This window comes from Acomys minous, assembly GCF_964271855.1.
Source record: "Acomys minous genome assembly, chromosome: 3".
Taxonomy (NCBI): domain Eukaryota; kingdom Metazoa; phylum Chordata; class Mammalia; order Rodentia; family Muridae; genus Acomys; species Acomys minous.
Window position 1 is genome coordinate 94,236,835 of NC_140485.1, and position 131,430 is coordinate 94,368,264.

Below are 131,430 nucleotides of genomic sequence, written 5' to 3' on the forward strand. Positions count from 1 at the left end.
TGTCAGGGTTTGCCATGCAGGGTTTACAATGTCACTCTAATGAGGAAGCCTGGAAAGAGTGAGTCTTAAAACGTTTTATTCCTTTTGATGCTACTGTAAATGGAATTCTTTTTCTGGATCCCTTCTCAGACTGCTCATTGGTAATGTACAGAAACACAAGTGTTTTATATGTTGATTTTGTGTTCTGCAACTTTGGGAGAATTCATTTATGAGCTCTAGCAAGTTTCTCTGCATACAGAATCATAGCATGTGGGAACAGAAACAATCTCACCTTTGTCTTTCCAACTGTGATGGCTTTTGTTTCTATTTCTTGCCTAATTGCTCAGACTTGAAATGCCAGCTTCAAGTTGAACAGACATGGTGAAAATGGACATCTCTGCCTTGCTCTTAGAAGGAACACGTGTTTTTCCCCATCACACATTGTGTCCATCATGTTATTCCTGTGGCTTTGCTAACTCTTACCCTCCTTTACTCTCCCTTGTGGTTTGCTGGAACTGCTTGTACAAACACCCACACCATCTCCTTGCTGACAGTCCACACAGCATGGCACTACAAAGTCCCCTGCTTCCTCAGTAAGCTTTTCCTATTCAGAAGTGACAATCAAGAAAGCGATTGTGATAAGCTCCCTGCCCAATTCTTCCACAGTGACCGGCCAGGTTAACACACGTAAGAGGCCCGTCTGTGTGAGAAGCCATGTGAGGGGTCTCGGAGTCCCACCCTCTAATATTTAGGGCCAACACTCACATCTCAGTTCACAGCATGCTGTGCAATGAGATAGATGTTATGTTCTGAGTCTCACGCTAGGGAAACAGCACGTGTGTAAGGAACTCACGCAGACTGTGCCCCACATGGAGCAATCTTAAGTGTGCCTTATTTTATTGTGAACATATTGCTGGGTGCCAACAGACAGAACTGATAGGAACTTCTGTGAATTTGAACCTAGTGTTCCTTCCGGAAACAGCCCTCTTCACAGACCCCGCATGCTCGCTCATTTTCACCTTTAGTCTTCTGCCTTCATGTCAACATCAAGAAATTCTTCAAGTCAGGCCTGTAATCCCAGCAGGATCGAAAGTGCAGGGCCAGCTTTAAACAATTTACTTAAAAAGTTGAAGAATAAATTCATAGTTTAAGGTGTGTCAGGGGGAAGTGTACTGGGAATATAGCTCACTGGTAAGAGTGTGTAAAAGTAACTTTTATTTGCCTGACATATTTGTTGTATCAGAGGCTTCTTTCCTCCATCTGCTAATCTTGGTTGGCCTAGTCCCGGAAGCTTTTAGATTTCATACAATCTAATCTAGGCTTCCAAGACTTACTGCTGAGTAAGCTCAGTCTTTCTAGCTCTTTCTGAACTCTGGCTGGCTGGTTCACCTCAGCTGTTCTGGCTCAAACACCTCTCCAACCTGACTGATTCAAACTGGTTTCTCTCAGCTTCTGACTGAATTGTTCTACTTGACCTCAGACTAACTCTCGCAGTATGTTCTAATCCTCTGGCTCCTCATTCTCTGGCTCCTTCACCTGTTTCTAACTTGCTCTCTACAAGCTGTCTTTGTAAAACTGTCCTGGAAAAACTGCCTCCTTTCTGTGCAGCCTGGGAACTCTGAGATAGGGGCTGAGTCATGTGTAACCCTAGGCCCACTGCTGGGAACACACATGGCAGAGACAGGCTAGTGAGGTAGAGTTGGTGATTCCGTCAGCTTCCATTTTCATGCATACGTCGGCAAGTTAGACACTGGGAGTTTGGATGTACACAGGGGCTTACCAGATGGAGCAAATCCCTTCTCCTCTCTGGCTCTTTGTTCTTGCCTTCCTCCTTCACATCATGTCTGATCCTCAGAGGGGCAAGAGAGAAGAGAGAAGCCAGATGGCTCTGGAACAAAGCGGCAGTGATGCTCTTAGCACTTCCACTCACTCCTGCCATGACATCACTACAAGGAGGGGGTGTTGGGCCGAAACCCCGATTGTTTCCTTATTGATTGATGCCTTGCTTTGGAGAGACTTAGGCCAAGTGGCAGCTAAGCACCAAATGCAAAGAAATATTAGAAATCAGGAAGTTAAAAAAAAAAAAAAGGCTTTTTAAAGATTTCATACCCTGAAAAAAAATTGTTCCTTGTAACACACTAAAACACTAAATTCTACTCAAATCTTAGTATTGCCAAACTTAAATTCCACGTGAAACATGCTGCTCCTGAGGTGTCACTCTTGACATTTGGTGAGACACCCTGTCATTAAGTCAGCAGACTTCAAAGACACAGGGGCTGGCCTTGTGCAAAGAAATACTGCAGTAGATCATAACACTACAGTTTCACCCCCACTCTCAGAAGCACTTCAGATAATAATTTTAATCCTTATAATTTCCATCATAATAGACTCAGACTTGTGAGGTGGGGCAGGAGCTCCTAGGGATCGTGGGAAAATGTAACTGCAAATTCTGAAGCCACAGCTCTGAACCAAAGAAGCTGCCTTGCAGTCTGTCACACGGGCATCGCTCCCGCCTCTCCCCTTCTCCTGGCCACTACCTCATGTGTTTAATGTGATGTCAAGAGGAACAGTAAGCTTTTGAAGGGAAGTGACTAGAGTCCCAAGAATGTGGCAGAGAACCAAGAAATTAAGCTGGAGAAACTTTGGGTGTGTTTGTGAAACAGGGACAAGTCAGCAGGGCCGGGATGAAGGGTGGTGGAGCATATCAATGAGCCCTCCTACTAGCTGCCACATTCCCTGAGGAACCCTCCACCCCCTCATGTGTGCTGGGAAAGGCAGTAAACTCTAGTCCTTTACTGAATCTACTATGTGCACTTTTTTCCTAGGTGCATTTAAAAATTAATACTCATCGGCAAATGTGGTCACCCTTTCTACTCTCCAGTATCTCTAAGTGAGATGTCAGAGACAGCTAAAGCAATAAGCAATCTAAGCTGATGCTATTCGGAACAGGGTTTCAGAGGCTCTTTGGTTATTTCAGAGGCCTACAGCAACCTGGCAGGGTTTTATGGTAGGATGCAGATAGCACCCTATATGTCATGGCTTCTATGGCTACAATATACAACAGATATAATGTCCACTTTTCCAGATAGCCCTTCCCATTATAACAGACTGAATTCAATGAAGAAAAGTTCTGGATTAGTAGGTGCATGTAAGTGAACTATCTTCAAGTTGAAACAAAGCTATCCTTGACAGTAAGACAAAACACTTTCAAGAGGCTTAAAAGTACATTAACCTCAATTGAGATGGTCTAATTATTTTTACAAAGAATGTATTCCCCTGAGAGTTAAGTGTCCCACACCTCCTGGTATAATATTTATGTAGACAGAATTCTGTATGCTGGAAGGCCATTGCCCACTTGTACTTTATACTTGAGTGTGCACGAGCACGCATGCGCACGCGCACACGCACACGCACACTTTGGTTACATACTGCCTTCTCATAGATGTGTATCCAAACAGCCACAGTAGACAGGCATCATTTTCCTCATAACAGAGGGCATGTTTGCTGTTACACTGCAGAGGGAACAGGATCAACAGTTTGCCCACATACCTTTTTAAAGGCCAAGGTTCCCATGTTGACATGCATCACCCACGTGGAACTTGGAGGCCAGGAGCAGTTTGGGTGACATAAAACTCATGCTATAGCCGGGCGGTGGTGGCGCACTCAGGAGGCAAAGGCAGGAGGATCACTGTTAGTTCGAGGCCAGCCTGGTGTACAAAGTGAGTCCAGGACAGCCTAGGCTACACAGAGAGACTATGTCTCAGTGAGGGGGAAAAAAAAGAGAAAGAAAAAACCAAAAAACAAAACTCATGCTATGTCTGACCTGGGAATTGGAACTAGCACCCAAACAATGTGGCAGATTAACTTGCACAAAGAGAAAAATGGCAGACCCTTCACAGCTAATACCGTTCAAAAAACTAAATCTTATAAAGCAAAATAACATCACTATCTTACCTGATTGCCACTTCCGTAGCTCTAGTACAGCGGATACCCAGCAGACTATCTCTTGGCATTGGCTACAAATGGGTTTACTGTCCAGCCAGCTGCAGATCTGATGAGTTACATAGGTAAGGAGACAAGGCTTGGTGGGGGAGGGGTAGGTGGGTACAGAAGCTCAACCGGAAAGGAAGATGCAGATAATCCAGAAAACATTTCTTAGCTGGGCACAGTAGTATATGCCTATGTCCAAGAGACTTATGGAGAACTGTGAATCCAGGAATTTGAGGCATGGCTGGGAAACATGCAATAGCCAATCTCAAAAAAATAAAAATAAAAAAATAAAAAATTAGGTTTTGATTTCGACCTACCAGTCTTTAAAGAAAATTAATTATGGCCCTGTCGCCCTCTACTGGAACCAAGCTGGAAAACACAGAGCAACTGTGATGTTAACCACCTGCTTACACCTCAGTAGTGGCTACCGCTACCATTATGCAGGGTTTCAGGCTCCTTTTGTACTGGAAGGATGGTCCTTCCCACACCAGCCTTTAATGTGCAGCTGCCACTGACCAGCCAGCTCCTAACAGCTACAGCTCTGCTCAGAGTCCTCCCTCTCCCATGGTGCCACTGCAAGGGCATCCCCCATCTTTGCTCTTGGGAGCAGCAGTAGATTCAGACATAGCAAGTACAACCTTGCCTCTTGGTATCAGAGTATGTCACTACCATCTCAGACGGTAGAATGCCAGAAGCCCCAACCCTCAGGTTATTGAAATGTCACCCTGTCTATACCACAAAATAGTAGTATCCAAATGTTTTCATCATGCACCCAAATCAGAAAAAAATGTATAATGCACCAGTAAATGTATTATTTATTTATAAATTATAAGTGTACAACTGTACAATATATTATGTACATTATAAAACACACAAAAATAGAAATTTAAAAGGATGAGATTAAATACAAAGAATCGTTATTTTAACATTTTCTCAATGGACTTATTATCTGCATACCCCTGGGATGTACACACCTGCCTGAAACCACAGTTCTAAAGCATGCCCGGATTGCTATTTGGATTTTTAGCTCAGTTACAGGAAAATGTACAAGATGGCGTCTGTTTTGTTTATTAAGATCTATAAAATGGCCCTAGTGTCAAGTTTAAGTGTACGATGATGCTAACTTCTTGGGACACATTTGAACTTATCACTGTACAGCTGGTAAAATGTCATGCTACGGCTCACTGATAGTTGCTTCACTTTAAGGCAGACTAAATAGGGGATTCATAGAGTTGAGAAAATGCTTCAAAAAAGAAGCATTTAAAAACAAAGTATATGTGTTGTTTTACCCAAAGAGGATATGTAGACAGGCAAAGGCCAACTAATTCAAAAGCTCATCCCTAAAAAAATAATTCCTCTGCCTAGTGGCCTAGTGAAAAATAAACAAACCAACACCAACAAGAAAGAAAATAAAGAAAAAAGGAAGGGGAGACATTCTAAACACTGACCACTGTACCAAGGGAAAAAGATTAAAACAAATTCCCACCCATGTGCTGATCAAATCCAAGAAGCTCTGAGCACAGAGCGTCCGTAAAACTGCAGAGCTGATCCAAGGAACCTGGACATGGAAGCCAGTAAGTACATGATAAGCAAGCCCTCAAAACCATGTAGGGTGCAGAAGTGCATCGGGAATACAGATCATTACTGAGCAACACTGCAGTGTGTGGTAGGAGCCAGCTGCAGCAGACACCTGAATAAATGGAGTAAATACTTAACACAAGTGTGGTGGCTCTGGCCTGTGACCCTGTCACTCAGGGGGCTGAGGCTGGAGGGCCACAAGGTCCACATCTTGGGCTACAGTGTGAGTTCAAGGCCAGCCTAGGGTATATAGTGAGACTGACTCAGAAGAGGACATGCTAGGAAAGCCTCCGTGTGCTCCTAGCACACAATCCTCTAGTTCCCCGTGGCATTCCACTCCTTCCTACACCTCCTGTAGCCCGAGCTTCCCGGCAAACAGAAAGGCACCACTCACCTGCCTGCCCTCCACCCTCTCATGTGTGCTGGGAAAGGCAAAACAAAGAACAAGAGACTGATCCATATATAGAATTGCATTCAATGTGCTCGGGTCTTTTCAAATATCACAAAATTTTAGAGAACACCAACATTTAATTTTGAGTCTGAGGCCTCAGTCAGGTCTTACAATGCTAACCTTTGCACCTGCCACACTTTCAACCGTTAGTGAAGTCTCCTTGGGGAAAGCTGTATTTTGAAGGCTCCTCTGCAACTTTGGAGATTAAAATTTTTACACAATGTAAGGTTCTTACTTTCATATATAATCAATTTCACTCTGTTTCATCTATATATTCATTTATACTATTGAAAAAACGCCAGTGTTTTGAATAGGAGTAAAAACAAAACTTCACTCAAAAATTTCCTGTCAACTAAATGCAAACCAGAACAAGGTATTAATCCTATTAAGGAGAAAGAAGGAATGTAGAGTTTGGTGACTGGGTAGAGATGAGAGCCCTACCTGCGGTCTTTCCCCTACGGTACCTGTTAGAGGAAAACTGACTCTTTAGGTTGAGATGCTGATACACATCACAAGATAGGCAAACATAAGCAAACCGTTGGCATTTCCAATCATGGCGGACACGCTGATTTGTAGGCAAGGTGCTGTTATCAGACTGCAAATCCTCACCGAAGAGTCTCAAACCGGAAAAGCCAGTTGTCTGAATGCACTCTGTGCACCCTTTCAGAGGAAAAGAGCCACTAGAAGAGTGTTCTTGAGCCTGCCTACTTTAGCAAAGCTAGGAAATGCAAATACTTGAATTCTGCTTGTTCACTTTCCTCTCATCTGCTTCACCGGACATAAGCTGGCTCGCGCCATCACACTTCCAAGTCTGTCTGGCAGCTACGACCAATGCTAGATCTTCCCAGTAAGACTTGGTTTGAAAGCAAACCCACCCGCTCACACATAAACACACACGAGCCATGTGTTTAGTAGCACAGGTTTCTGCCTGCAAAGGAAGGGACGGTCTCCCTCAACCACTGAAAATCAACTGTTAAGGGGTACATCTTAAATTCAGAACAAAAAAAAAATTCATATTTTTGGTAATTTTAAAATTTTATTTCCAACTACTATAGTAACAAAATACCAGCAATAATTCTGCACGAAGAGTAGCAACCTTTTAAATAAACAAGGTCTTAAGTTAGTATTGCAACAGTACTTTGGCCTATGGAGAGTTTGATAGGATTATTGCAATCAGTCTTATAGTATTGTAGATTTGTGTGTCTTCCGTATCTAGTAATAAAAATATTCCTCTGACCTCAGTGACTCATCACACACACGTTTCTACTCTATGTTGAGCACTGCCCTTTAGGTTGTACTAAAGTGAGAGAAAATAGCTCTTCCTCCTGGGTTTTCCAAGAGTATACAGAGATAGCAGTCACTTCCACAGTGAGGTACAATATTAAATTTTTAGTTGAAAAATAAAAGATTACCATATTTATGCCCTTTCTCTAGGAGTAAAAAGACAAACACAATTACAAACATAAAATGAGTCAAACTTCTATTTTATTAACAGGAGTCCAAAATGAATACAAAATGCCTCCTTGGTATGCTTTATTTACTTTCTTTAAAAGGCTTCTGATAAAGTCAGGTAGAGTAAAAGCTAAGAATATAGTTCAGCTTTTATAGTGAGCCTTTTCAAAAAGGTTGAATGACATAAACCAAGCATCAGAGAACGTGTGGTCCCACAATCACTTTCAGCCCTGAAGCTTATCAGAAGTAGATCCTGCGCTGACACTAACAGAGGCTTTAAAAGGCTGTAGCCATTAAAAGCCACTTTTATAATGTCTGCTATATCTGGGCAATTAAGAACGGAAAATTCCAAAATGTAGCCCTCTGTATTATGTGGAATGTGTGAGAATGCCACACATTATGGCCAAGATAGATGAAAACAAAGGTTTGAACTCACATATGGAACTGTTATAATGTTACCATCTGCAAAATATCGATAAATGAATAATAGTTTATTAACAGATTAAAAACTTGAGCAGATGTTACTTAAAACATATTTGTGATGTTTATATTTTAATGTTTACTAAAACTTAAGCTGAACAGAGAAAAGTTCCTCATTTATCGATTGTTTTTCATGTACCTTGACTTTTACTGAGACCATAAACTGACCAGGTAATGCAGAGCCCACACTTCTGGACAGCTGTAACAACAAAGGATTTATTCCCATTTGCAGATGAGATATACACAACGCCCCATACCTGAAAGGCTTTAAATGACCCTTTTTCAGATGGCACCATGGCACCAACTGCCTATTTTTTGCATCCATTTCTAGTAAAGACATCAACATTTCCCTCCATGTCAGTTCTCCACTGCTTCTGCTTTATTATACTTTACAAAGCAGCAGATGTTTCAACTGTGTGCAAATGCTGTGGTCCACTCATACGCTGCTTAGTCATCACCTTCCTCTTCTTCCTCCTCTTCCTCAAAGCTATCTTCAAATCCCTCACTGTCTTCCTGGTCTTCATCGCCTTCTACTGCTGTATCCCACTGTGGGTGGTTTTCTGGGACAGGCTTGGCTTCATGAACTTCCAACTATAAACAATTAAATGCACACTTCAGAAATTTGGAGAGGAACAATGAAAAAATACCTAGTAAAGGTTTTCTTTGACCATGGCAATCACAAAGAAATGGATTTTGTGGCTCCAACTAAATTCAATGCATTCATTACAGAAGATACTTCATTCTGCAACTGAAAACACTAAATACACTTACACACAAATGTAACTGAATGTCTAAGATAGTTCAGTATTTGGCGCTGCAGAAGTTAAGCCATGTAAGAATGTATTTCTATGGCACAAAGTACTAACAACTATGGTTCTTATGAAATAATACTGAGTGGTATCTTACTAGAAATCTTTGGCTGAAGGAAGAATAATCCAAGTATGCCTTCCAAAGATTAGTTGTGAAGTGAAAGCCTATGGTCAGTACAGGAACACAGAGCTCTCAGGACGCACAGACTCACCTTTACTGGCTCCTTCCCTCTGAAAAGTTTAACAATGATTGACCACAATCTCACCAATGCAATAGAAAAGCTCAAGGGAAATGAACACTGTTCTAAGATGATTAAAAAACAAACAAACAAACAAACCCCTTCGTTTAGAAATCAGTAAGCACTCCAATAGTCTGTGGTAAAAAGCTGAGTCTTGCCCAGATGCACCACATATTGCAGCACATTAAAATGACCACTAAAGCAACTTAAAGTCCAAGTTTAAAGCTCCTTAAGACCTAACTATTACTGAGACGATCTTCTTCCTTCTATTAGTCCACATTTCAAAACTGGAAATGCTTCCCACACCTTCCTTGAGCACTTGCTCAAAGATCACTAGACCCACAGTCTTACCTTCAGTGGTTTAATCTGATCCAAACCCATATAGGAGTCTGATCTCAGAAACACTGTATACTGATAATTTCCAGGCTTGCCTGGTGCAGGAAACTTCAGTTCTACCTAAAAAGGTAAAAATCAACACTTAAAAACCTGGATTACATAAAAGAAACAATGACTGAGCAAAATGCTGACTTTTGACAGTGGACGTTTGGAGCTAGGTTACATTTTGACCTGAGGAACGCGCCTCGGGCAGAGGCAGAGCACAATAGTCCTAACATAAGTGCTAATAGTGCTATATCCAGCTCCAGGCTGCTGTCTCTAAATGCCCATGGCTCCAGGGCAAGAAGTCATTTGGAAAGTTAGCAAACCAAAAAAGAGAGCTTTTTTTGGTGACAACAAAGTTGGATCATCTTAGGGGGCTTTTGTGTCTCAAAGGACACTTTATAGTCAGGAATAGGAGCTAGAGACAGTGGGCACACTTTAGAAACTATGAGCTAATTAAAGTCTTTATTTGAGGCATTTTGTCTTTGGGTGTAATATTCTTGAGATAAGCACATTTAGGCCAATTTCTACACATCTTAGGTGAATGCTTTGTTATCCTGCAAGCTAAACATTATTTCGCAAGTACTTGACTCATACTTTTCAGTTACATAAAAGAAACAACAGAATGCTCTTAAACTTCCTACCTCAGAGTACTGAGATGATTACAAAAACTTTTACAATAACAAACAGCATGTGATCTCTACTTCATCTATTATAAACATTAAACAAAAAGGAAATCAAATTAAGCAGAACTGTTGGAGTTCATCTCTATGTACACAATTCAAGAAAGCATAGTAAAGCAACCAAATTCTATGCTGTCACTTTAAGACTCAGAAGAAATGAAGCAAAGAATAAGTGTTGAATTAACAGACTTGGAAAGATAAAAAATAATTCTTGCTAAATTCTCTAATTTTCAGGATAAATTATCTATGCCTTAAAAATGGCCAAAGAACCCTACAAGGCACAGGAAGAAGAGGCAGAAAGGACATCCGAGCTGAGTGAGGAGATCTGTTGCAGAAAGAACTCTTGAAGACATGGCAGAGCCCCTGCACACTCCGCTCACCACAGTAGTGGTCATCCACACACGGATGGACCTCAACAAGGCCCCACAACTCCCAAGGGACTGTTGTTGGCAGTTAACAGTTGCTGGGGGATAAAAGTGTCAATTTTTCAGTAAAGTTGCCCACTTTCCAATAAATAACTTCCCATTCATGCTCATGCAAGCATCCTAATTAAACCCAGCAGAGAGACAGACACACACACACACACACACACACACACACACACACACACACACACACACACACACACGTTGGCAATAAGGGTTTGAAAGGGCACGAAATCAGAAGGAACAATGGAAAGATTAAACAACTAAAATTCATTATATTCATATATGAAACTCAAAACTGTAAAAACAAAAAAGATTTACATATTTTACTCCATTATATTTCAATAAACAATTTATAGTTTTAAGAATGCCCTTTACCAACTGACATTGATCCACAGCAGAAAAATAAAGTATAGATTACAGAAAACTATATAAACTATGTCCAAAAAGACATTTTATTTTCTATCAAATCATAAACAAATACAAATAGTAACATAGTCTTAGTGATTGCAATTCTATATGAGGATAAGAATACACCTTCATATGATATTTTTATGCTCTAGTAATCTGGTTCCAATCCTCAAATTCCAGATTTTTGCAGCCAATGTTATATGTTAACATAGGCTTTGTGGTGCATATCTGTAAATCCCAGCACCTGGAAAGCTGAGGCATGAAACAAACTAGAGAGAAATATTCATTTCGTTTTTATTTTTGTTTTAAAAGGTTGATTTCTCATAGTAAAAGAAAAAATCCAAAGCAATTTAAAAGATTAAATAAAAATCAACAAGGATATGCCCTGACCACACTAATGGTGTTTAGTTCAACCATTAAACTTTGACTACACTAAACAAAAAGCAGAGTGAAAAGTGACTATACCAAAACCACTTTTGTGTGCTAAACATTTGATTAAAAAAAAAAATCTTTGGACATTGCCAATGTCCTGGAAATAAGAAAACCTTATTGCTACAAATGGGGAGCAAACAGAGTAATGTGTGATACATGAAATATATGAACAAAAAGAAATGTAATGAGTAAGCAACAAGGCAAAGTACACTGATATTCTAATAAAACAGCCTGGCAGAATCTTGGACAAGATGGTATTATGAACAGAAAGAGAGGGGCTGGAACTTATCACTCCAGTGGAGGCCATGCCTGGCTGGCATTTATCTCCAGGAGTACAAAGGATTAAGAGCAAAAACAAGTATAATCTTCCAGTAGATTTTGACCTGAAGATGAAACAAAAATTGTGGTAGACATGAGGGGAAATTAAATATGAACTGTGACACTGCATCAAATCAGTGGTGATTCCTAGCTAACAACTACACTATGCTTGTGGAAGAAAATATATGTTACTTAGGAGATCCATGTCCAAGTTTTATTGTTAGAAGAAAAAGGAAAGGTTGTGAAGCATGGTATCTGCAGACTTGTGCAAAATCTGGGGGAGGGGAATAACCTGTATAATATTATTTACATGTAATACCACAAGGACAATACGTGAAAAATGGGCTGCTGGGCAGTGGTGGTACACACTTTTAATCCCAGCACTCAGGAAGCAGAGGCAGGCAGATCTCGGAATTGGAGGTCAGCCTGGTCCACAAAGCCAGTCCATGACAGCCAGGACTACACAGAATAACCCTGTCTCAGAAAGAACAGCAATGAAGTTGGTAACATGAACGGTCTACAGGCAGAGAAGAAGGCAAGCCGGAGAGCTGCCTGCTAAGGAGAGCTGCAGACTGGATGGGGAAGCAGCCAAAAGCAAGAAGTGTGTTACAGTTAACAAATGGACAAATTTCAAGTTCTGCATCTCCATATCTGATGTCAAAATGTTCCTTAGGTCTCCAGCTCCTTTCAGCTTTGCTGACTGTAACACACTTCTTAGGAGATGTGACCTTGTGTAGGAAGGGGCTGAGCTTTGATATTTCACAAGTCTATGCCAGACCCAGTCCCTTTACTGGCATTAGACCCCACTTTGAGATTGCACATAAACTGAAGACCACCTGAGACACTGTTTGCTAGTAGGCCCAGTCTGTAAGCCACTTCGCCCCCTCACCCCCAAGATACAGTACAGCAGAATACAGCTTCCATGAGGAAACAAAACATAATGAGTAAACAACACCACTATGGACTTCAATCTTGAACTGACTGAACTTAGAAATACCTAGAATGGTCTGGGTATGTCTTAAGCTATGATGGCAACATGAGCTGATGACATTATCAGGTGATGGGCTATAGGAGGTGGACCCTGTCTAGAACAATGTGCCTATGAAGGCACCTCATCAAGCATGGATGAGCCTTCTGAAATTAATCCTCTCTCCCTTAACATTATATACAGAATGTATATAGAGATTAGATGTGTGTGTGTGGGGGGGGGGTTGCACGCATGCGTGTGCACCCACAAACACATAAGTGCAGGTATCTCAAGAGGCCATCTAGTGTTGCAGGGTGGCCCCAATAAAAACAAACAAAATACAATGAACAAAATACAATATACTAAATTATTAAAAATTTAGTGAAGCATCATAAAGGATAAGACATTAAAACAAACATTGTTAGCCAATTACCTCTTCTGTATCCTTCAGTGTACACACATGATATGGCATGGATATTAATGTTTGTTCTTTTCTATCTGCAATATAAAGCCACCACCACTCTTGTTTTTCCTGTAAAGGGGGAAAAAAAAACCAAAAAGAGGATGAGTTATCCAAAAGGACTGAGAAACAGTTTTAATGCGCCTGTTTTACAGAGATGCCACATCGTCAGCACTGACACAGGGCCTAGCTCAACTGAAACACACTGTACACAACCATGCAGGGCACACTCACTAGTGCCCACATAAGTTTATATATAAAGTTTCTGGAGTTCCAGGAACTCCAAAAAGCCTACTAATGGATCTCAATATTAGATATCCCTGATTTACTTTAAAATGACAAAAGACATTCTAAAAAAGGAAAACAACTTAAATTATTAAAACATCATAAGTATGAATGGAAGGGACTTGGGTAGCCCAATAAAAATATCAATGCAAGTTGGGATTAAAAGCATGCACCACTACTGCCTAGCATCATCTTACTATTAAAAGAGAGCACCTCAGATTTGAAGAATTTCATTGCACACTACTACACACTGCAGTTCTGGCTGAACTGCGGAAAGGTCAGAACAACAAAAAGATCATTAGGAAACCGCCACCAGACTGCACAGTGAGAACTGGGACTTAGGATGATAGCACAAGGCCAAGCAGCACACGTCACCAAGCTTCAGTGTGCCCAGTAACCACCACTGCGCTACACTTCCATTAGTGAACTAGTGCTACACATCCACTTAGTCATCTGTTGTAAGGACTGAGTAGGGAAGACACCTTGCCTAAGGAGTTCAAAGGAAATGTTGGGAGCTAAAAATAAACTCCAGGATGTGCTAAATGTACATTAGCCAAAATAGCAGTATTCCAAACTCTTGAATTTTTATTACTTAAAAAAAACTCTATTGATAGGAGCGACAATGTCCTAAGGAGAGGGAGAGGGAGAGGGACAGAGGAGAGGGAGAGCAAGGGAGAATGAGACTATTATTTCTTTGGACAATATTTAAATCCAAATCAATACTTCTCCATTTTGTTTTACTCAGATAGCAGGACTAGCATGAAGTTCCTGCATTTGCTGGTCCATCCCACTGGCCCAGTCTTTTCCATTATTATTTTTGTTTATCTTTATAACACTGCTACTTTAAGCCCAACAAAAAGCTCTTCTGTTGAATGGCATAGGCTACAAAGCACTGAGCATGAGTAAGGCTAGTAAGCAAACCACAAATGTGCGATGATGACAGCAACTCCTAATAAAATTCACTTCTGCTTAACTTGAAGACTGATGCAGCTGCAGGATGATCGCTTGTGTGTGCTTGTTTCATACATACACAGTTTATACAAAACTAACCGTCTCAACATGTTAATGGAGACTTTTACAAGTGTTCAGATCTGCTATTGCAGCATGAAAACAATGAATGAAATTGTACTCAAATCAACTTTGTTTAAAACAAGGAGGCGTGGTGGCACATACTTTTAATCCCAGCAGTAGAGAGGCAGAGACAGACAAACCTCTGTGAGTTCAAGCCAGCTAGGGACCTTTAGGAAATAAGTGGGGAGGCTGGCCTTATGCTCAACCGTTAGACATTGTGAAACAGCATTATCATCTACAAAGCTCACATTACAAATAAATAAATTCAATGAATAAATAAATCACCTAACACCTCAATGTTTAACTTTATGATTTTGTGTTGGGCAACGTTCCTTGTTCTCATAGGTCACATGTGGCACACAGGTCATGAGTTTTCAAATACTGACCACAAGGTACAAACTATACTAGGAAAAAGCATTTCTGAGAATAAAATACTTTGAGGGAGTCCATGCTTTGTTTATTAACTAAGCATGATCTAAAATGATACTGTCAATGACATGGGTACCAAGTATGTGGGATGAGTGCTTACCTTCTCCCACTCTTTAAAGCCAGTCAACGAGCAGAGCTTATTTGCTTGACTTCAGGGTGCCTGGTGTTGACAGGCCATTTCTGCAATGGTGAAACGCCTCTAACAGATGAGCTAAAACCCAAGCCACGCCAGAAGAGCAGCACACACACAGTAAGATGGAACCCTGGGCTGGCTCTTCTCCAAGTCACAACAGGAGTATATGCAAAGCCATTTACTTGCTGCTAGGAAAGTCCAGTCATTTAGGACTTAGAAGCTCCCACAATCTTGGGACTGATATTTGCAAGCCCAACACAAGGAGAGAGCAGAAAGTTCTGCGGCAAGTTGTGAAGCAGTCCATGAACAACAGGACCCAACTCATATTTTTGGTTGTGAGCCTAGGCTTTAATAATGGCCGAGCCATCTCTCCAGCCTGGGAACCAGCTCTTAATCTTAACTCCACAGATACTCACCTTCAAAAGCAAAATGCCAAGGGAAGTTCCCAGTCATTTCCAGACCAACAAGACAGCAAGGATATTAAGAGAGGAGCAGGCATAAAGAAGAAGTAAACAAAGACAGTGGCACAGACAGCACAGCGGTGTTCTTTCCTCAGTTTGAGACTCAGGTATGTTCAGTTCTTGCTGAATTTTGTTCAGAGCCCAAAACACCTAGTCCTGTAGTTACTACCCAAGGGGTCATGTATTCCCACAAACTAGGAAAGGTACTGGTGTCAAAAGGAAGTTGCTGGTACCAAGTGGCTAGGTAAGGAACCCTTCGAGATAACAATCTCTTTCATACTACTTAAAACTCCACGAGGGTCAAAGACTCAAACAACCAAGTAACCAAAGTCAAGATAATGCATTCATCTTATAAGACTTCCTCTCACTACTCAGTGAAACAGCCAACAAGCACAACGCTCAGTAACAGGACCAGACATGACAGAAGCTTAGGAAACCACACAGACTTAAAGTTAATCCCCCTGTAAACAACATAGTCACAGAAAATAATCCATATTATAATATATCCTTTGTTATGAGGGTAACCTATCGAAATAAACCAGTTATTACACCTTGGAGCAATAAACATACTACATAGTAGTACAAATCCCATAAAAAAATATATAAAAAAAAGAAATGGAATCATAGAAACACTAGGCTGAGCACAACTCACCTCTGGAAAGTAAAGACTATACACCGGGTGTGTTATCTTTGACTTGGTTTCTAGAAGAGCTCTCTCTTTTCTCTGTATACTTTGTTGTAACTCTTGCCACTCCTAAGTGAAGAAAGCATTAATACTTGAAATATGTTATCTTCTAGAGACCATATGCATAACATATTAATATTTGTACATACCACGACATTTATTTTAAGTCTACTAGCTCTGGTAGCCAGTAAGTTCAAGGGCAAAAAGTATTTCCTATTTGTCTGAGACTATGGGCTAAATTATGCTTAGAATGAGACCGACTTTGAATCTGTTGGCTAACTGCATCTCTCTGTCTTGTAAAGAAACTCATCCTTAGCTGGGTGCAGTGGTACACACCTTTAGTCCCAGCATGAGGATCACTTTTTCTATCTCAAACCACAGGGATTACTTTTAGATCAAAAGCCCAGTCAGAAGAGTAAGTGAACAGCTGATCAGTTTATACTTCATCTGCAATGAATCTCTAGCACTCTTTTCTGTATTATTCCTGAAAATGAAGTGAAACTTGATGCATATACACTGCATCTCACATCTTAATAAATTCTTAATTATCTATGAAGTGTGAAAAACAAAGTGGCATTCTAAACGCTTTCCCTTTAACTGACTATCAGGAATCCACAGAGCAGCCTTCCAAGGACAGCTCCTGTCTCACAGCTGCCTTCCCTGTTTACTACTTGCAGAGACACCATCCATTATGAAAATCCCTAAAGAGCCCAAACTAACTTCAACAAATTTTTAAAAAACTGGGATTTCCTAGTCTAAAACAATTTTCCTTTAGAATTCCTCAAAACAAATGCAATCTTGAAGTCATAAAACTCTAAAATGGACGAGTTAAGCCAAGCAAACAAATGAACAACCAGCTGCAGTGATACTCAGAAACATGATTCAATGACTGAAACTATCCTGTCTGGAGCTGGGCTCTGTCCTCAGCAAGAGTGGGGTAGGGGGATGGGACGTCAGGGCTTACTGCTTCATCGTCTTTGTTTTGTTTTTCATCTTGCTCTCTATCAGATTCTCTGTCACTACCATCGTCTTTTTCACTCTGCGAATCTCTATTGGTTTCTTCCTCTTCAGAGTCACTGCCTTTGTCAGAAATGTCATCTTCTTCCTCTTTTACTGCAGCTTCCTAAAAGACAAAAGCAAAGACAGAAGTGCTGAATGTCTCAGTCAGTAAATGGCTGAGTCTCTGTCAACATAACAAAACTCAAGATTAGAAAGGCAAAAGGCAGACATGGAGGGCATAAAGCTTAAAAGAGAAACTGTCTTCACTCACGAAGGCCATCACTGCATTTATGGAATATCTTTATTAAAACACTTACAAATGGTTGAAGTCAATGTCAAGTCATTAAGACTTCTTGAAAGAAGGTCAATGTTTTAAGAAATATCTTCCTACAAAGCCCTAACAGCCACTGAAAAGTCATTTAAAGTAACACCAACAAAAATTTTCAAGAACACAGCCATACAAATGTGCCACACCTGTCAGCAGCTCTAAGTTACTCAAGACAGGCAATGAATGTGAGCAAAGACTCAGCAACGGTACCATGCTAATCCCCATCTCAAACCAGAGAGTCAATTGATGTCAATCCAAATTCAGTAATCACTTTTTAGTAAAAATTACTGACTCTAAATGTTTACTTGGATGTAAAATAGTTAAGAAAATAAGTAAAATTACAAGCTAGAGAATTTACATTGTAGTATGTAAAGACTGCAATTAAGCAAGTGTGACACTGGCGCCAGAACAAGCAAAGACAGTGGATCACAGCATCTGGAGTGACACATTACAAGCAATATGGCCACTTGTTCTAAACAAAATGCCACTGCAATCAGTGAGAAAAAATTTGTACTTTCAATAAATACTAGAATAAGTATTCCATAATTTACATTACCTGTGAAAAGTCACACAAGATAGGTCACAGAGCTGACAGTAGTATTAAAATGAATCCTCAGCAGCTGTGGCTGCCTGTGCGAGTTCAGACTAGTGAAGATTCTAGAGTGAAGCCCTTCCACCCTCCAGCAGAGAAGCACTGATGGCTGGTGATGGCCCGTGTAAGGGAAAGTCAGCTAAAGGTACAGCTCCGGGTAGACTGACCACACTCTGTGGATGGTCCCACAGCCGTGAATACACAGGCAGCATAAATGTACTAGTGTCTGGGGGGATTAGGATAATTAGGAAATAATTATCATCAAAATAAATGGTATGTATGTATAAAATGCTCAAAAATAGAAAATATATTTTTTGAGATAAGGTCTGGCTACATAGCCTTGGCTGGCCTAGAACACATTATGTGCCAGGCTGGCTCACAAACTCAGAGATCGGCCCTCCTCTGCCTCCTTTGCTGTGATTAAAGGTGTGCATCAACACACCCAGTTACTTTTTAAAAAAGCATACTGAAATAGATTTTATTAAAATAAGAACCATCAAAAAGCTACCTAGTTCAAGAAGAAACTCATACCCAGAATATCTAAAGAACTTTCATCAAATTCCTAAGACAAACAATCCATGAGAAAGTTAACATAATGGCCAGTAAGTACAGGAAAACCTCAAATCATTAGGTAAATATAAATGAAAGCCACACATAGTACTATCACTATGGATCAACCAAATAGTTAAAGCCAAAGAAGGGAAAATGAGGTTGAAGTGAGGGGCACAGGAACTGGACTCTCATACTCAGCTGGGTAGTTCAAAATGTCAGAATCTGGAAAGCAGGCTCTATTGATGAGTTTAAGCACATCTATCTTAGGATCCAGCCCCACTGCTATGTAGAAAGTGTCCAGAAAAAAATGCACAAAAAGTTTATCACATAAGCACCTTTAGTTATATTAGATTAAGATGGCAAACCAAAACAGAACAGAGAGACTATTTATTTATACAAGAAATAGCACCAAAATATGCACATGCACAACCTCTCTCTATTGCACTCCTCTGGACAATTCTTACAAACAATACAAAATAAGAACCCTGAACGAGGGTCAAGAAGACAGCTCAGTGGCTTTGCAAAGGTGTTTGCCACCAACCTTACGTTCTGAGCTCAATTGCTGAAACCTACATGGTAGAAAGAGCCTACAAGTTGTCCTCTGATCTCCACACATGGCACAAAGATGCACACACAATCAATTAATGATTAAAAAAAAAAAGATTAAGAAATATTGGGAGGCTGGAGAGATGGCTCAGCAGTTAAGAACACCAGCTGTTCTTCCAGAGGATTGAGGTTCAAGTCCCAGCACCTATAGCACCAAAGCCCTCTTCTGGCTCTGCAAGCACCAGGCACATATGCAGTGCAAGCAAAATGCCAATTCATACAATATAAAACTCAGGGCCTAGAAAGATGGTGAGAGTTAAGAGTAAGTACTATCTTCTTGAGGACCTCAGTTCAATTCCACATCAGGAGCTCATGACCACCTGTAACTGAAGCTCCAGGAGATATGGTATCATTTTCTAGCTCCAGGCACTTGTGCGAGCACACACAACACAGCATATAGACACATAAATACAAATAGTTTTTGCTTGTTTTTTGAGAAAGGTTTTCTCCATGTAGTCTTAGCTATCTTAGAACTTGCTCTGCAGACCAGTGAGCACAGCCTCAAGAGATGCCCCTGCTCCTGCCTCCCTAAAGATGTATGTCACCATATCTGGCACTTAAAAAAAAAAGGAACGAAGGAAGGAAGGAAGGGAGGAAGGAAGGAAGGAAGGAAGGAAGGAAGGAAGGAAGGAAGGAAGAAAAAAGAAAAAAATAGTGGGCATTAAGCATACATCTTTAATCCTAGCACCCAGGAGGCAGAGGCAAGTGTATTTCTGCATATTCAAGGCCATCTTGGTCTACATAGTAACATCTTATCTCAAAAAGAGAAAGAAGGAAGCAGGGAGGGACAGGGGAGGGAAAGAGAATGTCAGGACTGGAGAAAAGGCCTAGCAGTTAAGGGCACTGGCTGCTCTTCTACACAACCCAGATCTGACTCCCAGCACCTTGTGGCAGACAACAGCCATCTGTAATTTCAGTTCCAGGGAAGCCAACGCCCTCTTCTAGCTGCATTTATCTATCCAGGACACAGTACACACATGGTACACAGCCATTTATACACACAGATTAAAAAGAATCATACACATAAAATAAAACTAAACCTTAAAGGATGATTTCACTTATCTGAAGTTTATTAATTAACAAAATTATAGTGATTATAGTCACTGTAATGGGATAGACAGATGAAGTACTGAATGGAAGAATCACTGACTACGAAGGGACACACAGGAGCTCTCCTGAATGTAATTAAGGTTCTAAAGCATTTTTAAAATATTTTTCAATTGTGTGTATATGCCTGTATCTATGTGTGGTGTATGCACATGTGAGTGTAGCTGCCTATAAAGACCAGAGATGACAGATCCCCTGGAGATGGGGTGGCAGGGAGATGTGAGCCACCTCACACAGGTGCTACGGATGAAAGTCAGGTCCAATGCAAGAACAGAAGACACTCTTAACTGATGAGCCATCTCTCAAGCCCAGAACTTTTAAGTCTAGATCTAGTTACGGCTCATGGTAGAGCACTACCCTAGGGTACATGAAGCTGTGGGTTCAATTTCCAACACTTGGAAGAGAGAAAGTCAAGAAGGGAGGGCAAATCTTGACTTGGGTTTAATGTACGTATTCACATGTGAACTTTAGGAGCTATATGCGTAATTACCAGTTTAATATATACAGACTACATGTGAGTAGTAACGGTGACTGCAGACTTACACTCCCAACAACTCCATTTGCCTGCTTCTGCTTCTGCTGCTTTGCTTGAGGTAAGGGCACAGCTGTGGGTTTTTTTTTTAAGGGCTTCTTCTTTTTTGACTTGGGCATTTTCTTGGGTCCTTTGCTCTTCTGCTGCCATCCTCCTTTTGCCTTGCTCTTGTTGGCATCACTCTGCTGCAAACCACATGTGACTATTAAGGCTTAGCAGTCGTTTTTTAGAAGAGATTGATGACAATAAGTGTTTTCATAACTGTATGCCACCCCACAGTAACATAAGCCAACTAGAGAAGTAAACAGAACTTGTTTGTTACCCCATCTTCCGCAGGCTGTTCCTCAGCAACACAGATGGATTGCTCCTTTTCAAACACTTCCTAGAGGCAACCAGAACAGTATCTATCAGGCCATGTTTGTCTTTCAGATGAAAAACAAATCCTTCAAAATGTCTATCCATAAAGGTTTATCAGTTGCAATTGGGAGGGTGAGTAGGCTTGGCAGGCATTAAGTCTCTACATATTCAGGTAGCAACCTTCCAAAATACCTCATAGCTTTCGTAAATAGACTTTGAAAAATAGTCTACTTAAGATAACAAATTTGGTGACTTAACATATGTGAATTCATTTTAAAGTCAAAAGTATTTCAATTTAAAAATTCATTTTATTCTAATAGCAATCAAGCAAGACTGTTTTAATGGGAATTTGAATATATAATATTATTCTAATTTTTCACCTTCAAGGGACCACTATTCATTTATTCATTATCATCAGTGGATTACCAAGAAAATCCACATACCCTAAAAACATATCCACTAACCATACAATTTAATTAGAATCAATATGGAAACTATAAAATTTACAATTTAAAGTTCAGTTAGAATCTAGTAAGAATGTATACTGGAAAATGACAAGTGGCAGAGGTTGCACATAATAAATGTCTTAGAATTAGTAAAGCCAACAAGTGAAAACAAACATAATTATTAAACTCTACAAGAAAAAGGCTAGCCTAATTAACAAGTCAGTAAGCTAGCATCACCATTTTGTTTGTTTTCGGGTCACATGTAACCCAGCTGCCCTGAATTCACAATTGCCCCTGCCTCAGCCTCCTGAGCACAAGCTGCTGGGATTATAGGCATGTGCCACCACACTGGCACTATAAGGTTTTGTTTTTTCTGTTTGTCTAAAGTGATGGGGGAAAGAATTTAAGACCTCACATATGCTAGCCAAGTGCTACACCAGCAGCTAAACTACCACCAGCAGCTCTGTGTGTGGGTGCACACATGGGGCCAGAGGCTGGTGTCGCGTGGCTTCCTTCCTTTCACTCACATTCTTTTTTGAGGCAGGTTCTCTCACTGACTTGGCTACACTGGCTGGCCAGCAAGCCCAAGGGATTGTCCTGCCTTCACCTCCTTACTGCTGCTGTTAGGAGCTTGTCCCCATGCCTGGCTTTTGTGTAGATGCTAGTTTCAACCCAGGCACCTTAATGACTGCCATCTCCCCAGTGCTACCACCAGCTTTTAAAAAAAAATACAACATGCTCTTTTGTAAGTTCAGTAACTGGTACAAAAACTGTATGACCTATGAAACCTGAAATATTTACTATCTGAACCTTAACTGAAAAAAACGTTGCTACTCCTTGGTCTAATTTTATCATCATTTCCTCGTCTCTCCATTTGTTAACTGGCTTGACCGCCTGATTACTTTCAGGTACAGTTTGTCTAAGAATGGGAAGAAAATCATTTGGCTCTTTCCTTTAATCCAGGAGTTGATTTTTCTTCTAGGTACTTTCAGAAATATCAACAGTACAAGACTGAGGTTTTGGTCACTTCTTTACCTAGGAACCAGAACATGCAGACAATATGATTTTAGGTTTTAAACCAATTATGGCACTGGCCTAGTTTTTCTTTTCCCAAGAGGCACCTTTTATCATGAGTCAAAAATCACATAAATACTTCCTTACCACTTAATATCATAAAATTAACATATTTTATTTGTATATCCAACTACAAAATAGGGTTTTTCAAATAAATATTTTAGACACAGTATTTAAATGCAGCAGACATTTCCTGCAAATCATCCGAGACTCCACAACAGAATCAATCACTACTTGAGTAAGTTGAAATAGTGGTCTACTAGAAACATGAGTGACAGGAATCACTAGGTAAAGCCCAACACCTTGAGTTCCATCCCCTCAATACAGCAGGAGGACTAACTCAACAAGCTGCTCTCTGACCGCCACACTATGGCAAGATTGTGTACGTGCACGCACGCACGCACACACGCACGCACGCAAACAAGGAAAAAATAGACATTGAGTGGTAACTTTACTAACTGACATGAAGGTTAACATAAATATGTAATAGAAATACAAAAAACAAAGTTAAAAAATGCACAGTTGTACTTTTAAAAAGTAAGGTAAGCACCGCTGTTCGTGGTATGTATATATATATATATGGAAATTCACCTCAGAGATCCAAACTGTCTATAAAGATATAACACAAGCAGGTCATGTGAAGCTGATAAGGGAGATGGACATCAAAGAAGCAGGCTTGATATTAAAATAAAATTAATTGTACAGCACATATCTATTAGGATACTTTTAAGAGATTACAGTGGGATTTCAGAGTGATCATCATTTTTTCCCTGTATTTTTCAATACTGTTTAAGTTTCTTTCCAGACATGATTAATTATTATAACTTACCTTTAGTATAATTTTTAAGTATTGTAAAGAAAGCTAAAACAAACTCTAAGGAATTCACTAAAATGAAGGCAATGAAATTACTAACAATAATTTCTACATAGGCAGCACACTGCAGTATAAAAACTATACTTATAAGCATATCATAGGCAACTAGCAATAAACATATACAGAATTAATCTAACTAGGCTTCTAGTTTCTATCATGAAAATAATATTATAAAACACCTAACAGAACTCGTTAATTTAGATCTTGTTACAAGTTTTTAAAGCATACTTAAACTGAAAAAAGCAAACAAAAATTTAACTCATAAAGCATAAAAATACAATTACAAATAAAATGGGACGTGCATGTCTTCAGGAAACTGAGTCTAAGGAACAGAACAGTGTGGCAAGACCCTGTGTCAAACACAAAACAAAACAAAAACCGAGCTGGGAAGAGGCTCCGTGAGGCGTGGTAGGATCCCTGGCATCCATGTTTTAAAGGCTGGGGCTAGGGGCCTGGAGAGGGACTCAGTTGTTGGAGTACTTGTTGCTCTTTGCAGAGGACTGGGTTCAATCCCAAGAGCCCACATGGTAGCTCACAAGCATCCATAGATATGGTTCCAGGGCATCCATTCTATACCCTCTACTGACCTCTATGGGAACCAGGCTCTCGTGTGGTGAATAGACATACAGACAGGCAAAACATTCATACAAACAAAATGACTAATCTTAAAAAAACAAAACAAAAAAACTAAAGCCAGGCATGATGGGTAGCACATGCTTATAATCCCAGTACTGGGAGGCGGAGCTCTGGAACTAGCCTCACTAAAATGGCAAACAAAGGGGCAGTAAGAGACACAGTCTAAAAAAACAACACTATATGATCAGTTCTTGACTTGCAGCTTACACACACTTACACACACACACACACACACACACACACACACACACACAGGTACCCATGTACAAACACATGTATATGCATACACAAACCTCCAAAATAATAAATATATGAAAATAAATATAAATAAGTAATACAAATAAACTACTTACAGCCATCGTCTGCCTTGTCAGTTTAACCAACACTGTAACTAAGGATCCTACTGTGATGTTGTTGCTGTCTTCATCATCCAATACTGGAAGACAGGAGGAACAGAGCAAAATATAAAAAGCAAGTTCTAAGTCAATGAAAACAGCAACATTTAATTTGCCCAAAACAATTTGGTACTTTAGTATTTTGAACATAATTTACCAATAACTGTAAAACCCCGTAGGTGCTTTCAACAACTGATTCATTTAATCCTTAAGACTATTATTATTATCACTTCTACTTTAAGAAATCAGGGTCACAGCTGCACTGGCACTGCCAAGTTTCAAAACCAACTTTGTAGATACAATATAATTTTACTTCTCTGACCAATGCCTGACTGCAAGAGTAAAATAATAAAATAATAAAAACTTAATTTCAAATGACCTTAAAATTAAAGAAACAATATTTAAAGCAGTAATTTCAACATACTTTCTTTATAGGAAAAAGCTTTTTAAGAGCTAGCTTTGGAAAGACATATTAAAAGGGAAACAAAAAGCACTCAAGAGGCAGAGGCAGATGGATCTCTCTGAGTTTGAGGCCAGTCTGTTCTATAAAGTGAGTCCAGGACAGCCAGTGTTATTACATAGAGAAACTCTGTCTCAAAAATCAAAAACAAAATAACTTGGAAGAACAGACAGGAAGATTAGCATTGCCTGTGTGTGAAGATGTGTATTTGTGTAGACTTCCATATTTTTCTAAAGAGAATACTGTCTAGCAGATATGGTAATTTGAATGAGGTGGCTGCCATAGGCCCATATCAAATCTCAGCATTCAGTCCCCAGTTGGTAAAACTGTTTTTGGGAAGGATTAGGAGGTATGGCCTTGTCAGAGGAGGTATGTTACTTGGGGTGGGCTTTCAAGTTTCAAAATCCACACCAGGCCCAGTCCTGCCTGCTCTCTCTTTGCTTCCAACTCACAGATCAGGATGTAAGCTCTCAACTACTGCTGCAGTGCCATATCTGCCTGCCTAACATCAGGCTCCCCACCCATGATGGTCACGGACCAAACTCTGAAACTGTAAACAAAGCCCCAGTTAAATGCTTTCTTTTGTAAGTTGCCTTGGTCATGGTCTCTCCATAGCAATAGAAAAGTAACTATAAAAGCAGAGAAGATGGCTCAGTAGGTAAAAGTGCTTGCTCTGCAAGCCTTGGGTCCAGAGTGTGAATTGTCAGCACCTACATGAAAAGCAAGGCATGTAATGTATGTGTAATACCAGCACTGGGGGGTGGAGGCTGGTGGAATCTGAGAGCTAGCTGGCTGTCCAGACTGCTAAAAAGGCTACTTCTGCTTCCGTGGGAGACGCTACTTCAATGAAACAAGGAAGAGAGCAATAGGGAAAGCCACCAAACATCTTGCTCTAGCCTCTGCATGCTTGAACATCCATAAGTATACTCACATGCGTGCAACACACCTACACACACAGCCTCCTCTATACCAAGACTGTCTCAATACAATGGACCACACCTAAACCTTTCTTCCCTTAAATTGCTCTTGTAAGGTATCTTGTCAAAGCAATCAGAGAGGTAATTACTATTCATACCTTGTACTCAAATGATACTAATTCATTTTCTATAAGATTTTATCTGTAAGAAATTTCTTCATTGAGAAATTTTCATTTTCACTAAGTTTGTGCCTGACTCACAGATTTTTAGTTCAGTACACTGTTCTGGCCTTTATTACATACCAACATATGGAAAACAGCAGTCTATAACAACGTGTAACTGCTAACCACACTACTGGTTGTGAGGGTGGACGATGTGGCTCAAGAAAAGGTATACTATCCTTTCTTTACCTTACAAGCCTCTGCTATCAGAACTAAAACCTGGGCCACATATCATCTACATTTTTTATTCTGCAGTACCTGTGTCATCTGCTGCATCAATGTGTCCATGAGAGTTGGTGTTTTAAAGCGAAAAAAAAAAAAAAAAAAAAAAAGCCTGCCATGAGCTGCTATGTGGCCTCTCATGATAAAGGGAGAGCAATGATCTCCAGCACCATATTAAGAACTCTCTACTCCACCTTCAAACTATGTGACTCCTATGACATTCAAATAACACAGTAAAATTAACTTCCTTGAAGACAAACTTTTCTAACATTTTTTCCAATCATGTATTTTTCAATAATTTATTATAACAAAGAGTATCTAAATCCCAAACTAGATTTGGTTAAAAAAGTAAACCCTAAATGCAGTTTTAAAAGATTTTGCTATGTACATGTGAGTGTCTACAGGTATGCATGTATGTGTACATGTGTGGCTGATGTTCAAGAAGTTACAGGTGGATGTGAGTCACCAGGTGGAGGAGTTGTAAACTGAACCCGTCCTTTGCAAAAGCGATAGGTGTTTTTGTTTGTTTGTTTGTGTTTTTTTGCATGGGGAGAGGGGGTGTTTAAAGACAGGGTTTCTCAATGTAGCCTGTCCTGAAACTCACTCTGTAGAGTAGGCTGGCTTCAAACTCACAAGTATTCTCCTGCCTCTGCCTCCTGAGTGCTGGGATTAAAGGCATGAGCCACCACCGCCTGGCATAGAAGGTGTACTTAACCTCTGAGGCACCTCTCCAGCCCCTAAAGAGAGTGCTTTTGTTGTTGCAATTTCTTTAGGGTTCCCCCCCATCCACACGTTTTTATTTATTTACTTTTTTTAAAATATGGAACATTTCAAGAATTTTAGTGTGTCATCCTTGTAGAGGGACAATGCTAATTTTCTCTGTATCATTCCAATTTTTAGTATACGTGCTGCTGAAGCAAGCACTAAAGAGAACATTTGTATTAGTGATTTTAAAGTCTAAAAGCTCACCAATGTAAAAGGAAACTCCCAAGTCCCAGAAAAAGTTGTTCAAAGTGTTTACTATATGTATTTGCTATACTTACAAATGTCCTATATTTAATGGAAGTTTTGGTTTCTTTGTAAACCGAGTTGTGCTATGTTAATTATGTTTTTGTTTTATTTAATCTAAGTGTGGAATCTTATTTGGGCTTTAGTTGGTCCATAGCTTCTACCTGTCTCATTTAGGAGCGGTAGGTGGGATAGGAGCATGGTCTTTCCCAGCTGGTGACAGCCTGCTGGAGCAGCATGGGGAGAGGGGTGTGGCCTAGGACCCTGAAGAAGATAAACAGGAGAGCACACAGAGAGAGGTGGGGTGTGGTGGTGGTGTGAGACCAGCAGCAGTCTGCAGAGACCAGAGACTGGTGTGGCAGATGGAGATGGACAGAAACGTTTCAATGCAGCGACTTAGAGGAGACTGCTTGCTGCATTTGCAGTTGACGGAGACTGGTTTTACCCCAAAAGGTGACCCTAAACAGCTGGGAGAAGTAAAGGTCTGTGCACCCCTCTCCCCACTAACGTTCTTTCTCATACTGAGGGTTAAGGGGCTGGTGGAAGGGGGGTAGAGGCACTAAAACTCCAACAAAACAGAGTTTTCAAAACAAGCTATACACTATACAACACTAGGAAACTGAAACCAGATGACAGTGTTTGCTTCCCTGTCCCTAGCATCCCAATTTTAGGAAGTCCTGTACTTCTTACTTAGGTTAGGGTAAATTCAATAAGGCAAAGTGCCTGAAGCATGGCTCTCCAGACGCCAGTAAAAAGCACCCAGTACACAGTATTCTTTACATCAATACAAGGGACAATTAGCTGTCATCAGGTAACAGTAAGTGTCCATTATGGTCTCTGTTTTTAATCCTATAATCAACTAGATGATGAATACCTTAAGGACAGAAACTATTCCTAACATGTTCCTACATCCTTGGTGCCTACAAAAAAAGTTCTCTCATCAGTAAACTGGTGAATATTAAACTCAGAACTATACCACAAAGACAGAATAAAGCAATAATCTGTACTTCTGTGTGCAAAGATATTACTCAGCTATTTAAAATGGTGACAACAATTGTTGGTAGAAAATAAGTGTTTTTACTTAAAAACAGATATAAAAATAGAGATGAAAAAACACATTAAACACAAAGCACAGCAATTTTTAAAGCATACTATATAGATAAATGTGAATTTCAGCACTAAGTAACTATTTCTTTTAATAATATACAGGAAATATCTTCTCCTTTCATCACATTGGACATCTTTTCCATTCTTTGGAGTTAAGCAACTAAAAGAGAATACCAAGACTCCACTGAAAAAGCACTGACGGAGCTGTCAATGGATCCTGATGCAGGATTTCAGCCCCAAAGGCACTTGAGAGGGTAAAACTGGTGGTGTAAGTCCATCAGCTTGAGGAAAGAGCGCACAGCAAAGCCAAGGTTAAGACAGGAATGGAAGCCTCTGACATGACATAAGTAATAAAGAAAAACCACAGGAAAAGGCTATCTAGCTCCATGTGTGAAGAATTCAACTAAGGTTAATTCTTCTGTATCCTCACTCAGAACTGATTTCCAATTATAGGTTATGAATAACCTATATAACAAAGGAAATCCAACATTCAACTATAAAGCACAGTCCTTGTACTTAGGACAACTGTAACAAAAATAGAAGCAGGGTTTTGATGAGAAAACTACTACAGCTCTGCAAAGTCTACTTACAAATTACTTTACTAAAGTGTTTTAAAGAAGGACACAGTGATATATGCCTATAACATCAGCACGTAAAAGGCAAAATGTCTCCTAGTTTTAAGAAGCCTGGCCTACAAAGTAAATACAGGCTAGACAGAACAGTAGAGGGAGACTGAGGGACAAAGGAAAAGAAAGAGTTTGAGTCAAATAAGTGAGACTGACTCTGTTGCAATGTTCAACAGGGAAACTCCCCACTTACCCTGTGATTTTATGTCCATTGTCACATATGGAAAACTCCCAAGAACCGCCATGACCTCTTCATATTTGTCATCTTCAAGGAAGTGCAGCAGACTATGACGATCTGATTCTTTTAAGCTGACCAAATCCTGGATAGTTTTAATTTTGTACTAAATAAAAAAAAAAGAAGAAAATTCTTCATGAAATGAAAACCATTGGCATGCTGACCAAACTAAAATCCAGCACCTTCAAAGAAGATAACATTATGGGCATTTCAAAGCAAGACCATAAAAACTAAGGTTGTTTTGTTATAAATTCATTACCTCTTTTAATCAGAAAAATTAAAAACAGTATAAAAATAAAATGTTCATATAGAACCTTGATTCAAGCAAGAACTATTGTTTTAAGTTTATTTTCAGCTTTAAGAATTAAAAACTTGGGCTGGAGAGATGGCTCAGTGGTTAAGAGCGCCACCTGCTCTTCCAGAGGTCCTGAGTTCAATTCCTAGCAACCACATGGTGGCTCACAACCATCTATAATGTAATCTGATACCCTCTTCTGCAGATAAAGTACTCATATGCAATAAATAAAATAAATAAATCTTTAAAAAAAAAAGAATTAAAAACTTTCCAAGTACAGGTGGCCTCTAGATGTTTTACTATGCACTAAATCAAAGAAATTTAAATTAATTAAAATTTAAGTACTTAATTTTTATTTCCACAAAGATTAAATTGTTGCCTAACATAATGGCAATATAATTAAAGGACAGAACTTGGATACAAATTTCTTATACATCTATTTCCTCTTAATACAACCAAACCCAAAGCCTGTCTTCTGCTCACTTCAACTATACACAAAGTAACTTTTCTTTTCCTTTTGTTTTCTTAAAACTGGCCTCATGCTCTCTCCTTAGCCCAGGCCCCTCCTTAGCACAGCCCAAAGGCAGCATCAGCCTCCCAAAGCTCATGCCGCCATGCCCAAAAGGGATGCTGAGAATCCCCCGCCACAACTACACCTTCACTTTCTCTTATTGCCAAACTTTCTATTTCTACATACTTTTGAGATATTCAAGTCTTTACGGTGTTTTCTAAAAAAGAAATTCTCTTTACGTAATCAATTTATCCTCTATGCCCTGGAACTAGCTGATACTGAACCCAGGGTCCTGTGCATACCAAGCAAGCACTCTTCCACTGAGCTTCATCTCCAGTCCACCAACGTGATTTTTAAGGATGTGTCAATTTTTTTGTTTTTGTTCATATTCAACTATAACAACTACCCAACCTTTAAATTAAAAACAAAATTAAAAGTATATGGCATGTTATTATGATACATATATATGTATATGTATGTGTGTATATATATATATATTTGCAATATAAAAAATATATTCATTACTAAAATTCACTCAACCCAAAAATAAATCTATAGTAGAAAGATACTATAAAACCATCTAATCAAGAAATACTAACAAAAAAGATATTCAAAACCTAAGAAACCTACAAAAGGCTACAAAACTTTATTCTTCACATTACCTTGTGATACAACAGTTGCTACGCTTTCCTAGGAAGCAGTCAACAAACCTTTTTATGGTTAGAAACTCTCCTGAGGTTGTCCTCTTCGATGTGAGGGAGCTGCAGCAGGGGAGACTTAAACTGCTGGAGGCCTTGGACGGCCATCTGGGAGAGCTTCATACAGTTCTCTAAGGATGCCAAAGTTGGAGCACGAAACTCCCTTTCTTAGAAAGAATAGGAAAAAAAGAAACAAAAGGGCTGTACTTTTTACACTTTCATTATAAGGAATAAAAATCACAGTAACTTAAAAGTCAAGAACAGGATATTCACTTTTCCCTTAAAAGCTACTGGAAGAATGTTAAAAACAAATAAAAAAACAAAGAAACACACAAAAATCACATGTAAAATTGGTCTAATGTGTACTACTCATCCATAGCCATTATATTCAATTTAACAAAAATCTATATAGGCTCCAATAATGGTAAAATATCAGGCACTATCAGTAATACTGTGACTCAATTTGGAGAACACCTGTAATCCCAGCACTTATGTGGCAATCCTACCTCTCAGGTAGCTGAGGCAAGGGGACATTGCTTTCAAGAACAGTCTAGATGCTGGGCGGAGTGGTGCACGCCTTTAATCCCAGCACTAGTAAGGCAGAGGCAGACAGAGGCCAGCCTGGTCTACAAAGTGAGTCCAGGACAGTCAGGGCTACACAGAGAAACCTTGTCTGAAAACAAAAGCAAACAAACAAACAAACAAAAAACAACCTAGGTGGTGTAGTAAGACACTGGCACAGACACACAAATCCCCAGAACATCCTAAACTGGGTGTGGTGGAACACAGTGGTAACTTTATTGCCTAAGAAACTGAAGCAGAAAGGCTCTGAGTTCAAAACCAGATATGGCTATACAGCAAGACAATATCTCAAAAATAAAAGAGTAAGTAAAGATTCTGTGTTTTTAAAATGTAGTTTTATGTTTACTTTTTAAGGCATCAAGGTCTCTGTATGTGGCCTAGACTAGCCTCAAACAGGAACTCCCGCCTCTTCCTAACAAGTGCTCAAATTACAGGTGCGAGCCACGTCTTCCTAAAAGCTTTGGTACTAACTCCAACAACAGTAAATAAATAAGTAGATATTACCAATATCCCAAACATACTGTAACAATGCGAAGAACTAAAACACCCAGAACAACAAACTATAGTCTCCATTTTTTAAGCATCTTCTTTTCCATTAGTAGCCAAAAACTCCTTTTCTTTTCATAAAAAAAGACCAAAACAAAACACATTATGCCAATTAAAGAATTATTTCAAACTCACTGTGAAAATACAAAATAACTAAGACCTATTTAGAGGAAAAAAAATTTTAATCACCAAAAATAAAACAGTGAAAAGACTGAGAAAAATTATGAGCCCATCTGAGAAAAGTGATCCACCTGATATAAAGAATTGTAATTAAACACTCATAAATCTAAAGATAAACTATGAAGTATAATAAACAAATGCTTACAGGACAAAGTACAATACAATTACATTCCTTCCTCACCTTCACGGCTCCGGGCCATTATTATTAGCTGGCAGATTACATTAACCATTTCTTGAAGCAGAGCAGGACATTTTTTCAGCATGAATTGTTGATCTGAAAACACAAAACAAAACCAAAAAACTTGAAATAAACTATTCTAACCTTACAGTGAAAATACCTTTCCTATTTGAAGCTCAAGGCTAACACAAAATGTGATGACCCTTACACATTTCACATAGTCCCAGAATCTTAATGTTTCAAAGAAAGTTTCTCCTCAACTGCAGAATAGACAGAAAGCTATCACTAACATAAGATTTAGCAAAGCCAAAATTCTAACATAATGGGTAATATTTATTACAGCCAATCTTTATTCCTTTAAAACAGTTCTAATCATCAATTTTATTCTAATCTCACTATCTTTGATAATGTTTTGCTTGCACTGTTAAGTTCCTATAACTGTGGTCAAATAAAAAGATTATGAGAATAAAATCAACTAAACACTGAAAGAGGAAGTTAATTAAGGGCGTGTCTGTGTGTGACTAAACATGTAAAAGTGTTTGTGGTGCACCAGTTTCCAGAAACAAACATAAACAAAAACAATCGACTGGAAAGATAGCCCAATGGTTAAGGGCATTGGTTGCTCTTCCCCAGGACTAGGTTCAAGTCCTAGCACCAATATGGCAGCTGACAACGGCTGACTATAGTCCCGAGGGAATCTAATACTCTCCTTCTGGCCTCTTCAGGCACTGAACACATGTGACACACAAACACCATTGCAGGTAAAATACCCATACACATTAAAAATGAAAAATTAATTTTAAAAATTCTAACAGCCTGGGAATGGATCTATGTGGTAGAGTACAATTCATAAAACAAATGCTTTTTAAAAAAAGTATCCATTTGAGGGGGCTGGAGAGATGTCTCAGCAGTTAAGAGCACTGGCTCCTCCTCTAGATGACTTGAGTTTAACTTCTAACACCCACACAGTGGCCCACAACCACTTGTAGCTACAGTGCCAAAGGACTCAATGCCCTCTTCAGGCCTCTGTGGTATCAGGGTATACATGCAGACAGAATACCCATACAGATAAAATTAACTTTTAAAATAAAATTCACTAAATTTGGTATTCAACCTAAAAGGTGAGCCCCTATGTGTAAGAAATGACTAGTAAAAATGAAGATGTCAGCCGGGCATGGTAGTGCATGCCTGTAGTCCCAGCACGGGGAGGCAAATACAGGCAGATCTCTGTGAGTTCAAGACCAGCCTGGTCTACAAAGTGAGTCCAGGACAGTCAAAGCTACACAGAGAAACCCTGTCTCAAAAAAATAAAACAAGCAAATAAACAAAGATGCCTACTTATGTAACAAAACTACTAATTTATTTCAAAGTACTCTAATGGCAATGCCTAAAAATGTCCCTTCTTTCCATACTAAAAACTCTTTCTAGCACCAAGCACCAAACTGTTTCATCTTCAGAAGTCCTGGACTGCATCATTAGCTTAACAGTGATGGAGCATAAGATTTCATTCAGAAAGAACATTTGTTTTTTAAGATAGCAAGTTTATAAGTTTTAACTGAAATAATACAGTAAAAAGGAGATGATATTCAATGGTCTCTCTGGAAACCTATGATGGAATCTCCATCTCAACCCAACACCTTCATTTTTAAAGAGTAGTTAGTTCAAACACTCATCAATCTGTAAATAAAGATCACACCTGTAGGCATAAGGTTACCGTGTAATTCAGATGCTGATTTCTGTACCCTCCATATCTGATTGCAATCCTTGCTCTAAGACTCTCCTGTCTGAAAGTTGTGTAAACATTGCTCCCTGGTATGCCAATATAGCAGCTTACAGCCAACTGCTGATCAGGGGAGAGATTAGGGGTGAACTTCCTGTCAGCCAGGGGAGGAGGAAGTAGGGAGATTGAGCCATGGGAGAGGTCCAGGAGACATCAGGAGAGGAGCTGGACCAGGAAAGCAACAAGCACAAGGATCTCTGGGATATACACTGGGAGGAAGCCAAATTAGCTTTGAGGGTTAAAAATAGAGAAATAACTGCTAAGCTATTGTGTTGTGAAGCTTATTATTAAACAAATATAAGAGTCTCAATTATTTGTGTGATAGCTGGGTTAAGAGAGAAACACAGTTTTACAAAAATAACTTTAACACACCTATTTCTCTGTAGCTACTACAGAGGGAATAATGCTGGATTAAGAGGGTCAGATATTTGCTGTAAAATCCACTTTTGTCCCTCAAAAAAGCTTTCAAGTTCTCTTTCAAAAATCACTAGGGACCAGACATGGTGATGCACACCTATATTCTCAATCCATAGGAGGCTGAGGACGAAGGGTCTGAAGTTCAAGTCCAGCGTGAGCAACAGAGCAAGTTCAAGGGCAGCCTGAGAGACACAACTGAGAACCCAGTCTCAAAAAGGAAACTTAGGAAGTCATTTTGCTAACCTGCAATTATTAAACATTTCATACAAAATACTCTCACTTTCAAATAATAAAATTTGATATTTGCCAAAGCATGTGATGTAGACTTTTTAACTATTTGCAAAGTAATTTCATACCACAGTCTGTTTGGTTTGTTTTTAAGAAGTAAACACAACTATTTGAACAAAAAAGAACAGCATCTAAATGCTGACTCATGGACTACTTACATCTGTTGCTCTGGTCCCATTAAAACCCTTAAATATTAAGAGTCACTAGTACCTTCTTCCAGGGTCTCAGGAATTTTCATTCTAGCAAGATGAGACAGTAAAAGAACTCTGGCCTTGAGGCTATATGGACAGGTAAGCGGGGGCTCATTCTTCTTTAAATTTATGCTGCCAATTTCCCTGATTAGCTAAGAAAAATAAAATAATTATTCAGAAACATACCATGAATCATTCACTTTTGTACTTTATTGCTCATCAAAGAATTTGTAAGATCAGCCTAACCTGTGGTATTAAAATATTATCTGTTGGCCTGCTTGTGGCATCTTTATTATATTGAGGATCAAATTCAGAAGCTCCAGCTAAAACCATGATGAGACCTATGGGAACAAACAAGTAGAATGGTAACTAGATTTTGGTTATATATTGATTTCTCTTCCTCAGATTCTTCCTTAATCCTAAAGTAAGACACTTTCCTAACCATGCACAACACTGAAAATCATCCAATCTCCACTACTGACAAGTATATTTCCCACTCAAACAAACAAACAAAAACATTACTTTTAAAAATGCACACAGTTGTTCCAAGTGGTGTAAGTGTTCATCAAACTAAGGACACAAAAGCAACTGGAAAAATTAAGATCACTTAAAATAGCATGTTTCCATACTAAGCATGTGTTCCACAGAAACCTGCTGGAAAGCATTAGTACTTCATGTGATGTTAGAATGTTACATGTAAGTTACATGTTACTTCAGCTAAGTAAGGCTGGAAATCATGAATTACCAGAAGTGAGACTCTCTTTATTCTGTGACTTCTCAAACCCTTGGAGACTTTTGTAGAAGCACACATGATTCCCTGCCACAAGTATTATCCTAAAATAAAAGCTCTCTAAGGGCTGGCACTATGATCATCAATCTCACCTTCACCATGAATCTTACAGAAAACATATCCATGATAACAAACAAAAAGTGGGGCAGCACAGGTGCTGTAGAGTGGCGAGTACAGTTCTGTCAGGTCCTGGCCAAATGACCAGGGCAGCAGTCTTCAGATTTCTCATTGTACTTTAGTTTCTGCAGACGTGCCCAACACACACCATGCACATTAAAGGTGTGAACTATTACTATCAAAAAGAAAAAAAGAAAAAAAAACCCAAAATTTTTTTCTTTGAGATGGTCTCACCATGTAACTTTGGCCTGGAGCTCATATGTACACCAGGCTGGCCTGAAACTCAGAAAGATCTGACGGCCCAGATTTCCAAGTGCTGGGTTTAAAGGGTACACCACCACACTAGGTGCAAATATTTTCATGGGGGTGGGGGTGGGAGCGGGAGGGATGGGGAAGAAAAAGAAAGAAAGAAACCACTGTTCCAAAGACAAATGAAGGCTAGGTTAAGTAAGTGCACCAGCTAAAAGTGCTTTGTGACAGAATTCCACGAGACATCAGTATCCCTTGGCAAAACACATGAAATATTTTTGTAAAAAAGTAAGTTCCTATACTAGTATTTCAATCCAACATAACAGTTAACATGTATGCACAATAGAAAGTAATAGTCATTCTTTTCTATAGGCTACATACAGCAAAAGGTTTCACAGGCATTTTTGTTCGATTATATCATATATTTTTACAATATCGGCCTGTCCCTTTCCAGCTAGTACTCTTCCTTTTCCCAGATAGTCTTGCTTCAACTTTTGTGACATATATGTATCTTTGTACACACACACACACACACACACACACACACACACACACACGCCTATATATAGGCATGTATATGGATATTTATGATTTTATGTGTACACACTTTAAATCTAGGATACACTTGAGAGAAATCGTGTAATATTTGAAAGGCTCTGGCCAGAAGGCAAACACGGCTCTGGCAGGCCTTGCCCTCTCCTCCATTCCGCTGTCTTGCTATATTCCTAGAGCTAGCCACCAAGGTCTAGTCCCTTATTTGGCCACTTCCTTCTCCCGAGGCTGACTACCAAATTCCAGCTAAGTATTAAAGTCAACAATAAAAAGCCCCCTTTGGTTCATCTAATTAACATGCCCAATTAAAATTAAACCCCTCATCTTTATGTGGGGTTTCCCCTTTTACCTTTACAAACCACCACTGCCCATGGGCGCTATCAGTCTCCTCCCAATCCAGGGTCTGTCCCTTCTCATCCTTGTCCTCTATCTCCTCTGTCTCTACTGCCTACCCTCTGTCCCACTAGAGCAAATAAATATTCTTTGTGGTCTTGGGGGTCCTGAACCGATACCAATCTCTTACAATATCTGTTTTGAGTCTCAATTTTTTTCACATAATACAGTTCCTATTTCATCAACTTTCCTGTAACTGTCCTAAGTTCGTTCCTCCTTATGGATAAACTTTTTTTCATTATTATTATATATACTGCATCTACTATATCCATTTATCTGTTGACAGGTGCCTAGGCTTATTCTGTAACTTGGCTATCGTAAGCAATGCCACAGTAAGCATGGATGTGCAGGGATCTGACTTAGATTCCTTTTGGTATATTCTCAGAAGTGGTACAGCTTACCATATGATTATTCTATTTCAAGATTTCTGAGGAATCTCCATGCTAATTACTGTAGTGGCTGGACTAACTTACATTCTTACTAGCAACTGCACCGTGTCAGCTTTTGTTCGTTGTTTTCTTGATAACAGCAATTCTCACTAGAGTAAAATAGAATTCCTCTTGCCTTTGAAACACTGAATTCCTGGCTGGCTTGTAACTCTCTATGTAGACCAGGCTGGCATGAAACTTATGGCACTCCTCCTACCTCTGCCTCTTCAAGTATCGGGGTTACAGGTATCTACAATTACACCAGGATTTTTAATTCCCTGCATGTTCTAATATTCATCCTCTCTCTGTTATACAGCTCCCAAACATGTTCTCCATCTTGGAGGCCACCTTTTTACCATGTAATTGTTGTCTTTGCTATGCAGAAACATGGTAATTTTATACTCTCATTAGTGACACAGACCAGCCATGGGGAGAAGGGAACCTTAGCTGAGGAAACGCCTAGATCAGATTGGCCTGTGGACATCTCTGGGGGGCATTTTCTTGACTGCTGACGGAGCAGGTACCACTCCTGGGCAGGTGGGCATAGGCTGTATAAAAAATGTCACTGAATGTGAGGCTGAGTGGAAGGCAATCAGCAGTGGTCCTCCTGGTTTCTGATTCAATCTGCTGAACTATAAAATGAAATCTACTGCAGAGTTAAGAAATGTATAGCAACATATAAATTACGCAGAAAGCAATTCAACAAACAGCAGTTACTTAACTTTACTTACGTTTCATATCCATATTTCGAGTTTTATAAACAAAGTATGTATAAATTTGTGTTGTACGTATTAGAATCTGGTCTCCACTATATCGTATTGACCGATACCACCAAGAACCCTAAACACAAATAAAATCAAACAAGATATAAAGCATGAAAAGTGATGAATGTTAAGCTTGATGCAGCACAGTGTTTTTGTGTGTGTGAATCTTCCAAACATTTACCAAGACCATGAAGTGTTTGTGAGCTTGTTCCATACTTAAAATAATTTAGTTAATAAGCACTTACATTGTCAGAAACCTAAACACAAGCACAAATCATGATTAAAATACTTTAGATTTTAGGCAGAAATTGTTTAATAGATATCCAGGACTAAATCCAGCCACTGCTATAAACAAATAAAAGTGGTTTCTAACACAATTTTCTAATAAGCATTTGATAAGTACAGAAGCCATTTTATAGCTGACATGGTATTTTCATGCATGTTCTCATGAAATTGGATCTTATACAACAATCCTATGAAGAGGTCAAGACTGACGTATAACAGGACTCGTGGACCCACACAAACTCCAGGATCAAAAAGAACACAAGGCACAAAAGAAATAAAATGAAATCATAAGATTTTTGGTAACTTTGCATTATAGTCCTACAGTTATTCTTTAAAATGAGGCTGCTAAGGACTGGGCATCTGCCTTAGTGATTAGGACCAAGCACTGCTCTTGTAAAGCACTCATGTCTGTTTCCAGCACCCACAGAGATAGTTCACAAGACCCCCAGCTCCAGAGGATCCAAACTCCCTTCTCAACTCCCCGGGACACCTACCCTCATACACATATGCCCTACACACACATACTAAAAAATAAAAATAAGCTGGGCGTGCTGGAGCTTTAATCCCAGCAATCAGGAGGCAGAGGTAGGCAAATCTCTGTGAGTTTGAGGCTAACCTGGACTACCTATCAAGTTTCAGACCAGCCAGAGTTAAGGAGTAAGACCCTGTCTCAAACAACAATAATAGTATCTTTTAAAACATGAGGTTGAACGAATTAAATTCTAATAATCAAAATCTTACAGAGCAACTACCCCTCAAAAAAAATAAAAAGAGGTAGAACTTACTACAACAACAGGAAGGATAACCATAAATGCCAATCCATACACAAGTAAAACCTAGAATTCAAGAGAAAATAGTTATGCCTTGGTGAGGTAAGTGACAATAATGTTCAGACTTACAAGGAGGACCCAGTATTAAAAACACCCTGTTATTTGATCCTATATAATGAAAACGTCTTTTTTTTTTTTTTTAAACTTTGTGGATGGAATAGCAGAAGTACAGATAGATCACATACTCTGTCCTGGGTCATATAGGTAACAGCATTATTATATCCAAACTCTAGAGCTTCCAGTCAAGCATTTTCTATATTCACACCTTAAAAGCAGTGCTGTGAAATAAATTATGAGCCCTTACAAACTAACTCCTGTGCCTAACCATAAACGTGCCATTTCAGTATTTTTATTCAATAGTTATTACTGAATTGTCACCTGAAATTTGTCAGCTATCTTTCTTTTTTTCTATTATTCCCACAGTAACCCTCAGCTGGACAGATGCACTTACAAGCAGCAAGTATAGAGCTCTGAAGATTACCAATTTTAATGTCACAAAATAGCCATTTTCAAAACATATTCAGCTAAACTGTGTATAGTTTGCTTTTAAGGTTTCAAAAATCTCCTCAGAGCAACAAAACTTGATAGGTAAAGGTGCCTACCACCAAGCCTCTCGGGCTGAGTTCTAACCCACCACCCACATGGTAGGAGACAACCAACTTGAGCAAGTCATCCTCTGACCTTCACACCTATGCTGTGGCCTGGGCAGACCCACACACACATACATACACACAGAAAGAGAAAATACATTTTAAAGCAATAAGAAAAAATTCTATTAAAATAAAACAGCTCGAAGTAACTACTTTTGTAAAACCTCAAGTAGTGAGTCATTATGTTTCAGAGTTGCAGGAACTACCATTGATGGAAATCTGCCTAATACCCCACTGCCTCCTAATAGAAATTATTTCATTTGGCATAGTAGCTTAGCTTGAGTAAAGGTGAAAAGAATAAGTTAAAATATGAATTCACCTTACATAAATGTAGCTACCATAAAATCTAGTATTCTCAAACCAAAGTAAGACATTAACCCAAAATACTTTCAAAGTAAATTAGTATATCTTGAAGGTTTCATTTAGAATACATTGTCCTTAAAAAGCAGTTTAATAATGGGACCCAATTCTTTTCTTTTGCTATGTAAAAATTAGCTTTCAAAACAGTAAAAGACTAAATAGCATGCAGATTTTCTTTGTGAGAGCTTTCATTATATTACACCCTATATACAGTATATAACAAAAGTACATCAACCACAGCAGAATAGGACTGATTTAAATGTACTTACCAGAATTGAATTTTTCTGGTCAACTATCCAAGCTGGCAAGGCAATTCCAAAGCTTGTAGCTGAAATAAAATAAAATGAATCATGTTTCAAAAGACTCTTCCAATTTAATTTACCTGTATTTCAAATTTATGTTTCCTCACCATTTCCCCCCAAATCTTTAAGATTAGATTAGATATATTTCCATTATACAAACTTAACAGAATGCATCTAGGCTTGTATAACTTACAAGAGAAGAAGGCATGAGTATCACTGCAAGTTCACGGTCAGCATGGACTACACAGTGAGACCCTGTCTCAAAATAAATAAATGAACATATGATTGTTACAGTGTGTATATGAAACATCATAGTTTTCAATGGTGAAACTTTTCACACTTAGTTTCTTTTTCCTAAAAAACACAAATTCTTTCCTGCCTTGAATTTATATATGCTATGAAAATGCAAGAATTTAATAAAGAAAAAATTTCTTGCATGTCTCTTAGTGTACACGTGCATGCATGTCTATATGTAGAGGAATATATTTTTTTAAATGCAAATGCCATGCATATAGAGATCGAAGGTCAACATCTGATGTCTTCTTCAATGGCAAAGTTCGATTTATTCATCTAATTCATGGCTGTAATTTTCATACCCATAAACTGAGAAAAGTCTCTTATGAAAATAGCTAATACTTTCATAATATACAATACTACCAATATAACCGCACCTTGAGGCCCATCTGGATTTCCAAATTCTTCCCAATTTTTCCGAGACTCTTCATCTGTTAAACTACGACGAAGAAAAAATAAGATATCAAAATTAGAAAGCCATACATCAAAATAAGTACTCAAATGCAACAACTTTATTAACCAATAAATTCCTTTGTTTCTTAGATTTACTTCCGGTGTGTGTGTGTGTGTGTGTGTGTGTGTGTGTGTGTGTGTGTGTGTACACATACACACAAGAGTAAAGTACCCACAAAGACTTTGGAAGTCCCTGACCTGGAGTTACAGGAGGCTGTGAGCTGTGCAACCTGGCTGGAACTGAACTCTTGGGTTCTTTCGAAGAGTGCTAAGGACTCTTTTTGTTTATTTTGTTTTGTTTTGATGCTTTTGTTTTTCAAGACAGGGTTTCTCTGTGTAGCCCTGGCTGTCCTATACTCACTTTGAGGACCAGATTGGCCTCGAACTCAGAGAGATCCGCTTGCCTCTGCCTCCCCAAATGCTAAGATTACAGGTATATGCCACCATGCCCGGCTGTGCAAAGCACTCTTAACTGCTCCAGAGTCCCACACCCTCCCCATCTGCAGCAAGGCTGGGATGTGGCTCACTCTGTAAAGTGCTTACCATGCAAGTATGAAAACTGGAGTTTAGAGTCCTCAGTACCATATAAATCTGACAAAGACACGGTAGCCCACCTATAACCCAGCGCTCAGCTGGCAAAGACACGATCTACCTGGACCAAGCTGGCTAGCTGCTGTCTGGATTTAAATGAAAGGCTTTCTCAATAAGAAGGTGCACAGTGATCTGGGGTAACACCCAACACCAACCTGCCTCTACATGCATGTGCACCCACATGTGTAAACACACACACCACACAGATATATATTTACCCTCTTCAAAAGGGATTAATAACACAATGAATCAAAAGCAATCACTTTGAAATCAAAGAAGGGTGAGAGAGTGCAAGCGAGAGAGAGTGAAAGAGAGAGAGAGAGAGAGAGAGAGAGAGAGAGAGAGAGAGAGAGAACATGAATATGTGTGTGAGTGTAGGAATGTTCTATTATCAGAAAATGCTACTAATTCCTAGATTTTGGTACAAATTCCTGGTTAGCTCAAGCTTAGCCAGTTAAATCAGATGAAATTCAAGGCTACTTTCTACATTTTCTATGATTAAGAAAGATTTTAAGTGGTTTTTATTTATTTCTTTACAGTCTATTTTCTAAATTTTTTCCAATGCACATACTACTAATTTAATAATGTTAAACACTTTCTACAATATAGTACTTCCTTCCAAAACAGTGGCCTTGTACTCTCAAGAGCAAAACATCACCTGTAAAACTTCACTGTGTGGAGAAAGGCTCTTCTGAACCAAGTGCCAGGAGAACTAGGAAAATACCTCCTACACAAGAGTGTCTCAGGTCAGGCAATATAAAAGTGACAGAATAATTTTCAATGCCTAAATAAAATGTAAGTCCAGATCTGACCAATAGCCAGCTCAAAGCACAGAATTAAAATGGCTTTACTTCAGATCCCAGAACAGATCATAAAAAGCACTATATGAAAATCTCAATTTCTTCAAAACCTAACAATGCTTTGGAAACAAAGACTATAATTACTCAAACCAATTCTAGGCAGGAAGAACAGAGCCAGAAGAATCAGATTGCCTAACCTGAAACTCTGCAATTGAGACACAGTAATAAAGACAGCATGGCACTGTTAAAAAACAGACATGCAGATCAACGGAACAAAACAAAAATAGCGAGATAAACCCAGATTTGTGAACACCTAAGTTTTCATAAAGGTGTCAAAACATACACCAGGGGGAAGAAGCCTTTTCAACAAATGGTGCTAGCAAAAGAGGATATACACCTGCAGAACGAAATTAGATCCATATCTCACACTCTATACACACACACACAAAACAAACAAAAACCTAAAAAACAAACAAAACCTGAATCAAAGACCTTATTTGAAATCAGAAATGCTGACTATGCTAAAAGTACAAGAAAAACACTTCCATACAACAGATACAGGCAACCAATTTCTGAATACAACCTCCAGGGCACAGGAAACAGGCCAGAAAACTGACAAATTAGTCTCAAATGGGATCAAATGAAATTAAAAAGAATTCACAGCTAAAGAAACTATTGACAGATGGATAGAGATGCTACAGAACGAGAGAAACTCTTTACCAACTACACTCCAGGCAAGGAGTTAATTTCTAGAATATATAAAGAACACAGGACAAGATATGCCCCTTTGTCCTCCATAACATCCAGTCTTTCGCACTACAATTCTATTAGGTTTGAACAAAGGAAAGAACAGGATAAAAGGTAACTAGGAGGAAGAAAGTAGACTTTCCCACCACTATAGAGAAAGGAGTTATTTTCCACACTCTACCAGCTCTGCACCCTAACTCTAGGGGTTTTTCTTGCTCCTTCCCAACATCACCAGACTAAGAGGAAAGAAAGAAAGAAAGAAAGAAAGGAAGGAAGGAAGGAAGGAAGGAAGGAAGGAAGGAAGGAAGGAAGGGGAGGCGGGGGATACACATAGCCAATAAAGATATATATTGTTTAACATTTCTAAGCAGGCCTGATGGTGTATGCCTTAATCTCAGAGGCAGAGACAGGCAGTTTACAAGTTCCAGGTCCTAGGGCTTCCTAGTAAGACTGTCTCCAAAAATGAATAAAAGAAAACCTTTGCGATTTCATCGTACCCTTGTTAGAAGGTACTATCAGGAAAACAATGACAACAAAGGCTGGTGAAGACATAAGCAGAGAGGAGCCCCTCTCTCCCCACTACTGTTATTAGGGTGTAAACTAATGCAGCCACTATGGAAATCAGGATGGAAGCTTCTCAAAAATTTAAAACTAGAACTGGCCAATGACCCAGTTACAGCACTTCCGGGTACACTCTACATTTTATTACTACATAGATAATGGCATATCCATGTTATCAGTTGTTTTGGTTTTTTTTTCTTCCAATACCAAGGAAATGGAATCAGTTTAGATTGCCATCAAAAGAAGAATGGATAATGGAAATGTGGTACATTATTATTATTAACCTAGATATAATCATAAGAAAGATATATTATTATTGTTTAAGAAACCTTGTGGGCTAAGTGTCTAGTTCAATAGAGTCCTATCAAGTATACACAAAGCCTAAGGTTTGATTTCCTACAACTCAGGGGGTGGGTTGAGCTATATTATTCACATATACATGCACAGACATCTTTGAATTTATAAGCTTTTTCTTTCTCACTATATAGCCCTAGCTGGCCTGGAACTCAATATGTAGATCAGTGTGTCCTCACACTCAAAGATCTTCCTGCCTCTGCCTTCTAAAAGCTGGGATTAACTATGTACACTATCCTGTCTCTAAGCATAGCAGAGTAACTCCTCTGAGAGGCATCACCCAGCAGCTGATGGAAACAGATGCAGAGATCTACAGGCAAACATTAGACACAGCTCAGAAGTCACATGGAGGAGTTGGGGAAGCTAGAGAGGTCAAGGAGTCAGTAAGAAGACCTACAGAGTCAACTAGCCTGGGCCCATGGGGCTCAGAGCCTGAACCACCAACCAAAGAGTATGCCCTCTGGAAGATGTGTAGCTTGGTCTTCATGTACCAAGATTAATGTACCAAGACAGGTTGGTACCCATGGGGGCCTCTCCCATCTCTGAGGAGTAGAAGAGGGGAGAATGAGTGGGTAGGATGAGTGGTGGTGGTGGTGGGGACTGGGAGGAGACAGGGAGAGGCTTTAATTAAGACGTAAAGTGAATATTTTTTTTAAGATGCACACTATCGTGTCTAACTGAGAAGCTTGCTGGGTATTTTTTCAATGGTATTTGTGTCTAAATGTGTGCATATGTGTGCTATATGTGTCCACAGAAACTAGAAAGGATATTAGATCCTCAGAAGCTAGAGTTGGAGTTATAGGCAGTTGTGATCTTCCTTGTGCAAGTGCTGGGAACTGAACTTGAGTCCTTTGGAAGACCAGCAAGTGCTCTTAATTTCTGAGCCATCTCTCCAAATATACACCCACCTCCTTTTTAAAAAAAAATATGATGACATTCCACTTTGTAGCCAACTGGCCATGAACTTATGATCCTCCTGCTTCAACCTCCTGAGTGCTGGGATTGCAGGTGTATGAAGCTGTAACCTGGTTTGAATAACATTTCCATGTACACTTTCTAGACAACAGTATCTAATATTAAAATTGTTCCCTGGGTGCTAATATTCCAAGAGAAAAGTTAACTGGATACTTTAGTATCCATATATGAGGAGGAGTTAGGGTTGCATAGTCTATGAACTATTTTTCTTTTCTTACCAAGTAAATAACAGATGTAACAGCAAGCTCTGAGTGATATGAATACCAGAAATTTGGATACTACTATATGAAATGTCCAAAAGGACATTTATTTCATTTAATAGTTGAAATAATTGTGTTTTGGACATGAGAGTCACTGAATTAATAGTTTTGGTTTTGGTTTTCCTTTGAGGCAGGGAATTACTATGTAGCCCTGGCTAGAATGTGGCCCATGCTTGGTTATGGCGTCTCTTCACACCAAAAACAGTCACTGAGACATAATTAAACTTGGCAAAATCACTTCCCTAAATGCAAACTCTGAGTTACTTAAGGTTTAACAAACTACCACCTTAGGGCTGCTGTGTAGGTCCACAATTGTCATGTTCAGATATACCTGGGTAACATTTAATGAAAGTATGTGTCACTCATTTCACTTACTACTTTCTTAGAACAGAAAAGCACCTTTCCGTCTTTGTTTAAGAAGTGTAGCCGGCCCTATGATACTTACGCTGCATAAGCTTTTGCTATCCTCATGAACATAACTTCATCGCCACCTTTATCTGGATGATATTTAAGTGATAGCAAGCGATATTGTTTCTTAATTTCTGCTACTGTTGCTCCCTAAAAGGAAAAGCTTTGTTAATACATAAGAGCACAATGCAATAAGAAATAATCAATCCTATTTTTATCTTAAACCATGAACTATTCAACATTTTGACAAAAGAAACTAATATTTTTTCTATACATCTTATTCCCCAAACTTGATCTGATACATATAAATCTTTTATCACTATTTATTTTTAATCAGGCACTTAACTATATGGCATGCAATATCCTGCAATGATGATAACGGTGGTGAAACCATGTAACTCCACATTTAAATAAAACTACACTGGCTTTACATATACCAAAATAACCAATAGTAAACCTTAAGTGCAATTCAAAAACCATCAAACCAAACATTAGCCTCCTTCAAGGACTTGTCAGTACTTTAATAGTAAGTAAATATTTTTTAAAAAGAACTAACCTTGCTTCTCAATCTCACTTTTTATCAATAATTTTTAGATCATTTTTATTTCCCCACATCTTTTTATTTATACTCTTGATAACCATAATGATTATGTAAGATTTTTTAAAAAACGATACTGGGCAGGAAAGATAGCTCAGTGGTTAAGAGATCACAATGCTCTTAAAAGGGATGCAGAAGTCTAGTTCCCAGCACAAATGGTGGGTAGCTTCAAAGAATCCAATGCATTCTTGTGCATAAATACCCTCTACATATATACATAATTAAAAATAAAATCTAAAAAAAATTATTTGAAAAAGAAATGAAATAACAATCGATTATATGTAAACCTTTCTTTTACAAAGCAGAAAACTAAAAAATGAACATGTTCCTTAACTTGTATCAACCTCAAAATCAAGCCATCCACTGAAGAAATAAAAGTTTAAAACTACCACAACAAATCATTATATTCAACCTAGCAAGTTAGATGTTCTAGGACACAGTACTCCAGACCTCATTCTCTCTCTTCATTAACTTCTTATCAACCAAAATCTCACCAAAAGAATAACTCAAGGATTACCTAATTGAAGTGATAATAACAAGAGCTTCTTACAAGATCCCCCAACTCAGACTTAAGACATTGCATGTGTCAATCAACATGAATATTTTTAAACTATAGTAACTTCTCATCAAATATTCTTTAACAGTTCACCAGTTATAAATACTAACTAGTAGCAATTGACAATACAACAGATATATTCAAATTATAATTAGGTCTTATTTTAATTAAAAAAAAAATAAAAAGAGTTAAATGACAGGGGTGAAGAGATGGCTTGGCACATAAAAGCTTGTACTGCTTTCCCTGAGGCCCCGAGTTCAGTTCCCAGCACCCACATCAGGCAGCTTATAACCACCTGTAATCTGCAAGGGATCTGACACCTTCTTCTGGGCTCCATAAACACCCGGGTACACAAACACACACACACATAATGAAAAATGGAAAGGAGAAAAAAAAAGGTTTATGAATCAAAGTCTGATTTCATTTGGAAATGTCTAATTTGTTTTAAAGTGTAGACTTTTAGTATTTAAGAGACTATTAAGGGGCTGGAGAGATGGCTCAGAAGTTAAGAGCACTGACTGCTCTTCCAAAGGTCCTGAGTTCAATTCCCAGCAACTGCATGGTGGCTCACAACCATCTGTAATGAGATCTGGTGCCCTCTTCTGGTGTGCAGGCAGAATACTATATACATAATAAATAAATAAATCTTTTAAAAAAAGAGAGAGAGACTATTAAATTAATGATTATTACATAAGACTACTACTTACAGGATCCAAATTTAATACTTCGTAAGGATTGTACTCCTGATATTCTCGGTCTGTTTTAGAAACTTTGTATGCAAGGAATAAGAAGAGTGCCCATCCTGCAAGCAGAACTATTTTCCTGTTTACAGAAAAAAAAAAAACATAAATAAACACATCTGTATAGCTTTCTATAAGATTAAGGAATAAAATTATCTAAAGTAGTTCCACACCACTATGCTACTGTGCCACACTACTGACTCAAATTTGTAAACTCCTGATACAGCAAAAAGTATAAAAGTGTCTTTTTCACATGTGAATTCTCTAAAATATGGTAGAGTGTTTTTCATGTAATAGATGTTTTTAGTTACTACTTGCAGAATACAGAAATAGTACTAAATTTATATAAAAAGATTACTCTTGACCTAGAAAGTATACATTTAATAAAATGAATTTTTAAAAATTGGTCAGGTGGCCAGGCATTGTGGTGCACACCTGTAATCCCAGCACTCCAGGAGACAGAGGTAGGCATGTCTTTGTGAGCCGGTCTATAAAAGTGAATCCAGGACAGCCAAGGCTACACAGAGAAATCCTGTCTTGAAAAACAAATAGACAACAACAACAACAACAAAAATTAGTCGAAGTGTACAAAGATGAATAAACAGCCTTCTTTAAGTTATAAGGTTTGGGGGGCTAGAGAGATGACTCAGAGGTTAAGAGCACTGACTGCTCTTCCAGAGGTCCTGAGTTCAATTCCAAGCAACCACATGGTGCCTCACAGCCATCTATAAGGTAATCTGATGCCCTCTTCTGGTATGAAGGTGTACATGCAGGCAGAGCACTGTATACATAATAATAAATAAATCTTTTTTTAGGCAGGCATACAATAAAACATTTTATAGCTAGCCCATAAAAAATGTTCATATTAAAAATAAAAAAGAACATTTTAAAACTAATTTTTTCTCTCTTGAGTGGTATATAAGCATCTTAAATGTGCTTATAAAATATGTAAACATTATCTTATATATAAACTTACATATAAATATAAATATTATTATATAAATACAAGCATCTTTAAATGTCCATCAATGAATTACTAGGCAAAAAAAAATTAATTTTAATGATTCAACCAGAGTAAAATACTTTCTGGTATCTGAAAGTAAAATCTGGCATGAAAGACTTTTTTAACATTAAATTTGAAAGGGAAATAGTTTTCAAGCTTTGTAAAACACAATCCAATTTCTATAACCGAAACGATGAAAAATAAGAGTATGAAGTAATCAGTAGCTTTCAAGCTTTGTAAAACACAACCCAATTTCTATAACAGAAATGATGAAAAAATAAGAGTATGAAGTAATCAGTATCTTTAGGTGATGATATGTAGTATTATCTAGACCTTTTATATGACAATTTGTTACAATGAATAGGATTTATTAAGCAAAATATAAAATTTATCAAACAAAATTGACATTACTGGATTTAGGAACAGAGAAAGTACCTAAAAGCAGTGTCTAGGCTCCTGTTTCTACCACTGCTCTGATCACGTGTTTCCTGCCTGCTCCAGGCAAGAACTCTCAGCCCATGCTTCTGCTCTTTGGCAGGAACCTAGCTTTAACTCACTTATCATGTGGAATGAGCCTTTCCATCTGGAATCATCCAGAACAGTTTCTAACTTGTCGGCTTACCTGACTTTCAAAAACAGATTTTTATACCTCAGTGTTCCATAAGCTTTCCTCACAATCCTTTATTTTCTCTCTTGGATCTTTGTGCAATTCTCAATCCCCATGTATATGTGTCCACCTACACAAACTCTATATTCATCCTTCAGCTAAACTAAAATGTCCATCTTTCAAAAGCAGTCCTTCACACAGTTACAGCTACAAAGCGGCACAAACAATAAACTTTTCTCCTGTGACTTGCTGCAAATTCCTTGGGCACCTGGCAGGTGGAACTGAGAAATACAAGTTTCTTTCCTTTTGGCCAAACAATAGTCTAAACCAAACACACACACACACACACACACACACACACACACACACACTCTCTCTCTCTCTCTCTCTCTCTCTCTCTCTCTCTCTCTCTCTCTCTCTCTCTCTCTCTCTTTGAGAAAGGGTCTCATTTAGCCTAGGCTGCCCGTAAACTCACTATGCATGGTCCTCCTGCCTCCACAACTCACACAAGTGCTACTCAGGCAGGCATGAGCACCATACCTGGTTTACCTGGTGCTAGGGATCAAACCAACGGCTCCCTGCGTAGTTGGCAGCACTCTACAAAGTAAGTTGCATCCCCAGACATACTTTAAGGCTTTTTAAGGGTCTATAATTCAGGCTGTTTTCTAGCCCACATAAATGCCCACATACATGCCCAGAAAGGAGAGAGAACCCTATGTAGAACATCCCCCTCTCTGTCCTGACCATATACGGGCAAGGAAAGTTTAGAATATAAGCAACAGAACAAATCTCACTAGCTCAACTCCCACCATTGTTACACATCAGTTAAAGGTTTGGCAAGCTGCTTAAGTCTTATATACAGCAAATCCAACCTCTAGGATAGGTTTGACTATTAAACGAGGTTTAGAATGTTAAGAACTTTGAAAGTGACTCAAAGGGAGTAAATAATAATTAACTCACGGTAGCTACGGGCTATGACTAGTAACTCTTCCCCAAATCTCAAGAGCTAGGGATCTAGATCAACAATAGAACACTTACCTAGCATTTGCAAGGTTCCACCCCACTACCACAAAAAGAAAGAAAGGAAAGAAAAAACCTTACCTACACTTAGAACCCTCTCAAAAAGATTTTGTCTTGGGCCAAGTCAGGAGCCCTTCTGCTCTTCTGTAGCAAGACCTCTCCCACGCCTTATCATACAGAGTAGAAAAAGATGGTAGAACCAGGGTTGAGGAGTCAGTTCTGGGGACACACCTAAGAATCAGAATTCTTATCTCTAGCACCCACATAAAAGCCAGGCAGGTGTGATAGCTCACCGAACCCCAGTGCTTGAGATGGTATCCATGCCTGGGGCAAACTTGCTAGCTAAGACTAGCTGGACAAACTCCATGTTTAGCAAGAACCCTGAATGATAGTTTTAAATGTCAACTTGCCACAATCCTGATCACCTGAAAATAGAGTCTCAATTCAGGGACTGCCTAGATCAGATTGACCTATGAACTTATCTGAGAATCACCTTGATTAGTACCTGACATAGAAAGGCACAGCCCACTGCAGGCAAGCACCATTTCCTTGACAGGAAGCCCTGAGCTGCATAAAGACAAGAGAAATCTAGATGAAACTTAGCTAGCAAAAATGAAGGTAGAATTGGTAGACTTGTCTCACTCTTCCCTGGACTGTGCCTAGCAAAAGAAATAAAACTAGACCACCTGCACCTCAGTACGTAGAGAGTAATCCAAGAAGATACTAGGTTTCAACCTCTGGCTTCCATACACAGACGCATGCATGTCAACTGTAGACATGCACTCACATTCGCACACACACGCACAAGCACACCATGCACAAGCACAAAAAGATGTAGTGGATCTCTGAGAGATGAGGGCTAGGGGCTAATGAGATGGGTTAAGAGCACATATTGCTCTTGCAGAGCACAAAGGTTGGTTCCCAGCACCTACATCAGGTGGCTCACAACTGCCTAGAACTCCATTTACAAAGGATTTGACACTCTCTTCTGGGTGTCAAATATGTATGTACATATAGGTGGAAAGACCTCCTCCTGACATGATGCCATCTGCCAAGTTGTGATGTTGCTCCAAAGGTCACAAACAATGGGGACACTTGACCTTGGGCTTTTAGCCTCTAAACCTGAAGTAACTTAAATAAGTCTTGTTTCTTTATCAAGTACCCAAATCCAAGTATTTTATTACAGTAATAAGGAAGTAAATGAACTAACATATTTACTAAGTTTATAGCAACTGTTTACTTGGCAGACCCTAAGGTTCACATCTTTGAATCATAGTTTGTTAATCACAGTATATCTAGCACCTTCTCTACCTGACTCATACTGTTTAACTGTAGACGCGATGATTACATGTGAAACCAATAATAAGGATAATTTAAAGTAGGAAATCCTAAACATGAAAGTAAGTTTGTTAATACTCCCAAAATCTGAAGAACACTTGAAGATGCTACTCATACACAGTAACTCCTCGCTTTGACAAAATCTAAAAATCTAACAAACCTCATACAACAGGGATAAAAATGAAAAACCACAAAGACAAAGCAAACATGAGGAAAAGAACAAAACATCCCAAGTAGCTAAACTTTTATCAGATGCTTCATATTTGACATCTGTTCTCAGAGCCAAGAAGAAAGGCTTGTGACAGGCTCACCTGAGCTATTCCAATCAATACACCATATTCCTGTTTTCAGAGTGCCAAAACAAAAGGGAAAACCACAGTAACTATGCTATGTGTCCAATTTTCTTTAAAAATATATTTTCTCTAAAAAGACAAATATTCCCTTACATGTAGATTCAGTAAATTAACTTATAAAGTCTTCTGTATTTTTTAACCATATTTTAAATGTAATTTGAAAGCAACTTCCAGAAAATACTTGGCTTAGTATCAGAGATACTGTCCGAAAAGAAGCACTATATAATATAAAGTAGAAAAAGTTTTCATAATTTCCAATTTTATCTAAGTTGTAACCAGAATCTACTTAGTCATTCTCTGACCTTCATTTTGAGTTAGAGAAATCATTTATTTCTTACTGAAAAGGCCTCCAACTTTTTTTTTTCCTTGAAAACTGAGGTACAAAGCTGATGGGAAGACTCATGAGGAAAAGCATGTGATTCAGAAGCCTAGCAATCTGAATTCAATTCCCAGAACCCTCAGAAAGATGTTGAAAGAAAAAAGCTAAACAATCCACAAAGCTGTCCTCTGTCCTGCACACATTGATATAGAGGCACATGTATATCCACATACGCATCACACACACGTACAATGAATTTAAAATTTAAAAAAACCAAGCAGAGTGTAGTGGAACACACATGAAATCTCAGCACTCTTAGAGGCAAAAGCAGGCAGATCTTTCTGAGTTTGAGGCCAGCCTGGTCTACAAATCGAGTCCAGGACAGCCAAGGCTATACAGAGCAACTCGGTCTCAAAACAACAAAACAAAAAAAGCAAGGAAACAAACAAACAAGCAAAAAAACCCAACCAGAAACAAAAATGGAGGTGTAGGTGCCTGAAGCAAAAATGCATTGGGGGGTTGAGCTAAGAAGCAGAAATATCAGCCTAAACCTGGGAGTGGTGGTACAAACTTTGACTCCTCAGGAACTTGGCAGATAGAGGCAGGCAGATTCCTGAGAGGCCAGCCCGAGCTACACAGCTAATCTCAGAAAGACACGCAGGGGGTGTGAAGAAAAAGTATGTTTATAAAATTTTAATTTAAAATGAGAATAAACAGCAAACGTGGACAGAACAGTTTGTTGGTCTTGGAGCTAACTTTGCCTTTAGCTTCACATCACTGAATAAAAACCACTGAAGCCCAGACTCGCTCTCTATGCAAAAATGATCCTTCCCTCTAAAATCTTATTTCAATCCTCTGAAGTAATACAACTGTGTTTAAAACCATCCTCATTATTCAAAACCAGACTGAAAATAACGTGTTCAACTCTCTATCTACTAGATTTTCCTTCAAGCAGGCTAATGTGGTAATTCACCAGACACTCTCCTCCAGCTCCCGCCACGGACACTAGTGACCGACAACGTGAAGCCAGTGGACAGCACACACAATCAAACACGTGCTGGTGGCTTGCCTAAGCAGCAAGCCTGCCAAAATTAAGGGGGATGAGGTCCTGTTCCACCACTATTCACTGCATGATCCTGGCCAAATCAACTCACTTCTTATCCTCAGCTTAAGGGAAACCATAAACACCTTAAGTTAATACAGAATCAAATAAACATATTGAGCAACTGGCAACACATGCACGACATTTTATTTACCACCTTAAAATACACATCTGATCATGACAGTCTTTGAAATCTTGATGATTTCTATAGACCTCAACATAAAACTCCAGTCCTGGCACATGATGTATACTGCCTTCACACAAGAGCTGACTCCCACACCCTTTTCATTTTGACTTCTAATTTGCTCACAGCTCTCAAACTTACAATTTCTTCACAGCCACACATGTAAGCCATCCTCGGGTTCTCTAATTCTTGTGACTTAGCAAAGAGTAAGTACTTAGTATGTTTTGTTATTGAAATCCATTACTTACTTTACTGTAGGAATAATATTTGGCTGGGGTTTTAATAACCGTAAACGATACCACATACATCTTCCATATACTTTTCTGATATTCTTTAACCGAATTTGCTCTGTCAAGAAAGAAAAGATGAGTTAAAATTATTAACGCTAAACCAGTTAATGTCATACTAAGCTTCATTACTACCCTAACATTTTGCCAAAACATCAAGTCCTGCATATTTATATAATCCTTGTCAAAATTCATCAGCTATGCTAAGGTGTCTATCACATCAAATAATAACTGGAAATTTTTAATTAAGAAACAAATGTTTTTCATGTGAAGCTTCTCTAAAAATTTTGAAACTAATCTGAACCTACGGTGTCTTGATCATATAATCAATTATCCTATTCTCTCCTTGTACAGAACAAAAAAAATATAAAAGTTAAAATATGTTTATTTAGGAACCAAGGAGGAGCAATATTCTTCAAGTATGGAAACAATTACCTGATAAGCTACAGTCTAACCAACAAGGTTCAGAACTTTATCTACTGAAAAATGTAAAACTAACAGAATTTGTAGTTTTAACATGAAAATCAACTCCTAGCTGAAACAACAGTGGACAATAAAATCCAGTATCACAAGTTTTAATTATTTTATGTTAAATGGGAAAGTAGGTCAAAACTGGAAGAACTTAAGATGGGTTTGTGTAAGAGTTGTGACAAAAGTTATTTTGGTCACTATGAAAAGTTACAATTCGATGAAAAAATTCAATTAAAAAAGTTTTCCCCAAGACCAAGGTTACTCTGTGTAGCCTTGGCTGGCCTGGACTCACTTTGTAGACCAGGCTGGCCTCAAACTCAGAGATCCAAGTGCCCCCCAAATGTTGGGATTACAGGCATGCGCCACCACACCTGGCTTCAATTAAAATTTTTAACCAAACCTAAAATGTCATGTACTGTTTCACTAAACTCTTTGATTAAATAATTCCAGTTTAAGGCGCTGAAGAGATGGTTCAAATAGGCTGTGAAGAAGCTCTATGACCCCAGTGCCACTAAGTCAGCATAGCAAAGCATCCTTATGAAAAGAAAAAGGCACGCTCAACTCCCACAGCTCCTATAGTCACAATGCCTGGGCTGTTCCCAACAAAGCTAAGATCATGAAACCTCAGTCCCGCTGAGCTAATTCTGTTGTTTTTGTTTTCTTGGGTTTTGTTGTTATTTGCCATATTTTTAAAGCATATATAAAACTGACACCCCTCATGAGATAATAGGTAAGCAACACAGTTTGGCACAGAGGGCCAATAAGGTACTCAGTAGGGAAAGGCACTGACCAGCAAGCCTGGCATCCTGTGTTCCATCCCTGGGGCCCATATGCTGGAAGTAGAGAAACAGTTCCTATAGGTTCTCCTAACTTCCATGTGTGTGCCAAGGCATGCACAAATAAACAGAATTTTTAAAAAGACTTTGGCATATATCTCTCATGTTTGGAATTCTTTAATACCACATTGGGGGCTGAAATGATGGCTCAGGGGTTAAAAGTACTGGCTACTCTTCCAGAGGATCCAGATTCAATTTCCAATACCTACATGGCAGCTCACAACTATCTGTAACTGCAGTCACTAGGGAACTGACACCTTCTTCAGTCCTTTGAGGGCACTGTCCACACATGGTTTACAAGACAAGATGCAGGTAAACACCCTTACAAGCCAAGAGTGGTGGCATACACCTTTAATCCCAGCACTTAGGAGGGGGAGGCTGACAGGCAAGCAGAGGCAGGCAGATCTCTGTGAATCCAAGGCCATCAAACTAGCCTACAGAGGTAGCTCCTGGACAGCCAGGACTAAATAGAGAAACTCTGACTCACAAAATAAAAAACAAAACACTTTTACATTAAAAATAATAATAAAAACAAAAAATCCACCAAAGAGGAAGTTCAACTGCCCTATTAGCAAATAGTGTGACAAAGGCATTTATTGTGCTACCTGGCAGGGGTACCAATGTAATGAAGACAGAAGGAGGTAGAAGAAGAGGTGGTAACAGGAGAATCTTATATATGCAGGTAGTCAAAGTACCAAAAACTAAAATCCAGTTTTCCCTGTCAGAGAAGAAAGTGGGGAGCGGGGGGAGGAGAAAGACTAAACCTGGACTGTTAGTCTGGAACTCAAGGTACCAACATGAATCAATATAGATATACTGACACTGCATTCTCTAAAAATCCCTTAGAATTTCCTACCTCTGTGTACTAAGAGGGACTCAGACAGCAAAATCCTAACAGCTGTGATAACAGTACCCAGATTTTGGCTTCTAAACAATAGGAACGAGAAATCTCAATACCCAGAAACCAAAAATCTCTATACCTTCCCACCAAATATTAATTACCAGAGGAAAGAATGTCTTTCCAATATGGAAGCATGCTTCCCAATAAGGTAACATCATCACACAAGAAACTAGTAAGCTTCTTAAATGACATCTTGAAGTGGGGAGGTTATCCTAGAAGGTGCAGGTGTAATGAGGCAGTGCCTCCACAGGAGAGCTAAAGACAGAAACTGAGGGAACAATGACCCCAAAGGTCAGACTGACGCTCTTTTGAAGATGTGTAAGGAGCCTTAAGTCAAAGAATACAGTCTCTAGAAGCTAGAAAAGGCCAGCAAATTCTATTTCAAGGTCTCCAGAAGGAACAGCCCTAGCAATATCATTACTTTCTAGTAGACCCCACTGTACTTCTAGCATCTAAAACTATACAAAAATAAATCTGTGTTGGTTTAAGCCACTATGTGATGATGTTACAACAGAAAAAAAACCTGATAGACAATACTTTAAGTGAGCAGTGAACAAACTGAAATTACACACCACCTGACAAAATGCAATGAAAAGAACAGACTCATCAGATATAAAATAAGTTCATTCTACTAGATAATTGGCCTGTAATATTTAAAGTCAGGAGACAATAATGAACTATTCCAGACTAAAAGGAAGACTAAAGACACATATCAACTAAATGTAATGTATAGTTCTGAATTTGGATTTTTGCTACAAAGAAAATCACTAAGACAAATGACAAAAGATAAAGTACTGTTAAAATTTCCTGATTTTCATGGTTAAATTATGAACTTAAAAAATATATCACTGTACAATTTTAATGTTTTTCATTAACTTTCAATAGACTTCCATTTTCAAGTATAAAACTGAAAAACCCTTTATAAGATTTTATAATAATAATGCTTAAGTCTATGTACCAGACAGCTTCATCTAATCAAAGGAAGAACATATAAATGGTCTTCAGCCTTGCAAAATATGTACCCACACCTATAAGCCATGCCCTCCAACCCTAGAAATAATATCTTAGCCTTTTGAAAGAATATTTCAGTCAATCAGTAAGTATTATAAAAGGCAGCTGCATGTTAACATAATCGTATTTAAATTTGCAGCACAATTAAACATTCACAGAGCACATTCCAAATTTGTACAGTGACCTCAAGTCAAAGAAACCTATCCTTTTGTAAGTATTTTTTTTACACTAAAAAAATTTTTATTTTATGTATCTGAGCGCCTTGCTTGCTCGCAGGCACATGCATGCTTTCTACCTACAGAGGTCAGAAGAGGGCATCAGACTCTCCTGGAACTGGAGCTGTGGATGGTTGTGAGCTGCCATGTAGGGCTAGGAATCACAGCAGGGTTCCCTGCCAGAATGAGCACTCTCAACCGCTGCTCCATCCCTCCAGACCCTAACACATGGGTCCTAAAGCAACTGTCCCTTAAAAGAAAAGGCCGCAAGTTTTCCCTTTATACATACATGCTATGAAAGAGAATATAAAGCTAGTTGTTTTTCTAGTTCTAATTCTGCCCTCAATTTTCTGGTTTTGGTGATGGCTAATTACATAATATATTTTGATACTGAAAGTGTAAATGTCAAGCTCCACAGGTTACATTCCAAATACCTATTCCAACCAGAATTTCACTATATTGTACGAACTTTTCGGTCTGGTCAGTTTTGGCCTGTAATGTTTTTACTTATTTACAAGGTAATTTTTAATAAGGTTTCTAAAATTAAAGAAATATATAGGAAAAACCTATCATTATAACCTAACTGGCAAAAACTATCACCTGAATAGAACTGTCAAAAAAAAATCTGATTTTATTTTCAGTTAAAATAAGTATATGAGTACATCTTTGATAATTTAAAGACTATGAAAACTACCAAGAAATAATTTTTAAACATGCCTGTATGTAAGTTACCAACCTTAAAAAGAAAATGATACATGCAATATATTACAAGATATTTAAAAGAAAAAAAAAAGATGTGTTGCTTTTTTTTCTTTCTTTTTTTTTTTTTTGTTTGTTTGTTTTTTCAAGACAGGGTTCTCTGTGCAGCCTTGGCTATCTTAGGCTCGCTTTGTAGACAAGGCTGGCCTCGAACTCACAGCGATCTGCCTAACTCTGCCTCCCAAGTGCTGGGATTAAAGGAGTGAGCCACCACACCCAGCATGTTGTTTTTTTCTAAGTAGTAATTCCTTAAGTACTTCCTAATTCTTTTTTTTTTTAAACTATTTAATTTATGTATGCTAGTGTGAGGGTGTCAGATCTTGGAGTTACAGACAGTTGTGAGCTGCCATGTGGAAGAGCCTTTGGAAGAGCAGGCAGTGCTCTTAACCACTGAGCCATCTCTCCAGCCCCCATTACTTCCTAATTCTTAAGGTGTCCAGAAAATAGTGATAAGAATTAAAGATAACATTCAGCATTCCAAGAAGTTTTTGGGTTTTGTTTCGTTTTGTTTTTCCAAGACAGGGTTTCTCTATGTAGCCTTGACTGTCCTGGACCCACTTTATAGACTAGGCTGGCCTCGAACTCACACCTGCCTCTGCCTCCTGAGTGCTGGGAATAAAGGTGTGCGTGACCATGACCGCCTGCACCCCAAGAAGTTTAAGAATGTCAGTTCTAGTTATCTGGGGTTTCTCTACATCTCACTAACACTGTATTACCTCACTTGGGCAATACCTGTTAACTGTCTACAGTTTTTTAAATCAATTTAAAAACAAAAACAGGTGTGGCGGTTTGAATGAGAATGTCCCATAGACTCAGATGTTTTGATACTTGGTCCCCAAGTGATGACACTGTTTGGCCTTATTGGAGGAGGTATGCCACTGGAGGTAGGTTTTGAGACTCTAAAGCTTCTCACACCATTTTGAGTTCACGCTCTACTTCCTCTTTGGAGTTGAGGATGTACAGCCTTAGCCTCCTGCTCTAGCCTACTGCTTGCTGCCATGCTTCCCCACTATACACAGGCTCTTATCCCTCAGAACCATAAGCCAAATAAACGTTCCTTCGATAAATTACTTTAATCACAGTGTTTCATCACACCAATACAACAGACAAGCAAGTTTTTCTACAACAGTGGTTTGTTTTTCCAGAATGTTTGAAAAGAGGGAAAGCATGAGATATTACAGAGTGGAAAACTGAGAATCACACCTCTAGACCACAAATAAAAATGGTCTAGTCTAACCACAGAATAGAATAACAGAAACCAAAGGTTCCTTTACACCTTTCTTTAATTTTATTTTTCCATTACATTTTTATTTGGGAAGTTTTTCTTTTGTCCTGGCTGGTTTAGAATCATTTTTATATGGAAAAGACATAAGTGTCACTATTAACTTGCTCACCATGCCCACCACACAGCCCACGATCAGATTAATCTAAATGGGAACGTAGATTTGGGTTCATCTACCTGGCAAATGCTGACACTGAAGAAGAGAACACAGGAGGTAACTAAGCACAGAGTGCATCTTGTAAGAGCAGTGTGAGGCCACCCACCACCAGAAGCCTCCCAATCCCCGGGAAGCATTGACAAAATTGCAAGCTATTCAAATAGATCAAGAGCAAGACTGTCTTCCTAAAGCTAGCAACTGACTGGACAGCAGCATGTAATTATGCAATACATTCACCTACTTTAATTTTCTTTCCTTTTATGGTACTAAAACAAGTACTACAGAACAGGAGTTTTAAGCCTCAGCATTAGTGCTATCTTGAAGTCAGTTCTTTGTTATCAATGGCTAGCCTGTACACTATGGTTTATCATTATAATGTATTAACAGCTAAGTGCCAAGAGTACCCGACTGGGGCACCGGGTGGGGCTGGAGAGATGACTAGTGCCCAAAACCACTTACTGCTGGGTTCAGTTCCCAGCAAGCTCATGATGGCTCAACCATCAGTAACCCCAGTTGCAGGAGACCTGAAATTCCCTTGTGACCTCTCCAGGTTTTGCATAAAATGGTGCACTAACATACATGCGGACAAAGCAACACACTAAAAAGGAGGCGAGGGGGGGGGGGCGCCGTGCACAAAGCACCACTCCAGACACTATTGAATGCTGCCTGGAAAACAAAACTGCTTCCAATTTTAACCTCTCCTTCTCATAAGGAGTTCATCAAATTAAAGATGATATGGCTTGAAAATTGAGGACACAGAGAGAAGACAGGAAGATTGGGTTTAAAGCCAACAAGGGTTCAAGAAACAATAATCATCTCTTTCCAATTCTCTAAAAATATTCTTCAGATAAAAAGAGAATCTTATTTTAAAACTTTTTTTGTTTTGTTTTGTTTTGAGACAGGGTTTCTCTGTGTAGCCTTGGTTGTCTTAGATTTGTAGACCAGGCTGGCTTCGAACTCACAGCAATACACCTGCCTCTGCCTCCCGAGTGCTGGGATTAAAGGCGTGCGCCACCATGCCCGGCTATTTTAAAACATTTAAAGCCAAATATCAACAACAAACGGCCTGAAGAAAGCCCAGAATAATCCTAATTAATGTTTGTCTGCCCCTTTTTGCATGCCATCTAAGGGCAAATCAATACCAGACATGACATAATCATCCCAAGGGGTATATTCTCAACTCTATGTACTGGTTGGCACTGTAAGCAAAGTTTGTAAAATCCACTTTAATAATACCATGACTGGGGCAGGAGAAATGACTCATCAATTACGAGCACTTGCTGCTCTTACAGAGGACCTGGGGTCAGTTCCCAGTACCCACAGCAGGGTGCTCACAGCAACCTGTCATTCCAGCTACAGGAGCTCTAGTGTCTTTTCCTGTGGGCACCCTACACATGTGCACATACACACACAACCATAGACATAGATACAAATAAATATTTCTAAATGCAATGTGTGGTTATAGTACAAAGATCAAAAGCATATAATTAATGTAATATAATGCTACATTTACCACTTGAGGGGAAATTTCCAGTACCGCATTCAAATCCAAATCCAAAAAGCACTACATCCCTAACACAAATGAAATCATTTTTCTGGTTTTGAGACAGGGTCTCAGGTAGTTCAAAGTGGCCTCAAACTCCTGACTGTTCTGTCTCTACCTTCCAAATTACAGTATGTGGCAACATGCTTGCCTATCCAGTCTAAAAAAACTATTAGGTGACTCAAAATAGCTATAAAGAGCAAGCACTGGGGTATTTGCCGAGAACCAGGGAACTGAGATTCAACGATCACTTAAACCTAAGAGTTTGAGGCCAACCTAGATAATATAGAAAGATCCTAATTTTAAAAAATAAAATTAAAAAATAATAATAATAATAATAATAATAAAGACTGGGGCTAAAGAGATGGCTCATTAATTGAGAGCACTGGCTATTCTAGCAGTCACAGGTTCAATTCCTAGCACCTATATGGCAATTTAACAACCATCTGCCTAAGTATCAGATGTCTTCTTCTGGTCTCTGCCAGTACCAGGCATGCGTGTAGTACAAAGACATACATGCCAGCAAAACACCCATACACATAATACAAATTTTAAAAAGTCATCCAACGAAACTCTTTTTTTGACAGTAACATTGACTATGTAGGGAACTTGAAAATAATTGCTTCTTGAGGGGCCAGAGAGATGGCTCAGCAGTTTAAGAGTGCTGCTGCTCTTGCAGAAAGGACATGGGTTCAGCTCCCAGCAGGCACATGTTGGCTCAGTCAACTATAACGCTAGTTCCAGAGGATCCAACACCCTCTCTTAATCTCAATTAGCACCAGACATGCACAATGTGCTCATGCATGCATAAAGCAAAACACTCACAAAATAAATCTAAAAAAGATAATAATGTGGTTTTAAATCGATAACCAAAATTATAAATCAAACATCTTAAGAAAATATGACTATCCATAAAAGGACAATCAAGTTGATCAAAACACTTTTTTTCCCATCTTATCAAGAAATAGAAAATCGGACCTGGACAGATGCATCAGTGCGTAAGAGTACTTCCTGCTCTTCCATGAGAACCCAAGCTTGTGTCCTAGCACTTGTATCTAGCAGCTCATAACCACCTAGAACTCCAGGTCTAGGGGACCCAAAGACCTATTCTGGTCTCCAAGGCATCCACACCTGTGGGATACACTAACGCAGACAAATAAAGTAAACAGCTGTATTTTGTTATCTTGTGTTTACTAAGAACTAGCAGATTAGACCATCTATCAGATGCCTAAAACTCTTCCATAGCTCCCAAATGCTCTTTTCCCCCGCCCCCCGACTAGGTTTCTCTGTGCAGCCTTAGCTGTCCTGGACTCACTTTGTAGACCAGGCTGGCCTTGCCCCGCCCCCCCCAATGCTGGGATTAAAGGCGTGCACCACCACGCCCGGCCTAAATGCTCTTAAGATGAAATCCACGCTTCTTACAGACATACCTGGGTAGGAGGCAAAGCCTATGACTCTTCATCCCAGACTATTTTCCTCATGTGCCACTTTAATCTCCTTTGCTCTTACAACATGTCAAACACTTCTCTGTCTCAAAAGCTTTCATACACAACTGTTTCCTTAGCCTAAAATAGGCTTTTCTTAAGCTAACACAGAACATTAAATGACTAGGCTCCTTTTTGTCCTTCAGCTCTCGACTGTTGGGAATGTTTTCAGGATGGCCTGTGAACAGCACAGCACTTATCACTATGTGGCATTTTGATGGTTTACATGTAAACTGCCAATTACTCATTTCCTCAAACTCCCAGGAAGTAGCCATCATTACAATGATGTCTGTATTGTTCACGGCTTGGTAGATGATACTTAGTATTTGCTAAGTATATTAATTATTTCATTCAGACCTTTCAGTGAAGTACTTAACGTTAAGAACATAGGTATATACTGACTGCTAACTGTTGTGGATGCTCCGGTTTTGAACAATTCCTCCTGGAAAGCATCAAGGTGAACTGGAAAGCTGGGAATTTTGGTGGAGGGTTTGTTACCATCCAACAGAGCAAGATCAGTCACTTCTGAGGTAACTTTGTCCAAAGGTACATGAAATATCTGAAGAACAATTCTGAGCCTGGTTGGACACTGTTGTCAATCACAAAGTGAGCTATTAACTGTGTGACTTCCAGATTAACCAAGACTAAGGGTAAGAAGAGGAGGATTAAGATGTATTGGCCTATAATGTTTTATATGAATTCATAAATAAAATTTAGGAACAAAAAAGAATTTGAGACAACTGATTATATGCTAAAGTCAAGTGAGACAAAGTTTAAACCCCCCCCCCAAAAAATGTTTCCAGAAATAAAATGGCAAAAAGGTTTTTGTGCTTTAGAATGAAGGAAGACAAAACACTAAATTACATTCGGCAGGAGAATCAAAAGCTTGTCTCCAGCGCATCAGTACTGGGGAGTGATATGAAATCTGAGAGAGCCTTAACCCACTAGGGCATGCCCTAGGAAGAGATGGGGTACCAGGCTCACTCTGGCTTCTAGAGTGAGTCCCAAGATGTGATCCTTCCTTAGGAGCCCTTTTATCAGTCAGAACTACTCTGTCTGACTCTCAGCTTCCTAAACATTTAGCCTGGGCTACATGAGACACACACACAAAAAAAAAAAAAGAAAGAAAGGGGGGAAAGTTTGTTATATTGTGTAAAAAATAATAAAGAGGCTGGGCATGGTGGCACACGCCTTTAATCTCAGCACTCGGGAGGCAGAGGCAGGTGGATCGCTGTGAGTTTGAGGCCAGCCTGGTCTACAAAGTGAGTCCAGGACAGCCTAGGCTACACAGAGAGATCCTGTCTCAAAAACAGAAAGAAAGAAAGAAAGAAAGAAAGAAAGAAAGAAAGAAAAAAAGAAAAGAAAAGAAAAGAAAAAGAAACAATAACAAGAAAACATCTTCATGTTCAGGACAAACACAATTTTTATATTTTCCATATGTAATTGGTAGAACCATGAATCCTGGTAATAAAAGTCAAATAGCATGCATAAATCACCATTTTTAAAAAGACTTTATTTTTAATTAAATGTGTTCCTGTGTAGATATGTACATCAGTGCATGAGCCCAAGGAAGCCAGCCAGGTGAGAGCATCAAGATCCCCTGGAACTGGACACAGGTAACCAAGAGCTGCTGATGTGGTGCTAAGAATCAAACGTGAGCAAAAGCCGCAAGAGCATGTAGCCGCAGACCTATCTCTCCAGCCCACGGACCCACCATTCTTCCCATTAACTGAGTTGTTTATTTGGAGACAGGCTCTCACCAAGCAGCCCTGGCTGCTCTGGAACTTGTATGTTGTCCAGGTCAGACTCACTGAAATCCACCTGTGTCTTCCTCTCAAGTGCTGGTATTAAAGGTGTGTGCCACCACAGACTAGCAAGAAGCACCACTCTCAAGCAACCAATATTAAAGCCAATTTTTGACTCCTCTACACTCGAGGCTGTTGAGGGCTGGAAATCTATCTATCTCACCCACTAATAAATGCCTTTTCTCTTTATATCTACTTGGAATATATTAAGTACTATATAAATATGTATAGAAAATTATAAACTTTTAATTCTTAGGAAGAACATCTACTATGTACCAGGGCCTTTCTGAAAACTGAAGATACAACAAAAACACTCTTGGTCCAGCAGTGTAGCTCTTGGTAGAATGTTTGCCCAGCATGTAGGAGGCCCTAAGTTCCAAACCCAGTACTGTATAAGCATGGTGGTAACTGTCTGTAACAGCATTTCTGAGAAATGTACAGGAGGGTAGTAGGAGGTGAGGCAGTATAAGAAGTTCAAAGTCAACCTTCACTACTTAGAAGAGTTGGGGTCCTCCTCAGATGAGATCCAAAATCCACCTGTTCTTACACACTACACAGTCTAGTGGATTTAAATAACAATAAATAAGTAAATATAGCAGAGGAAAATGGGTTGGGGATGATATCACAATTTGATAAAGGTAGCTCAAAGAAAAGGTCACTAAGGATTACACTTGAGTCAAGAAAATGGGGACCAAGGAGGAGGTAATGTGGCTACCCAGAGGAAAAGCACTAGAGGCAAGGCAAACAGTAACAGGAAGGGGAGGGAGGAAAGAACACTCCTCACAAAAAGGCTAGTGAAGCTCCAGCTGGGAAAGGAAAGGATTCACGAGGCACCAAGGCAGGGCTTCATCAACTCACTCACGACCCCTTTCAGAGAAATATTTACACAACCCTGAACATATGTGTATAAAATAGGCATACTGGTCAAACATTTACTGATGAATCATAAAATTAAAAATAATTGTTGGTATAGGTATTATTTTTACCATTTCTTAAAGATGAAAGCAATTTGCATACTAATGAGATATATTTGCTTATTCTCAGTCTTGGCTGAATATTTAGTACTATAGAACATATAGCATTTTCATTATTACTTGAAATCTTAATTTTTTTATAATCATCAATACTGATAACTACACTTTGCGTAAATACATACTGTAATATTTAAGTATATTATAGGCCATTTCAGAAATTATTGAATTCTGTCTAATCCCAAACCAAAATTCATTTAATGATTACTTTTTTTCTCAAATGAAACTGAAGTCAGTTCACCAAACAGCAATTTTAAAAATCAAACATTCCAGGAGCAGGAAAGATGGCTCAGCAGTTAAGAGTGCCTGCTCTCACCCAACAGACCTGAGTTCAATTCCCAGCATCCCTGTCAGGCTGCTCACAATTACACATACCTCTAGATCCAAGGAGCAGGCTCCTTGTTCTGGCCTCTGTAGAGGTAGGCACACACACACACAAATAAAATAAAATGAATTTTAGTTTGGTTTGGCTTTTTGTTTTGTTTTTGTTTTTTGACACATGTAGCCTTGGCTGTCCTAGACATGCTTTGTAAACCAGGCTGGCCTCGAACTCACAGTGATCCGCCTGCCTCTGCCTCCCAAGTGCTGGGATGAAAGTCGAGCACCACCACGCCCGGCAATAAAATAAATCTTAAATCAAACATTCAGGACTACACTGATGGCTTAGGAAGGAAGAGCACTTTCTACTCTTCCAGAGAACTCCAATTAGGTTTCCAACAGCCACATGGAGGTACACAACCATCCAGAACTCCAGGGCTGATGCTCTTCTGGCCTCCAGACTCCAAAACACGCATGCATACACACATATAGAGAGAAACACTCATGTACATAATATAAACACACACGCATACACACATGTAGAGAGAAACACTCATGTACATAATATAAACACACACGCATACACACATGTAGAGAGAAACACTCATGTACATAATATAAACACACACGTATACACACATATAGAAACACTCATGTACATAATATAAACACACATGCATACACACATAAACACTCATGTACATAATATAAACACACACGCATACACACATATAGAGAGAAACACTCATGTACATAATATAAACGCACACGCATACACACATATAGAGAGAAACACTCATGTACATAATATAAACCCACACGCATATACACATGTACAGAGAAACACTCATGTACATAGTATAAACACACACGTATACACACATGTAGAGAGAAACACTCATGTATATAATATAAAAATACTAAATCTTAAAGTATATGTTAACAATCAATCCAAAGATATACCAATCTTGTACTTAACATGCTGAGGAATAATAGCAAGGAATGTTGTCTTTGTTTTCCATAATTTGATCACTATGCACCTATAAAAGCAAAAAACTTGTATGTACAGTTAAGAACACAGCACTTACAAGAGTTCTGAATACAAGCTGAGGTGTTTCAAGCAGTATGCAGTAGCACTGCACAGGGTATGTTCAGGACCAGGCTCACAAGGGGAGGGGTGACAGAAAAACCTTGGATTAGTTTTTTTTTATCTGATTTTGAATCGAAAACTAGTTGCAAACATTCAAAAGTTTAAAGGGTCAAAGCCATTAAATTCCTTTTAAAAAAGGATTAAATTTGTATAAGCTTGAAATTGGCAATAGAATCTCAGGTATATTCCCAATAATATAAACAAACAAAAGGAAATAAATTGGACTTCAACAAAACTAAAGCGTTTTTGGTTTGAGGTTCATCAAAAGGCAAGAAAGAAAGTAAAGAGATAATGGGAAAAATACTTGTAAATGATTTATCTAACAAGAGAGTGATATCCAGAATACAAACAATTCTTACAAATGAACAAGAAAATAAAGTAGAAACAAAAATATGGGCACAGGATCTGAAAAGGCATACAGATGGCCATAGAGTTTCTTCAAAGACATACAGAAGGCCAGAGAGTGCATACAAAACAAACAAACAAACACCTCAACATTATTAAGAATTAGGAAAACACAATCACTTCAAATCCATTAAGATAACTACAATTACCAGGGGAGGGGAGTAGCAAGCATTAGACAGTATGTGAAAACCACTAGAAAGAATTTATAAAATGATGCAGCCACTGTGGAAAATAGTGGCAAGTTCTCCAAAAGGTAAACACAGGATTAGGATATGACCCAGCAATTCTACTCCTAAAAACATTCTCAAAGGAGCTGCTAAGAATCCATACCCATTAATAGCTTCCGGCTGGGGTGCATGTGGGAGAGACTCATTTTGCTTTAAGGGGCTGGCCACTGGGAGTTTGACCATGCTCCAGCGAGCACATGAGCAACACAACTTGTATTTTCTGGGGCGAGGGGTATTAGCAGGCAGCACCTGGGAGGATTGTGAAGTGTGATGGGGTACATGAAGTGAAATTCCCAAATAATCAATAAAAATATTATACTGGGAAAAATCCAAACACTCTGATATGCACAACTGCTCAGAAGACAGTTTTATGCATTCTTCATAGAAGAACAAAATGTGGGATATTCTGATGAAGCACTATTCTGCCATAAAAACAACTGGGTTTTAAACTGAGTTAGAACATACAAAAACATAAAAGCTTAGTGCTTAAGTGAAACAAGTCAGATACAAAAAAACTACCTAGGAGTGTGTCCCTACTGTAGGAGGCAAACACCCCAGGAAAGCAGCATGTCCTCTACATTCCACTAGCACCACTGTCTGCATCACATCATCCTGTCCATCTGCTTCTTCAGTTCTGTTTGCTCTCATTACATAAGAGTCTACTGACTGGCACACAGTGCAGCTGCAAAAAGTGACTTATAAACCCTTCAGCTGGGCATACAAGGGGCTCATGACTTCAGCTGTGTTTTCTCACATTTTTTTGCTCTATGAATCTGGGTTCCAATTGATCTAATGTACCTTTTGAACACATCTCATTCTGCCCCACTGACATTTGTTCATACTTTTGTCGTTGTTGTTAAGCCTGCATGTCTGTCTATATACCACATACATCCGGATGCCCGGAGAGGCTAGGAAGAAAGTGTCAGATCTCCTACAACGGGAGTTATGAATGGTTGTAAGCTGCCACATTGGTGCTGGGAACAAACCTGGGCCCTCTGAAAGAGCAGCCACTGCTCTTTACCACTGGGTCATCTCTCCAGTCTCAATCCCAGCACTCTTAATGCTAAGGCAGAAGGATTGCCCGAGTTCAATACTAGCCTGCAATACATAGTGAAAGCCTGTATCAAACTCTGCCACACAAAGCCCACATACCTTGTAAAATCTTCTTCAGGGGCTGTAGAGATGGCTTAGCAGTTAGCGCACTGGCTGCTCTTCCAGTAGACCCAGGTTTGAGTCAAACACCCATAAGGCAGCTCACATCTGCCTATAACGCCAGTTCCAGGAGATTCAATGCTCTCTACTAACCTTCATGGGCACCAGACACATACATACACGCGCATATACATATAAAGGCAATACACATATACAAAAATAAATCTGAAAAACAAATTTAAATATTCAAAACTTTCCTAACCTTTAGCTTGCTACTATTACCCCAACTAGATGCAAATACTTTACCCAGCTAACCTCCATAGCACTTGTGTTCACTCCTCTTACACTCTCTTTACAGTGCTCTGGATATAACAATTCAAGCACCTACATATAATCCTCCACACAGCCCATGCAAGTTACCCAAACAAGACTATGTATATTGCAGTCATCATTTTACTGTTTTCTGTACCTCCTGTCAACCAATAAATAATTAACATCGACTAGATTGAACTACATTAAGAAAAATCAAAAGTTGAAAAGATTTGGAATCTATACAAGAAAACTGCTTCATCCATGACAAAAACACAATTCCAAACAGTAAGGATTTTTTTTTCCTGAGAATAGAACTTTCAAAGAAACAAAGTGGCCTTGGCAGGTATGGTATAACATTTTTCGCTGATAAAGAGTGTGGTCATGACGGGAAATGGTTTTTTGCCTTCTGACTTTGGGTTTTTTAGGTTTTTACTTATGGAAGAGGCTGGCAGGTGACTATAGATGTGAAGTTGGAGGATAATCTGCAGAATTCAATATGGATTCCAGAATCAAATTCAGATCATAAGGCTTGGTGGGCCATCTCACTAGACCCAGGAATTTTTGTTGGCATTTTTTCAAGACAGGGTTTGTCTGTGTAGCCCTGACTGTTCAGGAATTTCCTTAGTAGCCAAGGCTGACCTTGAACTCAGAGATCTGCAGACTTCAGCCTCCTAAATGCTGAGAATAAAGACATACACTACTACCACCTGGTCTTTATGACTTTCAAGTCATATGTTTCAATTTTGAACAATGAGATCTATGCCACCACATCTGGGCTACATGCAGGAAATTTTTAAAGTGACATATGAAGACTGGGCTTGAAGAAAAGAGGACTCAGAGTGTTCTTGTTTTCCTCTGTCTCTGTCTGTCTGTCTGTCTCTGTCTCTCCCCCTCACCCCACCCGTGTGTGTGTGTGTGTGTGTGTGTGTGTGTGTGTGTATGTGTGTGTGTGTGTGTGTGTGTGTGTGTGTGTGTGCGCGCGCGCCTCTGAATAAAAGGCATGACTTAGTGAATAAGTATCTGAGGAGTCAGTCTTGCTTGGTAGTACATAGCTTTAATCTCAACACGGAGGCAGAGGCTGGTAGATCTCAGGGCCAGCCAGAGCTACAAAATAAGACTCTCTCAAAAATAAGAAGACAAAGGGAGAAGAGAAAGCCCCTAGAGGGATGGCTCAGTAATTAACAGCACTTTTCTTGCAGAGAAGTTCAATTTCCTAAGCCTATGTTAGGCAGCTCAAAGCCACTTATAACTCCAGCTCCAAGGAGATACCTTCCTCTGGCCTCCTGGGACCCCTTCAAACATATGCACAAACCCACACATATACATATAATTTAAAATGTCTTTCATTGGAGAAAATTAACCAAATATTTAACTTTTCAGGTTCTCCCAAGGTCAAGTATATATGGAACCTAGCCTTAAAATAATAACAATTTTACAACTTACTAATCCAATATTTGTCACATCTATAAAGCCTGAATGTACCCTAATTCCTTCTGCACCAAGTTCCTAGATGGTTTCCTCTAAGTATACCCAACCCTTCTGTCAGGATAGAACACGCAGGATTTTTTCCTAAACAACCACGTATTTCTTGTATCTCTAATATCCCTTCAAGATCTAAAGTCTTAAAATGATTATATGCCCTAAATTAAGTATACACATTCATAAAATATATCGCTTTGAGGGACTGTAGAGATGGCTCTGTGGTTAGGACACCTGTTCCTCTTACAAGGACCTGAGTTCCAGTCCAAGCACAAGCACCCGCATGGCAGCTCACAATCGCTTTGAACACAAAGCAAATATCAACCAACTTTTTTTTTCTATTAACTTAAAAGAACAAACAGCCATAAAACCAAGCCTGAGATAACTAAACTTGCTATTTTAAAAGGAGATTGGGAGGCTAGAGAGATAACTCAGCAGTAAGAGCATTTACTGCTCTGTCAGGACATGGTTATGATTCGCAGCACCCACATGATGGCTCACCTCAACTTGTAGCGCTAGTTCCAGGGAATTCAATGCCCTCTTCTGGCCTCTGGAAGCACCAGACATAACCATTAGGTACACAGACATACACACAAGTAAAACACCATAGACTTTGTTTTTTAATGTTCATCTCAATCCTTTCACTACATTCAATTCCCAAACTGCAACTGGGCTGATCACCAAATAACTTTCAAAGGACCAGAAATCAGTGAAAGGGAAATAAATATATAACAAATAAACAGCCCAAGCTAACACAGATTCTTTTTTAATCCAGCCACACTTTTTAATTCTAACATCTCAATGAAATCAGCTAGATGGACTCTCAGTTCCACCTCGTCGTCCCCCCCCCCAAACTTCTAAGCCATTGTCCACTATGTTCACAAAAGCAAAACGAGCCAGGTGTCATTGCACTACTGTTTTCTAAGTAATAACACAACAAGGAATAAACTCAAAATGGCTCTCTTGGTCCAAAGTGCCAATCACATGTCAAAACCTCACCATTTATTTACAGAGCATCCCATGCTTTACAATGTTTCCCTACTTACAGAACGCCATCCTATTCTTCAAGATCCATCTTAAATCACCGTCTCTGTGCTTTGGCATAAAACTAATTTGGGTCCAACATCCAGTCTTACACCTAATGGCTATGGCTTGAGGCAAGCTGAATACATACCTGAGGTCTGTTTTTCATACAGATAATACTAACATTTCCTCTAAGTACTATTCAAAGAGCACTGAGCGCACCTCACCTTAAAGCTAATAAACAGCTGAAGTGAAAAAGGCTGCCTGAAGGGGCAGGTGGTGACTGCCTCAAGTAGGACTATTTCTAAAACTATCCTCACAGAGAATGTGGGAAGATGGGAGAGGCAACATGTCTTCCTCGCCTAGACAACTGTATTGCAGAATCTGTTCTATGCAACTGTTTTGAAGGCGTGTATTTTTTGAAAGATGACTTCAAGTTAAATTGTGATTAACTCGTCAATTTAGGCCTTGGCACTACTCCAAGTCCCTGGGTAAGTCACTCTTCCGGCGTTTGTGGAGCAGCTTGCTGGTAAGTACAAATGGAGAAAGGACCCAAAGTTTAAAACAAGCAAAACAAACAAACAAGAAAATCTACCAACCAGTTCTCTCAGTCATACACAAAACAGTCCCCCAACAGCAGGGGCATCCAGTCTCGCAGTGTACAGGGTATTTTCTGGGAATGGCCTGTATGTCCAGCCACAAATTATCATATTATCTTTCCTTTGACTACATGTAATGACATTAAAAAACAAAGCAAACAAACAAATAAAAAAAAGTGGCAAGTAAAATTACAACCAACAAAAAATTTATAGAACTAAGAACAAGAATTCAACAGATCAGAACTTGGAAAACTTTAAAAATGAATAAAAACAAAACATCCCATACCAAAATACCAAAATTTATGGGACACAGCAAGAATAATGTTTAGTGGGAAGGTTCATAGTTTAAATACAATAAAATCATCCCTATAAGAGAAAAAATATCATCTTTTTTTCTGTTCATTCCGTCATGCTTTTTAGTTTTTAAAGGTGAATTTCATCATTAGTGGAGGGACACATACATGGTGTTAAGTCTCAAACTCATGGCTAACAGAGCAGAGCAGACGCTGTCCTCCAGCCTCTCAGCACCGCCATGCCTGTTTAGGAGCCATCCTGGCTGGCACACCTGTCCCCTATCTTAACCTCTAGCACCACTCTCATTCATTTACCAGAAGAGGGGGCCAGATCCTCTGGAGCTAGAGTGGTGGTTATGGGTGCTGGGAACTGAACTGGAGTCTCTGTAAGAACTGTTGAACAACATATCCAGCTCTTTAAATTATTTTTTATTAGTGTGTGTGTGTGTGTGTGTGTGTGTGTGTGTGTGTGTACACCAAGGTGCACATGCAGATTTAGTGGATAACATAAAGGAGTTCTCTTTCTACCATGTGGGTTCCAAATATGAAATGCAAGCCCTGAAGCTTGGCAACCAGCACCTAGTAGAGCAATCTCTCTGGCCCCCTTTGTGCTTTTCTGCACTGGTTTTTTTCAGCTTAAGAAAAAAAACAAAAAGAATGAAAAAAATCTGATGTATCACCTAGTAGCATCATCCAGAAAAACTGCAAACATTTGCCAAATGAAGACATTTCCATAGTTTGAGAAGTGTATTTACACATACGTTTTTCCATTCTAAAAACCATCCTTGGGAGGCCTGGCTGACTTGGAGTTTTCTGTTTTGAGATAACATCTCACAAAGTAGCCCAGAATGACCTGAAATTCACCACCCTCTCGCCTCGGCCTCCCAAAGGCTAGCTACAGAGACATGCACAAGACAGCCTCGTAACCAGTTCTTGGTTCCTATGGCAAGTCACTATTTTTACCCCTTGGAAATGAAGGTTGGAGTTCAGAACTAACTAAAATAGAGACTAGGCTAGACCTTAAACCTTTTAAAGTAGGAGTTCCCTACTACAGTACCAAAGGATAAAAGTGAAGGTCTACTCACATCCTCAAATTTGAGAGAATACAAGCAAATAAAGTTACCTTTTAAAACATTTCACTAATCTCTTCAAACAATAAAAAAAGAAACCTGAGTACTAAGTAGTAAATCAACACAGAGTGTGACAACAGTATCACTGCATGTCAAACAGCTGACAGAAAGCGCAGTTTAACCTTCATTCTCATTCTATGAGGAGATGTCTGTCCCTATTTTACAGATGGCCATGCCTGAAGCACACCACCTGCCTAAAAGCACAGCAATCCTCCAAGCCAGGTTTCAAAATCAGGCAGTTTTGAAAAAATAATAAAAAACTAAACAAACATTAGGCCTAGAGAGATGGCACCCATGGAGGCAGGGGGGGCCATATTGGGAAGGAAGGCTGACAACCACCTTTAACCCTAACACTCCGGAGGCAGAGGCAAGCAAATCTCTGTTTTGAGGTCAGGGTGATCCATAGAATGGATCCATAGAGTTCTAGGTCAGACAAAGCTACACAGAGAAATCCTGTCTCAAAAAACAAACTAAACTAAAAAGGAGAATGTGCACTCTTCCAGAAGACCTCTGGTTGGTTGCTGTTCTCCACACTGGCCAAGCCAGCACTGCCTGGTAACTCCTGCTCTAGGGTAATACGAAACCTTGCTCTGGTTGCCACAGGAACTCATCCTCACATATACATGCCCTTCCCCCACCAACACACACACACACACACACACACACACACACACACACACACACACACTGTTTAAAAAAGCAAGCCAGGTGTAGTGGTGCACGCCTGTAATCCCAGCACTCAGGGAAGCAGAGGCAGGTGGATCTCTGAGTTTGAGGCCAGCCTGGTCTATAAAGGGAGTCCAGAACAGTCAAGGCAAAACAGAGAAACCCTACTCAAAAAAAACAAAAATAAATAAATATTTAATAAATAAGTAGACTGGGCATGGATGGTGGCACATGCCTTTAATCACAGCTCTTGGGAGGCCAAAAATATAGAGAGAGAAATAAAGCCAGGTGTAGTGGCCCACACCATTAATCCCAGCATGAGGGGGGCAGGAGGAAGCAAAGGCAGGCGGATCGCTGTGAATTTGAGGCCAGCCTGGTCTACAAAGTGAGTCCAGGACAGCCAAGGCTACACAGAGAAACCCTGTCTTGGAAAAAAATAAAAGAAATGTGAGGGGGGAATAATTAAAAACAAAAACAAGAAAAAACCTAAACCAGAAAGAACAATGCACACACAGTCACAGTCCAGTATTTATGAAACAAAACAAAACAAAGGTAGGAAGTGGCTGAGGTAACTACAACTATATGAGAATCTTAAGACTGTCTAAAATACTAAAGACTCCAATCACAGCATAATGGTAACTACTTTGAAATTTCTAATGTATAACTACAATAAATTGTTTATAAACTACATTTAAAGTTGTCTTTGGGGATGGAGAGATGGCTCAGAAGATAAGGGAACACTTGCTACTCTCACAGAGGACCTGAGTTCTGTTCCCAGCACCCACATGGTGACTCACAAGAATACACAACTCCAGATCTTGACTTCCGGAGGTTCTGATGCCATCTCCTGACCTCCTCAGGCATCAGGCACTCACACGGTACACCTACAGATAGGTAGGCAAAACACTCATACACATGAGTCAAAATCAAAATTTGAGTTGTCTCGACAACATTTTTACTTTCGACTACCAGACCTTTAAGCACTATTTTATAAGTGATTCTTAGCTTTGTAAATAAAAAAGGCTAGGACATTAATTCTATTGTTTTTATTCTAATTATGGTCGTGGTGTGTGTGTTTACCAGTGTCTATGTGCGAGGTTAGAGGACAAGTTTCTAGTCTGAGTTCTTCCAATGGGGTCCAGGTTCAAACTCAGGTGCCCAGGTTTATGAGGGAGTGGATTTTACCCACTGAGCCAACTCTCTGGTCCTCACTGCTGGTTTTCTGTTCTGCTGGACCATCTTGCTGGCCTATTTTTGAGTCTAGGTCTCAGGTTGCCAGACTGGCTTTGAACTCACTCTGTAGCTGATGCCAGTGGCCTTGAACTCAATCACCTTGACTCCACCTCTGGAATAACATTTGTGAGCCACCACACTGGGCATGGGTCCCTGTATTATAACACCCAAAGTACGTACAGCCACTACCCCAAACCCACACTATCTAAATGCACTGAAAAACACAAAACTAAAGAGTCCAAAATGCAAATGTCATAAACCAGCACTGAACGAAACACCAGGGAGGCTAGTAACTTTGGGTAAATAGTTGCTACTCAAACTTACTGTCAAATGTACAAAAGAGATGCAATCCTTGCTCTTTATCCTAAATTTACTTAGTTCTATTGTGTAACTAAATACTTTTATAGGACACTGAATTCTGTCATCAACGTGTAACCAGTTCTGAGTGCCATTGTCAATTTTTCCCAAGGTACAGTACACAAGCTAGATCACCACACCCAACCTAAAAGCAACTCAGCAGGCATAGAAAACTGTTCCTCAGCGCTGCTGTTATACCCAAAACCTACTAATTATGGTTAGCACCACCAGAAATAACCCATTAGGCGCTTGCAGTCAGTGCCATCAGCTTTAAGAATATCTCGTGCCATATGTCTTAGTAAAACGCAAACAAAACCTAACATTACAATCTACACCTAACATGTCGTGAAGCTGTCTTAGGTTGCGTTCTAACACGAGGTTTAATGTGAAAAGACTCAAGAACTAAAGAGCAAATGGGCTAGCGACCCCCAACTCCGATCAATGAATCGTGCTTTAATCCTTCATACTAGCACTTTTCCGTTGTAAACAGGAAACTCCAGAATACAGGAAACAGAGGGGGGGAAAAACTATTTTTGCTTTTATAAAAAGAATAACGGCAGCACTTCCAACCCCCGCGAGTGATTGAACAAAATGAAAAAGGCAAAGGAGAGAGTGAGGAGGGGGGCTGGTGAGATCACTTGGAAGTCCCAAACATGCCACCCAGCTCAGGGGTGCCCCCTAAACATCTGTAACAACAGCTGCAACAGGGACACAGGGGATGAGAGGGAAGAAGGGAGCGGAGGACGCGGAGTTGTGCCTGCTCGCTCCGTCTCCTCCTCGGCCAACTCTTCTCTCGCGCCCCCCATCACCATCCGTCCCAGCCTAACTCGCTCCCTCCAAGAAAGAACACCCAACAAAAGCAGAGGCGAGGAAGACAAAGAGGCAGCAGGCTGGGGACGTCCAGAACAATGCGAAGCGGGTCCGAGCGACACTCCTGGGCACCACGCAGGCGAGCGGGCAACCCCAGTCCCTCAGGCCGGGCCGCGTGGGCGGAGCCACCGGGACGTGGGGCAGCACCGGCGAGTACGACGGCGCGGCCCGGAGCGGAGCGTCCTCCCGAGCGCGCCCGGACGGGCCGCCGACGGGACTCACCCGCATTCTGGTCTCGCGGCCAGAGGTAGTAGGTGGCGGGGATCACAATGAGCCCCACGAAGGAGGTGAGGAAGTAGAAGAAGGTGTTCCCGCTGTCATCGTACTGGAACTGCTGGCCCGCCATGGCTCCGCCTCCTCCGCCGCGCTCCCCCCTTCACCGCCGCCGCCACGACCCCCCACCCCGCGCTGCGTTCCGGCTCCCGGCGCCCCGGCCCTTGTGTGGCGTAGCTCGGACGCCGTCACCGTCACCGCCGCCGCCGCCGCCGCCGCCTCTCCTCCCCGCCCCCACGCCGCTCTCACGGACACGCCGCTGCCGCCGCCGCCGCCGCCGCCGCCGCGGCCGTCGCCAACTCTCGCGAGAGGAGCTAGTTCCCGCCCCGCGCGGCTGTCCCCTCCCCGGCCCGTTCCTCTACACGCTCGCAGAGGGAGACGTGGCGCGCGCAGCAGAGAAACTCTGTTGGACCCCGCCCGTGGCCCCGCCCCCTAGCCACGGGGCCCGCCCCCAATTTCCTATAGTTCCGCCCCCAGGGCTCCGCCCCCTGCTTCCGGGGCTTTCCCTTCCCAGCACCGGTCGCCCGATTCCCGTGAGCCGGTCGGCTGGGTCTGGACGAAAGCTTCTAAGCCTAGCAGTGGCCACGGGCGAGCGTCCCGGGTGCCACTGGAACGTGAGCTACTGCAAGCAGAGTGAGGTTGCCCCGCCTCACCGCTCTCCTACCCGTCTCGCTTTCCCCCAGCCTCAGATCCTCTCCTCCAAGTCAACCTTGTGGAAACAAGTACCACTAAGAACAAGAAACGAGGGTTGATTCTGCAAAGTCTTGTCTGCAAAGTAATCCTTGCTACTTGAAAACCCGCGCTCTCCGCTGCACCCATTTTGCAGATAAAGATTTCCTAAACTTGCACAGGTAGTTTCCTGACCGCCAGTCCACTAATGCTTTCTTCTGTGACCCAAGCGATCATTTGTTCAATTGTCAGTAAAGCCCCCATGGAATAAAGCAAAGTATCTGTCCGTGGTTCTCAACCTTACTAATGCCGCGACCTTGTAAATACAGTTCCTCATGCTGTGGTTACCCCCAGCCATAAAATTACTTTTGCTGCTTCTTCATAACTGTAATTTTGCTGTTATGAATCATAATATAAGTAGCTGATATGCAGGATATCTCATGTACCAAAGTCTTTGATACCCCACCCCCAACAGGGTCGCGACCCACAGGTTGAGAACCACTGGGATATGTTCTCCGTTGAGAAAATTGTTGTTCTGTGGCCACGCTCAATGGTTTGGGTTTGCTCAAGGTTTAGGGAGCCAAATCCAGATTGTTCTGCCGCCGCTTAACAGGAGACGACCCTGACCACCTTACCATATTTCCCAAAGAGCCTCTGGCACTCCCTGGCAGCCCGTGGGTAAGCTGAGGCAGCAGACACTTTCTGCTCTTGGCCGTGGGATCCCAGGAGGTGGAATCAGCTGAGTTGCGAGACACTGCTCTGATCTTGCAAAGATCCCACCCAAAGTCCAGTGGTGGCCTAAGCTAGGTGGGGCCCTTCGTCTACAGTGCCCTCTGGAGATCGAGAGCACGCAGGGCATTTTTCACAAGACCACTGTGAATATTAAAGGATTCGGTGTGTGATGCCTTTCAAATGGGAGAGAGAGCACTGCGCACAAGTATAAACATTGCATTGTATTTTAAGGCTTGGTTTAAGGCTACATTCTATAAACTAAATGGCTTTTCAATGTGTCTTCCATTGTCTGAGGAGAAAGCTGGTTATGCAACCTCTTTTATTTACTGTCTCTAAACCAGTGTTTATCATAATGAGTTATGCTTTCCCTTGTAGTAGATTGTGTTCACAAGTATTCGCCTTTCAAATCCCACTTTAACAGGAAGCTTCTGAAAGCCAATTTCTCTGTGTCTTGTTTGTTTGTTTGTTTTTATATAAAGTTCTCAAGGACTTGATTACAGGCCGGGAAACTTTGAAGTGGAAAAGAAACCTGGACTATGAAGTCAGAACAGAACTGTGGCCATCCTGAGGCAGGATGGACAGGAAATTCGGGGGGGATGAAAGAAGGAAAAGGACCCCTCATCTCAGAGCACTTAACACCAGCACTCATGCGGCAGAGGCAGGCAGATCTCTGGGAGTTTGAGACCAGTCTGGCTGCACAGTGAGTTCCAGGCCAGCCAGGGCTAAAGCCTGTCACCGTGAGCGCATCATATTTGCCATATAGGATGCTGCCCTAGAGTTACTATTCCTTTTCTACTTTTTTGTTTGTTTGTTTGTTTTTTGGTTTTTTCAAGACAGGGTTTCTCTTTGTCGCCTTGGCTGTCCTGGACTCACGTTATAGACCACGCTGGCCTCGAACTCACAGCGATCCGCCTGCCTCTGCCTCCCAAGTGCTGAGATTAAAGGCGTGCGCCACCACACCTGACTTCCTTTCATACATTTTATGTTATACTAGCAACAACCCAAACGTAAGGCCTGAGTGCACATGAGGCCTGGGCAAGCTCTCATTCCTTTCCCCCAGACGTTGCCAGAGAATTTCAAGCAAAACTGCTTACGGTAAAGAGATCCAGCATCCCCAGGGCTAAACATCTCTTTCTCCGCTGTGACGCCACCAAGTGCCCCCAGGAGCCGTGCAGTGATAAGATATTAACTTCAAAGTCCACCAAAACCCCATGCATGACTATTGTACAAAACAGCCCGCCGTGGCTGTGCCTAAGCAGCCCCCACAGCCTTGCTCTCGGGTTTGCAGTTCTGAATGCTCTGTCTCCTGGCCCTCACGCGTAAACCTACGTTACAGCAGCATGGATAAATAATCCCTGCCAGTTTGTGGTGGCGCACACCTTTAATCCCAGCACTCTGGAGGCAGAGGCAGGTGGATCTCTGTGAGTTTCGGGCCAGCCTGGTCTACATAGCAAATACTAGGACAATTAGGGCAGCATAGGGCAACTCTGTCTCAAAAATAAAATGTAAATAAATAAAACAATAACAAAGAACCTCCCCTTTGGACTATTTTTCTGGAATGTAACCTCTCCCATTGCAGCTTTGGGCTCATCAATAACTAGATTTGACAACTTAATCACGAGATATCAATTTGAACAAATTGTATATTTATTAAACCTCTAACAAAAAATATGAAACTTGTTAATCCAAAGCTAATGAATACTCAAAAAAATTTTTTTTGATCATCAGTGTCTCATGTAGCCCAAACTTGCCTCAAAGTCACCATAGAGGCAAGAATGTCTCCCAGGTGAGGTAGTGCACTCGCTCCAGAGGCAGAGGCAGGCTAGTGGGTCTACACTGCAAGTTCCAGGACAGCCAGTGTTTCATAGGAAGACCCTGTCTCAGAGAGAGAGAGAGACAGACAGACAGACAGACAGACAGACACAGACAGAGAGACACAGACAGAGAGACAGAGAGAGACAGAGGGAGAAAATGACCTTGAACCTCTCTCCTCCTCCCGCTTTCTGAGTGCTGGAATTGCACATTAGGCCCTTCTACTGATGATATTAACTTACAAAACTATTTCTTTGAAAAAATCCTTTTAGTGAAAATTTTAATAATAGGAAATGCATGTGGAAGAAAATGAGCCACAAACAGATCTTGTCCTTAATTTTGGCATATGTTAAAATGCTATTTTAATATCATTTCTGAATATGGCTGTAAGAGAATATTTTAATCACTTTCGCTTTAATTGCTTGGTAGTTTATTTCGTCTCAGGTACAGAAAGTTTATTTTTAGGCTCCTTTTACTAGTTTGCTTTTTCCTTAGAGTGAATCTCTCATTTATTGGCAAGTCACCCTGTGTCACCAGCCTTTGGCTTTCATTTATGCATACCAAAGTCCTTGCATGGCTATAATGGCATTATTCAGATTTCTGTGTAATGGAGTTAACTGCAGAGACTAGACGAAATCAAATTGGTAAGTAGGTTCATGCAATTAGTCTTACCTTTTCCTCTTCCCCCACATCTAAATAAAGCAGTCCCCTTCGTGTGAGATACGTTCCAACTCTTCTGACTAAGAAATAGTGCAAACCCTAGAGATGCTATGTGTTTTTTCCTACACGTGCACAAGTGCGATGCCTTTTCCCATCTCAGTTACGTACATTGTGCTTATAGATGGAGGGCAAGAATTTTGAGGTTTGAGATGTAAGTGCAAACCTACATTTCCTTTTTCGTTCTTCAGAAACCCACAGATAAGGCTGCAGAGAGAGCTCAGTGGGCAGGAGCATGTGCTCTTCCTTCAGAGGACCTGAGTTTGATTCCCAGCCCCACGCTGAACAGCTTCCAACGACCTCAACTCCAGGGAACCGACACGCCCCCTCCCCCCCCCCATGCATACACACACAGACACATAATATTAAAAGTAACAAATTTTTTTAAAAACACACAACAGGATTTGTTCTAACTAACCTGTTTCTATACTAAGTCAACACCTTTTGCCTTAAGCAAGCTCTTTATATCTTATTTTTGGTACCTCTAAGTTATCAGCACTATCACTCCTGCTCTTGGGCGCCATTACCAAATACAAAACACGTCGCCTGAACTCCAGCCCTGCCACGCCGCAGCACGTCTGACAGCTGAGATGGCTAAGTGACTAAAGGATGGATAATGCACACACCGAGCCATGGACACCTAGGTGACTCAAAATCGGGGACAGGACACAGCAGAAGTGAGTGTGATTTCATCGCGACACAACAGCATGTAATTTACTAGTTGCAAACTGTTTATTTCTGGAAATTTCCATTTAATATTTTGGATGGTGGACATACTAGACCATGAAAAATAAAATCCAAGAAAAGGAGAAATTACATATACCTAGTCTTTATTTCCCAAAGCCTAGGCAGTCACCTTTTATTTCCTTTTTCCTTTGAGACAGGGTCTCATTGCTCCAAACTCGATTATGTAGCCGAGGGTGACGTTGAACTTCTGATCCACCCCTCTATCCAAAGTGCTGTGTTGTTACAGGCTTACACCACCAAGCACACTTTCAAATCATTTTTTTAAAAGCCTTTTGATCGAGGCGTGCTAGCACACGCCACTAATTTCATCACTTGGGAGGCAGAGACAGTCAAATATCTGTCACTGCCAGGGCTGCATGTTGAGGCCCTGACTCAAAACAAAACAGAAAGCTAAGCTCAAGAGAGATGGCTCGGTGGGCAAGAGCACTTGCTGCTTTTATTTTTAAGAATATGTGTTGTGTACATGCTCACGAATACTCCCAGAAGCCGGACGTGTTGGATCCCACTGCAGTTGGAATTACAAGTGGTTTTGAGCTACCTGATGTGAGTGCTGGGGACCAAACTTGGGTTCTCTGTTTTTGTTTGTTTGTTTGTTTGTTTGTTTTCAAGACAGGTTTTCTCTGTGTAGCCTTGGCTGTCCTGGACTCACTTTGTTGACCAGGCTGGCCTGGAACTCACAGCTTGCCTCTGCCTCCTGAGTTCTAGAATTAAAGGCGTGCACCACCACGCCCAGCTAAACTTGAGTTCTCTGGAAGAGCAGTGGGTGCCCTTAACCACTGAGCCATCTCTCCAGGTCTGCACTTAATGCTGGGATTTAGTTCCCAGCACAAAGAAGGCAGCTCACAATGCAAAACAGTTACACACATGACATTAAAAAAAATTTTTTTTTGAGACAGGGTTTCTCTATATTATCTTGGCTGTCCTGAACTCAATTTGTAGACCAGGTTGGCCTCGAACTCACAGCTATCTGCCTGCCTCTGCCTCCCAAGTGCTGGGATTAAAGGTGTGAGCCACCACGCCTGGCGAAATTAAAGATTTTTAACTTGTATATGTGTGTGTGCATGTGCATGTGCACCCTCGCGTGTATAAACACAGGTGTACACCTGCCACGTAGCACATCTGGAAGTCCTTGCCTTCTGCTTTGTATGAGAGATGAGCTCTGGTGTTTTCTTGTGCCTGTGCCAGGCTAGCTGGCCTCAGCTTTCCAGGGTTTCCTCTGACTCAATCTCCTGTCTCCCTGTAAAGGCGCTGAGGTTACGGATGCACCCATCATTTAATTTTCACAAAAATCCTCCATGCTATTCCATAAAAATAATATAAAGTGATGGCAATACAATCAGTTATGTATTATAATCGCCGTAAGTCCGTGCTTTAGAAACAGAAGGGTTCTAGGAAACATCTTGTTTTCACTGCCGATCATCAAATCTGGAGCCTCACACACACTACACAAGTATTCTGCCACTGAACCAGATTCCTTACCCTAGTTCTGGTAAATTCTATTTTGCAAGATTTTCATCCAAAATTGGAGTTGGGGGAATAGAACCTTGTGCACCCTAGGCAAGTAAGTGCTCTACTGCTGACATGCACCTCAGCATAGAAGAGAAAATTCCAGACATTTATTACAGTGTATATGACATATCGAATAGTACTTTGTTTTCAAAACCAGACAAAAGGTCTCACTTTCTGCTTACAATTTTAGAGTCGGACAGTAGTTTCTGACTCCACACAGTCCAAACAATACTTTTCCTTTCCAGCTACATAGCTCTTAGGATATATGCCCAATGTCAATTGAGGCATATCATCCTTTCATGGGTTTTTGTACCATTTAGACACCTGTGGATTAGAAACACGTGTGTCTATGAGCGTTAACTACCGAAAATGTATCTAGTCTCTCTCCTCCCATCAATAAATGATCATCATCCAGATAGGAACCAACCAGTGAGAGTCACTCGTGATTGACAGACACTCAACACCAGGCCGGAAGGTATGCTGGTCTGCCCCTTGGGTAGAGTGAATATTCTTAGAAGTGATGGCCACATATAGGGATAGCTAGCTATACTGCAGTTAAGAATGTCCTGCACTTCAAGAGTAGTGAGTGGCTTTAGTGACAATAGAGTCTCAGCTAACATTATGTTAGTGAGGACCTCAGAAGCCCACCCGACACTCCATCAGCATCAGTGGTCCTTCCCTGTCCACCGAAGCATGCCAATACGAGCCACCAATGCCAGCCCTAACTCAACAGTGGGAAGTAACTATGACCTACAGACTGACGAAGCCCAGCCCTCACCTTCCTTTCTGACTCACTGGGTAAGCTGGCAAGAGGTGATACTTCTTAAACAAATGAGCAAACTTGCCCTGCAGGTTAGGTCGGCTGCCACTTTGCTTTGCTGAGCAGTGAGACAATGGGCAGACTCCATAAGAACAGAACTGCAGTGAGCCAGTCCGGGAAGGCAAGCTCCAACCTCTGCGACAATTGGCCTTGAACTTCAAGACTAAAGTGAATGGCTATCACATGATTTTTTTTGTTGTTGTTGTTGTCCCATTTCCAAATCAGGATCAATTAGCCAAATACACTCCCTAAAGCAAACACACAGCATGCCCCGCGTCTAGTTTGCCTGCCTCCAGCTTCTCTGTGCCACGTGCTAGACTCAGTGGATACCTGAGGCCTCCCTTTCTGACCCCCAAGTCTCCTTTACCTTCCAGCCTGGCCTTGAGTCTCCGTTCGAGGCAAGCAAGTGACTCTGCTGCCACAGTAAGCTTTGAGTTGGTACCATTGGTTTGTATGTGTCAGGGTGGTGATCATTTATTGATGGGAGGTAGATGCCAAATAAATTACTTCCAGTATGTAAGTCTCTCTCATATACACACATGTTTATAAACTCACATATATGCCTAAACGATACAAGTATTTACATTTCATCTCCCCAAAGTCTGGACAAACAGGACAACCACTAGCCTATACTGAACCATAGAAATAAAACAGAATGTAAGGTGTCCTCTTTCTTAGGAATGATTATTGATTTGCCTCTCTCTCTCTTTCTCTCTTTTTTTTTCTTTTTCTTTTTTTTTTTTTTTTTTTTTTTTTTTTTTTTTTTTTTTGAGACAGGGTCTCTCTGCGTAGCCTTGACTGCCCTGGACTTGCTTTGTAGACCAGGTTGGCCTCGAACTCACAGTGATCCACCCGCCTCTGCCTCCCAAATGCTGGGATTAAAGGCGTGCGCCACCACTCCCAGCCCTTTGACTTGACTCTCAAAGTTAACTTACTGCCTATCTGCTTGTGGGGCATTCCCTGCTCACACGAGTGAGAAACAGCTACCAAGCCTGGCACCCTAGATGGATGTACTTTTCAAACATTTTCTTGATTCACATCAAGGATATATTTTGGGCTGGAGAGTTGGCTCCGTGATTAAGAGCTGCTCTTCTGGGGGTCCTCTGGAAGGGCAGCCAATGCTCTTAAGCTCTAAGCACATCTCTCCAGCCCCCCTGCCCCCCTCAATACAGCATACATGCAGGCAAACATTCATGCACAGGAAAAAATAATAATAAAATCTTGGGCAGGAGAGGTGGCTCAGAAGGTAAGAGTTGGCTGCTCATGCAGAAAGCCCAGGTTTGATTCCCAGAATCTGCGGGGCTCACAACCATTCACAGCTCCAGTTCCAGGAGACTTGACACCCTCTTCCGGCCTTCAAGGGCATTGGACATTCACGCGGTTCACAAGCATACATGTAGGAAAAACGCCCATACACACAAAATATTCTTTTTATTTGTCTGTTTTGAGACAGGGTCTCTGGACATAGCCTTGGCTGACCTGGAACTCACTACGTAAGCCCCCGCCTGGCCTTGAATTGTGTACCCCAGGTTGTTCTCACAGTGGGCCTCCTATTTTAGCCTCCCAAGTTCTGAGACCGCAAGTGTGCACTACAATTTCTGGCTTTATATATTTGCTTATGCCAAATGTAAACAAGTTATACATATTACTATGTAAAATATACCATTCAGCATAATCGAAAAGCTTTCTAAGGATGTGCAGGGGTGCACTACCATGAAAGGTAGATCATAGGCTCTCAGTGTATTCCTCAGCTCTTGTTTTCCTATCAGATGCAAGCTTTCACTTGAGCAACTTTGTTCCAGTTTTCAACCTTAATAGCATGAAAATCACACCAGTAACCTTAACTCTTGGAAAGCTGAGGCAGATCTAAAGTTTGAGGTCAGCCTGAGCTATAACTATCTGTCTCTCCGTCTCTGTCTCTCTCTGTCTCTCCGTCTCTCTCTCTCTCTGTGTCTCTCTCTCTTACACACATACACTCTCACACATATACACACATACATACACACACTCTCTCTCTTACACACACACACACACACACACACACACACACACACACACAGACCCAACCTCAAAGGTTCTGACTCATCTCCAGCAGGTCAAATTTTGGACAGACTCTGGTGTTGCTCCTGGTTCAGAAACCACACCACTCTAATCAATCTCTTTCACAAATCTTCAAAAAAAAAAATTATATATGCGTGTGAAATTGTCAAAGAATAAAATTAATCAATAAAAAGCCAAATTAAAAAAATTAGAAGATGGCCGGGCATGGTGGTGCACGCCTTTAATTTAATTTCATAAGTCTCTTTTTGCAGAGTGGATAACACTTCCTAATTGATCCGATTGTCATGTTAGGTTCCTCCAAGCAATGGAGTGTTTATAAGTCTGAGTCAAAACTAAGGACTTCGGGGACCATGAGATGGCTCAGTGGGTAACGGCACGTGACACCAACCCTGACAACCTGAGTTGGACACTGGAGCCCACACGGTGGAAAGAGAGAACCAAGCCCCGCATGCTATATATCCTCTGACTCCCTTACACACACACACACACACACACACACACACACACACACAAACACACAGAAGAAAGTAAAAAGTGAGGATTTGATGGAGACAGCCAGCCTCCAGGTTTCACCATCTCAGGATTATTTAACTATTCATTCCTTTGCTTAACCATTCTAGGCTCCAGATGCCAGCCATCCCTCCCTTCCCAGATGCCAGCCATCCCTCCCTTCCCAGAGACCAGCCATCCCTCCCTTCCCAGAGACCAGCCATCCCTCCCTTCCCAGAGACCAGCCATCCCACCCTTCCCAGAGACCAGCCATCCCTCCCTTCCCAGAGACCAGCCATCCCTCCCTTCCCAGAGACCAGCCATCCCTCCCTTCCCAGAGGCCAGCCATCCCTCCCTTCCCAGAGGCCAGCCATCCCTCCCTTCCCAGAGGCCAGCCATCCCTCCCTTCCCAGATGCCAGCCATCCCTCCCTTCCCAGAGACCAGCCATCCCTCCCTTCCTAGCTCTTTAGAACAGCTCTGTTGCGTTGACAGTCTAGTTCCCAGCAGGTAAGGACAGGTGCCCTTCCAGCAATGGGAAGATGACAAAGCAGGCCACCGCAGCAGGGTTCACAGCACCACACACCTCTGAAAGCACTTCCAGAAACTGGCTGGACCACAGCCTTGAACCTCGGTGCTCATTACAGTGACAGCTCCCCACTCCTCTGGTTCTGATAAGATGGCCATGCTTCAGCAAGTGTCCCCAGTGGGGAGAAAGTCAGTGGAACATGGGAAACACAGTTTAAAAAATATCTTTGAGCACAACATAGTCTTCCAAATCCTATTAACCAAAATTAAAAACTTGTTACAGTGTTTCAGCAGCACTCAAGTGCTGCATAAAAGAATGTCTTGAGGACACCTGAAAACTTCCCAGTACTGGGCCAGCAGCCCTCTATGCCAATTATATGAAAATCCCTCTCAGGTGCTTCCAATTGGCAAGAAACTTTTGAAGCATATTGCCCAGACTTCATCCTGAGATAGCTGCCTCCTATTACCATGACAACCAATACCCAGCTTAAGTGCATAAGTACATGGGAAGGCAAAGGAGATGCCATCAAGTGATCTTTAGGGCCCCTAATCCACTCAGGCCAGTAGCCCCAGAAAGCTCTGGGAAGAAAAATTAAGAACTACCAGAAAGTTTGATGGCTTCAGGGATTCTGTTCCAAGGTGTAGACTAGCAACTCCTCAATATTAATGTAAACATGAATCCCTTTGGGAGCTTGCTAACTTTTTAAAATATGGGTTCTTTTTTAAAAATAAATTTTCATCTTGTAATTTTTGCTTTTTTTGTTTGTTTTTTGTTTTGTTTTGTTTTGTTATGAGACAGGGTTTCTCTGTGTAGCCATGGCTGTCCTGGACTCGCTTTGTAGACCAGGCTGTCCTTGAACTCACAGTGATCTGCCTGCCTCTGCCTCTCAAGTGCTGGGATTAAAGGCGTGCACCACCACGACCAGTCATCTTGTAATTTTTTTAATCTAGCTTTTTAGTGATTAATTTTGTTCTTTGACAATTTCATACACATATATAGTTTTTAAATTTTTATTTATTTATTATGTATACAATGTTCTGCCTGCAGGCCAGAAGAGAGGACTGGATCTCATTATAGATGGTTGTGAACCATCATGTGGTTGCTGGGAATTGAACTCATGACCTTTGGAAGAGCAGTTAGTGCTCTTAACCTCTGAACCATCTCTCCAGACCCCACATATATAATGTTAAACGATTTTCTAAGCTTACATTGGTTTGTTTTGTGAGGGTGGAGCGCATGCCAGGAAGAGTAGAAGCCACCTTACAGGAGTTAGTTCTTTCTACCATGTAAGTTGCAAGGGTCAAACTCAAGCAAGCCATCAGGTGGTGAGTGCCTTTACCTCCTAAGCCGTCTCACCAGCCCCAGTGTGTTGTTTTAGACTGTGTTGTCATTGTGTGAGAGTGTGTGCGGGGCATGTGTGAGAGAGAGGGCAGGTGCACAAGTGGCACAGCACACATGTGGCAATTGGAGGACAGCTTCATGGAGTCCTTTTCTCCTTCTACCTTGCAGTGCATTCAGGGGTCAAACTCATTCACCCCTGAGCCATCTTGCCAGCTCTGGTAGCTTATTAAAGAGGGGCTGGAGAGATGGCTCGGTGGTTAAGAGTGCTTGAAGCTCTACCAGAAGACCAGGAGTTAGCACCTATATCCATCCGATGGTTCACGAATGCGAGTGCCTCTACCTCCAGCTCCAAATGACCTAATGACTCCTTCTTGCCTCTGTGTCTGTATGAGTATATACACGCATATATAAATAAAATAATGAAGTAATGAAAATAAAATAAAATAAAATAAATGAAATGATGAGTAAGCCTTTCTTTTATTTTCTGCTGAGAACTGAACCCCAAGGTCTGCCCCCCAGGAAAGCAAGCATTCTGCCAACTGGGCACCTCTTGAGCTTGTAAGCTTCCTGCCTCAGCTTCCTAAGGGGATGGAATTAGAGGCCTATGCCACCAGACCAGGTCAGGAGCTACATTTTTTTCCTACCCATCTCTAGGTGCCCGCCTCCAAGCCATGCTGTGAAAGCAGAAAGTGACCAAGCTGTAGACCAAATTTAATACTGGTAGACAAAAGCAACAGGTGTATGCCGTTATGAGAATATATTAAGGTCAAAAGAAGATGCTGGCACATTGACAGATGCTCTAAATTCTATTGAACAACACAAAAGTGGTTGTGTTTTTTTTTAAGTAGACAGAAGTATGGATAAAATTGAGAATACAGATTTGAGACAGAGTTCAACTATGGGGTGTGTCCAACAATATTGAAATGCATTGTTAGGAATAAGAGGACAAAAACAGAGTATAGAGAGCCTGGGCTTCCAGGACAGATGAAAACTCAAAACACGGAGCTACTATTTACTACCTGTAGGCCTTGGAATGATGGCTTCATTTATTCACCCTACTTTATAAGTTAACACATAAAAGGTGTCAGGCCAAGGCCTGGCCACAGTGAGTCCTCCAGACCTGATTGTCACTCCTCTACACACGTGGTTCTCCTCTTCCTTGGGGACTGTTGGCCACCAGCCCACCAAGGCAGCAGGAGCAGAAGACAAGACACAGCGCCTGGAAGGCCGTAGTAAGCACTATGGAGTTCAAACACCCAGGGAACCACTTCAGGGACTAGCTCAACTTTACTCAGGGAGAACAAAGGCTATATAGCTATTGGGGGGGCGTGGAGGGTGGCCTTCCAGGATAGGTGTTCATAATTGGTTGAAACCAGGCACTTTAAGGATGCTTGGTTTGCATTTAGCAGCCTGCTCCTATCATATGAGTGTGAACACAGGACCTAATTATCCTATAGGCGCAGGGAGGGGAGAGCTGGAAGGGAGCTGTGTCAAGGGTCATATATCAAATGGGGTTAGGGGCATCTGTGTCTAAAGACATTCTCCAGATGGAGTCAGGCAGAGAGCAGGAGACCCTGCTGGGGAGAGGGAGTCCTGCACCTAATGCTGAGCTCAGAGTGGCTACCCAGACAGGGAGATAGGACTGCAACCTCAAACAGCAGGGTCCTTCCAACATATAAATGTAGCCCAGATATCAGAGATTCCCCAAATTTAGGTTTTTTAAGAGATTATTAATACTTAATGTTGAATTATTCTTTTAGTGAAATCAGGAGTTACTCCTTAACCAGCTTTATACCCAAATAATCGCACAGAGAGACTAGCATCTATTTTATTAGCCTATAGCACAGTGCTGCACAATAATTACTCCATCCTAAACCTCCACGCTGCTATAGTTTCCTCTCATTCTGATTTTCCACGTTATACTTGCTTTTCACTCATATCCTAGGTCTGGCTCATTCTTCCTGGTGCTTCCTGTCCTTCCTCTTCTTTCTCCTCCCCTCACTCACCAGGATGTCCCACCCCATTCTCTGTTTTTGTTCAGCGTTTGCAAGTTTGTTTTTATTGGCAACACAGAGAACAAATGGTGACATGCTTATACAAACTTGAGTCAGGAGATACTTAGAATAAACATCACAATGCACATACCCCACAACCACATAGTGGGATGGAGAAATCAGCATTTGAATGAACAACGGTAAACTGTACACAGTCCACAAGGACATTATGCCAACATTTCCCCCTTTAAGTCCAATAAAAGGCTCCTTTTCTTTCAATAGTAAACTAATATACAATAATAATTATGGAACATTTCTGAAAATTATCAGGCAAGATTTACATTTGCAATGTCCAATCCATATGCATTTGGCACCTTAGAAGAAAATATTATCCATCCTATCTATGAGAGTCCAAAGTTTTGTACTTAAATCAATCTCTATCATATCTTATCTCTAGCAACCTAAAAGCATCTTCTTAACTCCTAAACAAGTAAGCTTAATTGTAAAACTAAACTATCTGGGCCGGGCATGGTGGCGCACGCCTTTAATCCTAGCACTCGGGAGGCAGAGGCAGGTGGATCCCTGTGAGTTCGAGGCCAGCCTGGTCTACAAAGCGAGTCTAGGACAGCCAAGGCTACACAGAGAAACCCTGTTTCAAAAAAACAAAAAAATAAAAAAACCTAAACTATCTGGTTTTCAACCCCATCAGAGATTTGAAAAGGAATAAAATTAATTACCTGATTGAACAGGAAGTGCAGTTTAGCAGCTTCTAAAATGAAAAAAAAAATGACAGAGACAGTTTGCTACATGGATAGTCACCCAAAAATTTTATAATGTTGGAGCATCGTCTTCAGCCTTCTGGTCCAGTATATCTGACAGACATATTTGTGAAGCAGGAACCATTAAGGATTTGCTTACCCTGTCTTAGAAGAGTTTGGCTGTCAACTCTGCCTGCATCCAAGCTTTCCCATTTCAGGCAGAATTCTGTCTGTAACAGAAATGAGGACATTTTGCCCAGTGGCTGGTTTGCCACATTTGAAGCCATCTCCATAAGGAGGTTTACTGATGCTCATCATCCTTTTTGAGTAGGATAGGTGCTGCCAAGAGTCGACATGTTGTATTGTCAAATCCTTAAAATAATAAAAACCAGTTTTAAATGCCATATTCTGTAGGTCTCAGAGGTTTTTGAAGACCTTATCTACCTATTTATTTTTATTCAATCTATCTATAGAATCCTATCTATCTGTTAAACCTAGGATGTATATTCCTGTGATAAATTGGACTAGCATTTGACCTGACTATGAATCTGACTGACCATCTATTCATTTGTATTACATAATTATCCTAAACAGCCTACAAAAGCACTTTCAAAAGTATTAGAAGCAAACCTTGTATTAAATTAGTTTCATGGATACAATACCTCATATTAAAGTATCTATGTATCTATCTATACCATATGTATATATATATGTGTGTGTGTGTGCATATATATAGTGTGTGTGAGAGTGTAAAGAATAGCCTTACATTTGAATTCTATACCAATGTATCAAAAATAAAAGCCCTATTTGTGAGTAACAACTAAGGCTTTAAATTGAGGAGTAAATTCAATAGTCTGCCTTTTGTCCTATTATCTCTCTCTCTCTCTCTCTCTCTCTCTCTCTCTCTCTCTCTCTCTCTATATATATATATATATATATATATATATATATATATATATTTGTTTTGTTTTGTTTTATTTTGTTTTTTGAGACAGGGTCTCTCTGTGTAGCCTTGGCTGTCCTGGACTCGCTTTGTAGACCAGGCTGTCCTTGAACTCACAGAGGTCCACTTGCCTCTGCCTCCCAAGTGCTGGGATTAAAGGCATGTGCCACTATGCCCAGCCAGTCTATATATTTTCTAAATAGGTTCATTCACCTGATCTTGGTGCTTCCATTCTGGCTTGGTAGGCTGTAGAAAATCTAACCTCATGAAGAAGCCATGCAGCAGATACCCACAAATAGATGATGGAAAGAGAGAGAGAGAGAGAGAGAGAGAGAGAGAGAGAGAGACAGAGAGAGACAGAGAGAGAGAGAGAGAGACAGAGAAGGAGAGAGAGAGAGGGGCAGGCAGGCAGACAGACATTCTGGAGCACCCAATCCTGAATGGGATGTTTTCATCAAACCCCTCTGTTCAGAGCTCAAAGATGTAGAAGAAGAGGCAGAAGGACTGTAAAAGATGGAGATGATAGAAGATTTCAAAGAATCAGTGTTTTCTAGACAAGCAGAATCGATGCACACATGAATTCACAGAGACTGGGGAAATACACGTAAGACCTGCACAGGTTCAAGTCAGACAGGGTCTCAGCACTGAGAGAGCAGAAACTACCAGCAAGGGGGAAAATCAGCTCAGTGTTCTCTGATGGAGTCTCACTGGGTACACCAACTATGATTCAGGGGAGGCCATGCCCAGGAGGAGTTGGCCAGCACAAAATGAAAGTATTTTTGCTTCACTTTGCGTTTTTTTTAATTAGTTACTTATTTAGTCTTATTAGTCTCTTATTTTGTTTGTTTTGATTTTGGGGTTTTTGGGAGCGGATTTTTCTTATTATTTCTTGATATCTATGTTTTGTTTTGGTTTTGCTTTTGAAAGAGGAAGATAAAGTTGGATTGGTAGGGCCTGGAAAGAGCTGGGGGAAGGGAAAACATGATCAAAATATTGTATGAAAGGACTCTCAATTTAAAAAAAATAAGCTAGTCAGTGGTGTCACACACCTTTAATTCAAGCACTTGGGAGGCAGAGGCAGGCAGCTTTCTATGAGTTTGAGGCCAGTCTGGTCTACAGAGTAAGTTCCAGGACAGCCAGAGCCACACAGAGAAACCTTGTTGCAAAAAACTTTAAAAAACAAACAAAAACCTTAAAAAACAACTGGTGTGCTTAGTGATGACAGTGTCCTTACTGTTTGGACACAGCATTCCCAGCACTTTCTGAGATGCTTGTGTTTCAGTTTGGGTCTGGGATGTTCCCCAGAGGCTCAACTGTTGAAGGTTTAGTCCTCAGTGCAGGAATAAACAGAGGACAGACATTTGGGAACTGAATAAGGGCTCTGATGTCATCATTGGGCTAACCCATTGGTAATTTCATAATTTCATGGATTATTGAGAGGTGGTTGAAACTATAGGGGAGGAGGCCTCAGTGAAGGAACTAGGTCACCAGGGGGCGTGTCCTTGCAGGTAGGTCTTCTCTGCAGCTGACCATCCCTCTGTCAGCTTCCTTTCAAAATGACATGAGCCCGTTTGCTTAACTCTATGCGCCCCACCATTAGACTGGGATTTGCCAACCCCCTCAGCAGTAACAAAGCCTCACACTAGTAACTGAAGCCTCTGAGACTTGACTCAAAAATAAATCTTTCCCCCTTTGCACCATTTTTCATCATATATCTTACCACAATAATGGAAAATTGACTAACACAGACAGGTTTCATCAGAGTTTGACAATATCAGACTATAAAAGAGCCCAGAGAGCTATTGTTCTTGTCTTTACTGCTAATATTTCCACAACCTAAAAGTAAGACCTTAAAACTACAATACACATGAGGATTGCCTGTGTTGTTAGCAAAGAGTTTGGCAAGGACACGGTCAAAGCCGGCCATCTTTTATCTGAGGTGTTAGCTGACTCCTCATAATTTAATCATTCCCATCGCTGGATTTTTAAATTTTTTATTTATTATTATATAATATTCTGTCTGCATCTATGCCTGCACACCAGAAGAGGGCACCAGATCTCATTATAAATGGCTATGAACCAACCACCATGTGGTTGCTGAGAATTGAATTCAGGACCTTTGGAAGAGCAACCAGTGCTCTTAACCTCTGAGCCATCTCTCCAGGCCAGCACTCGCTTTTCTATAAGAAAAAAAAAATGTTGTAATGCTGATTCATCTTCAAGTCTTGATAAAAGGTGCCCTTGACTTGCAAAAGCCTTTGATGTTATACACAACATGGCTAGCTGCTGTGACCCTCACGGTTTTGTTGTTGACCCAACCGAAGCAGTTAGGAATGAAGAAATGACAGACACACATATGCAGAAAACCTGGGTTCAGGTGGACCCTGCACCCTGTTGAAAGCACCGCAGCATCCTGGAAACTCAGCGAGCTTGTTGTATACAGTTGAATGAGGAAGCAGGGCTATTTAATCTGGGTAGAGGGAGCTATCAAGGAACAGTATCAAACTATAGTAACCCTGGAGTAGCAAACTGTGGTCCATACTCTGGTTAATACCATCTGCACACACTGTCACCATTTCTACTTGGGCCAGAGGAAGGCTTTCCCATTTCTATGGGTCTGAGGCACTGGCATCCTTGACACATCCCTGCCCATGTCAACAATATTCACTAGTTAGCTTTAGAAATAACCCTGTTAAACTTTAAGCAGACAACTTGAACATTAACCTTTTATCTGTTGCACATGAAGACTTGCTTTGCAGCCGTAATATGAGTAGTTCCCTGCCACCAGACCTTTCCTGGCAACCTTTCCACTAGCAGGGATTCCAAAAGCAATGGTGCACAACGGAAAAGAAAAATGACTCCTTATTTCAAATCCAGTTTTAAAATTAGTGTATATATATATATTTTAATTTTTTTTGGTTTTTCGAGACAGGGTCTCTCTGTGTTAGCCTTGGCTGTCCTGGACTCACTTTGTAGACCAGGCTGGCCTCGAACTCACAGCAATCCGCCCGCCTCTGCCTCCCGAGTGCTGGGATTAAAGGCGTGCACCACCACGCCCGGCAAAATTAGTGTATATTAATTGTATAAAAGCAGTGGATTTCATTATATTTTCGTACGTGTATATGTGTTTCAATTATAGTCACCACCCTATTCTCTTTTTTAAACTTTTTATTGTTTTTTTTGTGTGAATTTCACATTATATACCCCAATCCCACTCATCTCCCCCTCCCCTTGTACCCACCCTCCATCCTTGCAACCTGCCCAACAGAGAAAAAAATCTTGTTGTAGAAGCTGTAGTGTGCCCACTCTCTAGAGTGCTGCAGCTGGTGAGGGGCAGAGAAAGCTCTCCTGCTCTCATGCTTTCACGGCCAGCTCTCCCAGCATGCCCAAGTGAGGGGCGGAGCCAGTTCTGCACAGCCCTCAGAAATCAACATGTCTTGGGCAGCAGCCCAGACCAGGGATGTCCACCTGGCCTTTGGTGGTAACAGGCCCCTGATGCTACAGGGTCATGGACCCCCACCATGGTCCCAGGTGACATCACCGGCTACTCACATCAGGCTGTTCCTCACTACCCTCGAGTCTCCAGTCCTGCCTCTCTTCACTGTGCCCTCATCTTTCTGTTTCTCTTTCTTCCATTTCTCCACCACTTACTTGCTCCTCTAAGTGACATTCTAGGTCTCTGAGTGTCTGGAGTCATCTCAGGAGTGGTCTCAGAAGTCCCTATGCCCCACTCATGAATTATGACTCTGGGAAGGGGTCATCTCAGGCATGGTGTGACCCCCAAGCCTGTATAGCGCCAGACTGGTGGTCCCTCAGGTTAGCTCCCTGTCTGGGCTCCATGGCACTGGTCTGGTGGTTGTCTCAGCCTGCTCCTCACCTGCCTGGCCTGCTCGAGAGTCATCTGTCTCAGGCTCACTTCTGCCTGCCCAGGTCCTGCGGTTCCAGGTGGGGTTCTTCTTGTCTCCGGCTTGCTCACTGACCTGGGAGCCCTTCCAGGCCTGCCTGGCTCTGGGCTGGTACTTGTCTCAGGCGAGCTTCCTGTCCCAGACCCTGGCACCAGCCTGGTAGTCATGTCAAGGCTACTAATCATTTAGATGTTCACAGTTAGAACACTGATCATAGATATAGCCTCTCTCCTCTCTGCCACCTACTGACAGACACGGGACACAGCAGCCACACCCGCACCACCTCTAGGGGCAGGCCATTTATTCTCTCTTTTTTTCTACTCTCGACACATCTATTTCCTCTTTTTAAATAAACACGTTTTACTTTAAAACACACACACACACACACACACACACACACACACACACACACAGAGAGAGAGAGAGAGAGAGAGAGAGAGAGAGAGAGAGAGAGAGAGAGAGAGGAATTTCGTGATTGCTAGCAGAGTATTTTCAGAATTTTGGTTGCAACTAGAGAAACCAGTACAGAAATTCAAAGAAAGAGTTCCGGTCTGTATATGTAGCCCTGACAGAGTGCTGCCTATTATGAACAAAGGCCTGGGTCAGAGCCCCTACACCATAAAATAAAACCCTGAGCATCAGCTAGCACACAGAGGCATGTTCTCCTGCGCACACAGACGAAACACAAGGTCCACACTCTTTACCCACTAGTCACCACTCACCCTGTGCTAAAGGCAGGATGTGGTGACACAGACATGGACACTTGGGATGTTGTCTATACATCAGCCCAGCTGACATCATTTCATAGAGCCCTATGAGGCAGGGGCTACGGCTACATACAAGTTCCTCATGGAGAAAAGAGGGTTTAGGAAGAAGAAACATGCCTGGGAGTGCACAGGTAGGAAACAGGTGTTTCTATTTTGTTTTGTTATTATTTTACTTTGAGTTTTTGTTTGTTTGTTTGGTTGGTTGGTTTGGTTTTGATTTGTACATTGTGCTGCTTGTTTGGGGCCTTTGGGTTTTGTTTAATTGTTTTTGACATAGGGTCTTTTACTAAGTGTCCCAAGCCGCCTTCCAACTTTACATCCTCTTGCCTCCCAAGTGCTGGGACTATAGTCATGGGTCCCTATACCCCAGCCTTAAGGCAGGTCTTAAAGACAGACAGCCCAGCTCCAGGATAGAAGCGTGCAGCCTTGGGCCCACTCACCATCTCACTACCTCACCGGGCTGACTCCTCTTACCAATGTGCTCTTCTAGACATCTGGCTTCCACCTCGCTCTCTCCTCAATCAGCTCTGTGTACGCGCACCTGCTCACTTGTAGCCGGAGCTCACAGATTCTACTCAGAGGGCTACCTACTATTTTTTTCAGACCAAGGGATGCAAACAGCTACAAAGTGAAGAGTGCCCCAGGCCCGGCTCCAGGAGCATCCAAGGCTCAGCTCTCGCCTGGCCATGATCTCTATCCCTTTATAGGATGAAGATAAAGAGGAGCCAGTTTGAAAAGGGCTTTGAAAGGTCAGACTACCTTACCCAGACTTCATAGGCAAATTTTATGATTATATCATTACTATAATCAGCAGGGATAGAGAGAAGAAAAGAGAGAGATTTTGATTGCAAGTCAGTTCACCTGGGCTGCCCGTTGCTTGCAGAACATGAGCTCCAGCAGTAGCGGGGGCTCTAAGGTTCACCTCCAAGACTGAGTGGACCAAGAGAGCCTGTGACACCACTGTGTGTTCCGTGTTTGCGTTACTTCTGCTTTTATCACTGTGAATAGACACCACGACCACAGCAACTCTTACAAAGGAAAATATTTAACTGGGGCTGCCTTACAGTCCACAGTTTTAGTCCACTATCAGGGCGGCGAGAAAGGCGGTGCGCAAGCAGACTGGTGCTGGAGAAGGAGCGGAGAGTTCTACATCTTGATCTGCAGGCAGCAGAAGGGAACTCCAAGCCACGCTGGGCATAGCTCAAGCATATGGGACCTCAAAGCCTGTCCCCCGACAGTGACAAGCTTCCTCCAACAAAGCCACACCTGCTAATAGTGACACTCCCTGTATGCCAAGTATTCAAATACATGAGTCCCTGTACAAACGACCAGTGTGCTGTAGTCACTGTGGCCCAGTCTCCCCTGTAAATGTGGCATGAAATGTGTCCTAAATGGGAATCAGATAGGGAGAGAGAATAAGAAAAGGAGAGAAGATCAAAATATACCCCCCAAGGGACTAGAGAGATAACTAAGGATTAAGAGTACTTGTTGACCTTGCAGAAGACCCTTCGATTCTCAGCGCGCGCGCGCGCACACACACACACACACACACACACACACACACACACACACACACACGGTGGCTCACAGCCATCTGAAACTCCAATTCCAGGAGATCTAACACCCTCTTCTGGCCTCTGCAGATACCAGGCATGCACATGATGCCCAGGCATATATGTTCAGGCAAAATGGTCATACAAATAAAATAAGATAAATAAATGGTGCTCTACATACCTCCATGCCCTTAATTGTTAACAACCATAAAAACTTTTAAGATGGGATACAATGCTGGCCATGGTGGCTCATACCTATAATCCCAGAACTATAGGTGGAAGCAAAAGGATTACAAATTCAAGGTCATCTTCAGCTACAGAACAGGTTCAAGGTCATCTTCAGCTACAGAACAAGTTCAAAGTCATCTTCAGCTACAGAACAAGTTCAAGGTCATCTTCAGCTACAGAACAAGTTCAAAGTCATCTTCAGCTACAGAACAAGTTCAAGGCTGTGTGGTTCTGCAGGCTTCGCATCACTGTAGGAAGGTTTTTGTTGTTGTTGTTTTGCTTTCTTTGTTTTGAGACAAGGTCTCACTATGTAGTCCTGGCTAGCTAGGCTAGCCTCACACACACACACAGAGGCGGAGGGAGGGAGGGAGAGAGAGAGAGAGAGAGAGAGAGAGAGAGAGAGATGTGGGGAGGATTGTAAACTTTGTCACAGGTGAAAGCAGTCTTGGCGGGCTTTACCCTGGGACACACCATGCAAACCTTAGGGTAGACTGGGTGGAGCCATCCTGGGCCTGGAATTCAGGAAGCACCCTGGGGACTCCACCTGGACTATTGTTTTTCTAATCAACCCTCAATGGGAGAAGGAGACCGCCCATCGCATGCACGTGAGACAGGCAGGCAGAGAGGAGAGAGCAGCAACAGGTTCAGACCAGGCTTGAACTCATGTGGATCAGAAGGAGGATCAGCAAACAGGCTCGACCAGCGCACAGGCCAGAGACACCTAAGGACCCGTCCCGTGGGACGGATACCAGAAGGTTCACTCTTTTTTCCCTTTAACCTTCTTTCCCTCTTGTGTAAGCTAGTTGGGTTGTATAATAAAGTTTAATTGTTAAGAAACAGAGCAGAGAGAGAGAGAGAGAGAGAGAGAGGAAGAGAGAGGCCTGCCTCTGTCACCTGAGTGTTGGAATTAAGCCACCATGGCCTCAAGAAAGTCCGTTTTACAAGCAGCTCCTGACTGTTCTGAGGGAGGAGCCTGTCTGGTAGACTCAGGAGCTGCACGTCTCTAAGGTACCACTCATCCCTCCCAGGCTGCTAATAGCTCATCACTTGCATGTAATGGGAGTCACCCAAAGGGTTTGTTAGAGTGACCTGAAACTGTAGATCACGTGATTGTATTAGAACCATCCTGGGAAACAGACCCAAGAACTTATTGGACACAAGCCAAAGAAAGCATGTAGCTCTCTCCTGACCCCCATAAAATGATGGACATCTTGTACTTCCACGGAATGACCCCACACCAGCGTAGCACCTGATACCTGGCATTGTAAGACCCCCAGCACGGTGGTCTTAACGTGGAGACCCCCACCAAGAACCAGCGAGACCAAGGTTTCGGTTGCAACACGCAAGAGGCTTTATTGTAGGGGGACGGGTACCCGGGCGTCTCAGTCTCTGGAGAGGCTGGTGCCCCGAGTGAAGGGGAGGAGACCCTTTTATAGGGTGGAAAGCAGGAAGCAGGGTTACAGAAGCGAGAGGCATAATTACAGGGTTTTGATTGGCTAATTTGATGCGGCTAGATTTAGCTCTGGTCAGGGCTTTTGGAATCAGGAAACGGTTGGGCTATTTTTACCAGTAGCTTACTCACAGATCATACATCCTGTTGCCCCAGGGCAGTTTCCCATACATCCTGTTGCCCCAGGGCAGTTTCCTAGAACCGTTTGTGCAGGCCTTGTGAAATGGTGGGTGACCACGAGTCTTGTGACATCTGCGAGCCTTGGGACATGGTGGTATTTTTCCAGTCTGACTGGGCCTTTCAGGTGACCTCCCTGAACTATTGTACAGCCTTACAAAATAGCATTACACAAGCCTTAAACTATTTGACTAAACAACATTTAGAAATGGGGTCTTTCAGCATGTATTAATAGCCAACAAGCAAGGGACTCCCCAACTGTCTTTGGGGCTGTGTCCCCACCCCCTCTCCATCTGCTGCTGTTAATGACGCCTATTTGACCTCTTGCCTGTCTGGACCTGGACCTGTAGTTTTCTGCTCTGAGACCCCTGTTTGGCCTGTTTGGCCTGCAGCTGAACTCTGCAGCTTTCTCTCGAACCCTGAGTCCAGCAGCTCCTTCCTGGCACTGGTTTGTTATCTTTTTTTTTTTTTTTTGTTTTTTGAATCAGGGTTTCTCTGTGTAGTCTTGGCTGTCCTAGACTTGCTTTGTAGTCCAGACTGGTCTCGAACTCACAGCGATCTGCCTGCCTCTGCCTCCCGAGTGCTGGGATTAAAGGCGTGCGCCACCATGCCCGGCCTGGTTTGTTATCTTGTCAATACAGATTCTCTCAGCCTATAACATGTGTTCATTCTATAAGCCGTGTGTGTGTGTGTGTGTGTGTGTGTGTGTGTGTGTGTGTGTGTTCACAGAGATATATTTCCTGTGCTGTGTGATATGAGAGTTGATAATTAAGACTCAGCTGGATTACCAAGGTAGGTGGAACTATAAAACAAAATGCTGTTATTAAAACCTCTAAAACTTGTAACGTAAATGTACCAGTAGTCCAGAAATTCTGATATCATGGAAATACACAAAGATATTTGCCTGTTTCAGGCATAGAACACTTGTGACACTGAAGCAGGAGGATCTCCATGAGTTTTGGGATAGCCTCAGTTACATAGTGAGTTCTGGGACAGCCTGGGCTACAGAATGAGACTCCATCTCACAAAGGAACAAACACATAAGAGGTAAAAGAAAACTAGAAATCAGTCCCTACCTTGACCTCATCTTATGTCTTCTTCAAACTCTCTTTCCTTTATTTTATTTTTTATTATTTTATTTTATTTTATTTTATTTTATGCTTTGGTGTGGGGATGTCAGATCCCTTGGTATAGGAATTACAGACAGTTGTGAGTGCCATGTGGGTGCTGGAAATTGAACCCGGGTCCTTTGAAAGAGCAGCCGGTGCTCTTAACCACTGAGCCACTCTCCAGCCCTCTCTTTCCTTTATTATATTTTATTTTAGGTTTGTTTGTTTGGTTGGTTAGTTGGTTTGGTTTGGGGTTTGGATTTTTGGCCTTTCGAAACAGGCATTCACATAGCACACAAAATTTTAAAGCCTGAACATTTTTTTTCAGAGACTTGTAAAACAAATGACTCCTAAGTTTTAGACTACTGCAATTCGAGATCATATTGGTCGTATATTTTAGTTTTTGACATTTTGCTTGTTTATGTGGCTGGCTTGGGTGGCATAGCATGAGTGTGGAGGTCCGCGTTCTCTACTGAGGGAAGACAGAGCCAGTCCCAACACTCAGCTCCTAGGTGCTGGGGTTAGCACTCACCATCTCAGTGGCTTATGGGACCTTTCTTTGTACATGCGCATGGTTTTGCTATGTTCCTGAACGTGGTTTTCACCTCTCTGCTTTCTGTCCTGGATGCTTCTGGCTTCTCTCCAGGATAGAACATTACAGAAAGTCACTCTCAAGGTCTGGGTCCCTTCTGGTCGGTCTTGAGGCTCCTGTGACCTCTGTTAAGGCATTGGGAGGGGGTGGAGGTTCTTTGGTTTTTGTTGTTTGTTTGTTTTGTTCTGTTTGCTTTTAGATAAGTCTGAATTCCAATCCTTAAGGAAAATACAAGAATTAGGTTATGGAAAGGTTTAGGGAAGAAATCTGGAACCAGGCTTTACTGGCAGTGGGAGTTGCTGGGTGGGGAGGGTGGGGAGGGGACGCAGGGGTAGACCCGGTGTCAGGGTAAGTTTCCTCCAGCCGCTAGCAAGCCACTTTGCCATCAGAGCACCTTTTACCCTAAAGTGGCGCTTTTAAAAGTCTGAACAGCCCCTGAGCCTCTGTCGTGAGCCCTCGATGGTCAGAGAGGGGCTCTGGTCCCAGGAATGGAAGGAAAACAAACGCTGACATTTGTCTGTCATAGGACAGTAACAGGACTGTCGCTAACTCCTCCTGACCAAGCCCTTGAAGGCTTATTGCTGAGCACTAAGGCATTTTTAACTCTGATGATTAATGTAGTTATAAATAAGCTTGGCAAGAAAAATATCGAGTATGATTTAACATCCCCAGAATGAAAGTCCCAATCTTCGAAATAATATTCCCTAAAAACTGATTCTGACTATGCCCTTGACTGCCTTTGTGACCTTGGCTAAGTCACGTGACTTAGGCACTTAGAGTGGGCTTATGTACGTATGGTTTTGTGTCTATGGAAGGCTGTAATACTACACACCTTACTTCCTTTACAGGATGGCTTGAAGGTCAAATCAGACTGCATTAAAATAGTTACAGTTTTAATTACTTGCATTTGCATAGTACTTTATCACCCACAAAACGTTTCTGCATACATTATTCCAATTTGCATGAAAGAGCTTTGAAAAGTTATAAAGTGGCGTGAAAGGACAGTACCAAGGTTTACTTCTGGCTCCTTCTCTCTCTGCTTTGGCGGTCCTTTCGTAAAATGGGTAGTGTCAGGATCTGGTGCTCGGCTGTGGGGAGAGGGTTATGCCATGTGCTGTATAGGAAACTGGTGGCGCAGGCTCTCCACAGAGAAATACCCAACAATGCTTATATGTAAAGTCATCACCTTCCCAAACCTTCCATCTAAACAGCATCCTTCCTCCACCAGCATCTCATCTTCTGCCCCAATTTATTTTGCTGGGAACCACTTAGCATTATCTTAATCACACATTAGACATTAGCCTTTGCTTAATGTCTCATGCCCATGAATCAAGTTTCTACGAGGATGGGTTTTTGTCCTGCCCTGGCTGTCCATCTCCCCAGCACTTAGACTTTAGTAGAGGCTCAACGAATTTCTGTTGCGTGAATAGCCATCTGTTACAATGGCTGCCGTCACTACCCCCACTCACACCACATTACCTTTGACTTTCTTCCCTCATTATGAATGCCCAAAGTATTGTTCTCAACCCGGTTTGGTGCCACACGTCTGTGGTACCAGCCACTTGGGAAGCAAGAAGATGCCTCCAGGCTGCGCCAAGCTTCCTCGGAATGTGTTTTCTAATACGGAGACTCGCCAGCAGATGGCAATCAAGGAATACAAAACCGGACCTTGCCCCATTCGACAAGATGTTTCATAAATAATTGAAGGAGCCGATGCCTTTCAAGGCAAGCAGATCACTAACCCTGACTCTTTGATACCGACTCTTGATGAAGTTATGATTTCATGTGCCCCAAATAAACACGGCTTCTTCCACCAACAGACTGGGGGAGGAAGTGGCACTACCAGAGGCAAAGTCTTAAATTCTTTGGATAGCCAAATGGATGATTTGCTTAGGCTATATGAAAACAAATCAGCATTCTGGATATGGTGGTGCATACCTATGCTCAGTATTTGTGAGGCTGAAGCAGAAAGACGTCACAAGTTTGAGATCAGCTACACAGTGAGAACCAAGGCTATCCTAAGGATACACAGTGAGAACCATGGCTATCCTAGGCTACACAGTGAGAACCTATCTTAGACAGATAGATGTACATAAGTGAATAAAAATTTAAAATAAAGTTTCTTGCCATTACCCTGGAGATTGTCATTCAAACGGCCTTGTGTGGGGAGAATGGATTTTGAAGCTCCTAGTGAATCCACCATAGGTAATTTGACAGAAAATAATCTTGAGAAATACAGACCTGACTCAGTAGACTTCTTTCATGAGGACCTTATAACGCTTATTTTTTTTTAAAGGCGTAATTAAAAATGTTTAAATACAGGGTCGTGGAGACTGAAGAGGACACCATCTAACTATGTACAACTCCTAGTGGAAGGAGGGGAACGCCAGCCCACCCACGGAAACTCCCACCCAGGACTTGCCCTGCCTGCAAGATGGGCAGGGAAGGGGATGGAGTGGGGATTGAGGAAATGTCCAGCTGGTACCTGGCCCAACCTGAGACCCGCCCATGGGAGACAGCCAACCCCTGGCACGATTGAGGATGCTCTGCTGTGCTTGAGGATGGGAGCCTAGCATGGATGCCCTCTGAGTGGCTCCACCCAGCAGCCGATGGAAGCATATGGGCCGATCCACAGACAAGCATGGGGTGGATGGAGCGCAGGGAGTCTTGGGGAAGGATAGAGGGAAGGATGGAGGACTCAGAGGGGACAGGAGCTCCACAGGAGGATCGACAGAGCCGACTAACCAGGGCCCAGGATGGGCTGTGGAGACTGGGGCTCCAGCCAGGGACCGCACATGGACGGGACCTGGGTCCCCTGCATGGATGTAACTGATGGGCAGCTCTGTCAGCATGTGGGAACCCTAGCGAGGGAAGTGGGGGCGGGGCTCTGCTGCCTCACTGGGCTACACGGGAAGGGGATGCGCTTAGTCCTGATGTGACTTGCTATGCTGGGGTGGGTGGGTGCGTGGGTTCCCCTTCTCTGGGGAGTAGTAGGGGGGAGGGGAGACACAGGGAGGGAAGGAGGGAGAAGAGAGAGGGGGCTATGACCAGGATGTAAAGTGAATAATCATTTTTTTAAAACACCCATTAAAAAAAATTAAATGTATTACAACATTAGTGCACGCAGGAGCTGCTTTCCTCCTTCCACCATAAGGTTCCTGGGGCTTAAACTTGAGTTAAACATGAGGGTGAGCATCAAGGATCTGTACCCACTGAGCCATCTACTAGCCCAAGAACCCCAATTTTGTATGCAGTTTTAGAGGTTCACAGACCCTCTTGAAGCCACGGGTACTGACTGGGTTTCCCTGCCTCTCTCCACCAAGAGAGGTCACTCTTAGCTTCAAAGACTACCCCCCCCCAAAGAGTCTGAGGTTTTCCCTTTACTATTCTCCATTTACTATCCTGTCAAATGAGCTGCCCTGTGAGAAGGGCGGTTCACCTCTGAAATGGAGCAGACCGGCACACTGCCTCAGAAAACTAAGCCTGGCCAGATCAAGGGTGCTGTCTGTGGTCACCATGAAAGCAAATTTGGGGACAAAAGTGACCAAAGGGTAACCAAACAGAGCCAGAGAGAACAGTCCGGTACTTGCATGGCTTGTCTCAAGCGCCCCTTTCTCAGCCTGCTCGGTCTCCTCACTTAGCTCCGTGTCAGCCCGCTGCTGTTTGAAAGATGAACTCAGACAGACGGGACTGCCGCAGAGTCCTCCCAATGGTTTGTAAGACGTTCTGGAGGCTGACAAAACAGCACAGACTAAAGGGCAGCAGGTTGTTCTCTGTAAACCAGGTTTCTCTACCTGCCAGTCAAAGCCTATGTGGAAGTGAGAGTTCAGGACAGGCAAGGCTACACAGAGAAACCCTGTCACGAAAAAAAAAAAATCAAAAACAAATACCGAGGAGAGACTTGATACCCTATGAGCATATACAGGGGGAGGTAATCCCCCTCAGGAACAGTCATAGGGGAGGGAAATAAAGGGAAAATGGGAGGGAGGGAAGAATGGGAGGATACAAGGGATGGGATAACCATTGAGATGTAACAAGAATAAATTAATAAAAAAAACAAACAAACAAGGAAAAAAGTTCTCATACAAAGCAGTGGGTTTCACTATGGAATCATCACATACGTCTCTCTCTCTTTCTCTCTCTCTCTCTCTCTCTCTCTCTCTCTCTCTCACACACACACACACACACACACACACACACACACAGAGTTCTAATTTAGCCCCCTCTCACTTTCCACACCCCCATTGCTTCCCTTCCTTCTCCCAGGCAGCCTTCCTGCTTTTATGTCACGCGTTTTTGTCTGTCTAGTTCTCTCTCTCCCCCCCCCCGCCTCCTCCCCTCCCCCCACATTTAAATCTATGTCCTGTATATGAGAAAAAACAAAGTCTATGAGTTGGGCTTATTTCCCTCAGCTTAAAATTTAAAGTAACCCTTTACAGAAAGAGTCTTGTCTCTCAAAAGCCAGACAAGTAGACATAATGGGCAGAGAGCCACAGGGCAAGGACAACGTGACCCTGGACTTGAGTGGCAGCCACACCACTGCCAGGGCATGAGTCCGGGTTTGGGTTTAGATTCCAGGCTCTCTCCCTGAAGTCTGGCTAGTTTAGAGGCATCCTCCCTGGCGCGTATAGTTTTTAGAATCACAAAGACTTGCCTCAGTGACAAGAACAGACCGTCCAAATTCCTCCAGATCTTTGAGGTACTTGTTAGTCAGAAATAAGTCCCAATTTGTCAGACGTTGGGAGGTACCAGTGAAGCCGTGTGTGGCACTCCTGGGTGTGTGGCTGGGGCTGGGGCTGCGTGAGACTCTTTTATTTTATGTTGGCTCAGAACCCAGGGCCTCCTGCAGGCTCTACCTTAGCCACGAAACGTTTGCTTTTGTATTTCTTTCAACAATCTCCCAAAGATTTTCCCACAGTGAGGAAGCTGAGGAGAAACTATGGCCCAGTTGGAACTGCTGGTCCCAGTCCAGTTTTCTTTAGGACACCCCATTTTCTGGGTCCACTTCCATGCCTGAGAACCAGTCACAGGGAGTTACAGGTGATGGACCGACATCCTCTTTGCCCTTAAAGTGACACAACCCACACTGGGCGGACTGCATGGGAAATAAGTTAGCGGAAGGCATCAGGCACGGTATACACAAACAAGCACAAATACCTCTCAGGTTCTTGATAAATGGGTCCTAACAGGAAAATGTTCATACCAGGAGATGATGATTAAGCAATATTTTTTGAAGAGGAGGGGGATATAATTTATGAGGAAGAAAGAAAAGTCGGAGACACAAAGGAGAGTGGGTAAGGCAGGCTGAGGAGGACGATCTGGCCCTGGAGGGCCAGTGAAAAAGAAGACCTCAGTTAGGTGTGGGGGCGAGGGAAAACAGTTAATTAGTAGAGACCCTTGAAGCCCATGGTTAAGACTTTTAATTTAATTCAAGAGGCAATTGGAGCTCTTGGAGAAGTCTAGAAGGGGATGAGACTGGTGCTTGTGGGCAGTGGTTCTTGCAGCCGTGGGCTACAAGAGTAAGATGGTGACCCTTGGGCTGAGCGAGCAGGAAACTCTTTCCTGAATCCAGCGGGAGAGAGGGCGGGACAGGCCCAGAGGGTTCTGCAGGTGGGACAGAAGGAGCAGAGCTGGCAACCTCACAGAAAGTAAGCAGACATTCCGCTTCGAGTCAAGCACTGACTGGGTCAGGTACCAGGATATCATGTGTAACAGGCACAGAGGGTGAGACAGAGAATTAAGCAGTTATATCCTATTGGAGACAGGTGCTGAGACTGTTGAGTTACTCTTGAGCGCTTGGGAAGGGACACAAATGTTCGAGTTTTATTTATTTGTTTGTTTGTTTTTGAGACTTTGGTCTCACTATGGGGCTCAAGTTTACAGTAATTATCCTAATCCTCCTGCCTCTGCCTCTTCAGCGCTGCACGGGTGTGGTGCAGTTGATTTGCGAGATTAATGAAGGGACAGAAATTAAGACTAAAGGGCTGGAGAGATGGCTGGTCGTCGGCTGCACTAGCTGCTCTTCCAGAGGACTTGAGTTTAATTCTCAGGACCCACACAAAGGCTCACAACTACGTGTAATTCCAGTTCCGGGAGATCTGACACCCAAGAAGGCCTCCACAGCCATCAGGCATGCACACAGGACACAGACATACATGCAGGCAAAACAACAATACACATGGGCGGGGGTAAGGGGGCGGAGAAGAGTGAAGAGCCATTGAGAGAAATATTCCAACAGAAAGCATCACAACGAAAGGACGGGAAGGTTCCAGAAGAGCTTCAGGCAGGGTGGAACAGATCATGAAGAGCCTTTCGTCTCCAATATGGCAAATGGGCATTATGGTAGAATATGAACGTCTGTAAGAGAGAGGCGACTCAAATGGTTGTCACAGCGTGCACAAGATCTGTGCAAACTCAAGCCAGAGAAAAGTCCCTCTGGTGGAGCAGAAGGTGGGCATGAAGCCCCACCCCCTACGCTGAGGAACTTTAGTAACTGAGAGCCTCTGGCAAAGAATTTAGTACAGGGCAGAGTTGGCCCCTGGAAGGTCAACCGTGCTCCAGTGCGTGACCGTACACCCAAGCGTACGTGCGCAGCGCAAATGGGTGGATACGGAAGTAGGCAGGTGGATACCGGAAGAAGAGTGAAAACGATGTATGCTATTCTCAAAGGGTTAATCCTTTAAAAACATAGAAGGAAAAGGAAGGATGATTAGTCTAGAAACATCCTCTAAATTGGAGCGAGACGGATTAGAGGCTGGAATAGTGTTTAGGGTGGGAATCTGGGTGGCATTGCTACAATCTAAGGGAGACGTGATTGGAGCGTAAAGATGGAAGTCAAGCAAGACGCCACATCCCTATAATCCCTGCACTCAGGTGGTGCCTGCCTGCTCTGCTTGGAGAGCTCCAGGACAGCCAGGGATGTGCTGTTAGACCTTATTAAAAAATAATAAGTGTAAAATGTAGGAAACCAAAGAGTACTAGTGGAGAGGGGAGGGGTGAAAAAGGAGAGAGTAGCGAGGTATGGGGGAAAGTACATTATATACTTGCATAAGAGTTGCCTTAGGTAACCCAGTATAATATGATTTTTCAAAAAGAGATGGAAACATTGCAGATGGATCGAGAGCTGTTTGGGTAACAGACCTTACGGCATGAGAAGGAAACTGGGAAGAGGAGGCAACACAGAGGATGAAAGAATATCCTCAACCTTAAGAGGGGAGAGGCATTGCCTAGTATAAGACAGCCACGCCTACAGAGCATCAGTGGTATAGTCAGGTGGCTAGGTGTGTGTGTGTGTGTGTGTGTGTGTGTGTGTTGTGTGTGTGTGTATCTGAGAGTCTATTTGTGTGTCTGCATGTGCATGTGTGTCTGTGCATGCATGTGTGTCTGTGTCTGTGTGTGTATATCTGTGTGTGTGCCTATGTGTGTGTCTGTGTGTGTGTGTCTGTGTGTCTCTGTGTGTGTGTATGTGTCTGTGAGTCTATTTGTGTGTCTGTGTGTGCATGTGTGTGTGCCTGTGTGTGTATGTGCGTGTGTGTCTGTGTGTCTCTCTGTGTGTGTCTCTGTGTGTGTGTATGTGTCTGTCTGCATGTGCATGTGTGTCTGTGTGTGTGCGTGCATGTGTGTGTGTGTGTCTGTGTGTGTGCCTGTGTGTGTATGTCTCTCTCTCTCTGTGCCTCTGCGTGTATGTGTGTCTGTGAGTCTATGTGTGTGTGTCTGTGTGTGTGCATGCATGTGTGTGTGTCTATGTGTCTCTCTGTGTGTGTATGTGTGTCTGTGTGTGTGCATGCATGTGTGTGTGTCTCTGTGTGTCTCTGTGTGTGTGTGTGTGTGTCTGTGTGTGTGCATGCATGTGTTTGTGTCTCTGTGTGTGTGCATGTGTGTCTGTGTATGTGCATGCATGTGTGTGTGTATGTGTCTGTGAGTCTATTTGTGTGTCTGTGTGTGTGCATGTGTGTGTGTGCATGTGTGTGTGTGCCTGTGTGTGTGTATGTGCGTGTGTGTCTGTGTGTCTGTGTGTGTCTTGGGCTGCACAGATGGCTCAGTGGGTAGCAAATTCCTTATAAGAGATGACATTTTTTCACCTAATCTCCCATCGTACCTCATATACAGTCAGTCACCTCTAGTTACTTGTTTTTCTAGCTTTGTTTTTACTCTTTTAGGTTTTAAAGCATTTATTTTATTTTATGTGTATGAGTGTTTGCTCACATGTGTGTCTGTATCATGTGCACCCTGCGCCTAGAATTATGGATGGTTGTAAACCAGCATGGGAGGCTGGGAATTGAACCAGGATCCTTTGTAAATGTCCTTAATCATCACTTACCCATCTCGCCATCCTTTTGGCTACTCATAACATAAGCACCTATGTAAATAGTGGTGCTACTGTATTGTGTAGGAACACAAAAATGACAGTCTTTTTTAAAGTCTGTACATGTTGGATGCAGACATAGCTCTCCTGGACTATCTATGCAGTTGCAGAGGAAGAGGACAAAGCTAAAACCGCACGTGCCGAGAGACTGAGGAGGGTCTGGGAACCAGCAGTGAGCTGCAGCAGGAGAGCACCACCATTCTCCTGGATGCAGAACAGGGTGCCGTGTGTTGGTTTTAGAGCTTTCCGGAAGACACTTTTCCAATTTGCGGGGCGTGAGGTTGTTTTCTGGTTTTGGATTTTGTTTGTTTGTTTTTCAAGAGTGTTTCACTATGTAGCCAAGGCCGACCTCAAACCCGTTATGCAGCCCAGGCTAGCCTCAGATGCATGGATGACTCCTGTTCCTGAGCCTGCCAAGTGCTGTAATCACAGGTGTGCCTCACTACACCCTACTAACTTTCTAGAATTATATTTAAAAAATTCCGCTCCACATTGTTTGGCTCCAAGGGTGCAGAGGCCAGGGACACACGACAGGAAGGGGCAGCTCTCCTGTGTCCTTACTATCTGTGTGTTGTTGTTTGTCTCCCTCATTAGCTTGCCTGCTGGACCAGCATGAGGATGCGGGACAGATCATGGCCCCGCCCCACCCAACACAGCACACAGAACACCGGGGAAATGAAGGACAGATGCATAAACAAATGAGCAACTGCAGAAAGATTTCAGTCATGGTAGTCTTATTTATGTTTTGGTATCATCTCTGCCAAGGAATCTGAGATTGAAGGTAGCAGTCAGATGCCGAGTAACCCGAAAAAGAACAAGGTGCCAGAAATACTTATGCTAGGCACAGAGCAAGAGTATTAACTGGCCCACTGGGATTAGAGTTATCAATAGGGAGAAGATTCAAATTAGCCCAACAAATATTTAGTGAGTTTTTTCAATAGGCAAGGTATCATGGGAGAAAGGGATGAGCATAGGCAGACCTGTACCCCAAGATGTGATGAGCTGAGTAGAGCTGAGAGAGAAGTGTGGTGCCTGGAAGAGTAGGGCAGTGGGTCAGACACTGGACAGAAGGGAGTAGTTAAGCTGGGTTTTGAGAGATGGGAATTTCAAAGACAGAGTGTCGAGTACAGCATGGCAGGCTTTTGTTTGTTTGCTTAGTTTTTGTTTGTTTGTTTGTTTTGTTTTTTGAGGCCGTGAAGCCCTGGCTGGCCCTGAATTCACAAAGATTGGCCTGCCTCTGCCTCCCGAGTGCTAGTATTAAAGGCTTACAGCGCTGCTCCTGGCACGATAGGGTTTCAATTTTGCTTTCTCTCCAATCACTTTATATGATATTTTAAAATAATACATTTTTATCCTTTTTAAATATGTGTGCATCTCTCTCTCTCTCTCTCTCTCTCTCTCTCTCTCTGTGTGTGTGTGTGTGTGTGTGTGTGTGTGCATGTGTGTGCATGCATACGCATGGGGATGTAGGTGGCCTCTTAGAGGCCAGAGGCATTGAAGATCTCAGGCTGGAATTATAGATAGTCACAAGTCCCCCAGTATAGATTTGGGGACCCAAACTCATGTTCTCTGTGGGCAGTGCACGCTCTTACCCACTGAGCCGTCTCTCCAAACGACTTTACACATTTAAAATATTTATTTTAGCATTGACTTTATGTGTCCCTGTGTGGTCCTGAGTGGGTGTATACACATTATATGTGTGCAAGTGTCTTCTGAGTCAAGAGGATGATGTAATATATCCTAGAACTGGAATTACAGGCAGTTGTAAGCCTTCTGATATAGGTGCTGGGAGCCAAACCTGGGACTTTTGCAAAGCAATGATTACTGTTAATTGCTGGGCCATCTCTTTACACAATTGTTGGTGGAGTTGCAAATGATTTAAAAAGAAGTTTTGTAAAAGTAACTTTTATTTGCTAGTCGTAATTTTCTCAGAGACTTACTGCTGAATAAGCTCTTTCCAAATTCAGGCTGACTGGTCCAGCTCAGCTGTTCTGCCTCAAACTGCTTTCCAACCTGACTGATTCAATTTGGCTTCTCTCTGCTTCTCACTGAATTGCTCTGCTTGGAAAAACTTTCTCTGAACTCTACAAACTGAACTGCCCAAACTTAACTGCACTTCCAAACTCTACCACACTGTTTCCACAAATGCTACTGTATTCTTGTACTGCACTCTCTTCCTCCTGTACTGTCTGTCTGTCTGTATTCTCTCTTTCTCTCTAATGGCTGTGCCACTCTCTTAAGTCACCTCTTGTAACAAAATCTCAAAAGCTCAATTTTACCAATAAAGACTTGGGAACCAGATACTGTGGTAAAAGCCTACTAGCTCAGAGAGGCAGAGAAAGAACCCAGCTGACCTTCCTCCTCAGCTGATGTCCCCAAAGGAAAAGAAAGCCTCTTTCCCATGTCAAAAAGGGCAAAAAGCCTCTTAAATTCAATGTTCCTCCCTACTATTCCCTGTGTGCCCCCCCATCTGTCCTCCTGACTTCCTCTTACTCTCTCTGTTTTTTCCCTATGCTCATTTCCTGTCAACTGATTGCTTACTTCACCACTTGACCTAAGATTAAATTTATATAACCTGTTTACAATACTCAAGCAGAAAGCTCTTAGATTAAAGGTATGTGCTAGGGCTAAGCCACACCACAACTAGAAACAGGTTTTTAGAGGAAACATAAACTAGGGGTTCACAGCATGATAAAATATGCTGCAACTGCCTCTCTTTCCTATCTGTTCTTGTAGACTTGGACATATCCTATTTATGACTCATTCTGTCAGATCTTTCTCTGATTCCTCACTTTGTCTGCCCCTCCATTAGAGGCCACTTTCAAACATGGGAGCTTCCTTCTACAGACTAACTTTACCTTCATCATTTGGGATTAAAGATGTATACTAAGTGTGTGTGTCTGTATTCTAGCCAGAGGAGTTAAAGATGTGTCATTCCAACAAGATCACACAGGCCTAGAAGGCCTTTGAATGTGACCCCTTGCCAGAGCACCCATGTTGCTATATTAAAATTCCACTTCAGAATTTATTTATTTATTTACTTATTTATTTATTATATTTGAGGCAGAACCTTTTGTACACCCCTCTGTGTGTGTGAACTCCCAATCCTCCTGCCTTCAGTTCCAAAGTGCTGAGATTATGGGCATGTGCCACCACACTAGCAGAAATAATTCTTTTTATATCCCATGAAATGAAATAAGAATTAAATATGAGGGAGAGAGAGAGAGTAATATCATCCATCCACCAAAATGAGCCACATCAGGCTTTGTGTGTGCCTAGGGGTGGGGGATGGGAGGGTATTCATACTTATACTTCCAGATCATTGTTGTCACCAAAGGAAGTCAGGACAGGAACTCAAGCAGGGCAGGAACCTGGAGGCAGGAGCTGGTGCAGAGGCCATGGAGGGGCTGCTTAGTTGCTTGCTTCCCTGCCTTGCTCAGCTTGCTTTCTTATGGAATCCAGGACCTCCAGCCCAGGGATGCCACCACCCGTGATGGGCAAAGCCCTCCCTGCTTGCTCGCTAACTGAGAACATGCCTGACAGCTGGATCTCATGGAGGCATCTCCTCACCTGTGGCTCCTTTCCTCTCTGATGACTCTAGCTACATCAAGTTGACATACAAAACCAGCCAATGCAGAGCCCAAACACGGACTCTGACAGGAGTGAATCAGCGAAGCTAACTAGCTAGAAGACAGTGCAATCGGCCAGGCCTGCCACACCAGGATTTCAAGAAAACACAAGCAAAAATCACTTTCTCATTCAGATTTGTCATAAGGGGACCAGCTAAAGCCCCCTAAGCTAGGCTGGACTGACTCCTGGACTTGGGCCTGAGAGAGCAATTTTCTGCCAGAGCAGTGTTGTGGAACAGGCACGTGATGAGCCTTGATAACCAGGATTCCAACACAAGGGCGGACAGTCATGTCGGCTGCATAGCTCGCCTACATTTTAAAGAAAACTGTCGTTCTAAGCCATGCTTGGCTGCATTGTAGTATTAATACAAATCCTCACCTGTCAATTAGTTAACAGACGAGTAAAAAGAACCCAGCTTAAGAGATTGTTGCTAATGAATATAATGCTTTGTGCTCTGGCAAAACATATGCTTAGGTTATATAATTAGAAGCCGGCCCCCTTCCTCCCTTCCCACTGGCAGAACATGTGCAGCCGAATAAAGGCGCTTATTATACCTGTGGTGGGTCAAAGTCTGTGGGCCCGTGGCTTATGGTATTATGACAGATTACAAAATCACTCCATTATGTTAGTCAGTCTTTTTCCTAGCGCCAGGCCGAGAGCTTGCTGGGCAGCAGGAACTCTGAAATAGGATTCCTGTCGGCAAGTCAGGTGCTGTTGGCATGGCTGGGCAGTTCACTGTCTGACTTCTGTCTCCCTGGCTACTGAACTGTCCAGGCCTCAGGCCGCAGGCTCCCAGCAGGGTCAACAAGTGAAATGGGAGTCGTAGCCCGCTCCTGTAACCCCAGCATTTGGGAAGTAGAAACAGGAAGATTGCCCCAGTCTGGGCTACATAGAAGACCGTGTCCAAAAAGAGGAGCATAAATGAAGCTGCAATTTTTGTGGTCCCATCACTGTACTACTGAAATAGAAAAGTCCACTGTGACTTGCCCTCTCTCCTGACCTTTCCTATCTCCCTTGACTCTTCATCTATCCCTTTCCTACCATGGGGACAGATTTCCTTCCTATAAAACACATTTAGGAAGACAAGAGAGGTCCATCTCCACCAAAGCCTTTACGTGGAAGTTAATGGTCATCATTTCAAACCAGAGGTGGGAAGTTGTGTGTGACTAAACAGCCAAAACGATGATGATTTTTAAGAAAATTCAACTTCGGTTCCTCAATGCTCTTCCAAGTCATCTTCCCTTATGTTCTGCATTCCCAGCAACCCCTGCGACTCTTAGCCGCGCTCCGTGGGAAGGGAGGGGGATGACTGTCCACAGGCCTGCTGCCTCCAGCCTCCCTGCTGCATTTAACTGTTCCAAACAGACAGCCGTGAGTTTATAAAGAGGAAGTCCACTGGGGAATGGGGACAAGCAAGCTCATGTTCATAGAATGTAATGAGTACAAGTGAAACTACAGTTTCCAGGAACTGCAGTAATATCTAGAGGGCAGTGTGAGAAACCCATGTCTGTGGGACTTGGAGAGGCCGAGCTGCTTCCCTAAGGGGGAGAGGGAGGGGAGGGGAGAGGGGGAGGCTGTCACCAGGAGGAAGCCAGAGAATTCACAAAGTCACTCTGCTTGGAAATCACAGGCAGGCAGTGCAATGGCACATGCCTGTGGCCCCAGCACTTGGGAGGCAGAGGCAGGAGGAGCTCTGTGAGTTCGAGGCCAGCCTGGTATACAGAGGGAATCCAGAACAGCCAAGGCTACACAGAGAAACTCTGCCTCAAAAAAAAAAACAAAACACCCCCCCCAAAAAACTCCCCTGAAAACCAAACGCCAAAGAAAAGAAAAACACAGCTGTTTCCCATCAATGACTTTTATAAGGACCCATTAGCAACCCAAAATACCTTATGATAAGGCAAGAAACGAAAGAAGCCTGGAAAGACCACGGAGAGACATGGTGCTGGCCCTGAGCCCATTGGGGGCGGGTCTCCTGGCAGTCACCTCTCTGACGTTGTAACGACACAGCCCACTGCTATTTGAACAGCAGCCCACAGTGATACAGCTTGTCTTGTCCCTAACTCAGCAAATAGCTGTCAAGCATCTGTTGCATGCCAGGTGTTAGCTCAGCTGCCAGGTGTTATATGCATGACGAACAAGACACCATGAATGTTGGACACAGGACTTGGAAGATCCAAGCTAGGATTGACTGGAAAGCCTCCTCCTGAAGACCAGCTATCATCCTCCGTGAGGACTACATACCATAGTACTAGAAGGCATTATGCAAGCTTCCAAAGGAGAAAAAGCAACCGGTAGACTTACCTCAGCTGTGGTGCCTATGAACCACAACTACAACCACCATGGCAAGATACCCATCCCTGGGATGGAGAGATGGCTCAGTGGTTAAGAGCACTGCCTGCTCTTCCAAAGGTCCTGAGTTCAATTCCTAGCAACCGCATGATGGCTCACAACCATCTATAATGAAATCTGGTGCCGCCTTCTGGCCTACAGGTGTATATATACAGGCAAAACATTGTATACATAATAAATAAATAAATCTTTAAAAAAAAAAAAGACACCCATCCCTGAGGGTGTAACAGTGGCACTCCTGCCTTGGTGGTAACCAACAGCTCTCTAATTGGACTTAAGGCCCACTCAACAGGAGGGACATCATGCCTACCCTGGACTAGTGAGGCCATCGTGTCTTCGGCAGCAGAGACCTTTCTATCCCTTCTTCTGTGTTGTGAACCTTAGGTAAAGGAGTCGCGTTGTAGATGTATGCCTTGGGGCTGGGCAGTCTGTGACCGACATTTTGACCAACTGTGGGGTTCCATAGGGTAAATATTTAGAATGTAGTTAGGGACTGTGCTGGTTTAGTAAAGTGGAAGTAACACATTCTTCTCTGCTTTCAACCCCTGGGAAGCAACCAAGGGTGAAGGCAACAGCCTAAATTGTTTGGGGAGCCCTTGGGCTCCCCTGACTCACAATGCAAAAGAATGCTTCTGTCGTGCCTGGTAGTAGAGTTTTTATTAGAAAGGCTCCTGAGGGAAGCATTATCAGCCCAAGTCATGAAACCTCATTTAAACGGTATGTGTGTATGTGTACACATATGACTACATGTCATTTTAGGTAAATATAAAGTAATGGTTCCTATGGCTTTCTCAAGCATTCTTAGTGTTGTTTTACTTCCTCGTCCTGCTGCTTTTCTTCCCCAACATAATAGTTTTATTGATTATTTTGGAGTTTCACATAATTTACCTTGATCGCATTCATTTCCCAGGTCCACTTCCCCTCCCTTGTGGCCTCACCCAAAGAAGGAGGACGAGGAGGAAGAGGTGGAGGAGGAGGAAGAGGAGGAGGAGGAAGAGAAGGAGAAGGAAGAAAAGAAACACCAAGTTCAATTTGTGTTTCTCATATACTCACTGGAGCAGGGTCAAAACGCCCAGTGGCCAGCCCCTTAATGAAAACTGAGTCCCTCCCTACGCCCATCCCTGCCAGAAGCAGTCATCTGTGAAAGCTATGCTGTCAGGTCTTTTGAAGAGTCCCAATCCAGAAAATGGGCCACTCTCCATCTTGGATATCCTCTGAGGGGAATCGTGCAGCTAGTGTATTAGGGGTGGGTGAGCAAAGCCTGTCCAAGTTCCAGGCTGCTGCACACTACCCTGCCCAGCCCGGTTCCCAGCACCAACATCCTCTCCCGTCCACTGCAGCCTTCTCCCACGTTGCTGTCACATCTTGAGTTCCTGAGTTCTACCTTTCTCTGTGGCATGTTGTGCCACTGTGATCTTCCATCTTTCCCATCTCTTCATTGTGTATTTGTTCATCAGGTGGCATAGCAAACTGCAGCGTGTCACGCAGTTTATTATTATTGTTGTTGTTGTTGTTGTTTATTATGTTGTCCAAACAACATGCAAATACTTATTACGAGTCATTAGTATGGTTCAAGGGTTCTGAAGCACCATAAATACTAGGCCATTGATAGAGACTCATCTCAGATACCATGCTATAGTCCAGAGTCAGGGTGATCTTGCGGCTAGGCAAGGCATGAGGTGGAGGAGTGAGGGTAGGATCAGTGTGAGCTCTGGGTGCTGCACACCTCCCTGTCTTTAGTGCCCGTGGCCATGTGGTTCACCAGGCACGACTGACCGACTGTTGGGCTTGTAGCCTGTGGGCAGCACCACTGCCTACCCTCTCCTTCTTCCAGCAGGGCAAGCAGCAGTGGCAGTTCAACACATGCTGCAGGCTGGCGTTCAGTCATGCCCGCACTCTCCCATATGGCTCCCATGCCCTTTCCAGATGCATCTCCTGTTTTGCCACTTTCCTGCACTCACATGAGTGCATGCTTTCAAGGCTCTACTGTGCCATCCTTCCTTCCAATTTTATGAAACCACTTTTTAGAAGCATCTTCCCATCAGAACTATATAACAGCATGGTCTGGTGCTTTGTACTTGATTGCTCATTCATTTGCTCTCCAAGGTCTGTTTGCTGTCCTTTATGAGCAGAAACTCACGTACCTCAAGATGACATTTGTAACCTTGCCTAAGAAATTATTCCTGATTGGCTGATAAAAAGGGCTAAGCCTGGGAGAATGGGGGCAAGTGTGGCCAAAATGTGTGGGCTTTGAGGACAGGAGGATCATGGGAAAGAGAGAGAGAGAGAGAGACAGGCATTGGAAAATAAAGGAAGCCGGGAGCTGCAATGCCACAATGCGTTAGCCGATAAATCAGGCTCATAAGGCAGCACATGATCAGCAATTTCAGCACAGGCAATAGGGGGCAGTATAGGTACTGAGCAAGCTCATGGGAAGCCTGCAAATAAGCCACAGGGTAGCTTTGAAGGATGCTGTCAGTAGAAAGAGAGAAAGAGATAAACAGGTAGACAGAGAAGTCCATACACGCTAGAGGTGAAACCTGTCAGGAGAGGGAGCCGGTCTGCACGGCCACGTGAGCAAGCCCCATGGTCGTTGCTATCTGTTTAATGAGGTGAAAACTGGGAATATAGCTTGGCACAGGCTCTTAAGTTTTATCTCCTTCTGGGGAATACATGCTTTAAAAAGAAAAGCTGTCAAGAACCAACAATGGTAAAACTAGATTCGTGGGTGGACAGGCCTTTGGCCATCAATACAGAGTCCATTGCTTCTGGGTGAGGCTGATGCGAGAGGGCTTAGTTACAACATTTCTGAGAAGATTGGCAAAAACTTTGGGAGAAAATCTGCCACTGCTACCTTCTCTTCCCCCTCCCGCCTCCTCTGCCTCCTTCAGTTTAGGTCCTTTCTTTCCTTGTGCTGGTTGACCGTGATTCTGGAGTTGAGGACCAGAGGTTTGGTACAGGATTTCCTCAGCAGTTTCTGACACCCTGACCCAAAGGGCGGGGAAAACCTACCTCTCCTTGCAATGCCCCCCTCCCCGCCAAGGCCTAGCCTGGAACAGAATTGGATAGTCACAAGGACACAGAAAGAAAGACTGTCACCCCAACTGTCTTCTGAGCCCTGAGTCTGACAAACGTTATCTTCCAAGTTGTCCAAGCCCAAAGGCGCCCCTCAAAGCCATGCTGAGGAGCAGTATGAAAATCCATCAGCCCTCAGTTCAAAAGCACCTGTGCCCAACCAGAGGAACTCTTCCATCCACTTGGCCTCTGGAAAGCTACCAGCCTAAGGGGGCTTCTCTTAAATGTCGCCTTTCTAACCGCAATTACACTGTGCAGCCACCAAGAGGAAAATGTGGACACTTTTGTAGCCAACCTGGCTTTTCATGGAATGGTAGACTCCTTTATTAAAACAGCCAAAGAAACAGTAACCATTCTGTTTAGAGGAATATGCAATTCCGATTTTTTAAATACAATGTAATTGCCTGCGTGTGATCAAGTCCCATGCTGACCGGCTGTAATTGGTAATCTTTGATTTTCAGCCTGGATCCTACCCAGGTGCTTATCTGGGCTTCAAAACACCTCCAGTGTCGTTATTACTAGATCAAAGGTCTGTGAGGTCAGGTGACTCCACTTCTGTCGGGGTCACTGCTGTAGCCCCAAGACCTGGCACACTGCCTGCCTTGTCTTAAGGGACAGATGATATTTCTTCAGTAAGCAAATGACAGGACACAATCCAGCACAGGGGTTTTGGCATAAACTGAATTGGGTGGGATTATTTCTGGAGAGGCTGAAGTGAGAGGGCGCGGACACCACAGGAGTATCAAATGTGTTGTTTTAGTTCTCTCCCCTGGAGGGATTTCTACAAAGCCAAATCAGATAAAAGGCTCAGGGAGGGGAGGTCATGAACGTCTCAGGAGCTTGTGGTGTGTGTATGAGAAACAAGTGAAAGGACTCAAAAGCTAAGGGTGGAGCTAGGGTCTTGGCACCATTGATGTACAGGCAGGATTTGGCTATAGTCCTTAACTTCTCTGAAGCCAGAATCTTCAAGTCTTTAACAATGAGATTCCCTGAAGTTCAGAGAACTCAGCTTGAGACCACATTCCCAGAATTGTTCTTGTAGAGAGAATTTTGGAATTTTGGTTTCTTTATAAGAACACAGAAATTATATATATAATATAGGGGACACTCTGTAAAGTCCCCTAACTACAGAGCCAAAAATATATATACTTTTATTTTAATCCCTGGTGTGCAGATATTAGGGCTGCTTCAAAGCAGCTGACTATAATTTGCCTCATGCTCTGGCAGGGGCATAATTTTTGCCAGCCACAGGCAATTTCTGCCATTGTGTGACCTTTGGAATTCTGGGGACTTTACAGAGGTTACATAAATGCTAGGGCCTAGAGGGGTGGGTGAGTTGTTAGTTGGTTGTGTGTGAAGCTGTTTGTTAAGTAGTCATTCGCAAAGAAGAAATAACAACAAGAAATTAGATATCCTGACTGTGAAGATGAAACTTGCCCCAAGGACCAACGCCCCTCACCAGCAGGGCATTCCCCCCACCCCCTCAACGCCCCTCACCAGCAGGAAGTTGTCTAACGATGGTGTCACCCCCCACCCCCACCCCCTTCCTCTTTATCTTTTTTTTTTCCTCTCATATCTAGTGTTAGGAGGTTGAAAGGGAAGAAGAAAAGGGGTAGAGTGGGGAGGCAGAGGCAGGTGGATCTCTGTGAGATCAAGGCCAGCCTGGTCTACAAAGTGAGTCCAGGACAGCCAAAAGCTACACAGAAAAACCATGTCTCAAAAAAACAAAGAGAGAAAAAAAAGATAGTCTTATTAAACTAGCACTTAAAAAAGGAAAAAATTAAATAAGACTTAACTACATGGGGTTGAAAGGTGGTTCAGTGGTTAAGAACACTTACTGCTCTTGTATAGGACTGTGTAACCTGTTCAAACTCTATAGCCCCCTCTGTTGAGACCTACTTCAGTTCCTACCATAACTGTGGCTCCTCTGCTAACACCAGCCATCGCTCTTAGCATATCGGAAGCCATACTCTTAATTATAAGGGAAAATTAAGTTGAAGTTTTCAGGCTCTGCCTTCCAATGACTAAGTCTCTAAGTTTCTTGAAGTTTGTATACATTGCTACCTGGACACTCTGTAAAGTCCCCTAACTACAGAGCCAATCAAACTAAAGCTCAGTTAGAAATGCTTTGTCTAGCTAGTTAAAATGATGTAATGTTGCTTCCTATACCTGGATACCTGGTTATTACCTGGTTATGGTTTTGTTACCTAAATGTTACTTGGTGACAGTTTTTCTTATAAAAATCCTGCCTTAGAAGCTGACCGATGTCATAGTCTGGCTCCTGAGCCCAGATTATAGCCCTGATTGGTCAGTTTATGTTATTTTATGTCCAGTTTATGTTCAGATTTGTTCAGTTTTTGTTCAGAGTTCAAATAAACTTCCATTAATCTGAGCCTGGTGTTGGGGTGGTTAATATGTGACTATTCCTGAACCCTAACAGGACTTGGGCTCAGTTCCCAGCACCCACAATAGCCCGTCCAGCACTGGGAGATCCAACTCCTTCTCCTAGCCTCCACTGTACCTGTGGTGCACATACACTCAGGCACAGGAAGTAAATAAATACATATTTTTAAATGACTTAACCACAAAAAAGATCTATAATTTAACTTCACTATCATATTTTTATTAAAGATTTACTTTTACTTTTATGTATGCATATGATGTTAATCCCACTGACCAAAGAGAAAGGCCACTGACCACAAACTATGGCCCTAATCAAAGCAAGCTTGGGTCCGTGCACAGCACAGCTGGCCCAGCGTTGTCTCTCCCTAAGGCAGGATTCAAGAGATCAGCCCTGAAGCCAATTTCTCAAGCCTCTTTTATAGGACAAAACCATAGGGTGGGGGATTTTGCAAGCAAGCGTGGCTACAGAAGCAAGGGAGGGAATCTTGTTACAGAACATTCGTTACAGAACATTCTATGGATACAGGGCAGGGCACAGGCCAATTCCCAGAAACAGAAACATAAGTTTTACAGTAAACAAAAACCTAACTGAAGTAGAGTATCAAAATGGCTCTTGACCACAAAATGAAGTCTGGCTGGTTTCTCATTCTTTACTTTGTCTTGTGTGTCCTGTCAAATGCTTGATGTGGAATTTCCATGTCTAGCTGCTGAATGCCAACAGAGAGCAAGTATTTTAACATATTCTACCTGATGGGAAACAAATTTTGCAGCACACCAGAAGACGCATGGTCTGATCATGAGGAATATTAGGAGGTGGATTAGGGGACTTGCAGAGGCCGAGCCAAAGATAGTTAGTTAGCCGGCATGACCAGTTGAACAGGGACTGGTACCAATTGCTTCCCTCCTGTTGGTCCAAGTATTTAGTTTTAATAGGTACCTTTTTGATAATGAAGGAGATTGATGAACAATATAGTCCTGCTGTGATAATAGAATTATACGCAGCCATTTTGTTCCCCTTGCCTGGGAGCTTCCTTAGACCTGACATCCCAGCCTTTTGTTTAGGATAAGGGGTGATGTACTCTCTCCTGTGACTGCTTCTCAGCTGAAATTGGGATGCCATTGTTAGGGCCCAGGAAAGCTGGAATGTTAGTCAAAGGCCAGGAGGGGATTTGGGCAATGAGGCATTCATCAGAAGCATCTGAAGAGACGGGGAGCAATCTTACCTACTGGACTGGTTCACATCAGCCTCCAGCAAGGCCATGGCTCTCTGGTTTTGTAGGGCTATCTGGAACTGGCATGGTGTAGATTGCCTTTGGAGCAGTTTGCCAACCTCAACTGATTCCTGGATGGTGTCTGTCAGCCGAGTGGAAACCTACTGAGACAGAATCAGACTAGGGACAGAAGTTAAAGTTTAGGAACTTAAGGAACCTGAAGCTTATAGGATTTTAAAAAAACATTTAAGTAGTTTATTCAGATTACATCTCAATTGTTATCCCCTCACTTGTGTCTTCCCATTCCCCCCTCCCTCCCTCTTTCACCCTATTCCCCTCCCCTAAGTCTGTGACAGAAGGGGACCTCCTCCCCCACCATATGATCACAGCCTATCAGGTCTCATCCTGGTACCCTGCTTACTCTTCCTCTGAGTGACACCAGGTCTCCCCAGCAAGGGGAAGTGGTCAAATAGGGGCCACCAGGGTTCATGTCAGAGTCAGTCCCTGCTCTCCACACAACTGTGGAGAATGCACTGTCCATTGGCTAGATCTGAATAGGGGTTCTAGGTTTACTGCATGCATTGTCCTTGGTTGGTACAGTAGTTTGAGCTGACCCCACCTGGGTCCAGATCTGCCAGCCTTAATGGTCTTCTTGTAGGTTTCTAGGATCCTCTGGATTCTTCTATTTCCCCATTCTCCCTTACCTCTCTCACCTGGAGTCCCAATAGGAAGTCACAGCATCTACCCCAATCTCCGGCTAAGTGAAGACTTTCAGGGGACATCTCTTTGGGCCAGTGTCCAGTTATAAGTGAATAGATACCATGTGTGTCTTTCTGGGTCTGGGTTACCTCACTCAGGACGATCATTTCTAGTTCCATCCATTTGTCTGCAAATTTCAGGATTTCCTTGTTTTTAAAAGCTGAGTAGTATTCCATAGTGTAAGTGTACCACAGTATCTTTATCCATTCTTCGACTGAGGGACAGCTAGGTTGTTTCCAGATTCTGGCTGTTATGAATAAGGATGCTATGAACATGGTTGAGCATATGTCCTTGTTGTGTGACTTATACAATTGTTTTTAAGTTACAAGAGAGATTAGTAAACTGACCGGGTAGACTCACATCTTTGAGTCATAGTAAAAACTTGGGGACTCGCCGGGCGTGGTGGCGCACGCCTTTAATCCCAGCACTTGGGAGGCAGAGGCAGGAGGATCGCTGTGAGTTCGAGGCCAGCCTGGACTACAAAGTGAGTCCAGGACAGTCAAGGCTACACAGAGAAACCTTGTCTCAAAAAACTAAAAAACAAAACAAACAAAAAAACTTGGGAACTCAGAAATGATTTTGAGGTAAGAAACATTTTTTATTTGTGCAGAGGGCTATGTGTATGTGCGTGTGCGTGTGCGTGTGCGTGTGTGTGTGTGTGTGTGTGTGTGTGTGTGTGTGTGTGTATGGGTATATGTGTGTATGATATATTCATATATATATGAATATATACACATATATATCTGGCAGATGTTTTCAGCATGACGAGAAGCATTTTTAAGTTTCAGAACTCTGTTGATGGTTATCTTAAAACTTTTAAATTTTGCATTCATGTATTATTTTTGAATTCTATTTTTTTTTAATCCAGTCATTTATTATGAAACATAAGTGGTTGATTGCTGAGAGCAGTCACTGCAAAGTAAGTTCCTCTAAATAAATAAAGGAATAGTAAGAAGCTACACTGGAACCTGTCTTTGTGAGTTTATCTTTCTCACCAGGAAACCTAATAGCTCTAGATAAACCAAGGTGTGGTATTTGTATATGAAATGCAATGACCAGGCAGCTGCTGCTAAACTGATAGGACTGCAGTTAGACATAAGCATCACCAGAGATCCGAGAAGGATAGATTATACCAGGAAGTGTAAGCCAATGGCCTCTGTACCAATTAAAGTGACAGAGACTCACCAGCTACCTTGACAGTTCCCCTAGGCTCCTGTGGTGGTATCTGTGACTTCATGGAGAGGGGCAGTGAGCAGAGGTTGTAGGTCTCTGGCTGTAATACAGGACCCTTTCTCTCTCTCTCTCTCTCTCTCTCTCTCTCTCTCTCTCTCTCTCTCTCTGTGTGTGTGTGTGTGTGTGTGTGTGCGTGTGTATGACATTTGTGTTGGGTGTCCTGCTCTATCACTCTTTGCCTTATTCTTTTGGGACAGGGTCTCTTAGTGAACAAGGAACTAGGGTGGTGGCCAAAAAGCCCCAGTGTCCTCCTGTCTCCACCCCACCCCCAGCACTGTATTACAGGCAAAGGGGGCCATGCCTGCCGTTCCAGATGGATGCTGGGATCCAAACTCAAGTCTCATGCTTACACAGCAAGTACTCCTACCCCGGAGCCATCCTTCCAGCCCATTATGCAGATCACTCTTACCTGTCAGGTGTGCTTAATGGTACCCAGAAAATGTTCTATTCACACCATTCCTGAAATCTAGAGAACTCAGGGATTTGGAGTTCTTATATATTTACTGTTAATATCTGTCTTTCTTTCTATTAATTGTTTAGTGTTTCTTATTCATGAAACTAACAGCCAAGCACATCATTATCATGTTACCAATATGGGCATGGTGGCTCAAGGAATTAGGGTTGGCAGATGAGTGACTCGTGTGAAGACAGAAGACGATGCAAAAACTGTGGCCAAGGCTTCTTGTTGGAAGTGCCAGTGTTCCAACCAACTCTCACAAATTAGTTCCTAACTTTGAACCCTGCCCATGCTCTGTTGGCACTACTTTTTAACTCTATTTTATTTTGGTTTCTTATACCTCTACCTCCCTTCCACCACCACCCCCAACACTAGCTAGGAGAGAAAGAAGATAAGGGAAAGGGGGTGTCTCTCTTGCTGTTCCCCATCTCACTCTAGCTTACTTTGTCATGTCTGTTACTTGTTTGCCCTTTCTCCTTGGGCCAACCCCAGTATTTTGTTGAAATGAAGTTCATTTTTTTCCATTACCGATTACATCATGATTTTTTTTCATCTTTACGATCACTAGGGCAATCAAAAATCAACAGAGTAATAAGGAAATACAAAAAGTTCTGTAACCTGCAACAAATCATACAATGAAAATCAATTGACTTCCAAACAACGGTCAGCATAACCTGCTTATTACTTCTCAGACAGGTCCCCTTCTTCCACAGACTTAGGGGAGGGGAATAGGATGAAAGAGGAAAGGAAGGGGAACGGGAAGATACAAGTGAGGGGATAACAATTGAGATGTAATCTGAATAAATTACTTAAATTTTTAAAAAAAGAAAGAAAGAAGAAGGAACACAAGCAGGAAGTAGGATGATAATGCTCTTCCTATAGGGCTTAATGACATTCTATGAGTTCAGCCAATTCAATGGGATGAATGCTGGAAACATATTTATTAGTGAACTATGGACAGATTGCATGTTTAGGAGAAGGCCTGGGCATGGTGGTGCACACCTTTAATCCTGGCACTCCGGAGGCAGAGTCAGGTGGATCTCTATGAATTCAAGGTCAGCCTGGCCTATTTTCTGACTTCCAGGCCCTGCCAAGGCTACAGAGTGAGACCCTATCTCCAAGAAAATTTTAAAAATAAAAACAAAAACAAAAAATGTTTAGGTGAGCATTGAAAAAAAGCCAAATTGCACTTTTTAAATTTTGTTCTTGGGTTTCCTTAACTGGCAGTAAGTTTTGCTTTAGAAATTCTAAGAGAAAGAAAAATCAGTGAGGTGTGTTAAAGTTATTTTTATATAATTGTGTTCGTTTCTCAGTTTTTCTCTTAACTCTGCTATCACCCGAATAATTGTGATTCTATTATACATTTTTTAATTAATTAATTTATTATTATGTACACAGTGCTCTGCCTGCATGTACACCTTCATACCAGAAGAGGGCATCAGATCACATTACAGATGGTTGTGAGCCACCATGTGGTTGCTGGGAGTTGAACTCAAGATGTCCTGAGGAGCAGTCAGTGCCCTTAACCACTGAGCCATCTCTCCAGCCCCTATTATATTATTTTAACAAGCTTCACAACTGAGCAGTTTTGATTCTATCCCTAACCCTCTAAGCTAGTCTGGCTTTCTTCTAGAGTAAATCCCTAAGATATTTGCACTTTGTGGCATTCTCTGCTCAAGTTGAATCTCCCTCCTCTCTCCTGGGCCTCCGCCTGAGGCTGAATCCCCTACTTCCTCCTCTAACTCCTCCCTCTCTGGCTGGAAGGAAGTCCAGCCCCATTCTCCCCCTTCTCAGCTATTGGCTGTAAGCTGCTTTATTGCCATATCAGGGGACAACTGGGGAACAGTTTTTTACACATTGAGACAAGAGATTCTCAGAGCAAAGATTGCAACTGAACATGGGAGCGGGTACAGAAATCATCATCTGAATTTCACAATAACCTTATGCCTACAAGGTGAACCTGTCAAGGGAAATAGACTAGATTGCAGAGAGGCGTAGGAAGAGAATGATGAGTAGAGGGAGCAAAGCCTTCATGAACGAGAGAGGCCTAGCCTGGGCGTCCCCACGTGGCTCTGCCACTGATGTCCCACTACTTGGATAAGTCAGATTCACTGTCATAATTCCTACACACAAGGACTAATGTGTGTGCAATGTCTCTCTTCATGACATGATGTGAGCATTATTCTGGTATACTCCATAAGTCTAGCAGGAAAGTGAAGGCAGCAAGGGCATGGGACCATCACTGCTGAGTCTATAACTACTCAGAGGGTGTGACTCACCTTTCTCCAAAGGTCCAGTTCAGACGGAGGTCAGGCCAGACTCAAGTCTTCCTGTGGGAGGCAGACAAAGCCTACAATTTGAAGCCAATTTAGCTGAGGTAGGGGTGGAGGGGTGGAACCCAAGGCAAGTCCCCCTGACCCCCCTATCCTGTTTTGTCAATCACTCAGTGCCCTGAGCAGAAAAGGTAATGCCAATGTCCCCCACTGACAGAATCCCAGCCCAAACTCAACTGTATCTAGAAGTGCACACTTGACCTCCATCCAACCTGGCACGGCTCCCTGCCCCGTGGCAACCTGAACAAACCAGTTTCCCACAGCAAAATCCTATACCTTAATCTCCCAGCTGGAAAAGCCAGGGTACAGTGCGATTGAGGTGGGGAGGGGATGAGAAAGCCCACTAAAAAAATTAAAGTTGACTTTTCTGCTGGTCCACAGCTGACTTCAAAAGGCAGGGTCAGAAAAGAACATTTCTTTCTCTGGTGCTTCTAAACTTTGCTTCATTTCTTTTAAGTTAGTATTAGTATTACTATCACTTAAATTTTATTATTTTACATTTTGTTTATGTGTATCTCCATGCACCCCTGGGGGCTGGAGATCAAGCCCAGGTCCTCTAAACGAAGAGCCAGTGAACTTCCAAGACATATCTCCAACCCGATTTTATTACTTTTACTTCATGTTCTTCATGTGTGTTCACCTGCATGTATGTATGTTCACCATGTGTGTGCAGAGCCCACCAAGGCCAGAAGGGGGCAGTACTGGATTCCATGGAACTGGCAAAGCCAATATGTGGGTGCTAGGAACCGAACCAGGGTCCTCTGCAAGAGCAGACAGTGCTCTTAATCTCTGAGCCATCTCTGCAGCCTTACTTTGCTTAATTTCTACCAGTTCTTAGTTTCAACAATCCAGACTCCCCCACACAATAGGTATTTAATAAATTTATATTGAAAGAATGGATCATTAAGTGCATGAACACATCCGTTGATGTGTGGTCCCAGATGCTATGGACCACAAAGATGGAACGTGCTCCTGAGAAAAGACAGTATCCCAGGGACAGGAGTGTCATCCTCTTGGCTGGAACAACTTCCCCACTTCAGAGCCTCCCAGGAAGAGTCATAATGGAGCACACAGAGGCATTTCCTCAGTCAAGACCATGCAGTATTTACCCGTGATCTCTGAGGGCTTGTGTTGGAACTGAAAAGAAGCCCATGTAAAAATCATATAAATTGGTAAATAACCAATCTTAAGTTAGGGGAGGGAGAAGTCTAGTTATAATTGGAGTCCAAAGAAAGGAGAAGAGTGAGGCTAGAACAGTCTAGAACGCTGCATTGAAGAAGTGGAACTTGATTTTGGTGAGGAGCAGGCATGGGGGAGGGGCGCTTGTGTTAATCACCCTGTTTCATCTCGGGCATCACAATGCTACTGCCCAGATGCGTGCCCAAGCCCTCTTTCCATTTTCTTTCCCTCAGCTACATGGTAAGAAATTTCCCATCAGCCTTAGAGCAGGGAAGGGCCCACAAGGGGCAGCATAATTTGATGGCATCAGTAGGCTCTAATCTGAGGTGGTTAGCGCTGCCTGACAACACCCTAACACATACATTTGCAGTTTCAGGTATTCCTTCAGGGAAATCAGCTGGGGAGCTCTAATCTTAAGTGAAGCCATCTCGATTACAAAGGAGAAAGTGACAGCACCATATCATTTAACTGCTGGACCTTCTGACACAAAGCGGCGTTAGTGTTCTAGGCCTGTGGTGCTGAGGTTTAAGCTAATCTCTTTTTAGCTGAATAGCACCTTCATTACAGCAAATGCGGAGGTAACGTGTGGGATTACTGAAGAGGAGAGATGAATTAGATCAGTTCTGGGCATCGTGTTGATATTCTTCTAAGCGGCTGCTTTAAGTTGGCCTTTTTCAACAGTTGGAAGTAATCAACGGTCACTTAGCAGAGATTAAAGTGATGGGCCTCAGAAAAGTATGAAGTCTGACTCAGGAAGGTAGTTTTAAGGGCAACAACACATGCTGAAGCCTGGGGTTTTGGGGTGCTGAAGGGAAAGGTTCCTTCACGTAAGGAGGCTCGCCCCACTTTTGACTGTGAAGTCACACTTCTGCTTCTCATGGCAACCGAAGGACTCACTGAAGAATCTAAGCATCCTTTCACAGAGACATCTCACAGCGGAATACAACACTTCATAGCCTCCCGTCAAATAGCCAGGACTCTGCCTACAAACCCAACCTTCAAAGCAGCAGCACAAGACGAAGGAGACCGAGACCCTAAGCTGGAAGACATCACTATCTAGCCAGGAGGTAACTCAAGACTCAAAGATAAAGATGCTGGGAAGCAATGTGAGGCGGGTGTGTCAAGAGGCAAACCCCAGCACTCAGGAGGCAGAGGCAGAGGCAGATGGGCCTGTGAGTTCAGGATCAGCCTGGTCTACATAGAGACTGTGTAGTAAGGCCTGACTCACAAAGAGAGCAAAGAAAAAGGAAGAGCCAAATCATGTGGTGTCATCTGTGTGTAGCACGTCCCCCAGGGAAACCATAGGCAAGTGTTGCAGGCTATTTGATTCCATTGTGATCCCTGAGACTGTGGACTGTAAAAACTTGTCTTTGTTTGGTGCAGTTTGAGCCCTAGCACACACCCTTAGTCCAAGAACTTTGTTTATTGTAAACAGATGATTAAGGTGTGGTTCGGGCCCTAACACACACCTTTTATCCAAGAGCTTTCTGTACACAGGAGTTAATAAAGTTGACCCTAGGACAAGAGGTGGAGCAAGAAACCAGCTGACAGGGCTTAAAGAGCAGGAGGGACTTTGAGTGGAGGGTGTTCAAGACAGCATGGAGAGGTAGAAGGAGCTCTCGGGCTTTTAGTGCTTGAGCTCTTCAGCTCCTTGGCTTTTGGGGATTTTGGGGCTTTGACCTAGCAAGCCTTTGGCCTTGGGGTTTTTGGCCTTTTCCTCCTGGGCTGTCAGCTGAGCTAGTGAGCCTTTTGGGCCTTTTCCATTGGAACGTGAGCTGAATAGGAAGGTCCTTCCTCTGCCTCCCTGAATGAACAGGTTTCCACCACAGCATCTGCCTCCTGAGTCTTTATTGGTAAGATCGAAAGCTTGGGTTTTTCATGTAAAATCACAGGCAAGTGCTTTACTGAGCACTATTAGGTATTTATATGGCATTTGTATAGTTAATCTTATTTAACTTATACAATGATCTATAGAAGTATTGTTGGGTTTTTTGTTTTGTTTTTGAGACAGATTCTCACTATGTAGTTCTAGCTGTGCTGGAGCTCAGTATATAGAACACCTTGGCCTGGAACTCACAGAGATCCTCCTGCCTCTGCCTTCCAAGAGCTGGGACTAAAGGCATGTGCCATAAGTTGTCTGTCTAAGTAAGAGGAAAAGTAGGAGTTTAAACTTAGGTCTGATTTCAAAGTCCTTGGGAGGTTTTT

General features: G+C 42.0%; 1 protein-coding gene across 2 annotated transcripts; it reads right to left on the reverse strand.

Annotated features, from left to right (window-relative positions):
* Window positions 1-7,466: 7,466 nt before the first annotated feature.
* On the reverse strand, window positions 7,467-77,577 carry SEC63 (SEC63 homolog, protein translocation regulator). Of its 2 annotated transcripts, none has more exons than XM_084776087.1 (21): window positions 77,278-77,577; window positions 54,308-54,407; window positions 48,101-48,215; window positions 46,277-46,389; window positions 41,468-41,529; window positions 40,764-40,822; window positions 39,440-39,490; window positions 38,337-38,445; window positions 35,323-35,417; window positions 35,096-35,228; window positions 32,404-32,496; window positions 30,927-31,081; window positions 29,369-29,516; window positions 24,573-24,655; window positions 21,155-21,214; window positions 20,844-21,014; window positions 17,081-17,239; window positions 16,084-16,185; window positions 13,026-13,124; window positions 9,330-9,434; window positions 7,467-8,521 (listed from the first exon to the last, which is right to left on the reverse strand). In XM_084776087.1, exons 1-21 carry the CDS (start codon window positions 77,399-77,401, stop codon window positions 8,378-8,380), a joined length of 2,280 nt encoding a protein of 759 aa, XP_084632213.1. In that variant the 5' UTR covers window positions 77,402-77,577; the 3' UTR covers window positions 7,467-8,377. The 2 variants fall into 2 exon arrangements, with proteins under 2 accessions (XP_084632213.1, XP_084632212.1); XM_084776086.1 differs by having other exon boundaries at window positions 20,844-21,017; window positions 77,278-77,575.
* Window positions 77,578-131,430: the final 53,853 nt, after the last annotated feature.

Excerpts from the sequence above, each read along its gene's own strand:
- SEC63 (XM_084776086.1), bottom strand. The coding sequence starts at position 77,401 with ATGGCGGGCCAGCAGTTCCAGTACGATGACAGCGGGAACACCTTCTTC. Across the intron at positions 46,390-48,100 it reads AAGTATTAAATTTGGATCCT|GGAGCAACAGTAGCAGAAAT; the intron begins GTAAGTAGTAGT and ends TTTTCCTTTTAG. Across the intron at positions 9,435-13,025 it reads CACTGAAGGATACAGAAGAG|GTAGAACTGAAGTTTCCTGC; the intron begins GTAATTGGCTAA and ends TTACCTTTTTAG.